Genomic DNA, 144,179 nt, shown 5'->3' with positions numbered 1-144,179 from the left:
ACTGCGTGCGAAAATGTCCGAACTATAAAAATATATAATTAATTAAACTGCATGGTCAATGGTGTACAGGTAAAAAAAAAAATCCAAAATAGCATATTTTTTGTTCATTTTTACACCATAAAAAATTTAAACAAAACAAAAATGGTACAGATAAAAACTTCAGATCACGGCACAAAATATGAGCCCTCCCCATATGCGAAAAAAAAAATTATAGGGGTCAGAAGAGGACAATTTTAAATGTATTAATTTTCGTGCATGTGGTTAGGATCTTTTCCAGAAGTACGACAAAATCAAACCTGTATAAGAAGGGTATCATTTTTATCATATGGACCTACAGAATAAAAATAGAATGTCAAACAAACAGTGTGTGCTGCTCACAACCAAAGATCCAAGGTTTATGTGGTTAAAAGCTGATCCCCACCAGCCAAAAAGGGGAAGTAAAAAATAGCAATATTAACCACAGCTCAAAGATCTCACCATGTAATATGGTGCATCATGATTAAAGACAGAGTTGTTTGAAAAAATGCAGATTTTTATTACAATATAAGTTAAAATAATAAAACATACATGACCCAAATATAAAAACAGTACAAAGCACCAATTGAATCCTCTACCACTGGGCCCTAGTGGTAGATAGTTTGTAGTTATATGGTAGTATAATAATCACTGTTTGGTACTGGCACTGAGATGGTTAATCCCAGAAATGTCCCGAACAAAGGTCCATTTTATAGTGGAGCACTGTGGACAGACAGAAAAGAAATCCAAAAAGAAAAACAAATTCCTCTGTAGTATTCAGCAGCTAATAAGTACTGGAAGGATTAAGATTTTTTTCAAACAGAAGTAATTTACAGATCTTTTTAACTTTCTGGCCCCAGTTGATTTAAAAAAAAAAAAGTTTTCAATCGGAGTACCCCTTTAAGGCTTGGGAAAATCCTGTTGTGCTGGCAGCTAACAGCAGAAAGGCCTGTAATGTGGCCTGGATTATCACCCATACTGTGAATAGTTAATGTTTGAATTATGCATGTATATGATTGTTTGCTTTCAAAAAGGAAACACTATAGAGAATGGGCCTACATTACATGTAGGTTCCAGAGGTTTAACCTGCATCTATCAGTAGTTTCCAACATTTCTAGTGGGTATGCCTTAAATGTCTAAAGTGGGTCTATACCTTTAATATAAATAATCCAAAATAAAACTGCTAAATGAAATTTTCATTTAATGTATTCTCTGTCGAGCTAAGTCTTTACAGTTTGTTTTAGCCTTACAAAAAAGACAAGAATGAATAGATTTAAGTCTTGGTATCACCAGGGACCAAGCAGTGAAAGAGTTGATTCAGTCCAGTGCTTTGTTTCCTTATAATAGTAAGTCCTTTTGTTGGCACTTGTATGTAAGGTATCCAATAATGACTAGTTTAATAAATGGTGTGTTTGTGATGAATGCATCATGTCTACAGACTAGACAAATGGAGTGTTCTTGCAAATCCCATGCCAATAGTCTGATTTACTAGTTAAGCTGACCTCTCAATGTGCTCTGTCACACACCCTTGTTTTGTATTGTGTTCTTAATTAATCATATGGCAAACAAGGTACATGCTTTATGACATTTATTGTATTCATCATAGTAATACATAGTATCTCATTAGTTTGCATTCATGTGACATTACAGCAGAGTACAAATGCCCATAACTTGGTATTAGGATTTATTAGCATATTATGTTGACAAAACTATTAATCAAGCTATATAGGTATATTTATTTTCATAAATTGTCCATAACAACTGCTATACTGCAATTGTTGTCCAGGCCAATTTTGGCCAAAAGGGTTTATCCAGAAAAAGAAAAACAGAGCTAATTTCTCTCCAAAAACAGCACCATACGGGTCCTCAGGTTATGTTTGGTTTTACAATTTGCCTTCGTTCACTTCAATAAAAACAAAACTGCAATATCACACACAACCTGGGGACAAATGTGGTGCTGTTTTTTCAAGGAATCAGCTCTGTTTTTTTAATTGTATAACTCTTGGACACCTTTCATTTTACCATAAAATATACATCGCAACCCCAACATTTTTTTTTTTGGGGGGGGGGGGGGGGGTTACACTGTGTATTTTACAGTAAAACTGACACAGTGGCCCAGATTTATCTAACTGTGTGAGAGAAAAAGGGAGGAGATTTTCCCACAGCAACCAATCACAGCTTATCTAATGAGCTCTGGTAATGAATAAGCTGAGTTGTGATTGGTTTCTGTGGGAAATCACTCCACTTTTTCTCTCTCACAGTTTGAGAAATCTGGGCCAGTATCTTTATTCTGTTGATCAATACAATTAAAACAATACCTATATTTAACCTCTTAAGGACCAAGGGTTTTTCCGTTTTTGCATTTTCGTTTTTTCCTCCTTGCCTTTAAAAAATCATAACTCTTTCAATTTTGCACCTAAAAATCCATATGAAGGCTTATTTTTTGCGCCACCAATTCTACTTTGTAATGATGTCAGTCATTTCGCCCAAAAATCTACGGCGAAATGGAAAAAAAATCATTGTGAGACAAAATAGAAAAAAAAATGATGTTTTGTAATTTTTGAGGGCTTCCGTTTCTACGCAGTAAATTTTTCAGTAAAAACGATACCTTATCTTTATTCTGTAGGTCCATACGATTAAAATGATACCCTACTTATATAGGTTTGATTTTGTTGTACTTCTGGAAAAAATCATAACTACATGCAGGAAAATTAATGCATTTCAAATTGTCATCTTCTGGCCGTGGCCCCGCGTTATAGATCGGGAGCGGACACATGACGTTCCAGTACATCATGTGTCCTTAAGGGGTTAAACAACTTATCTATTGTTGCAAAATTATTATGCTCCCAATTGCCCTATTTTGACCCCTATAACTTTTTTATTTTGCTCTGCTTTGATCACAGCATCTAAAGAGTTAAACAATGGCCATCAGTGTATTCGCTGATGTCCATCATTAGTTGTGCGTTCTGGCTGCTAAGAAAACATCTAGTACCTGTTGTTTTCTTCTAACCATCACTCGTCTTTGCAGAATCTGCCAGACAAACATGTTAACCTCCCTGGCGGTATGATTCTGTCTGGAAATTTGTACCAAAAGCGGTACAATTTTTTGCATTGAATTTCACATCTCCCCCCACCTATTTTAAATCTCCCCATCACATTCCCCCTCCCTTGTCACATTCCCCCCCCTTATCACATTCTCCTCCCCCTTGTCACATCCCCCCCTTGTCACATTCTCCCCCCTCCTTGTCACATTCTTCCCCCCTTGTCACATTCCCCCCCTTGTCACATTCCCCCCCCCCCCCCTTGTTACATTCTCCCCCCTCCATGTTACATTCCCCTCCATGTTACAACAGCCTTTCGCTGTTCGGGCATGCTGAGAGTTGTAGTTTTGCAACAGCTGGAGGCCCCCTGGTAGGGAAACACTGACTTTTAGTATTTTTCTTTACTTGCTCTGGCCGGCCCCCGCCACGGGAGCCGATCCGAGCAGATAATGGCAAGTTTTCCCAGGGGCTGTATCGCTATATCGCATTGCTTTTGGGATATATCATGCAGCCCAGCCGGCAACTCTGCAATTCTACCGGCAGAGAAGCTAGAGAAGGTAGGAAAGTCGATAGATATGCAGACAGGTAGGTGTGCAGGCAAATAGGTTGGTAGATAGTACAGGCAGGTAGGTAATTACCTCCTTCCTTAAATAAAAACCCCACTCACCTTCCCTCCATTCTCTTCTCCTCCATGGTGCTGTGTGGCGCTCTGCTTACCCCGCAAACAGTGCATGATGAATTAATCTAGCACGCATTCAAGTTCATTTACATGGTACGCATCACCACTCATTTTACCTTCTGGGGCTGGGATTCAGATATTTCAGCCAAAATTGCCGAGGCCCTAAGGCAGCCTTGTGGTAGCTCCAGCCCTGTATATAGAAGTATAAAAGTATAGAATAAGCAGGTAATGGGAGAAATGTTTTCATATGGATGAATTATACAAGCAGTGTGCCAGGTACTCTGTACAGAATACCACAAAAACAAATCTTGAGCAATATAAATAGCCTCCATATCTATGTAATAAGATATATAATTTTATTACAGTATATAACAACACCTCAGAGTTGCAACTATTGTTACAACTTTTAGTTTTTGGTATAGGTTGTTGAAGGGAGTGCTAACTATGCACCCATTAGAACACAGGCTCTGCTATATTCTTGAGTGATTTCAGTGGACAAAAGATTCATTAATAGGGAGCAATTTTCAGGTCAGACCTGGAGTTTTATTTTCTTACAAAGAAAAAGTGTGTCAAAAACTTTTTTAAATAAAAGTTATTTGAGACTGAACCTTTTCCCAATTTTCTGACATGCTGTATTCTTACTGTATGTACAAAAATAAATTGCAGGGGGTAAGGTTTTTTAACGCTCAGCAAAAGCCAATTTTTCTCTTTTCCCTGGAACAGCGTGTTATTATCAGGCTCTGCTGCAATCTATCATGAACACAGTCACCTGAAAGGGTTTCTTACTAAATGTTCTGCTTCTCACTGTCATTTCACTGGTTACCCATTACTTCCAGAATTAGGGTCCTTAGTTGAACTGCACCTATCTCTCTGTTTTCTGTAATCTCACTTTATGTGTTTTGCTGTTTACTCTGCTTTTCTAAGGATAATCTCATATTTTAATCTGTGGTAAATATGTCCCATTCCAGACTTCTTCTATGCAACTCTTCTTTATGAAAAAGCAGCTCTTGTCCAGAATGCAAAGAACTTGCACTCTGTGCCAGCTAGAAGAGGTAGCTTGCCTGCAAGTGATTGACAAAAACATAAAAAAAAAAAACCTTAAAACATAACAAGGGATTTGAAATGAGTGAACCCTTCAAGTGTTCAGTTTGGTAGGTTCAATGAAAATGTGTTGGCAAAAGTCACTCAACACCCATTTTTTCAAAAAGTTTTCCTACCTATTCATGTACCACTAGGTAAAAACAGTCCCACTTGTGTGGTATCCCAGCACCAATTTGTGGTAGCCCTTGGAGGGGGGGGGGGGTGTATGGTGGTGGTGATATCGGTATATGAGGGGTTAATATTAACCTTGTCACTCGTGACGCCAGGGTGAGGGCTGGTATTACTGAGGTATAGCTTCGGCCTATCGACCCCTTCCCAGAAACGACAGGCGTATGCAGGTAATGACTGAAGGTCCACACTGAAGCTAAACTTGAACTGAAGTAAACTTTACTCTTGAACTTGCAGTACATTCAGAATACAGTAACAGTCTCTATAATACACTTCTATAGACTTCAATGACTGACAGTTGCTGCGGACCTTGCGTCTTTTGCAGGTTAATAGAATCAGGGTAATTGGTGCGTGGATCCGTCCGGATTTAGGGGTAGATTAGGTCCGGTGGTCCCGCAGAGTGTTTGGGGATTGATACACTCTATATTTGCTAAGGATCGGCCATTGCTGCGAGGCTTGGGCCTAACTCATGGTTTTTAGCAGCGCAGGTTCTATAGAGCGATGTTGCTCGCTTGGCATCCCAGGAACAAAGAGAACAAAAATGGCTGCCGCGTCCCTTATATACATATACTATCCCATTTACTATCCCATTTACATTAACCTATGGATAAATTAGAGATTTATACACTAGAATAGAGGCAACTAGGGGTAGACTGGCTAAGAGGGATCCCTAAGTCCTATGGACTCTGGCTATGGGGACCCATAAATAAACAAGTACCGTATAGAATGCGGTACTGGGACACCACAAATAGCTGTCCTGTGGCTTTGGACTGTCTCGGGCAGCTTGGCAGCACAAGGTGTTGGGCCCATCATAGTTTCCCAGTTAAATCAATTACGTGTATATTATAATGTCAGATGACATATTTTCTTAAAATGTATTTTACTATTGTTATATGTATATACATGTTACTGTACCTTTAATTGAGAGCAGTGAACCCCATGTGACCCTGCCTGGCAGTGGGAACCCCCAAAGCCTCCACTGTATAGTGTAGCAGGAGAAGGAGTTTTTCAGTTTAGTTCCGTCTGAGCTACAGTTTGTCTTAGGTGTGCTGTGTGTTGTGTGCTCTGAGGAGAGGCCTAGCTCAAATCTAGTCTCTCAACTGGTCATCCTGCAAGGATTACTCGCAAGGAGGAAATTCATGCCTCTGCGGACAAGTCTTCAGTACCTTGGCAGGACCCTAGCTACCAGGACTCAATCTTCCATCTCACAATTCAGTATTAATCTGTTTGGTGAAAGCACCACAAGTCTCAGCAAGGCAACAGGGCTCCCAAGGGGTTATGCTGCATTCTCTCACCTAAAGCCAAATGTACATGTATTACCATCTGCACCCAGCTCAGTAAAGACAGTTATCCGTAACCTGACTTCGGTGTGTTCCTGTCTGGCCCAGGAGAAGCTGTCCCAAACCTCGGACCACTTATAGGATGTTGGTGCCCTGGCGTCACAAAGTGATCAAGTATTCTTACACCCCATGGACACCTCACTTGACTATGCCATCAATGTTTATATGAAAGCTGTGCAAAACCTGATTTTTGTAACAGTTTTCTTTACCCATTTGTGTGCCTCTATTAAAAGAAATTGCGCACATGAATTGTGTTTGCAGAAGTCACAAAACACCCCTTTTTTACTGCTTTTACCCACCAATTTGTGTGCCACTAATTAAAAACTGACAAATTTGAATATGCAATTAAACAAAGTGTTTACAAAATCCTTGTTTTCAGTATTTTTTCTCTTGTGTGTACAACAAACAAATTCTGACACACTTAATGACATAGGTTTTGCCCTGACTGATTTTTGTAAGCACTGCACAGACTGTTCCTCACATAGATCTGTTTCTTATAGCTACTCACTAGGAAGGAGCAAACCAAACCTATAGAACCAAAGTTCAGTCAGAACTATGCTAAAAGTCGGAATTTGCTAGAACTCGAAATTCAGTCAGTTTATTTTGGCAGAACTTGATGAAATAACATCAGCCACATGGCAGAAAGGAGAAGCATAACAAGGCCTCAGGGAATCCCATGATGCCTTTCAAACAGCTCTACCAGCCAATCAAGAGTTAGTATAAAAGTTGATGTCAAAGCCACTTTAACCCCTTAAGGACGCAGGACGTAAATGTACGTCCTGGTGCGGTGGTACTTAACGCACCAGGACGTACATTTACGTCCTGTACATAACCGCGGGCATCGGAGCGATGCCCGTGTCATGCGCGGCTGATCCCGGCTGCTCACCGCAGCCAGGGACCCGCCGGCAATGGCCAACGCCCATGATCTCGCGGGCGTCCGCCATTAACCCCTCAGATGCCGGGATCAATACAGATCCCGGCATCTGCTGCAGTACGCGATTTCAATGAATGATCTGATCCGATCATTCAGAACGCCGCACGGAGGTCCCCTCACCTGCCTCTGTCCGGCTCCCGGCGTCTTCTGCTCTGGTCTGAGATCGAGCAGACCAGAGCAGAAGATAATCGATAACACTGATCTGTTCTATGTCCTATACATAGAACAGATCACGATTAGCAATCATGGTATTGCTATGAATAGTCCCCTATGGAGACTAGACTATTGAAGTGTAAAAAAAAAATGTAAAAAAATGTAAAATTAAAAGTAAAAAAAAGTAAAAAATTCCCTCCCCACTAAAAAAGTAAAACGTCCGTTTTTTCCTATTTTACCCCCAAAAAGCGTAAAAAAAAATTTTATAGACATATTTGGTATCGCAGCATGCGTAAATGTCCGAACTATTGAAATAAAATGTTAATGATCCCATACGGTGAACGGCGTGAACGTAAAAAAAAGAAAAGGCAAAAATTGCTACTTTTTTTATACATTTTATAAAAAAAAATAAAAAAAATGTATTCAAAGTTTTATATATGCAAATGTGGTATAGAAATGAAGTACAGATCATGGTGCAAAAAATGAGCCCTCATACCACCGCTTATACGAAAAAATGAAAAAGTTATAGGTCATCAAAATAAAGGGATTATAAACGTACTAATTTGGTTAAAAAGTTTGTGATTTTTTTTAAGCACAACAATAATATAAAAGTATGTAATAATGGGTATCATTTTAATCGTATTGACCCTCAGAATAAAGAACACACGTCATTTTTACCGTAAATTGTACGGCGAGAAAACGAAACCTTCCAAAATTAGCAAAATTGCCCCACAAAAATAGTGTTTTTTGGTTGCGCCATACATTTTATGATATAATGAGTGATTTCATTACAAAGGACAACTGGTCATGCAAAAAAACAAGCCCTCATACTAGTCTGGCGATGAAAATATAAAAGAGTTATGATTTTTAGAAGGCGAGGAGCAAAAAACGAAAACATAAAAAATAAATTGTCTGAGTCCTTAAGGGGTTAAAAGCCAATGTACATAGCTTCAGCAGCTATTTTAGAAATAGTAGGTGTTAGGTGAAGATCTCTGTCAGGGACACTAAGCAGTGAACAACACAGATAGGAGTAGGACCCCACATATATGATAATTGTAGTGAAGCAGAACTGCAGAGAGTGTTCTGTATCTGTTTTCTTAGTGCACATTTTATTTTAATTGGAACTTAAAGGAAATCTGACATCAGTGTCACCTGCACTAAACTGTTGGTACAGACATGTAGTGCTGGTGACACTGATAAACATTCTTACCTGGCCCCTGCTCCTGTTCAACCACTATCTTCCTCTGTATCTTCCATTCCAACTTGAAGCATGTGCAGAGCTCCCTGACTGCTGCCTGCGAGACCCAGCAGAGAATAGCAGCTGTGAAGTCAGGAAGCTAGGATGCCAGTCCTGCAGCTACATCCCAAAATGGGAATAATTTTTCAAAGCTTGAAAAAAGCCACTGCTTTTTCACATTTGAGGCACAAAATCTGCTGCTACTCCAAAAACTGGATCATTTTTGGACCCTTTGGAAAGAGCCATTGCTTTGTTTGATATCTTTTCAAAATTTAGTGACCTAACAGGTTTTTTATACTGGTATTTTAGAGCTCTTAGACAGTGTTAGGCCCCTTTCACACTACCGTTATCCTCCTGTGAAAACCTCTGTCATGAACTCCCATCAGAAAGTCCATAAAACATCCGTCAAAAAATCTCATTCATGTCAGTTATGTCCCGTTGTGACGAACGTCCGTTATTTTTGTCGGGACAAATAGCACTTATTTATGTTCGTCAAAAATAATGGTGAAATAACAAACGTAAGCATTTTAACATTGAAGTCTATGGGTGATGGATATTCACAAATGTCTTCCGTCATTATCCGTTTCTTTATGTTCCGTTATGATCCGTTATTGCTACTGAGCATGGTCAGTACAGCATCACAACCAGGAAGTCACATGGAAATAAAATAACGGACATAAAATAACGGACTATAACAGGTGATAACGGATGGCACATGTTCATTATTTTGACAGAATGTTCGTCATAATTGGTCATCAGTTATTTCATCCATTTTTTCATAACCCGTTATTGCTGAATAACAGGTGTCAGAATGCAGGAACATACCGGTAGTGTGAAGGGGGCCTTATACACACGATTTCGGGATTTTGGTGACGTAATTTCTCTAATTATTATTATTATTTTTTTTAATATTAACCTTTTATAAATTTTATTCAAAGTACAAAGTTCAAGTAAAGTACAAAAACACCATCAATAAACAAGCATCGTAAGAAACGCGGTTGTCGATAGGGTACACAAATATGATGTGTACCATCACTATATAAAGTCAGGTATTCAGTAACAAGACAGGATGTTGAATACATTAAAGTGAATAGTTAAAGACATGACAATTCAAACATCAATTAGTCAACTCAAGGTACATGGTCCGAGCTTCTATGTGATCAGGGTAGGTACAATCAACAACAATGTGGTTGGTGTAAGCAACATATGGGAAGAAGAGGAGATGAGGACAGAAAGAAGGAGGAAGAAGAGACAGGAAAGGGTTCCAAAGGGACAGAAGGCAATGGGAACGAGGAAGACTACTAGGTTCGTAAGAAAGAGGTTGTTAGACTTACCCAGCGGGTCAGGAAGGCTTCAGAACAACATGGCAAAGCAATGAGGCATGGTGGCTATTTGTGAAATATGGGCTGTTTAGGTAGAGGGAGCACCGGAAACCGGGCGTGTTGTAGGGCTTGGGGGACATATGTTTCCGAGTGAAAGATGCATGGACGTATAGTCCCTAGAGGATGTAAAATGAGTCCAAGGGTGCCAGACGGTGTTGTATTTGTCTATCTGATTTTTGGAGTAGGCTAGCAATTCTTCCATCCTGTGTAGATGGGTGGATTCTTGGAGCCAAGAGGTAATGGATGGGGGAAGTTGCGATTTCCAAAGTCTTGGAATTACCGTTCTGGCCGCAAGCAACAGAAACTATATTAGTTTGGCCGTATGCTTGGGTATGTGAGCAGGAAGGATGGTGAATAGGATGACTTCTGGCGTGGGGGGGGAGCTGGGTCAATGTGATACGATGTATTATATCTATAACTTGAGTCCAGTATGTAGATAAGTGGGGGCAGGTCAGCCAAACATGAAGCATAGTGCCACCTACACCTCCACATCTCCAGCACGTATCTGGAAAATCGGGATAGAATTTGGCGAGTAGGGATGGCACTCTGTACCATCTCGTTAGAACTTTATAGTTGATTTCTTGTGCTTTACAAGAGATGGAGGTGTGGCGGCATTGATTCAGAGCCCTGGTCCAGTCTTTCTCCGTGAATTGATGTCCTATTTCTTTTTCCCAGCCTAACCAGAATGGGAGCGGATCGGTTGTAAATTCATGTATGAGGAGAGAGTAAAGGACACTGATTTTATGGTTGATTTCATGCGAGGAAACACAGAGGTTTTCAAAGTTGGTGAGTGGACGATGAAGTGATAGCTTCCTTTTGTTAGACAGGTAAAAGTGACTGAGTTGTGCGTATTGAAAGAGTAAGTGGGTAGTCACCTCGGTCTCCTGTAAGAGATCAGGTAGGCTCTTCAACGATGTCTGAGATATTAATTTGGAAAAACAAGTGCCATCTCCCCTTTAGAAGGTGAGGAAGGGGCTTGTGGATAAGGCCGGGGGAAAAGCCGGGTTGTCAAATAATGGGGTAAGGGGGCCGTCTGGGGAGAAGAGCGAAAGATGACTAAGATATGTATTGCGAGTGCGAACGATTGAGTTAAGGACAGCCGGGAGACTGGCCACATCTTTAGTGGAAGAGATGTATTGCGGGAACCAAAGTAAGAATTTGGGGTTTTGATTCAATATAGTACCCTCAAATTGTACCCATTGTTTGTCTGTATAATGGTGAAAGCAATCTAGTACGCGGGAGAGGACTGCAGCCAGGTAATATGAGAGGGGGTCAGGCATCGCCAAACCCCCCTTTCTTTTCCTTCTAATGTGGTGCGGGCCAGTCTTGACGGTTTGTGCATCCATACAAATCCAGAGCTGAGAGCAGAGATTCCCTTGAAATAGGATCTGGGTATTAGGCAGGGAATACAGGAGAAAAGATATAAGAGACGAGGTAGCATATTCATTTTCAGGATATTTACCCTCCCCAGCCAAGAAAAGTCTCTCCGCTCCCATCTGGACAAGTCGGATTTGAGAGAGTGTAAGAGTGGTAATTTCTCTAATTTTATAGTGTATGTGTATATATTTAATAATGTATATTAGTGTAATTACCTTTATAGCATCGCAGGACATAAAATCTTCATTCTGACAAGTTTCTGAAAATCTCCGGTTGTGGACAAACAATTATTTCCTATCGCCCTTGGGATGAGTGGCGGTAGGACAAGCATACAGAGAATAGCCCTCACCCTGGCATCACGAATAGAAAGGGTTAAGCAAGCACCCGCTGCCAGGGAACTACTACTCCCATCATTGAAAGGAGTCTGTTCCATGATGAGAGTAGTAGTGGTAGTCTGGCTGCAGGAGTCTGCAGGTGGCTGGTACGTGTGCTATTTGATGTTCTATATTTGTGTAAAAATGTTTGGCAATGTGCAAAGTTTGACAGCATAAACAAACCTTGCGCAGGTAAAAAATTAGTGTCCATTGCATTTTTCGCTCCACGGTACATGAACAATAGACAACATCTGAAAATGTTCCAACAAAAAAGACACACAAAAAAGACGCAATGAGTGACACTGCGCAAAATTATGCATCAAAAAATGAACATCAAAACGGGGTAAAATCATTGATTTATGTCCCCCCCCCATCAGTCATTTATTCCTAGACACAACAGTAATTAATAAATATATATAATATATTTGCACTGGAGTGGAAACACATTCAAGACAAATTTTTTCCTTTGTATTTAAACATAAAACCAATAGAATTCTATGCTTTGAAAATCACAACTATTTTTCTATTATAGATGGAAGACAACATTGACAATCCAAAGAGAAAAATAAAAAATTCTACATAGATAAACTTACATTATTTAAACTTGTAAGGAATGTATATTCTGACAAGTAAAACTGTCACTAAATATTGAAATTGTTGCAATTGAAAGCTATTTCCACAGAGATTATAACATTATCACTCACTGCTATTGCTAGAGTTTATGCAAACGATCAGTAATGAGTAATGACATGTTTATGTTCTTTCTTTACTTCTAATGCATATCATTAGCATTAAAATGAGCAATTACTGTCTTTTTCAGGTGGTACATAAGCTACATACAAATGGAAATGCTAGTTATAGCCATTAAATTATCATCAACTGTGGCCTATGTCTAAAAAAGACAGCGTTCACTGCAGGACCCCGATCTTTCTTAACTTGAATGATCTTGATGATGACCATCTCTTGATTTAGAGAACATAGCTTGAGAGATTTTGCAGTAATAAGACTATAATGTGAGCTTAAAGGGGTTATCCAGGAAAAAACTTTTTTTATATACCGTATTTATCAGGGTATACCACGCACCGGCCTATAACATGCACCCTCATTTTACCAAGGATATTTGGGTAAAAAAAGTTTTTTACCCAAATATCCTTGGTAAAATGAGGGTGCGTGTGTGTGCGCGTGTATACCCCGATACACTGTTTCTTACCCCGCAGAAGCCCCCAGGAAAGGCAGGGGGAGAGAGGCTGTCGCTGCCCGCTTCTCTCCCCCTGCCTTTCCTGGGGTCTAGAGCCCTGCTGCCGCCTCTTCTCTCCCCCCGCTATCGGCGCCGCTGCCCCTTCTCTCCCCCTGGCTATCGGCGCCGCTGCCCCTTCTCTCCCCCTGTCTATCGGTGTCGCTGCCCCATTGCCGGCGCCGATAGCCAGGGGAGAGAAGGGGCAGTGGCACCCATTGCCGGCGCCGCTGCCCCGTTGCCTCCCCCATCCCCGGTTGTATAATTACCTGTTGCCGGAGTCCGGTGTGCGTCCCCTGCGTCATTGCGCCGCGCCGTGCAGCGCATAGCAATAACACAGGGGACGCACACCGGAGGCATGAAGCAGCGCAGACCCAACCACGGCAACAAGTAATTATACAACCGGGGATGGGGGAGGCAATGGGTGCCGCTACCCCTTCTCTCCCCCTGTCTGGCGGCACCGCACCGATAGCCAGGGGGAAAGAAGGGGCAGCGGCACTGATAGACAGGGGGAGAGAAGGGGCAGCGGCGCCGATAGCAGGGGGAGAGAAGCGGCGGCAGCAGGGACCCCAGGACAGGCAGGGACAGAGAAGCCGGCAGCGCTGGCGGTCTCTGCACCTGAAAAAGCCGCTGTAGTTCATTGATTTAAAGTGCCCGCTTTAAATAATTGAACTGCAGCGGCTTATCGGCGTATAACACGCAGGTAGACTTTAGGCTAAAAATTTTAGCCTAAAAAAAGTGTGTTATACGCCGATAAATACGGTATATCAACTGGCTCCAGAAAGTTAAACAGATTTGTAAATTACTTCTATTAAAAAATCTTAATCCTTTCAGTACTTATGAGCTGATGAAGTTGAGTTGTTCTTTTCTGTCCAAGTGCTCTCTGATGACACGTGTCTCTGGAATCGCCCAGTTTCGAATCAAATCCCCATAACAAACCTCTACTCTGTGCAGTTCCCGAGACAAGCAGAGATGTCAGCAGAGAGAACTGTTGACAGACAGAAAACAACAACTCAACTTCAGCAGCTGATAATTATTGAAAGGATTGAGATTTTTTTTAATAGAAGTAATTAACAAATCTGTTTAACTTTCTGGAACCAGTTGATATAAAAAAAAAAGTTTTTTCCTAGAATACCCCTTTAACCCCTTCATGACCCAGCCCATTTTCACCTTCAGGACCTGGGCATTTTTCGAACATCTGACCATTGTTACTTTAAACATTAATAACTCTGGAATGCTTTTACTTATCATTCTGATTCCGAGATAGTTTTTTCGTGACATATTCTACTTTATGTTATTGGTAAAAATTCACAGATATTTACATCCTTTCTTTGATACTCTCTGCTTGTAAGGAAAATGGGTATTACAAATAAATTACATATTGATTCACATATATAATATGTCTACTTTATGCTTTCATCATAAAGTTGAAATGTTTTTACTTTTGGAAGAAATCAAAGGGCTTCAAAGTTCCGCAGCAATTTTCCAATTTTTCTCAAGATTTTCAAAATCGTATTTTTTCAGGAACCAGTTCAGGTTAAAAGTGGATTTTAGGGGTCTTCATATTAGAAATACCCCATAAATGACCCCATTATAAAAACTGAACCCCCCAAAGTATTCAAAATGACATTCAGTAAGTGTTTTAACCCTTTAGGTGTTTCACAGGAATAGCAACAAAGTGAAGAAGAAAATTCAAAATCTTCATTTTTTACACTCGCATGTTCTTGTAGACCCAATTTTTTAATTTTTACAAGGGGTAAAAGGAGAGAAATCTCCCTAAAATTTGTAACCCAATTTCTCTTAAGTAAGTAAACACCTCATATGTGTATGTAAAGTGTTCAGCGGGCGCAGAAGAGGGCTCAGAAGGGAAGGAGCGACAATGGGATTTTGGAGAGTGAGTTTTTCTGAAAGGGTTTTTGGGGGGCATGTCCCATTTAGGAAGCCCCTATGGTGCCAGAACAGTGGACCCCCCACATGTGACCCCATTTTGGAAACAACACCCCTCATGGAATGTAATAAGGGGTACAGTGAGCATTTACACCCCACTGGCGTTTGACAGATATTTGAAACAGATATTTGAAAAATGAAAATTGTATTTTTCATTTTCACAGACCACTGTTCCAAAAATCTGTCATACACCAGTGGGGTGTAAATGCTCACTGTACCCCTTATTACATTCCATGAGGGGTGTAGTTTCCAAAATGGGGTCATATATGCATATTTATTGTTTTGCATTTATGTCAGAACTGCTGTAACAATCAGCCACCCCTGTGCAAATCACCTCAAATGTACATGGTGCACTCTCCCTTCTGAGCCTTGTTGTGCGCCCCCAGAGTACTTTTCGCCCAAATAATGGGTATCTCCGTACTCGGGAGAAATTGCATTACAAATTTTGAGGGTCTTTTTTCCCTTTTACCTCTTGTGAAAATAAAAAGTATGCGCAACACCAGCATGTCAGTGTAAAATTTTTTATTTTTATACACTAACATGCTGGTGTAGACCCCAACTTCACCTTTTCATAGGGGTTAAAGAAGAAAAAGCCCCCCAAAATTTGTAAGGCAATTTCTCCTGAGTACGGAGATACCCCATATGTGTCCCAAAACTGTTGCCCTGAAATACGACAGGGCTCCAAAGTGAGAGAGCGCCATGTGCATTTGAGGCCTAAATTAGGGATTTGCATAGGGTTGGACATAGGGGTATTCTATGCCAGTGATTCCCAAACAGGATGCCTCCAGCTGTTGCAAAACTCCCAGCATTCCTGGACAGTCAATGGCTGTCCGGCAATACTGGGAGTTGTTGTTTTGCAACAGCTGGAGGCTCCATTTTGGAAACAGTACCAGACGTTTTTCATTTTTATTGGGGAGGGGAGAGGGGCTGTGTAGGGGTATGTGTATATGTAGTGTTTTTTACTTTTTATTTTATTTTGTGTTTAGTGTAAGTGTAGTGTAGTGTAGTGTTTTTAGGGTACAGTCACATGGGCAGAGGTTCACAGCAAGTTTGCCGTTGGGAGCTTGAGCTGTAGTGCAAAATTTGCGCCATCTCAAACTTGCAGCACTCACTGTAAACCTCCGCCCATGTGAGTGTACCCTGTACATTCACATTGGGGGGAGGGGGGGCAAACATCCAGCTGTTGCAAAACTACAACTCCGAGCATGCTCTTTGGCTGTCCGTGCATGCTGGGAGTTGTAGTTTTGCAACAGCTGGAGGCACACTGGTTGCGAAACACGGAGTTAGATAACAAACTGGTGTTTCGCAACCAGTGTGTCTTCAGCTGTTGCAAACATTACAGATCTCAGCATGCAGTTACAGCAGAAGGGCATGCTGGGACTTGTAGTTATGCAACAGCTAGAGGCATACTGCTACAACTCCCAGCATGCCCTTTGGCTGTCCGTGCATGCTGGGGGTTGTAGTTATCTAACAGCTGAAGGCACACTGGTTGCAAAACACTTGAAAGTTTATTACTTAACTTAGTGTTTCCAAACCAGTGTGCCTCCAGTTGTTGGCATGCTGGAAGTTGTAGTTCGGCAATATCTGAAGGATCAGATGTTGCCGAACTACAACTTCCAGCATGCTTGGGCAGTCTGGTATGCTGGGAGTTGTAGTTTTGCAACATCTGGAGGTCCACAGTTTGGAGACCACTGTATAATGGTCTCCAATCTGTGCTCTTTTAAATTTTACAGAACTACAACTCCCAGCATGCCTGGACAGACTGAGCATGCTGAGAGACCATTATACAGTGGTCTCCAAACTGTGGACCTCCAGATGTTGCAAAATAGCCGGTTCAGCTGAAAATAGGCTGAAAACGTGGTCTGAAAGCACCCTAAGACAGTGCAGACAGTGCCACATTCATCAAAGTGGCTGCATATTACCTTAATAAATACTGTCTAGTGCTGGAGTTTACTTAATTTCTCTCTTCATTACAGATGAGCGAATCGAAGCTGATGAATCCGAATTCCTTACGAATTTCATGAACAATTCGATTTGCAATGAATGCGAATATCGCCGCAATTCTGTCACGCAAATCGCTTCATTAAACTCCATTTAGTGCGGCCCAGGCTCCAGAGCATGTAAAATGGCAGATCCACATGTGAGGACATGAGGCAAGAAACTCTGGGAAGACGGGATGGCAAGGCGGGAAGGCAGGTAAGCAGGATGACTCTGACTCACATGCAGGATGCAGCCTATCAGCAGCCAGTCACCACTGTGATATATTTGGCAGCAATATTGCGGCTCGTCATATCATTCATTACACTGTAGAGAGATAGGACAGACATCCTGTGTTTGTGTGTCACACCAGCTTTTTCTAGCAGCGTTTCACCTCCTAGTCACATCAATGTTCTGGTGGACAGAGAGCAGTGCGTTTTTGCACAGAATTTTTTTTTACTGCAGCCATTAAACTCCCAGTCACTTTCTTTAGCATAGTATTACAAAGAGGGGCAGAGAGCTGTGTGTTGCCTCATACATTTCAACAAGCTGGCTCATCTTAATGAACCTTAAGAGGATGGAGGAATAATTTTTCTGCGCCATTCCTTGACTTTTTTTCCACAACAAATGGTCTGCTGGTTATACTAGTCTGCAGACGGTATAATACCCAGAAGTCCATTCCTAATAGTCTTTGACAGAGTGTAATTTTGGGTTTAGTACACAACAACTGTGTACTGCTGGTGTTGTGCAAAAATATGTTTTTATAAAGCGTACTGTAGCGCATTTTTCTGCCCTCATAAGTGCATACCACATACGTACTTCTAAGTAGTGTACTATTTTGTACCTGTTAGAGCCTACATACTGTGAAAGTCCAGGCAAATGTACTCACTGTTCTAGACAAATACTGTTTTAAGCATAGTGATGCGTATTGTACTCCCCTCATATACGCAAGTATGTCAAACAGAGAAGTTCCAGAATGTGCTCAGAGGAGTGGCAGAGGCCGAATTTCATCAGGCGCAGGCAGAGGTTGTAGCAGAGTGGCAGTAGGAGTTGCAGTGAGAGGCCTGAGCTTCCAGTATCGGCTAGGGGTCGTGTCTCGACCAGCTCCCTCTTTCAGCCAGCCCAGGCTCCACCACCTCAGCCGAAGGGAGCTGTGTGTCATACCCTCCTTCTTTCGCTACAGATGCTCCTGCTCCTCCTACTTTTAGTCAGTCATTCCGCCAACAATCAGCAAAGCCATGTCCAAGAGACACTAGTATGCGCCCACTCATCCAACAGCGCAGAAGCTGAATGTGCTCCTGTCCAAGTTCCTGGTGCTGCAGTCCCTCCCTTTTCAAGTGGTTGACTCTGCACCTTTCAGAGAACTGATGGCTTGTGCCGAGCCGAGGTGGAGAGTCCTTTGCGAAGAAGGCAGTACGAGCCCTGCACAATTTTGTGGAAGAGAAGTGGGGCCAGTTCTTTAGCCTGTCGGTGTGTACCAAAGTGCACAGCAGTGCTGACATGTGGAGCTGTAACTACTGTATGGTCAAGGGCAATACATATCCTTTATGGTTCACTGGGTGAATGTGGTTCCAACACAGCCCCAACAGCAACTTGGACAGGTCCCGCCACTTCCTACTCCACGCTTTCAGGCCGTTGGTCTTGTGACAGTGTGCAATTCCGTCTCCTCATCCTCCAGCGTGTCCTCAGCCTCCACAGCCAAGACAAGTCTCAGTGCCCCCTCAGCATACCATGTGTGCAGGGCATGGCGGTGTCACGCTGTTCTTCACATGGTTTGCCTCGGTGAACGGAGTCACAATGGGGAAGAACTGCTAAAAGTCATTCTTAAAGAACTCGGAGCAAACTGGAAATGGGAACCATGGTGACTGACAATGGGAAGAACATCTTGTCTGCGTGCGACAGGGGAAGCTGAGCCATGCGCCCTGCATAGCACACGTGTTCAATCTGGTTGTCAAGCGGTTCCTTAAGTGTTCCCCACATGTTCAAGACATCCTAACAATGGGAAGGAAACTTTGCATGCACTTCAGCCACTCGTACACCGCAAAGCACAGCCTCCTTGAGCTGCAGCATCAGAACGGTATCCCCCAACATAGTCTGATTTGTGACATTGTCACTCATTGGAATTCCACCCTCCATATGATGGACCGACTATATGAACAGAGAAAAGCCATCACCAATTTCTTAATGACCCAAGTGAATAGAGGTACTCCCCTGTGTAACTTCAATGTGAACCAGTGGCAGCTCATATGTGACACCTTCCGTTTGCTTAGGCCCTTTGAAGAAGCCACATTATTAGTAAATTGCCCAGATTATGGGATGAACAACGTCATTCCACTGCTTCATTTCCTACAACACGTGTTGGAAAAGATTGCTGGTCAGGGCAATGGAGACGTGGTGCCTACATCTCACGGCCACATGAGCCCTGTGGGGGCTGAACTGGAGTAGGGGGGAGGGGCACAGTTTAGGTTTCACCAAATGGGTGGTTTTTCTAGTCATCTGACAGGAGAGGAGGAGCAGGAGCAGCCAGAGGAGCTAGAGGGTTATGAGGAAGACGAGACAGAGGACCCAGACACACATTGGCAGTATGCAGTAGAGATGGAGGCAGGGAGTCCCTCCGAGTCACTTGTTCAAATGGCACGATGCATGCTCACTTGCTTGCGTAGTGACCGCCAAATTGTTCGGCAGCGGGATGACTCCTGGCTCTCCACCTTATTGGACTCTCGCTAACGCCACAAAATGGGGGCCTTTTTTACACCTACTGAGAGGAAGGAAAAACTGACCTACTACAGAGACATCCTACATAGTCAGTTGACTGATGCCTATCAGTGCCATCGTCCATCCTGTCGCAGGTCTGACTCAGGGGGCCCTCTGCGCTCGCCTTCCACTGCCATGGCTGCTGGGGAGGGGTGGGGTGGCAGGAGCAGTACCAGCTCCATCAGCAGAAACCTGAGCCTACAGTCACTGATGAGTACCTTTCTTCACCCGCATAGTGAAGCAACTCATCAGCAGCAGGTACCTGAACCAGCAGGTGGTGGCATACCTTGACATGCCATGCTAACACACCTTAAAGATCCGCTGGACTTCTGGGCAGCCTAACTTGATTTGTGGCCGCAACTAGCAGAGTTTGCCCTGGAAAAGCTGTCCTGCCCAGCCAGTAGTGTATCATCCGAGCGGATGTTTAGTGCAGCTGGGGCCATAGTCACTCCAAGGAGAACTTGTCTGTCTACAAACAATGTGAAGAGACTGAACTTTGTGAAGATGAATCAGGCATGGTAGATTGACCATGGTGCCACACCAACACTGCACAAATATGTATAATGCCTAACAGATTTAAGATGCTGCACCCCAGTTACAAACATTCCTCCACATAAGACCTTTTTTCACCCAACTTCGTCACCTGGTACTGGTATTGCCATCCACCGCACCACTCTGTCACCGGGTCACTTTCAGGACTCCTGATGCTGCTGCTACCACTTCCAGGCTGTGCCATTCAGCCACTATAGGATCTCCTCAGGCTTCAGCCAACTCCAGGTTGTCTCATTCTGCCACCATATGTTTTCCTCATGCTGCCGCCAACTCTAGGCTGTGTCATTAAGCCACTATATGGTCTCCTCATGCTGCCGCCAACTCCAGGCTGTGTCTTTCAGCCACTATATGGTCTTCTCATGCTTCTCCTCATGCTGATGCCACCTTCAGGCTGTCTCATTCTGCCACCATATGTTTTCCTCATGCTGCCGCCAACTCTAGGCTGTGCCATTCCACCACTATATAGTCTCCTCATGCGTCAGCCAATTCCAGGCTGTGGCATTCAGCCACTCTATGGTCTCCTCATGCTTTAGCCAACTCCAGGCTAGGCCATTCAGCCACTATATGGTCTCCTCATGCTTCAGCCACCTCCAGGCTGTGGCATTCAGCCACTATAGGGTCTCCTCATGCTTCAGCCAATTCCAGGCTGTGCCATTTAGCCACTATATGGTCTCCTCATGCTTCAACCAACTCCAGGCAGTGTTATTAAGCCATTATGTGGTCTCCTCATGCTTTAGCTAATTCCAGGCTGTGCCATTCAGCCACTATATGGTATCCTACTGCTTCAGCCAACACCAGGCTGTGCCATGCAGCCTCTATATGGTCTCCTCATGCTTCAGCCAACTCCAGGCCTGGGCCATTACCTAAAAATATTTTATGGTAGCACTAGCTACCATAAATCTTCGATTAAAATTTTGAAATTCCTCTTTTAATCTTAGGGATTGTGAAGCCCCATTGTCTACTCATGCTCACTCCAGCTCCAGGCTGTGCCATTCAGCCACTATATGGTTTACTGATGCAGCAGGGCTTGGTACATTATCTAAAAATATGTTATGGTAGCAGTAGCTACGAAAAATCTTCAATGTAAATTTTTTAATTCATCTTTTAATCTTAGTGATTTTCAAGCCCTATTGTCTACTCATGCTGCTGCCAGCTTCAGGCTGGGCCATTTAGCCACTATATGGTTTGCTGATGCTGCAGAGCCTGGAACATTACCTAAAAATATTTTATGGTTGCACCAGCTACCGTAAATCTTCAATTTAAATTTCACTCTATAGTGAGGCCCTGTGGTCTTTTAAGGCATTTGCCACCTCCAGACTGGGTCATTCTGCCACTATATGGTCTCCTCGTGCTGCCGCCAATTCCAGGCTGTGTCCTTCTGACCGATTATGGTCTCCTCATGCTGCTGCCACCTATAGGCTCTGTCATTGTGCCGCCATGTGACTCCTTGTTAGATTGGGTCTTGTGGTCATACAGTATTAATTCAATATAAACACCGGGACATTAAAGTTGGGAATCTAATAGAAATCTTAAATTTAAAGAAATCAATGTAATCTTTTCGAGACTGAGGCCCTATGGTCGTTGCCATCATATTACCTGTGGAATTATCACAAGAATCCAATGAAACAGCTTGGAGCGAAAACAATGATCTATAACTGATTAAATGAAACATTTGCACTTTCATAGTCAGAGGGCGCTGAGAGGCAAGGGCTGGAACAGGTGGTATAAGCCAAAATGTTCCAAAATTTGCTAAATTGCGATTTTCTTTTCAATTTTCCCACATAAATAATATTTGTTTGGTTGCGCCGTACATTTTATGGTAAAATAAGTGATGTAATTATAAAGTACAATTGGTGACACAAAAAACAAGCCCTCATATGGGTCTGTGGATGGAAATATAAGAGAGTTATGATTTTTAGAAGGCGAGGAGGAAAAATCGAAAATGCAAAAATAAAATTGGTCTGGTCCTTAAGGCCAAAATGGGCCTGGTCCTTAAGGGGTTAAAGTGTTTTTTTTTTTTTTTGCATGCGGTTACCCATGGTAACTATTACAGCTCGCCATTTTTTTAGGCTTTTTGACACCAAAATAAAGTGCCATAAAGTATCCCTGCTTGTCGGTAGATGCCTGGCAGTGTTAAAATACACATTGGGGCATCAGAAGACGCAGTGGCTTTATCCCAGCATTCCAAAAATGATCCCTTTTTTGGGAGTAGCAACAGGTTCTTAGTCTAGCAACTGAAGAAGAAGGCTTGGATTATTCCAGTCACTCCAAAAATGATATCTTTTTTGGAGTAGCAACAGAATTGGCATTACTAAATTAGTAAAGACTGACGAAGAAATAGCCCTTTCCGGAGGATGATGGGTTTGTGTATGTGTAGGCCTGGCTGAAAGTAGGGTGATGGTGGATTGGTGTTACTAGTGGTATCACGCATACAGCAAATGGTGGCTGACTGATGTTAATAGTACAGCATAAGATGGAAGGCAGTTGTGAATAGCATACAGCATGAGATGGCGGACTGGTAGTGGCAGGAAGATGGTAGGTTGGTGCCTAACTGATTTTACTATTGCACAGCATTAGATGGCGAACAGATGTTACTAGCGTACAGCATGAGATGGAAGACTGATGTTACTAGTGTACAGCATGAGATGGTGGACTGATAGTGGCAGGAACATAACTATCTTGGTGCTTGTTCATACATAGCAAAGCAAAACAAACCTCACCTGGAATCCTAGGTGTTGGTTCACACCTGGCTGAATGCTCAGCCACAGAAAGATCACTTGCAGGCTTCCAGGCAGCCTGCTCGCCTGTTTGCATTCTTCAGCCCTCAGTTCAGATGACTCCATAGCTTCACTGTCAGATGGCAGTAAATCCACACACACACCTGACAGTGCTGACTGCTTTTATAAACCTGCCAAGACCCTGTGTTGAACGTGGGGAATAGTCACCCACCCAGCACTTTGACTACTCCCAGTAAAAGCCATCCTGGATCAGCTTTACAGCCATACTAACCAGTTGAAGTGTCAGACTGCAATCTGCAGTACTGACACTTGAAAAAAAAAAAAAACAGCTCTTACCTCACCGAGGCCAGGAAACTCGGTGACACATACCAACCATCAATAATGGCCCCTTGTTCCTTACTACAAGCATTACATGGCGAACAGATGTTACTATTGTACAGCATGAGATAGCAGACAGATGTCACTGGTAGTGGCAGGAAGGTGGGTTGGTGACTAACTCATGTTATTATTGTACAGCATTAGATGGCGGACAGATGTCACTAGCGTCCAGCATGAGATGACGGACAGATGTCACTAGCGTACAGCATGAGATGGCAGACTGATGTCACTAGTGTACAGAATGAGATGGCAGACTGATGTCACTAGCATCCAGCATGAGATAGCAGACAGATGTCACTGGTAGTGGCAGGAAGGTGGTGGGTTGGTGACTAACTCATGTTATTATTGTACTGCATTAGATGGCGAACAGATGTCACTAGTGTCCAGCAGGAGATGGCGGACAGATGTCACTAGAGTACAGCATGAGATGGCAGACTGATGTCACTAGTGTACAGCATGAGATGGCAGACTGATGTCACTAGTGTACAGCATGAAATGGCGTACTAGTAGTGGCAGGAAGGTGGTGGGCTGGTGGCTAACTGATGTTACTATTGTACAGCATAAGATGGCAGACTGGTAGTGGCAGGAATGTGGCTCTTGAGAAAGGGATACCGAAACAATTGTAGGTTTTGGCTGCTATACCGCATGGGTAAGACTGATTAGTTTACACTTTCTTTTTTATCATATTTGCTATCTATGCATTGATCTGGTATACATCTACAGTGACCCCTCGACATACGATGGCCCCGACATATGATAAAATCGACATACGATGGCCTCTCAGAGGCCATCGCATGTCGATGTCAGCATCGACATACAATGCTTTTATATGTCGGGGCCATTGCATTAACTGCTATCCGACAGCGCAAAATGCTTAAGCTGCTGTCGGATACCAGTTTAAGCATCCCGGGCAGGTTCGCTTACCTATTCCCGGGTCCACTTCGCGATCCTCCGGCGTCTTCTGCATCTTCTCCGGAGTCCGGGCCTCGCTTTCCGGCGTCGTTATTATGTCACTACGCACGCCGCGCCGGCGCAGCAGCGTAATAATGTCACCAGAAAGCGAGGCCCGGACCCTGCAGAAGATGCGGAAGAAGCCCGAGGATCGCGAAGAAGACACCGGAGCAGCGGGACAGCATCGGAAGCCCCTGGGACAGCATCGAGAGCGGTGAGGACCTGGTCCGGAGCGGCGGGGACAGGTGAGTACAGCTTCCTATACTTTACATTGCACGGATCCCTCAACATATGATGGATTTGACAAACGATGGGTCGTTTGGAACGAATTACCATCGTATGTTGAGGGACCACTGTACATTTACCTTCACTGTTGTACATGCTGTGAGCATTATTGTTGCTATAGACATTCAATGTGTACCATTCATTTTTATTAAGGAGCAAATTGTATATAAAGTTACCCCTGATGTATTAGTTATTTGTGAGTAGTAGATTTACCAGTGGTTATTGTATATGTTTACAAGGATTTAACCTCAGCACTTTTTGTCATTATATGCGCATACATTAGATAGCATATGGTTATTAGCAGTCTATTTATAAGACCCAATTTTTTGTCTTGGTTGACTCTTTATAGTACTTCTCCACAATGCGCCTTATATGTTTTTTAAATGTGTCTACGATAAAATATTTGTGAATTTTATATCAGTGGTTGTTTGAACTATTTTCCTAATATGTGTAATATTTGACTATTAGAGTTCCCCTGTTATATACAGGATTTTGTGCATCCCTTTAGGAGTGCCAATAGGACACAAGGGAGATATTTTTGCATATTACTAGAACCCCCATAGACTTGCAGCGGGACTTGCAGCGGGATCTCCCATAGACTTGCATTGAGGGGGCGGGGCGTGACGTCACGCTCGTCCGCCATTGTGGTCGGGATCCGAAGCCCCCAGGGTTGCCGGTGTGAGATGGAAGCCGTCCAGGTGGGTGCTGCAGCCGAGATCCCGGGGTCCCCAGCAGCGGGACCCCGGTGATCTGACATCTTATCCCCTATCCTTTGGATAGGGGATAAGATGTCTAGGGGTGCGGAGTACCCCTTTAATAGTAATGAGTAGTGTCGGGCGTGAGTATTTGCATTTCGAATTTTTATCGCAAATATCGCAAATTCGTGAATATTGCGAATATGTTCGCTATATATTCGAAATTATGAATATTCACTTTTTTCTGCATATGAACATGTGAATATTCGCATATTCCTTCTTTTCACTTGTGGGCCAATTAAAATGATGCAAATACACTTATCGGAGGTTATCAACAACATCCCTAGCAACCAATAGTAAAGTTGCCCACCCCATCACTGTTCTCTTCCTCGAATACATGAATATGCGAATATTCGCATATGCAAATATGCGAATATAACAAATACGTGAAATTTGCGAATATAGGATGAATATTCGTCTATATATTCGCAAAATATAGCAGATTCGAATATGGGCACTAGTGATGAGCGACATAGGCCATACTCGAATTTGCGATATTTTGCGAATATGTGGACGAATATTTATCCTATATTGGAGACTTTACCATATTTGTTCACTTTTTTTTCCATGCGGAATTCATAATAAAAATGCGTGATTGTATCTTTCAACTAACTACGTTCCTATTGGTTGCTAGGGATGTTGCTAACCTATGACAACTGTATTTGTATCCTTCTCATTGGACTTCAGATCCTACGAATTTCTATAAACAGGAATTAAAGACTATTGGGACACAAGCTAGATCCAGGAGACTGATTAGTGACCAGGAATTTGGTTTCTTGTTAACAAAAAATCCCACCATTCCGACCTTCTATGAACGGCCAAAGGTCCACAAGGGTGTTACGCCCCTTAAGGGACGACCAATAGTGGCAGGGATAGGAGGTCTAACACAGAATGCTGGGATTTACATTAACCGGATACTAAGAGATTTTGTAGAGGCTCTTCCTTCCTACACTCGAAATACAACCGACCTCCTTAAAAAACTGGGGGGAATATCTGTAGATAGGAATACTATATTAACCAGCATTGATGTGGAAGCGTTGTATTCCTCGATACCCCACGAAATAGGAATGAAGGCCATAGCCTACTTCTTAGCATTCCGAGGTAACCAGTATAAGGCACATAATGACTTCATTCTCGAACTGCTGCAGTTTACACTCATCCACAATTATTTTTTATTCAATGGGAAATTCTTCCACCAGCTCAAAGGGACCGCCATGGGTAGCCCTTGTGCCCCCAGCTATGCGAATCTTACTCTGGGCTGGTGGGAGGCTACCCAAGTTTTTTTTATTTCAGAGAACAGTTTTCTGAGCGTGCCCTACTTTGGGCACCGTATATTGATGATATTTTTATTCTCTGGCAGGGGAATACGCAGCAGTTTGAGGAATTTTTGAAGTCACTAAATGTGAACAATATTGGTTTAACTTTTACTTATGAATATAACGAACTGCCCCTCTCTTTCCTTGATATAGCTATACATAAGAATCCTGACGGTAGTCTCCGTACCACAGTACATTGTAAAGCCACTGCTACAAACTCTCTCCTGAGGTGGGAGAGCTGTCACCCGGTGGGGATACCGCGGGGACAGTATCTCCACCTCAGGAGGAATTGTTCTGACAAACGCGATTTCATCCGAGAGGCGCATGACCTGAGGAAGAGGTTTACCAATAGAGGTTATCCACAATATACTTTACGATCAGCATACCAACATGCCCTGAGGACCCCCAGGAATACACTTTTAGTACCTAAGAAACGCCCAGATACAATTCCATCTATGCGTGTCATTGCTACTTTTGACCAAGGTGCTTCCCGTATGCGAGATGTCCTGAAAAAATATTGGGGCATCCTACAAATGGATGTTTACATCAAAGACGTAATTCCTGAATACCCCCAAGTCACATATAGAAGGGGACGAAACCTGGGGGATATGATCACTAACAGCCATCTCTCCCCAGTGACATCGGATCGGATTACCTGGCTGGATAGAACCCATAAACCAATGGGTAACTATCCTTGCGGCCATTGCAAAGCATGCCCTCACATCCTCAAGAATAAATAATTTCGATGTGAAAATACAGGCAGAGAGTTTAAGATCCAAACTTTTATTAACTGTAGCACACAAGGTATTATTTACATGGCCATCTGTCCCTGCCTTAAAAAGTATATAGGGAAAACCTATAGAGGATTCAAGAAACGGATCCTCAAACACCTAGGGGATGTGAGGCATGACCGTGAATCGTTTTCACAGGAATGACGCCAATAATTTGAAGTTCTTTGGGATTGAAAAAGTGGAACCATCACCCAGAGGGGGTAACTTTGATCAGCGGTTATTACAGAAAGAGTGCCGTTGGATATATGAACTGGGCACTAGTGGCCCGGAGGGGTAAAATGAACAACTGAATTATGCGTGCTTTCTGTGACCTTCTCTCACCTCTATGGTGATCTTGAGGCAGTTAGTGGAGACCCTAGTGGGCCTACCAGTTAGCATCACCATATATATAGGGATTTGATGAGGCCAAGTAGGAGGAACGTGAGCAGGGCCGCACTTTTTAGGGCGTCTACCCTGCCTAGGGTTGGGGCAATCTAGCTAGGTTAGGGACAGGTTGGGTACCTTAGGCCCCTGTATTGTCCCTGCCACCCTCCCCTAGGCCCTGCCCTGGTGGTTTTACAGGTCACGGAGGGCCCGCATTCCACCTCTCTGGGACTAGTCTGTACAGTTTCTATAATTTATTAATTAAATAATTTTTATCTTTATCTTCGGGCTTATGGAGCTCTAGATTATCTACATCTATGGTCTACTGACATGGATTACTCCTCTATGTATTTTTATACCCTGAATCCTAAGCTATTTATCCTCTATTATTGGTCAGGCCTATTCCTTCAGGTCATGCGTTCTCCTATTGGTCACCATCATTTCCCATAATGCACACTACTACTATCCTTCCTGGTTTCACTATACAGGATACAGTTGTATATGATTGACTAATATTCCATTCCAGACATATGGACGGTGAGTCTGTATCCCCTTTAAACCCTCTTACAATAGTGATCTATCTCTAATACATATGTAATATGTATGTGTATATATATATATATATATATATATATATATATATATATACATTCATCTTTATTTTGAGGGATATTCACTGGTTAGTTAGCTCGCGGGACCTTGTATCCTTTTAAGTCTAACGGATGCGCTGCAGTGTTCTCCCCGTTATCCCCCCCCCTCTCCTAGCAAGATTCCCCTCCCCCTCCTTATTTCCTTTAATATTTGTGGTCCATAATGCTCTGTTTTCCATCTGGACATGACCTACAATGTTTGTTCGCTCTGAGTATATACATACATAAGCGGCACTATGTGTTTCTCTGTCTGTACCAGGCATATTGTCCGAGTATCTACTTACCGCTGCCGTTACTAAGGACGCTGTTCTGTCATATCCGGCGCCGCCCTCTGTTCGCGTCTGGAGGGATGGGCGCTAGGACGCTGCTTCCGGTCGGCAGCAGATATGACGTCAGACGCTGGCATGGTCTCAGTGTGCTCTCAGCAGCCGCTAGTATCAGACGGCTCCCCGCCACTGCGGGTAGGAGCGCTGCACTGAGAACCATTTGCCGGAAGCAAGTATATCCTAACAGTGAGTACACTTGCCGGTGCTTTATGCACCTTTTTGCCTTTCAGGTACACATAAGCAGTATACTTATGGGGATTATATTCTATTTCCCTCTAGGTACCTACGGACTTTACAGGGCTATGTGAGTGATTATTCCAGTGGAATTTATTAGTACTATTGAGGAATGTCTATTGAAACCATCCATTTTGTGTACGTTTTCTCTACAGATCCACTGATGATTATCAACCCTGTTGCCTAGGAGTCTGTGTCCTGAAATTATGTATGGGGTACACTATGTATCGGGTGTATTCCTTCTATGAGTAATCATGGTTCTCAGTTTACAAATATATTTTTAATTGTAATATTTCTAGTGCTTGGTGGGCTTAGAACAAATAGCCTTCATACCAGGATCTTTTGCTTCAAATAAAGTCCCCTGATGACGCCACATTATTGTGGCAGAAACGCGTTGGGTCTACACTACTAGCATTAGTTTGGAATTATTCTTGATAAATCCACATTGACATGTGGTAATCTCTTGACATTCACTATTATTTGGTGTAGGATATAGTTTTGAGCACTTTTTTGATTACTCTGGTGGCTTTTAAACTATAATTAATAAAAGTTAAGTCTTATGGAGTTCCCCTCCGATCAGCACAATTTTATGTTGTTGATTCTCTCAGTTTGATTCTCCGGGAATAACCAGGCCACATGCAGGCCGTGTATATATTATATGCAAATTTCTATATCCTTCTCATTGGCCCACAAGCTAAAAGAAGGAAGGGATTAGTGTCCTCTGGAAGTGCCGATATTCGCATAATTTTTCACAAAAAATTTGCATGCGCATATTCGCCTTCTTTGGACCACAAGATGGAAGCAGGGAGGGATGATCATTGGGATGTGTACTGTGAAAAAAAAATGAGAAAAAAAATGAATATTCATCATAACGAATAAAATTTGCGACATTCTAAATATTCGCAAAGTGCCGTTATTCGCGAAAAAAATAGCTATTTGAATATACGCACTCAACACTAGTGGCTAACTGATGTTACTATTGTACAGCATGAAATAGTTGACCACAAGATTTAGCACATGTGCCAAACAGGGAAAGTGTGTCATGCCACCTACACGCAGCGCTTTGACGATGTTTGTGCCGTTATCGACAATGACGTTTCCAAATGTCAGCTCACAGTGTGAAACCTCTTGTTGCAGTCAGGGTAGCAGCTCAGGTTTTCTCGCCCAGACTCAGCAGGTGTAATACAGCATGGCAGCGCTTGATTTTGCAGCGATGAAAGGAGGGTGGGGGAGGAGGAGAATAAGCTATGCTCTTCCCCATGGGATGCAAGATGTCCGTGAAGGAGGAGGAGAATAGGACCTGGCTATAGCTACTGCTCCACGTTTCAACTGTGGCATGCGCTGTTCTCTACACAGACAAGTTCATAGAGTGGCCCACCCTCTCTGCCACATGATTGTGTAAAGCAAGGACGGCTTTCTTTGCCAAATAACGGCTACTAGGTACGTGCCAACTTGGCTGGGCACACCCCATTAGTTAGCTAAAAGCTGTGGAGTTAACAAGATGGTATGGGAGAGCCTGTGCCACAAACAACTTGATCAGGTACAAATTAAGGTGCTCTACAACAGGGTAACTGGGAGAATACTGTTGTCTGGAGGACATGGATTCTCCAATGGATAACTGACGGGATCAGGGAGGAGGAGGGCACTACACAGATGAGGCAAATTCTGAAAACCTGCTGCCTGTGGAAGAGGCCTAGCTGTTAGACAGTCGGGAGGGATCTAGAGGATCATCGACTGTCCCATGTGGCCTTGTCGTGACGCTCCATATGTCTATGTAGATATTTAGTTCCTACACTTGGACCCTGGCCTTGACTTACTTTCTGTTTGCAGAGACAACATATTGCCAAGTTCTGTGCATCAGGTAAGATATAAAAGAAGTTGCACACATCAGAATATTGGACAGGGACTGCACCACTTTACCATGCCCCTCCTCTGGATGTTTTTTTTACAGAATCTGAACAGGCAACAGCATTGCCTTCATCTGAGCTCATCAGACCAGCATCCCTACACCTGTTATGTTTCACAGCTTTTTTCCCGTACCTCAGCTACACTCTTCTTCGCTGACACTGCCACTGATGCTCTGAACACATCAGCTCATGCCCAGGTGGTTCCCACATCCTGTCCAACACCACATCTTCATCAACATCAAACTCCTCATCATCCACGCCACTCCTCTCTGCATGGACTTCTTGGGATCCTTGATCCCCTTCAGCATTGCCATCTTGATGCCGTACAGTATCCCAACCACGCCTACTACCAACAGTCCCGCTTGTGCTGGGCTCAACCACTGATTCTACCTTTACCACCTCCCCAACACATTCCAAAGCTTGACTGTCCCCACACAACTCCTCCTCATGGCTAGTACTATTCTTCAGTGTAGCAGCAGGGGGAGGTAAAGTCAGAGATGAGGAAGCACAGCATCTAGCATGCAGGGTGGGAAGGGTCAGCACTCGGGTCTGTGGTGGTGCCCGCGGAAAAGCTGGGTACTAAGAAGGTGAAAAAATCCCGGTACTCACAATATCCTTTTGCAAATGAAAGCGTGTTTCACAAATGACGCGTTTCGGCACAAGCCTTTCTCAGACTGACATACAACGATATGGAAGCATCTTTTCCAATAGGATGCTGAGTGGAGATAAGACAGAGTCTACTGAGGCTACAATAGGCCTCCCGGGAGGGTTGGATAGATCTTTATGTATTTTTGGTACTACATAGACTACCGGAGTGATTGGTGACTGTTTTGATAAATATAAATAACTATATGTATAGTTGGTCGGAGCAGATGTGGGTTCGCACAAATTCGAACTTAAACAAACAGTCCTTAAAAGTCAACATAAGGGCACTTACCCGTGCCTACACTGTGCACAGTGCAGTAATGTTATCAAAAGTGACACCTTATTACACCCACATACAGGAGAAGCCATCAAATAAAAAAATTTCAACACCTGTGACTCAAAAAATTTGATTTACACCATCAAATGTCCATGCGGTTTCCTATATGTTGGGGAGACAACCCAGCGTGCGGGAGACTGCATTAATAGACATTGTGGTTGGATTCTTATATGTACCGTAAGTAGGGTACCACTTGCATGAATAAATAGGCCTGGGGTGTGCCTGGGTGGCCATGAAGGGTATCCTAGAGAAGGGGGATACCCTGAGTGTGACTGTAGAAAAAAAAAAGGGGAAAGGAGGGTGGGGACATCTTGCATGCTGGCGACAGCACCTGTGTGGATCAGGTGGGTATATAAAGACCAGACTCCTCCCACAAATTAGGTTAACTGTTTCAGCTAACCCCCACTTGTGGTTGGATTCTTATATGTACCGTAAGTAGGGTAACACTTGCATGAATAATTAGGCCTGGGGTGTGCCTGGGTGGCCGTGAAGGGTATCCTAGAGAAGGGGGCAAAAATACCTCAGTTAGGTAATACATGAATTAATGGATCATAGAGACTGTCTATTAGTACGGCCCCACAGAGGGTATAGACAAAAAAATCCCTGCAATTATGTCAACCAAATTAGAGGGTAAGGGAAGTGCATAACTAAAATATAACCTTTAATTAATTTATATAAAATACACCATATTTAGTGAACCCAGATAAAGATCACATGGCAACAAAAAGTAGCTCTTGTACTCTTATGGTAGTATATACCGAGGTATAGCCTGGTTGGTACATTCGTATATACTACCATATGTTACGCCGAGCGCTTCGGGTCCCCACTCCTCCCCGGAGCGCTCACAGCGTTCTCCTGTTCGCAGTGCCCCGGTCAGACCCGCTGACCGAGTGTGCTGCGATAATGTTCCCAGCCGGGATGCGATTCGCGATGCGGGACGCGCCCGCTCGCGGTGCACATCCCGACCTGCTTACCAGACTTGCTCCTCGTCTGTGCTGCCCCGGCGTGCGCGGCCCCGCTCCCTAGGGCGCGCGCGCGCCGGGTCTTTGCGATTTAAAGGGCCGGTGCGCCACTGATTGGCGCATGGGTTTTAATTAGTGTCTTCACCTGTGCACTTCCCTATATTACCTCACTTCCCCTGCACTTCCTTGCCGGATCTTGTTGCCATTGTGCCAGTGAAAGTGTTCCTTGTGTGTTCCTAGCCTGTGTTCCAGACCTCCTTGCCGTTGCCCCTGACTACGATTCTTGCTGCCTGCCCTGACCTTCTGCTACGTCCGACCCTGCTCTTGTCCAATCCCTTGTACCGCGCATATCTCAGCAGTCAGAGAGGTTGAGCCGTTGCCGGTGGATACGACCTGGTTGCTACCGCCGCTGCAAGTCCATCCCGCTTTGCGGCGGGCTCTGGTGAAAACCAGTAGCAACTTAGAACCGGTCCACCGACACAGTCCACGCCAATCCCTCTCTGACACAGAGGATCCACCTCCAGCCTGCCGAATCCTGACAGTAGATCCGGCCATGGATCCCGCTGAGGTCCCGCTGCCAGTTGTCGCTGACCTTACCACGGTGGTCGTCCAGCAGTCGCAACAGATAGCGCAACAAGGCCACCAGCTGTCTCAACTAACTGTGATGCTACAGCAGCTTCTACCACAGCTTCAGCAACCATCTCCTCCGCTAGCTCCTGCACCTCCTCTGCAGCGAGTGGCCGCATCCAGCCTCCGTTTATCATTGCCGGACAAGTTTGATGGGGACTCTAAACTTTGCCGTGGTTTTCCCTCGCAATGTTCCCTGCATTTGGAGATGATGTCGGACCAATTTCCAACTGAAAGGTCAAAGGTGGCTTTCGTGGTCAGCCTTCTGTCTGGGAAAGCCCTGTCATGGGCCACACCGCTCTGGGACCGCAATGATCCTGTCACTGCCTCTGTACACTCTTTCTTCACAGAGATTCGAAGTGTCTTCGAGGAACCAGCCCGAGCCTCTTCTGCCGAGACTGCCCTGCTGAACCTGGTCCAGGGTAATTTTTCTGTTGGCGAGTACGCCATCCAATTCCGTAATCTCGCCTCCGAATTGTCCTGGAATAACGAGGCCCTCTGCACGACCTTCAAAAAAGGCCTATCCAGTAACATCAAAGATGTGCTGGCCGCACGAGAAATCCCTGCTAACTTGCATGAACTTATTCATCTGGCCACCCGCATTGACATGCGTTTTTCCGAAAGGCTTCAGGAGCTCCGCCAGGATATGGACTTTGTTCGCACGAGGCGGTTTCTCTCCCCGGCTCCTCTCTCCTCTGGTCCGCTGCAATCTGTTCCTGTGCCTTCCGTCGTGGAGGCTATGCAAGTAGACCGGTCTCGCCTGACACCTCAAGAGAGGACATGCCGCCGCATTGAGAACCTATGCCTGTACTGTGCCAGTACCGAACACTTCTTGAAGGATTGTCCTATCCGACCTCCACGTCAGGAAAGACGCACTCCGATTCCGCACAAAGGTGAGACAGCTCTAGGTGTGAACTCTGCTTCTCCTTGTCTTACTGTGCCTATGCGGATTTCTTCTTCTACCTTCTCCTTCTCAGCTGTGGCCTTCTTGGATTCCGGATCTGCAGGAAATTTTATTTTGGCCTCTTTCGTTAACAGGTTCAACATCCCAGTGACCAGTCTCGCCAGACCCCTCTATCGCCTCTGTTAATGGTGAAAGATTGGACTGTACTGTGCGTTACCGCACGGAACCCCTCTTAATGTGCATTGGACCCCATCATGAAAAGATTGAATTTCTGGTCCTCTCTAACTGCACTTCTGAAATTCTTCTTGGACTACCTTGGCTTCAACGCCATTCCCCTACCCTCGATTGGACCACCGGGGAGATCAAGAACTGGGGTACTACTTGCCACAAAAGTCCTGTCAGTCAAAACCCTATGGCTCCTCCGATACCAGGTCTCCCCAAGGCCTATCTGGACTATGCTGATGTTTTTTTGCAAAAAACAAGCAGAGACTTTGCCTCCTCACAGGCCTTATGACTGTCCTATTGACCTCCTCCCTGGTACTACTCCACCCCGGGACAGAATCTATCCTCTGTCTGCTCCGGAAACACAAGCCATGACGGAGTACATCCAGGAAAATTTAAAAAGGGGATTTATCCGCAAGTCTTCCTCCCCTGCCGGAGCTGGATTCTTCTTCGTCTCCAAAAAAGACGGCTCCTTACGACCTTGCATTGATTACCTCGGTCTTAATAAAATCACTATAAAAAAACGCTATCCCCTACCTCTTATCTCGGAACTCTTTGACCGCCTACGTGGCGCCAACATCTTTACCAAATTGGATTTAAGAGGTGCATATAATCTCATCCGCATCAGGGAAGGGGACGAGTGGAAGAACGCGTTTAACACTAGAGATGGACACTTTGAATATCTGGTTATGCCTTTTGGGCTTTGCAACGCCCCTGCCGTCTTCCAGGACTTTGTAAATGAAATTATTCGTGATCTATTATATACCTGTGTTGTGGTCTACCTGGACGATATTTTGATTTTTTCTTCTAACCTAGAAGAACACCGCCGGCATGTCCGCATGGTTCTTCAGAGACTTCGGGACAATCAGTTATATGCCAAAATGGAAAAATGTCTCTTTAAATGTCAATCTCTTCCCTTCCTAGGATATTTAGTCTCTGGCCAGGGACTCCAAATGGACCCGGACAAACTATCAGCCGTATTGGATTGGCCACGCCCCTCCGGACTCCGAGCTATCCAACGTTTCTTGGGGTTTGCCAATTACTACAGACAATTTATTCCACATTTTTCCACTATTGTGGCCCCAATTGTGGCCCTAACCAAGAAAAATGCCAACCCAAAGTCCTGGCCTCCTCAAGCGGAAGAGGCGTTCAACCATCTCAAAACTGCCTTTTCTTCTGCTCCCGTACTCTCCAGACCTGATCCATCTAAACCCTTCTCACTGGAGGTAGACGCCTCCTCGGTGGGAGCTGGAGCTGTACTCCTACAGAAAAATTCTTCCGGACATGCTGTTACTTGTGGTTTCTTTTCTAGGACCTTCTCTCCGGTGGAGAAAAACTACTCCATTGGTGATCGAGAACTACTGGCCATAAAACTGGCTCTCGAGGAATGGAGGCACCTGCTGGAGGGATCCAAATATCCAGTTATTATATACACCGATCACAAGAATCTCTCTTATCTTCTGTCTGCCCAACGGCTGAACCCTCGCCAGGCTAGGTGGTCGTTGTTCTTTGCCCGTTTTAACTTTGAGATTCATTTTCGCCCCGCTGACAAGAACATTAGGGCTGACGCTCTCTCTCGTTCCTCGGATGCCTCCGAAATGGAAGCTTCCCCGCAACACATTATGCCTCCTGACTGTCTGATCTCCGCTTCTCCAGCTTCCATCAGACAAACTCGTCCAGGAAAGACCTTCGTCCCTCCACGCCAGGGCCTCAGGATTCTCCGGTGGGGACACTCCTCACACCTCGCCGGCCATGCTGGCATCAAAAAATCCGTCCAGCTCATCTCTCGTTTTTATTGGTGGCCTACCCTGGAAGCTGATGTTGCTGATTTTGTTCGGGCTTGTACAGTCTGTGCCCGGGACAAGACCCCTCGCCAGAAGCCTGCCGGTCTCCTCCATCCTCTGCCTATTCCTGAGCGACCATGGTCTCAGATTGCTATGGACTTTATTACTGACTTACCTTTATTCCATGGCAACACAGTTATTTGGGTTGTCGTTGATCGTTTCTCCAAGATGGCACATTTTATCCCTCATCCAGGTCTTCCTTCTGCGCCTCAGTTGGCGAAACAATTTTTTGTGCACATTTTTCGCCTTCACGGGCTTCCTACGCATATCGTCTCGGATAGAGGCGTTCAATTTGTGTTGAAATTCTGGAGGGCCCTCTGTAATCAGCTTAAAATCAAATTAAACTTCTCGTCTTCTTATCATCCCCAATCCAATGGGCAAGTGGAAAGAGTTAATCAGGTTCTTGGTGACTATTTGCGACATTTTGTTTCCTCCCGCCAGGATGACTGGGCCGATTTCCTACCATGGGCCGAATTCTCGTACAATTTCAAAGTCTCTGAGTCTTCCGATAAATCCCCATTCTTTGCGGTGTACGGCCGTCACCCTTTTCCCCCCCTCCCCACTCCCATGCCTTCTGGTTTGCCCGCTGTTGATGAGGTGACTCGGGACTTCTCCACCATCTGGAAAGAGACTCAAAAATCTCTCCTACAGGCCTCATCCCGGATGAAGAAACATGCCGACAAAAAAAGAAGAACTCCTCCTGTCTTTTCTCCTGGAGACAAAGTGTGGCTCTCCGCCAAGTATGTCCGCTTTCGTGTCCCCAGTTATAAACTGGGACCACGTTATCTTGGTCCTTTTAAAATCAAATGCCAAATCAACCCTGTCTCCTACAAACTCCTTCTTCCTCCTTCTCTCCGTATTCCTAATGCTTTTCATGTCTCTCTCCTTAACCTCCCTAGCGGTATGATTCCGTCTGGAAATTTGTACCAAAAGCGGTACAATTTTTTGCATTGAAATTCCACATCTCCCCCCGTCACATTCCCCCTCCCTTGTCACATTTCCCCCTCCCCCATATCACATTCTCCCCCTCCTTGTCACATTCTCCCCCTCCTTGTCACATTCCCCCCCCCTGTCACATTCCCCCCCCCCTTGTTGCATTCTCCCCCCCCCTGTCACATTCTCCCCCCTTGTTACACTCTCCCCCCCCTCACATTCATCCCCCCCTGTCACATTCCCCCCCCCTTATTACATTCTCCCCCCCCCTTGTTACATTCTCCCCCCTCCATGTTACATTCCACTCCCCCCCCCTGTCACATCCCCCCTTTGTCACATTCCTCCCCCCTGTCACCCCCCCCCCTTGTCACATTCCCCCCTCTGTCACATTCCCCCCTATGTCACATTACCCCCCCCTTGTCACATCCCCCCCCCTTTGTTACATTCTCCCCTGTGTCACATTCCCCCCCTCTGTCACCTTCTTGTTCTGCAGCAGGATACACTAGGTTTGCCGGCAGATTTCAAACCTAGTGTATTTGCTGCAGAACAAGCCCTTTCCCCTTCAGCCAATCACAGGCTTTACACCACTGCGGCCTGTGATTGGCTGGAAAGGAAAAGGTCCTGTAAGATGAAGAGAGCAGTGACCAGAGCACACGGAGGGGAACGACATCTGCAGGGACCGGGATTAGGTAAGCAAAAGTTTTTTTTATTTTACTACTTTTTACTTTTACACTTAGTTCAGGGTTTTTCTACCAGGGGGCCTCCAGCTGTTGTGAAACTACTGCTCCCAGCATGCCCGCACAGCCTTTGGCTGTCCGGGCATGCTGAGAGTTGTAGTTTTGCAACATCTGGAGGCCCCCTGGTTGAGAAACACTGACTTTTAGTATATGTATTTACCTGCTCTGGCCGGCCCCCGCCACGGGAGCCGACCAGAGCAGATAATCACATATTTTCCCGGGGGCTGCATCACTACATCGCAAAAAGCAAAAATCGCGATTTGATTGCTTTTGCGATATACTGTGCAGCCCGCACAGCAACTCTGCAATTCTACCCCGAGCGTGACTCGGGGTTACCGCTTCTAGCAGCGAAAATTAACCCTGAGTCACGCTCGGGAATACCGCTAGGCTGGTTAAACCACTCATCCTTAACCGCTTCTCTCCTAAGATTGTTGCTCCTACTCCTGTTTCCGGGTCCTCTGACATCTTCTCGGTTAAAGAAATTCTGGCATCCAAGACGGTCAGAGGTAAAAAAAAATTCTTGTAGATTGGGAGAATTGCGGCCCGGAGGAGAGGTCATGGGAACCCGAGGACAACATCCTTGACAAGGACCTTATCCACAAATTCTCAGGTTCTAAAAAGAGGGGGAGACCCAAGTACTGTTACGCCGAGCGCTCCGGGTCCCCGCTCCTCCCTGGAGCACTCACAGCGTTCTCCTGTTTGCAGCGCCCCGGTCAGGCCCGCTGACCGAGTGCGCTGCGATAATGTTCCCAGCCGGGATGCGATTCGCGGTGCGCATCCCGACCCGCTTACCAGACTCGCTCCTCGTCTGTGCTGCCCCGGCGTGCGCGGCCCCGCTCCCTAGGGCGCGCGCGCGCCGTGTCTTTGCGATTTAAAGGGCCGGTGCGCCCACTGATTGGCGCATGGGTTTTAATTAGTGTCTTCACCTGTGCACTTCCCTATATTACCTCACTTCCCCTGCACTTCCTTGCGGATCTTGTTGCCATTGTGCCAGTGAAAGCGTTCCTTGTGTGTTCCTAGCCTGTGTTCCAGACCTCCTTGCCGTTTCCCCTGACTACGATGCTGCCTGCCCTGACCTTCTGCTACGTCCGACCCTGCTCTTGTCTAATCCCTTGTACCGCGCATATCTCAGCAGTCAGAGAGGTTGAGCCATTGCCGGTGGATACGACCTAGTTGCTACCGCCGCTGCAAGTCCATCCCGCTTTGCGGCGGGCTCTGGTGAAAACCAGTAGCAACTTAGAACCGGTCCACCGACACGGTCCACGCCAATCCCTCTCTGACACAGAGGATCCACCTCCAGCCTGCCGAATCCTGACACCATAAGAGTACAAGAGGCACTTTTTGTTGCCATGTGATCTTTATCTGGGTTCACTAAATTTGGTGTATTTTATATAAATTAATTAAAGGTTATATTTTAGTTATGCACTTCCCTCACCCTCTAATTTTGTTGACATGAATTAATGGTTAAGCATAACCTACGTCATATGAACCCAAGATAACAGACAAAATGCTCCAGTTAACAGCCGGAGGTTGGAACGTGTCAATGGAACAGAGCGATAACAGTCCCCTAACTTAACATCTAAGTGATAACTGACAAAGAGAAGCCTCTACCCAGAAGCTGGTGCAGCTGTTATGGAGCCGAAGCCAAGATAAATTTCTAGATATACCACTTGGCAGTACTACACCCATAGCGCCTACCAGAATGGTACAACCAGGGTGCGCATGGATAGAGGTAACCCAAGTGTCAAATATAGAAAATGTTGAAGTGCTAGATAGACAGAAGGTACAATGAGTCGGTTAGAAAAGTGGCCAAAAACACAGACGTCGGTAGGTATTTAGATAGGTAGTGCCAGAAGAGGAAGATTTGAATAGTGTCCCAAGCTACACATATAAGTAATCCTATTGAACCATGCCATACATAAAGTGAGGACAACAGACCCGCATAGACAAAACATAAAAGGATATAACATTCTTAACCTGAGGTTTCGTGTAACAGTAAGGTAGTCTCCACATACTTGCAGGTGTAAAGAAGATTATTACTGCTGCGCCCTGAGGCTTATTGCAAAAGAAAATATACATGACCAGCAGCACCGATAAGGGCAAATTTCACAACAGGTACACACATGACAAGACATGAACAAGCTGAACCCACATCAAAGAACTTAACACTAAGACGTGTACAACTAAGATCACAATCAGACGCATAGTAACAAACATAAGAGCAAGATAGAGATGGCAACAACATGAGGCTCATGGACTGACAGTGCAATCTGCCTCGGACAGAATCGTATAAAACGGAGAAACGGAAAAAAACATGAGGTTCGTGGACTGACAGTGCAATCTGCCTTGGACAAAATCGCATGAAACATAGAAACGGAAACAACATGAGGCTCGTTGATTGTCAAGCAATCTGCCTCTAACAGGGGCATAAGTAATGTACAAAAAAAAATGACAAGAGGCTCGTGGATTGATGATGCAATCTGCCCCAAACAAGAACGTTTGTAATGTACAAAGGAATGACAACAATACGAAGGCTCGAGGATTGTCGGGCAGTCTCTCGCTCCCGGTAACATGTGACTTACGAAAGGCATGCAAAGAGACAGCTTAACACTTACCTGGAATGGCAAGGTCAATCTGACTGTAACAAGGCGTATGTAATGACCAAAAAGGAAACTATAAAAATGAAGCTTTACGGATTGACGACAGCAATCAGCCTCCAACCCCACCGAATGTATATCGCTAAGCGGTAAAACAACCTAGAGTACATAACATAAGCTGAAACAAAAGAGCTGAAACAACAGAAGGGGACAACAAACTATGAAGCGTACACTGTAAGAAACTGTGTGCGTATTACCCTGTAGGGAACCAAATGCATGTCCCACTAGGGAACCGTTAATGTTGAAACATGGTATATCACTTGAAGTAACATAAGCACTGTATAACATAAGCCATCTGCCTCTAACAGGGCGTATGTAACGTACAAAACAAAAACAAGAGGCTCGTGGATTGATGATACAATCTGCCCCCAATGAGAACATTTGTTATGTACAAAGGAATGACAACGATAGGAGGCTCGAGGATTTTCGGGCAGCCTATCTCTCACGGGAGCGTGTGACGTACAAAAGGCATGTAAAGTGACGACTTAAAGCTTACCTGGAATGGCGAGGTCAACCTGGCTGTAACAAGGTGTGTATAATGACCAGAAAGGAAAGTATAAAGATGAGTCTTTACGGATTGACAATAGCAATCAGCCTTCAACCACACCGAACGTATAGCGCTAAGAGGTGAAACAATCTAGCGTATATAACGTAAGCATAACGTGACAACTGAAACAAAAGAACGGGAGAATAACTATGAAACGTACACTGTAAGGAACTGTATGCGTATTAACCTGTAGGGAAATGTATGTATGTCAACATGTAGGGAACAGTATGTAAGTCACACTGTAGGTAACCGTATGTATGTGACACTGAAGGTAACCGTATGTATGTGACACTAAAGGTAACCGTATGTTTGTGACACTGAATAGAACCGTTAAAGTTGAAGCATGGTATATCACTTGCAGTAATGTAAGCACCGTATAACATCTCTGAAAACAACAAAGCCCTGTATATAAGCTTACAGTAGTGTAAACCCTGAATAACATTAATGTTCAGCAGCACAGCTAAATTAACCACTAATACACAGTATATATAAGCCACAGTAAACGCAATTACCAGCAATAGAACATAGACCCATATATCAGCTAAGATATATACGTGAGATCATCATTGAGCAGTTAGACAGAAAACTTCAGAAGCTAATAACTATTGGAAGGATTAAAGGGGTATTGCAGGCCAAAACTTTTTTTTATATATATCAACTGGCTCTGGAAAGTTAAACATATTTGTAAATTACTTCGATTAAAAAAGCTTAATCCTTCCAATAGTTATTAGCTTCTGCAGTTGAGTTGTTGTTTTCTGTCTAACTGCTCTCTGATGACTCACGTGCCGGGAGCTGTGCAGTTCATATGGGGATATTTTCCAATCATGCACAGCTCCCAGGACGTGACATCATCAATGAGCAGTTAGACAGAAAACTTCAGAAGCTAATAACTATTGGAAGGATTAAGATTTTTTAATAGAAGTAATTTACAAATCTGGTTAACTTTCCTGAGCCAGTTGATAGATATATATATATATATATATATATATATATATATATATATATATATAAAGTTTTTGCCTGGAATACCCCTTTAAGATTTTATTAATAGATGTCATTTACAAATCTGTTTAACTTTCCGGAGCTAGTTGATATATAAAAATAAGTTTTTGCCTGGAATACCCCTTTAAATGTCCAGTATATCTTCTACAGTAATGTGGTGAACTTGGGGGATAAAGCCTTGTGGGGTGTAGGGAAGTTAGGGCATTGCTGTTCAGAATATTAAAAGGTGCTGTTAATATAGCTGAGCAGCGATTGACAGTTGGTTGGGATCAGATAAGCTCAATTTAGCTTCTTAGGGATTTTGTAGCATAGATCCGCTGGATTTAAGGGTGCGTTTAGGTCCAGTGATCTTGCGGTGAGTAGCAGGGAATTGCTTAGTATATCCGCTATGTTAGGCTTTGGCCTAGTAACTCGTCTTGTAAGCTGCGGAGGTCCTACCTCTTCCAGAGTCAGCAACCCAAGAGAGCGATCAAGATGGCGCAGGTCCCTTATATGGGCTGGCCGTTTTGGATTGGTCCATAACAACTGTCACTCACCGTTACATTGCATTGTGGGTGAACACGTCATGGGAACCTCCAAAGGTCCTAATCATGTGACCTGCAGGTCCTTCTACGCTGAATAGGTAGGCAATTAAATATATACACATTTATACTTATATTTATAAGAACTTTTATACAGTCATAGACTAACTGAGGGGTGACAAGGGGAAAACTAGAGGAGAGGGACCCCGACGTTCCTAGGGACTCTGACTATGAGGACCTCTACAAAGGTAACTTATAAAATACGGTACCGGGACACCACAAACCCCCTTACTTAAAACAAGTCGACCCCGACCCCTGTCCCCTAAGGCAGAGGAACTAGGACTAGGACAGGATTATTAATACTTTCTATACATCCTAACAAAACCTGAGTAAACATTAAACACATTTGTACTTGCTTGTTACTCTGACTAGCATCTTGACTAGACAATACTGAGGCTATCTAGACATTTTGAAGCTATCTAAACATTTTGAAGCTATCTAACCTTTAGTTTCTAGCTCCTCAGACATATTTTTTTATAGCTCTCTATAACACTTATGAGGCTAACTATACATTAGTACAGCTCTCTATACATTAAGTTTCAAGCTATTTAGACATTTCTGAAATCTCACCACATTTATTCTTTTTGCCATGATGAGTCACCTGTTAGTACACAGAAGAGTATATTGGCTTGCCTGAGGCTCTCTACCATTAAGGATGGCTACTATGGTCTATCGGCTACACGCTACCTACCCCTAGAACACAACAGTATAACCTACCTAGGTTACCTTTAGAAATACGTGTTTAATTCTAAGCTCGCAAGAGCATCTACAGGCCAGGCAGAGCATCTCACACACGTAATACAAAGAAGAGAAATATGAGTGTACCTAACAGTGGCAAGAATTGGGTATCAATAGGCTACAATTCCTAAGTGTTTCTTGAATGTGAGATATATTTAGTTTTTGTGTATGTACTGAAGAAGACTGAGATAGTACATTTAAGTGAGTAATTTGAGTACTATGTGTGCAAGTACTACTTACTAGTTAGTCTTGCTATCTTAAGGGTAAGTTACCCTGTTATTTTTGTTGAGACAGGTGCTAGCGATTGGCGACTGGAATGCTACTCTCGGAGGAGCCGGGAGAGTCACCTATTTAGCAACTACTAAAACACCTTTTTAGTATTTTTATGCATTTGTGTGTACATGTATACAAGAATTATTTATGTTTTTTGTTTTTGGTGTACACGTGCATCTAGCGGACAATTTTCTGTGTACAACCTTTACTTACTTTTTATGTACACATACACTAAGCTATTTTTCTGTGTACAGGAACCATATACATTTTTATTATACAAGCTTACACATTTATTAACACTCCAACAAGGTTCAGGCGCATACACCTGATAAGTGCACATTTTAGCAAGAGAGTACTATGAATATAGGGTTATGTACATAGAACTGGCGTGTAAGGATCTGCAGTCCACCTACACTAAGAGTCTATGTTTCACGGCTGCCCCACATCAACCGGGCACAAAAACTTATGAATCTTCTACTGGCTAGGAGTCTCTTGACCTGATGGTCAGGCACAAAGCTTGATGGTTATGTTGCTGAACTTGAAACTGGAACAATCTTAGCACAGTCCTGCTAGGCACATGTCTTGAACTTGGTTACTGAAAAACAAAAGTGGTTAGCATAGAAAAGCAATAAACATTACTTTACAGTCCTTCAAAAGACATTTCTCCGGAATCTTCTTGTGCCTCTTGTAGATTCTCTGTACCTCCCAACATCTAAAGCAGGCGAGGAGTTAATGTAACTCTGCCACACCACATTGGTGAGAGTAGAATTGGCAACAGTAGGATTCAAAGTGACGAGAGGTTTTACTGGTCGGGATCACAGTTGGTGCATAAGTTTTAGCACCATCTCCATGCCAGGAGTGGGCCAAAGCACTTTCGTCGGTACCCTGGAAGCAGGCAAACTCTCCACGTCAGAAGAGGGCCTTGGTACATATGTTGGTACCTGTGCAGGAGGCAAAATCTCATTGCTCCAAGAGGGCCTAGGTACGTACGTTGGTACCTCGGGAACAGACAAACTCTCATGGCTCCAAGAGGGTCTAGGTACGGTCTTTGGTGCCCGAAATTTAGGCTTACTTTCTTGATCTTGAGCAGGACTTGGCACTTTACTGTACACAGAAGATGATTGATGATGTAGAGGCTCCTCCTCCTTGAGTACGTTGGTGGAGGCATCAGGAGCAGACCATTTCGGCCTCAGGTTGAAGGGATCCGATTCCCAATCTGTAGACAGAAAGTATTTGAAGGGAAGCTATGTTGGGGCTGTTGGTCTTGTGACTGCTGCAGCCCATTCTCCACGCAGGCCCTGGACAGGGGTGTACTCCACAATTTCACCCACCTCCAAGGAGTAGAACTTTTTATGAAGATATGGCCTCTGTACTGCTCGCCGGTTTACGAGGATGGTTTGCCCTGTATGGCAATCTAGGAGTGTCCCAGAACCTCTGCCCTTGTCGAACTTGGCCACAGTTGCTCTTCGTCGTTCTAGAGGCTCCTCCCCTTCTCGGCGATGGTCCCATTTGCGAATGAATAATGCTTCCATTTCTTTAGTATTCTCCTGGTAACAAATTCGTTCCTCAGGAGGCAAATGCACATGCTTAGGGACGTACAGTTCTCTGTGTTGGGCCTTTAGTTTATCCATCAGTTCAGTCAGCTCGGCTTCTTGACGGGCCCTTTCCCTTTGTGCGGCTGGAATTGGTGGGAGTGGCTCGTCCCCAAAGATCCACTGGGGCAACTCTGGTGAGCACGGTCGTGCACTTGGCAAAGTAGATAGGGGTATTTTAGCTTCAGGGCTGGAGGAGGAAGAAAAGGCCGCCTCTGGCAGTGTACTCACTGCAGACTCCTCCGATGGGAATTGGGCCCACGAGCCCCAAGTTCTGTGGTGAGGGGACCATCTCACCGGTGATGCACCTCCAGGTGTCCCTGCGCTCTCCGCTGGACGTGTGTCAGGCCAATCATCGTCATCATCATAAGGCAGTGGGGGAAGATTGCAGGCCCCCTCTTCATCTAATGACAACTGCTGCAGACAGTCAGCAAGTTCTTGGAAAAGTCGGGCTGCGACTGCCACAACTTTCCGCTGTTCCGGCGCCATTTTGCATTCTTCACCACGTGGAACGCTGCTCTCCGCCATGTCTGTACTTTCCGGCTCTCTATGCAGACTGAAGAAGTCGCTGTGCGTGATGTCTTTTATAGTGGGCTTCCGCAAAATGGCGGCCGGCTGGAAGGACGTCATCGGTGCAGCCCCGACTTCCTGTCCTCCCAGAAACGACTCCTCTGTTTCCAAGTTCCCTTTCGGCTGCGACACAGTAACTTGATAGCCACGCCCAGGGGCGGGACGTGGCGCAGCGCAGGCCTTTTTTGCGCGCTTCTCTGGTAGCAGGTTAATTCTTCCTGTGACGACCGGACCAGAGGATCATAGCATGAATTCGTTTAGCAGTTTACACATTTTTGCTGCGCATAAATTTTCACCTCCCCCTTACTTTTCGCGTGACCCACTTGCAACTTGCTCCACACGCACAGCTCTTGTACACTCTAATGCGGTCTGCGACACATGAATAAAGTCCGGTACTTTCTGGGGGGGAGGTACAATTTCACTAGTGGCAACAGCAGTAGGCACACACCTGAATCCTGTTCATGCAATGCCAAAAAGGCTTTGTGGTGAACTTGGGGGATAAAGCCTTGTGGGGTGTAGGGTAGTTAGGGTGTTGCTGTTCAGAATAGTAAAGGGTGCTGTTAACCCTTGTCACTCATGATGCCAGGGTGAGGGTTAAATTCTGTAATCTTGATAGGCCTAGTGCCACCCATCCCAAGAGCAATAGGTGATGCAGAAATAAAGGATTGTCCACAACCACTGTTAACTGAAAACTTGCAGGAACTTTTACTGAAGAATTTCCGTACATGCAGCAATAGTAACAGTCCAGATAACAGAGTCTCTATATATATAGCTGAGCAGCGATTGACAGTTGGTTGGGATCATATAAGCTCTATTTAGCTTCTTAGGGATTTTGTAGCATAGATCCGCTGGATTTAAGGGTGCGTTTAGGTCCAGTGATCTTGCGGTGAGTAGCGGGGAATTGCTTAGTATATCCGCTATGTTAGAGGCCGAGGCCACAAGGCTTTGGCCTAGTAACTCATCTTGTAAGCTGCGGAGGTCCTACCTCTTCCAGAGTCAGCAACCCAAGAGAGCGATCAAGATGGCGCAGTTCCCTTATATGGGCAGTGGCTGGCCGTTTTGGATTGGTCCATAACAACTGTCACTCACCGTTACATTACATTGTGGGTGAACACGTCATGGGAACCTAAAAAGGTCCTGTAGCAAAACCATAGAGTTCTAACCTAATCACTTGACCAGCAGGTCATGCTACGCTGAATAGGTAGGCAATTAAATATATACACATTTATACTTATATTTATAAGAACTTTTATACAGTCATAGACTAACTGAGGGGTGACAAGGGGAAAGCTATAGGAGAGGGACCCCGACGTTCCTAGGGACTCTGACTATGGGGACCTCTACAAAGGTAACGTATAAAATACGGTAACGGGACACCACAGTAACATGCCTGCTATAGGAACATTTGCGTAGTGTGAACGTTATGGGGTAGAATGAATCATGTTCAATGAGAAACATAAGAGTAACATGACAGCGCTGAACATGAAAACGTAACCACAAGCCATGAAAACAATACTGTAAGAAACATATGCAGGTCACATTGAAGGAAGATGTACATGTTACATCGCTAGGGAAACATATGCACGTACACTGAATGGGAACCTGAGTAATAAACTGTTGAACGCAAGCGTGGTATACTGTGTGGGATATCAGCAAGGAACACTATGTGGAAGGTAGGCGTGGGATACTGTGTGGGAACACAATCATTGTGCAGTTATGTAGAATGTAGCCATGACACAGGAAGCTAAGTGATGTCAGTACCCTGGTTGAAATGAATATGTGTTATCTTGTGTGAACCGTATGCGTGATAAATGCAGGGAAACATGGCATGTATGGTAACAAAACACAGAACACTGTAAGGAAACATAAGTGTGGAGAACCATGTGGTAATGTCAGCAAGGACATCCTATCACACCTGACCTCCCACATGAGTAAATGTAAAAGCAATGCCATGATAACAGCCTAACATACTCGACCTGAGAACCATGAGAGTCATGCTGTGACAGCTTGAAAAACCTGACCTGCATACATTAATGAAAGCCTAACGTGACAGAACTAAAAACCAAGACAAATGTGACAATAAAGCTATGAAACATCCGCTGACGTAGCAGGTGGGCGCGCAGTATATTCTATGGTGACATAACCCGTACATGACTACGTGTATGTAATAATAAACTATACAAGTTATATGAATGGTAACATAAAACAGTATAATAGAGACATATGATGTATCTACGATAAGTGACATAACCACGGTGACGTATATCAGTATATTGACGGCAACTTAAATGACATATACTAAGGGATGTATACGTGGTGTACATATAACTGACAAACGCAGTAAATGAAGCACTGGTGATGTATAACAGTACAATGTATAATGACAATTTATACATGGCCTATAATGGATGACATGTCTGAGATAGAGCTTGGTCCTGGGCTGCAGCATAAAAGAACATACAGATGCGGAGACGCAGCTGGAGAGACTGCAGTGAGGGGACAGAATGGAGAGCGGTTGTGAGCATAAAACTGGATTACACTAGGTCACATATGAAGGAAAAGTAATCTTGTAAATGTAAGAACACAGTCAAAACAAATAACACTGAAATATGGAGCCCCCCAACACTGAGAGGGTTAAACCTGGAGATTCAGCAGCCTGTGCTGCTCTGTCAGCCCAAACACATCATCCTGCTGCAGTTAATTATTTGTATAAGCCACAGCTGTGACCTCCTATGAGTGATCGTTGCAGACTAAGAGACTGAGGCAGGAAAGAGTTAACCTCAGGCTGAAATATGCAAAATACCTCACGGCCAGCAGGCCAGGCTGGAGCCTGCATAGCTACATGTGCTTACTGAATGTTTACAGTATATTATAGGAGAAAGATGTAGCTACTTCACAGCCTGCAGCATGAAAGGTACCGTGACACATTACCGTATTCCTTGCATCATAGTTAGGCTAACGAACAGTGCCTCTCTGCGACGTATGCAATCAAACCTCCCGCCAAAACCACAGCATCCGGTGCAAAGACATCTTGCATGCTGGCAACAGCACCTGTGTGGATCAGCTGGGTATATAAAGACCAGACTCCTCCCAAAAATTAGGTTAACTGTTTCAGCTAACCCCCACTAAATCATCCCTAAGATGTAAGAATTTGTTGTACCCGATTCCATTTCATTTTGAGAAGGCAGGACATAATATATCGCAATTCAAATTTCAGGTGATAGATCAGGTACAAAATCCCGGGAGGGGAGGTGACATTAAATCCCTCCTTAGGAACAAGGAAGCCTATTGGATCTACCGCCTGTCTACCTTGGAACCAAGAGGATTGAATAGGGACTCTGAGCTCTCTGTATTTTTGCACTAATTATAGATAATTTGGTGATAATTTGGTGATGGGAGGAATCAAAACATCGACATGCAAGAAATATGAGATCAATATCATAATTATATTATATTATTTTGTATGTATTCTTGGTCTGGATATTGGACCTAAGTGAAATAAGTAAAAGCAGCATGTTATTTGTTTACATACAAGTTGGTATCCATGACAATTACTGAAACAGGAAAGGGAGTGGCTTATGTAAATATAATGTGATGCTTCCATATTGTTGTATGTCAGTCTGAGAAAGGCTTGTGCCGAAACACGTCATTTGTGACTATCTACTATCGTGTGAATAAACACGCTTTCATTTGCAAAAGGATATTGTGAGTGCTGGGATTTTTTCACCTTCTCAGCATCTAGGATAGACCTTTCCACTTCCTCATGTTAGCATAGATACAAAGGAATCCACTGACCAGTGGCTCACCATTATATTGTCAGAGTCTTCGTCCTCAGAAGTCGTATAACAGCAATATTTCAGTAAAGCTGGATGCAACGGCAGGATTAGTGGAACCGCTATACCACTGTGGGAGATGGTGAAAATCGCACCAGGGAGCAGAGTCTAAGGAGCCGCTGGTTTTCACCATAGCCCGCCGCAAAACGGGATGGACTGGCTGTAGAAGGCGAACTCCCAGGTCGCTACCCCTGGCGTGACTTGCTCACAATGGCGGCCGAGGTAAAGCGGGTTACAGAGTCTTAAGGCAAAACTCTGAGTCGGGGACTGGCAGGAAGGACAGGGCAGGCATCAAGGGACAGTGGTCAGGGAATGAAGCAAATGATACAGATACACGGTATGGCAGAAGACTACTAGGAAACACTTTCTCTAAGGCAGCGAGGCACAAAGATCCAACAGAGATCAAGGGGAAATGAGGAAATCTTATAGGGTCAGCATCTAACAGAGACCAATTATAGGTGCGCTGGCCCTTTAAATTTAAGAGAGCCGACCCGTGTGTGCCCTAGGAAGTGGGTACGTGCACGCCGGCTGTGAGAGGGAACGGAGGAGCCAGGAACGTGGCAGGGGAAGTGCGACTGCAGCCCAACACGTAATCCGTGGTGCTGCCTGCCCCGGACACCGTACATGGAGACAGGTAAGGAGTGCGCCCACGGCCAGCATGTCTGGTTGCAGAGCATTTCATTACACTGGATCATCCTGTTAAACCACATAACCTCTCTCAGGCAGTGAGAAGTTGGGATGGCTGACACGGCTACCACACCACACCTGGATGCTGTTGCCGCTCCCTGTACTGGTACTGCCATGAACATTCTTACTGGCTGAGATGGCAGGGGTCTTTTGCCCTCTACACTGTCCACCAACACTGTCCACTAACTCCTTTTCCAGACATGTTTTTTTCATAATTTTTTTCCTTTTTGGGTGAATTTTCACCAACCTACTTGTCAAATTTAAGTTACAACTCTTTGAAATCTTTTTGCGTGGCACAGATGACAGCACAATGAGTACAGAAGGTGATAGCATAAATCTTTTATATTCACTATTGTGTTCACAGGCCCTATAGGCATGCATAGGTACTAGTTGAATACCCTTTGTGGGTGGCACAGATCACTGCACATCACTGGCTACTGTAGCTGGTTGAGGAACATTATTCAATTCAGGTATATGCAGGTATAAGCCTTGAAAAAAGCTTTTCATTTATGGTAGCAAAAGATGAGCCATTCATTGGCTGTGATTAAACTCTTTTGGTGTATGGGGGCCCCTATAGGATTCTTTCATGGGGATTGAATCCTGTTCACACACACACACACACAAGGTCTCTATTTTTAATCTTTCTCTCTCTATATCTTTCTAATCACTAACTATCCCTATTTCTTCTCTCTTTCTAATCTTTATCTCTCTCTTTCTAAACACTAGCTGTCCCTATTACTGTCGCTCTTGCTTTCTTCAGTAGCTCTGTCGCCGTGAATGCAGTGGATGACGTCATTGCCCTTTTATCTGTGTCCCTTGCTGCATCCTATTGGCCTTTGTGCTGATTGACACATGAAAGCAGCCAATCACATGATAGACCTGGTTTTTCATGTGATATGCTGATGTCCCAACGTCATCTCATTCAGCTTGCTCATCTCTATTCATGACCAGACATAATTTGGTTTTAGTACATACAGGTCTTTCAAAACAGTATTGCTTTTCTCATTTGGCTATTTATCAATTCTTATCTCTTTTTTTGGGATACTTATTTTCTGCCATTTTTATATCAGTATTTCGCTTTTTGCCTTAATCAGTTGTCTGGCGGTTATTAACATAATGCAATAGTGGTGCTCTCTGGATCAAGTGCCACCACCTGCATATCCCATCTGTTAGTTAATATTACCTGCATAACCAGATTTATTAGGATAGGAGTAAAAATGTACTCAATAAGAAATGTGTGGATACATATACAGTATATATATATATATATATATATATATGTATATATATATTAAAATTTTCCGCTTTTGTGCTAGTAAAATTATATTTGAAAAAGATGTATTAATCACTATCAATATTTGCCCATTTCTACAATACCATCAAACTACTTCTGCAAGAAAAGCAATGAAATATGACTATGTAACCTAAATAGAATAGCTACATATCTTTAAAAATGTATGTTTGGTAGTACTACAGAAAAGTCTCTTTATGCACATGTGCCAAATATTGTGTCACAATGTTTGTGACTAGCCTATATATATTTTTACATCTTCAAAGTTGAAGCTTACTTTGTAGTTTTGCTGTTGAAATAAATAAAAAAATGTTTTTGGAAGATTGGAAGTTTTCCTCAAATCAGATACGTGAATGGAAATCACTGGATGGGGCTCGGTGGAGATACTGAACATTCTATGCTTTAACTCTTTCAGTATTAAGATTTGTTGAAAAAGTAAAGAAATCCCTGCAGTAGAAAGATTTGATGCCAGAAATGCAATAAAATAATAAAATAGTTCATGTAAAGCTCATTACTGTATAAAATGTAACACACCTATGGCTTTTTAAATTATTGTAAGTGTCTGTGTATATCTAGTCAATTAAGTTGTTAGCCCTTATGTGGATGCACTTAACAGGTTAGATTGTCATGTATGAGAAGGGAAGGAGTGCACTACTAAGCTCACCCATTCCCTTTATCCCTGCTACTTGTCTATCCACCCTAAATAGCGGATCAACAACAACAGTGACAATCCCTTCCTAGAATAGTGATCAAAGTCACTGTCAACAAAATAAACCTATAAAACAGACAGAGGTTGGGATACTGTATGGATTCACACAAACTAACAAAAGCAAAACTAAACACACACATACAATAGTCTACTAGCTGAATCTATACCAGGATTTGTCAAAGTTGCCGAATCACAAATACAGAAGAATAGTCAGACTGCCAAGCCAAAATGTCAGAATTACCAGAAAAATCTGAAATACAGATACAAACGGAAGTTCCTAGAGAAACTCTTTCACAAGCGAGGTCTGAAAGCACATTGCAGGTTTAAATAGGCAACACACAGATGAAATCAGCTGACCAGCCCAGAGCAAGGTGTCGCCACAGCAACCAGATAAACAAGCACTCTCAGAGTTGTTTAATGCTTCAGGTTCTTACATAGATACTAAGCCATGGGGAGCAGAAAAGTACTGTCAATAGACCTGCATAATAAGGTTATGGAACTTTATAAAGATGGAAAAGGATTTAAATATATCCAAAGTTAAGAAAATACCAGTCAGTACTATTAAATCACATATATAGAAATAGAAAATTTGGAGATCTCCTTATACCAAGCTAAGGTTCAGTAGACCAAGAAACATAAACATCTATTACAAAAGACTGAACACTACATCATCACTTTTAGATGAAGATTAGGTATAGATATAGAGGTTAGGAATCAGCTATATTTGTTTTATTAATCCTGTACTGTATGAATTTCTTGTATATTACTTTTGTTTTGTATTTTTGCTCTGCTTAGAGTTGAAAAAAAGTTATTTTAAAACAAAACAAATTACTGCATGCTGTCATTAAAGGGGTACTCTGCTCTAAACATCTTATTCCCTATCCAAAGGATAGATGAAAAGATGTTAGACTGCGGGGGTCCTGCCTCTGGGCAGCAGCGACGGCATTCGGAACACAGAAGCTTGCAGCTTCCGCGTTCGTGATGTCACACCACACCCCCTCCATCCATGTCTATGGGAGAGATTGTGACGGATAGTACATAGCCATCACACCTCCTCCCATAGACGTGAATGGAGGGGACGTGGCGGCTGGCATCGCCAGTCATCGGGCATGGAGGGAAGTTCGCTCCGTGCACCGAATGACGGTTGCTGCAAACAGAAATCATGGGGGTCCCCAGTGGCAGGACCCCCACGAACTAACATCTTATGCCCTATGCTTTGGATAGGAGATAAGATTTTTTAGCGGAGTAAGGCTAGAGGGGGGGGGAGTCATTCATTTTTTTTTTTTACTTTTTGCCATGTTTTATTTTACAGTTATAACTAACATTTGAATATGTATCCCATAAGAAATGTGTTTTGCCTGCTCACTCATGTGTGGTGGCGGATGGGATTATACGGTCTTGTAGGGGTGTAGAGCATTTAGGGTGTTGCTGTTCAGAATATTTAAGGGCGCTGTTAACCCTTGTCACTCGTGATTGGGATCAGATAAGCCCAGTTTAGCTTTTGAAGAATTGTATAGCAGAGATCCGCTGGATTTAGGGGAGTTATTAGGTACAGTGATCTTGCGATGAGTAGCGGGGAACTGCTTAGTCTATCCGCTAGGTTATAGGCCTAGGCCGCAAGGCTTTGGCCTAGTAAATCGTCTTGTAAGCTGCGGAGGTCCTACCTCTTCCAGAGTCAGCAACCCAAGAGAGAAGAGAGCGACAAGATGATGCAGGTCCCTTATATGAACAGAGCTTGGTCGTTTTTGATTGGTCCGTAACGACTGTCACTCACCGTTACAGTGCATTGTGGGTGAACACGTAACGCGAACCTGCAAAGGTCCTAAAGCAAAACCATAGAGTTCTAAGCTAGTCACATGACTCACAGGTCCTGCTACACTCCGAACAGTTAGATAACTAAATATATACATATATATGCTTATATTAATATTAAATAGAACTGCTATATAGTCATAGACTAAGTGTGAGGTGACAAGGGGAAATCTACAAAACAGGGACCCCGACGTCCTAAGGACTCTGACTATCGCAACCTCCACACAGGTAATGTATATAATTCGGTACCGGGACACCACACATGTTTTCTTAAAAAATGTACATCCTCATAGACGGTAATGTATTCTACACAGATGCAGCCGAAAGAATGAGCAAGATCTATTTTTTGGTGGCAGGATTTTAGCTGTGGACACAGAGAGTATTAGTTGGTGGGTGGGGGCAGTGGTACACAATAAATATCCCTCTCTCTTCTCTGCTAGCATTGGCTTTGAGCTGCATAAATGAAAATGAAAGCCCTCGTAACCTACTGCATAAGTGACAGACCCCTAAAAAACATGTCTGTCGCTATACTATGCTTCCCTCAGTGACACATTCCCTGTAAGTGGTCATTCAATACTGAAACAACTGATTCATCTGGACTCTACAAGCTTATAATCACAAATGGTTAAGATTGAGTCATCAGATTGTAAGTAAATTATTTCTTCCTTTTCTTATGTAACAATGGCAGATGCATAAAAATAGGTTGAGAATGAGAATTTTGAATGACGTCTGAGCTATAAAACTTCATTCTTAACTCCAGTGCAGATTACTTGGGCATCTGTGATATAATCTTTGGAGATTAACCTATTTTTAAGTATAATCTGATTTCATAAACCACATATTTTTGATCTTCTCTATAACATCTTATTTTCTAGTGCATTGTCCAGCAATGACAAGGTCAGTTTTACAGCAAGCTTAGATTCTTGGCCTTATAGACATGGCATAGACCACAATATTATCAAGTCACGGATGCTCAATTCAAGACGGGCTTCCCGATTATAATGTAAAATAAAACTTCACTGTTATAAACTTCTTGAGTCATTCCTATTATTTGTATTAGATATTGTTACCATTCTGCATGCTGTGAATATACTATAGAAAACATCATAAGAAAAATTTAATGATGGCCCGGGAAGAGGCATGGCAGGCTGTCAAAGGCTCCTTGTTCTACTCTAATTTTTTTTCTTATATCTGGGTCCTAATGCAATGTCCTGTGTTTGTGTGAGTTCCCCTTTCTCCATTATACACACATGAATGCACAGTTGGCTCAGGAAGAATAAAGGGGAGCTAAGTATTGGCCCCTGTAGATTTATGTACCTGTGTGGTCCTCTCCAGCAGCCATCGCTCTTTCCTATATTTAAATGCTAAAACCATTCTACCCTAGAGCAGCAGGAAAAGCCTGGAGCTGGAGGTTCTAGAGTTGTAATGCTAATCTGGCCCAGGACATAATTAAATGGCAATAACTGGCCATAACGATATACATTTTTCATTTTTTACCCTTGTTGGTTAACAGCATACACAGATACAATGTGTGGAGGCCATTGGAGCACAGTGTTGTCATATTGTCATATTCACATACGTCCGGCATCCGGTGTAGGTGAACTCGATGCTAGATCTCGTTGCAACTGATGCCACAACTGATGACAACGTGCATAAGTTGTCATCAGTTGTATGGCATCCGGCGTCCATTGTTTCTGGACAGCAAGCTGCGTTCCCCTGTCTGGTGCAACCCGGCATGTCCGACCATTCAAATGAATGGGATCAGTTCTAGTATCAGTTTCTGTCTGTGCACGGCGGAGGGAAACTATACAGGACGTCGGACATATGTGAACCCAGCCTTAGAGATTATATAAGCTTTGGGGCATGCTACATTATCCTAAAGGATGTAGCCATCAGAAGACATGGTCATGAAGGGATGGGCAGGGTCAACAACAATACTCAGATAAGCTGTCACGTTTAAACAATGTTTAACCCCTTAAGGACCAGGCCATTTTACACCTTAGGACCAGAGCGTTTTTTGAACATCTGACCACTGTCACTTTAAGCATTAATAACTCTAAGACGCTTTTACCCATCATTCTGATTCCAAGATAGTTTTTTCGTGACATATTCTACTTTATGTTATTGGTAAAATTTTGTCGATACTTGCATCGTTTCTTAGTGAAAAATTCCAAAATTTGATGAAAAAATTGAAAATTTTGCATTTTTCTAACTTTGAAGCTCTCTGCTTGTAAGGAAAATGGATATTCCAAATAATTTATTTTTTTTATTCACATATACAATATGTCCACTTTATGTTTGCATCATAAAATTTACGAGTTTTTACTTTTGGAAGACATCAGAGGGCTTCAAAGTTCAGCAGCAATTTTCCAATTTTTCACAAAATTTCCAAAATCATAATTTTTCAGGGACCAGTTCAGGTTTGAAGTGGATTTGAAGGGTCTTCATCTTAGAAATACCCCATAAATGACCCCATTATAAAAACTGCACCCCCCAAAGTATTCAAAATGACATTCAGTCAGTGTTTTAACCCTTTAGGTGTTTCACAGGAATAGCAGCAAAGTGAAGGAGAAAATTCACAATCTTCATTTTTTACACTTGCATGTTCTTGTAGACCCAATTTTTGAATTTTTACAAGGGGTAAAAGGAGAAAATGTATACTTATATTTGTAGCCCAATTTCTCTCGAGTAAGCACATACCTCATATGTCTATGTAAAGTCTTCGGCGGGCGCAGTAGAGGGCTCAGAAGCGAAGGAGCGACGAGGGGATTTTGGAGAGTACGTTTTTCTGAAATGGTTTTTGGGGGGCATGTTGCATTTAGGAAGCCCCTATGGTGCCAGAACAGGAAAAAATACCCACATGGCATACCATTTTGGAAACTAGACCCCTTGAGGAACGTAACAAGGAATAAAGTGAGCCTTAATACCCCACAGGTGTTTCACGACTTTTGCATATGTAAAAAAATTTTAAAAAAATTTCACTAAAATGTGTGTTTCCACCCAAATTTCACAAGTATGCAAGGGTTAATAGCAGAAAATACCCCACAAAATTTGTAACCCCATCTCTTCTGAGTATGGAGGTACCCCATAAGTTGACCTGAAGCGCACTACGGGCGAACTACAATGCTCAGAAGAGAAGGAACGTAGCAAGGAATAAAGTGAGCCTTAATACCCCACAGGGGTTTCACGACTTTTGCATACGTAAAAAAAAAAAAATTTCACTAAAATGTGTGTTTCCCCCCCAAATTTCACATTTTTGCAAGGGTTAATAGCAGAAAATACCCCCCAAAATTTGTAACCCCATCTCTTTTGAGTATGGAGGTACCCCATAAGTTGACCTGAAGCGCACTACGGGCGAACTACAATGCTCAGAAGAGAAGGAGTCATATTTGGCTTTTTGAGAGCAAATTTTGCTCGGGGGGCATGTCGCATTTAGGAAGCCCCTATGGTGCCAGGACAGCAAAATAACCCCCACATAGCATACCATTTTGGAAACTAGACCCCTTGAGGAATGTAACAAGGGGTACAGTGAGCATTTACCCCCACTGGTGTCTGTCAGATCTTTGGAACAGTGGGCTGTACAAAATTTTTTATTTGCACAGCCCACTGTTCCAAAGATCTGTCAGACACCAGTGGGGTGTAAATTCTCACTGCACCCCTCATTACATTCCGTGAGGGGTGTAGTTTCCGAAATGGGGTCACATGTGTTTTTTTTTTTTTTTTTTTGCGTTTGTCAAAACCGCTGTAACAATCAGCCAGCCCTGTGCAAATCACCTCAAATGTACATGGCGCACTCTCCCTTCTGGGCCTTGTTGTGCGCCCCCAGAGCACTTTGCGCCCACATATGGGGTATCTCTGTAGTCGGGAGAAATTGCATTACAAATTTTGGGGGGCATTTTTCCCTTTTACCTCTTGTCAAAATGAAAAGTATGGGCAACACCAGCATGTTAGTGTAAAAATTTTTTTTTACACTAACATGCTGGTGTAGACCCCAACTTCACCTTTTCATAAGGGGTGAAAGGAGAAAAAGCCCCCCAAAATTTGTTAGGCAACTTCTCCCGAGTACGGCGATACCCCATATGTGACCCTAAACTGTTGCCTTGAAATAAGACAGGGCTCCAAAGTGAGAGCGCCATGTGCATTTGAGGCCTGAATTAGGGATTTGCATAGGGGTGGACATAGGGGTATTCTACGCCAGTGATTCCCAAACAGGGTGCCTTCACTGTTGCTAAACTCCCAGCATGCCTGGACAGTCAACGGCTGTGTGGCAATTGTTGTTGTTTTGTAACAGCTGGAGGCTCCATTTTGGAAACAGTGGCGTACCAGACGCTTTCATTTTTATTGGGGAGGGGGGCTGTGTAGGGGTATGTGTATATGTAGTGTTTTTTACTTTTTATTTTATTTTGTGTTAGTGTAGTGTAGTGTTTTTAGGGTACAGTCACACAGGCTGGGGATTACAGCGAGTTTGAGCTGCCGTGCAAAATTTGCTGCATCGCAAACTTGCAGCCTGATACTCACTGTAAGCCCCTGCCCATGTGAGTGTACCCTGTACATTCACAGGGGGGGGACCTCCAGCTGTTGCAAAACTACAACTCCCAGCATGCACAGTCCATCAGTGCATGCTGGTAGTTATAGTTTTGCAACAGCTGGAGGCATACGGGTTGGGAAACACTGAGTTAGGAAACAGACAATGTTTCCCAACCAGTGTGCCTCCTGTTGTTGCAAAACCACAACTCCCAAACATTCTCAGGCATGCTGGGAGTAGTAGTTCGGCAACATCTTTAGAGCCAGATGTTGCCGAACTACAACTCCCAGCATGCTTGGAGTTGTAGTTTTGCAACATCTGGAGGACTACAGTTTGCAGACCACTAATACAGTGGTTCCCAATCTGTGCCCTTCCAGATGTTGCAAAACTACAACTCCCAGTATGCCAAAACTGTCCAGGTATGCTGGGAGTTGTAGTTCTGCAACATCTGAAGGGCCAGATGTTACAGAACTGCAACTCCCAGCATGCCTGGACAGTAAGGGCATGCTGAGGATGTGTAGTTTTGCAACATCTGGAAGGGCACAGTGGTCTCCAAACTGTGGACCTCCAGATGTTGCAAAACTGCAACTCCCAGCATGCCCAGACGCCAAGGGCTGTCTGGGCATGCTGGGAGTTGTAGTTTACAGGGTCCCATTACAGCAATGCATGTCGCTTTACGGCGACGTGCATTGCTGTAAAGGGCCCGACCGTGGCTGAAGAGGAACTCACCTGTCGCCGCCGCCGCCAACTCCGCCGCCGGGATCCGGGTCTTCAGGGACGAGGTAAGTTCCTGGGGCCGGTCCCCAGCACTCCCCCGTCGCGTCCTCTGGTCTTCCTCCCGTCCTCTCCGGACTTCAAGGGGCTGGGCAGGACGGGAGGAAGTAACCGCCCCCCCCCCCCCCCCCCCTGCGATTGGTCGGTTAGTTAACCGACGGATCGCAGGGGATCGGAGGAGGTGGCAGGCTCGCTCCTAGACTCCAGCATGGTCCTGGCTGTCTGTGACAGCCGGGATCATGCGAAATTACCGGGCGGTCGGGTCCCAGAGACCCGATCAGCCCGGTATCGCCGCAGATCGCAAGGGCGATTTCCCTACATGGCCCCCCTCGGCGTTTGCCCTGGATGCCTGCTGAAGGATTTCAGCAGGCACCCGGTTCCGATCTCTGCCCGGCGAGCGGCAGAGACCGGAAAACACCATGACATTGTGGAACTTCATTGGTCCTTAACCCCTTAAGGACAATGGACGTACTCCTACGCCCCCGTTTCCGAGTCCTTAAGGACCGAGGACGTAGGAGTACGTCCTGTCCATTCCCAGCCCCCCACCGCTAGCGGAAGGGGAGCCGGTGCCCGATGCCTGCTGAAATCGTTCAGCAGGCATCGCGGCATAACGCCCAGGGGGGTCATTATGTCAATTCAGACGAGCGATGCGCTGCGATTCCGTTCCCCGTCGCTCGCCGGGCGGGGATCGGAGCCGGATGTCTGCTGATTTCTATCAGCAGACATCCCGGCAGTGTGCAGGAGGAGGTCCGGAGGACATCTTATACCTGCGATCGCTGCAGGACGCCGGTAACTACTTACCGGCGTTCTGCAGCGATTCCGGGTCATCAGGGTCACGTGTGACCCTGTGACCCGGATATAGATGGTGACTGGTGGTGTAGTATACACCACCAATCACCATCCATGCTGTACTGGGGGCTGGCATTGTGGCCACCCCCCTCAGTACAGTTGTGATTGGGTGGCCAAAGTGGCCACACCAATCACATAGTAATGGGAGGGGATGGTGGGGGCTAGGAGCACGTTGCTCCGTTCTGCCCACCATTCCACAGAGATCTGGTGTGCAGGACGGAGCCCCGTGCTGCCCACCATCCCCTGAGTCCAAAAAAAGTGCCCCTTGCCCCCTTTCTGTGGCCCCTTGGCACAGAAATCGCCAGGGATAGCTTTAGATTAGGTAGGGACAGGTTAGGGTTAAAAAAAAAAGGGTTTTTTTGTCTTTTTTTCAGCGTACCTCAGTGGGTGTCCGTGGGTCCGTAGCACCTTTAGCTGCGTGACCCCGGAACTGCTGGGTCGCTGCGGTCTGCCACCAGCCTTTTTTTTTTGGCGCAGATTTATTTTTTATTTTTTTCACTAAGCGTGTGTGCGGACCCTCTTAGTTATAAAAGAGCAGTCCGCCACCGTTTGTTAAAGCCCACCCGCCGCTGATCAGTCCCGTAGTACTGATCAGCGTTTTTTTTTGTGGTGCCGGCGCTTTTTTCGGGTTTTCTAGCGTGTTTTTGCACCCATAGGCGGTCCATGCAGCCAGTAGCAGACGTGTACTGTGTGGCCGGACCTTACCTGTGTGTGTGCGGCGTGCCTCACCGCTTTCGGTGATTTATCACTGATCAGCGTTTTTTTTTGTGGTACAGGCACTTTTTTCGGTTAACGCGGTTTATTTTTTGCACCCATAGGTGGTCCGTGCCACCAGTAGCAGGCGTGTACTGTGTGGACGGACCGTACCTGTGTGTGCAGCCTGCCCCACCGCTGTCGGTGATTTATCACTGATCAGCGTTTTTTTGGGGGTTCAGGTGGGTGCATTGTTTTCGGGGTAAAGCGTTTATTTTTATTTTTTTTCAGTTTTTTTTTGTATGGGGGTCAGTGGCCAGACCCCCCACTGACTTCTGCGCCCCCTGCCGCCACAAGCGCTAATCAGTGCGCACACCACTGATTAGATAAACGCTTTTTTTTGGCGCAGGGCTTTTTTGCGCTAGAAGTCCCCCCTTTTTTTTTTTAAAAGGCTCCTTTTAATTTTAGATTTTTTTCTGTTAGGGCGGGTTAGTTTAGTTAGGTTAGGTTAGGGAGGGTTAGGGCGGGTTAGGGAGGTAATATCGCACCACACCACACGCAGCACACACACCAATAAAGTTTTCCCCCCCACACACACACACACACACACACACCCCCCGTATCCACATTAGAGTAGGGAAATGGCCCGCAGAGTGTTTTCGGCGGAGGAGGCAGATGACCTAATTGCCTCCGACACCGAGAGCGGCTCAGAGGACGATGAAGACCCCACCTTCCTTATTTCATCGTCCTCCTCATCATTTAGTTCTGATGATGAGCCACCAAGGCGGCGGAGACGCCGCCGTGCGGTGCTGCAAACCTCCTCTGCCCTTGACCCTGTGCCCCATGCTAGTATGAGTCCCCCTGGCGCTCATACTAGTGAAGCCCCCCTGCCAAGATCACTGGTACATCATACCGGAGAACTTGACTGGGCTGAGCCAGCGGACCACGAGCCCGTGATTCCTGAGTTTGTTGGCGACTCAGGAATTAAAATTAACATCGCCGGGTTCACTGAAAAGGACTTTTTCGGTAATTTTTTCAGTGACGACTTTGTTAATTTGATGGTTACACAGAAGAATCTGTACGCCCAACAGTTCGTCGCCGCTAACCGGGGCTCACTTTTAGCTAGACCCGGCGGCTGGACTCCAGTCGATGCAGCCGAAATGAGGACCTTTTGGGGCCTCGCGCTGCATATGGGTATAGTTAAAAAACCCAGTGTCAGGCAATATTGGAGTGGGGACGTCTTTTACCAGACACCCCTCTACAGTATGGCCATGGAACGCTCCCGGTTCGAGGCCATTCAGAGATGTTTGCATTATGCTGATAATGCGGCATGTCCCCCCCGAACTGATCCCGCGTATGACCGCCTGTATAAAATCAGGCCGGTCATCAATCACTTTGGGGCCAGATTTTGGGAGGCCTATGTCCTGGGGCGGGAGGTCTCTATTGATGAGTCTCTCATCAGCTTCAAGGGGAGACTCAGCTTCCGGCAATACATCCCGACCAAGCGGGCGCGGTATGGCGTGAAGATGTATAAACTTTGCGAGAGTACCTCCGGGTACACTTGCAAGTTTATAGTGTATGAGGGACGAGATTCCCGTTTTGAACCCCCAGAATGTCCCCCCACTCTGGGTGTTAGCGGGAAAATCGTTTGGGGCCTTTTGCACCCATTGCTAGATAAAGGTTACCACCTTTACGTGGATAACTTTTATACTAGTATCCCTCTCTTCACGTCCCTCGCCGCCAGATCCACGGTCGCTTGTGGGACAGTCCGGAAGAATCAAAGAGGCCTTCCGCCCCATCCCCTACATGCTCCTATCCCCCGGGGTGAGTCCCGTGCCTTTTCCCATGAGAACCTGTTGTTGGTCCGGTATAAGGACAAGAGGGATGTCCTTATGCTCACCACAATTCATGGGAATGGCAGCACCCCTGTCCCTGTGCGAGGTACCGTGGGACCGTTCCTCAAGCCCAATTGTATTCTGGACTACAATCGGTATATGGGGGGAGTTGATCTTTCTGATCAAGTCCTCAAGCCATATAACGCCATGCGGAAAACACGCGTATGGTATAAAAAGGTTGCAGTCTACATGGTACAGGTTGCCATGTACAACTATTTTATACTGTACCAGAACGCTGGCAACACAGGGACATACGTGGAGTTCCAAGAGGTAGTTCTAAAGGCCCTCATCTATGGTGACCGCCAAAGAGCGGGTCAGAGCACCTCTGGAATTTTAGGTCCCCGGATCGTCCCCGGCCAACACTTTCCAGGTGTGATCCCCAACACTGGAAGGACGGGACGAACCCAGAAGAAATGCAGAGTGTGTCACAAGAAGGGGAGACGGAGGGACACCACCACTCAATGTGACACTTGCCCCGATCATCCGGGCCTCTGCATAGGCTGCTTCAGGGAGTATCACACTTCCATGGAGTACAAAATTTTCCATCCTTTGCCCTAATTTTCATTCCCCAGAATTCGGCTCCAATGTACCAGTCCAGGGTACATTGACTTCCAAATTTTAAACCAAAACACACCCCCAAAAAACAAAACCTTTTTCCCAATAGCCCAATATCTTTTTTTTTTCTTCCCCCTAAAAAATGGGTCATGGGACACAGAGTCAACAGCATTGGAGGTTTGCAGTTGCCTCAAATGCGCAACGCTCTCTCTCCCCACCTGAGCGGGTTGCGCATTTGAGGTAACAGAATAGGGACGGCCCCACACATCCCCTTCCCAGAATGATGATTCAGAGTATAGGGTTTGGGGCAGGCATCATTTTTACTTTTGACTGTACTCTGGGTCATCATTCTGGGAAAATAATTGGCATATCAGTACTAAAATTGCAATTTTCTTCCCCCCATAGTACACTTCATCCATTCCTGGAAAATAAATGAAGGGAACACCCGTCTGTTCCAAATCTCCACTTCACCCTATACACCTTCCCTAGGGGGTGCACTGTTTGTAGTATTCTCACATGTGGGTGTTCCTTTCTTGTATTTTCCTCTGAATGTATGTAACTGTTAGGTCCGTAACAAACATCTGCCTCAAATGCGGAGTTCTCGCTGAGCTCTGTCGTATTTTCAGGCGACAATTCGGAGTCACATGTTAGTTGTTCCCAGAAAGATGAAGCAGAGCATAGGTTGAAAATTGCAATTTTCAAAAGCTACCCTTCATCCATTCCTGGAAAATAAATTTAGGAAACACCCGTGCGTTCAAAATGTCCTCTTTACCCCTATACCCATTCCTCAGGGTGGGTACTTTCTGTAATGGTGTCACATGTGGGTGTTTCATTTTTGTATTTTCCTCGGAATGTATGTAACCGTCAGCTACTGATATGCCAAAGGCCACAAATACAAAGTGACCTCTATGACTTCTGAGCCTTGTTGTGCGCCCGCCCAGCATGTTACCCCATATGTGGATGTATTTTTATAGTCAGGGGGAAAAGCCCTCCAAAATTTGTAACCCAATTTCTCATATTATGTTAATAATTGGGTAACCCCAGCATTTTACTGTAAAAAAATCAAATTTTTCAATTTATCGCCCACTTTTAAAAAAAAAACTGTGAGGTGTTATTTCCCGCTGTACCCCTTGTTACGTTCATTGAGGGGTGAAGTTTCTAAAATGGTGTCACATGTGTTTTTTTTTTTCCTGTTGGGGGCTTTATAAATGCACATGACCCCCGACTTAAATTACAACAAAATTTTCACTCCTTCTATTCTGAGCATTGTAGTGTGTCCACAGAGCAATTTACATCCACATATGGGGTATTTTTTTTCTCAGACAAAATTGTTCTACAAATTTTGGGGGCCTTTTTCCCTATTACCCAATGTGAAAATGAAACATTTGGGGTAACACTATCAATATAGTGCAAAAAAATCAAATTTTTCACTTTTACGGCCCACTGTTCAAAAAACCTGTGAGGTGTAAGTATTCACTGTAACACTGTTACGTTCCCCAAGGGGTCTAGTTTCCAAAATGGTATGCCATGTGTTTTTTTTTTACTGTCCTGGCCCCATAGGGGCTTCCTAAATGTGGCATGCCCCCAGAGCAAAATTTGTAACTCCTTCTCTTCTGAGACCTGTAGTGCGCCAGCAGAGCACTTTTCACCCCCATATGGGGTGTTTTCTGAATCGGGAGAAATTGGGCTTCAAATTTTGGGGGGTATTTTCTGCTTTAACCCTTTGTAAAAATGTAACATTTTTGGGAAACCAAGCATTTTAGGTCAAATTTATTATTTTTTTTTACATATGCCAAAGTCGTGAAACCCCTGTGGGGTATTAAGGTTCACTTTACCCCTTGTTACGTTCCCCGAGGGGTCTAGTTTCCAGAATGGTATGCCATGTGTTTTTTTTAGCTGTCCTGGCACCATAGGGGCTTCCTAAATGCAGCATGCCCCCAGAGCAAAATTTGCTTAAAAAAAGCCAAATGTGACTCCTTCTCTTCTGAGACCTGTAGTGCGCCAGCAGAGCACTTTTCACCCCCATATGGGGTGTTTTCTGAATTGGGAGAAATTGGGCTTCAAATTTTGGGGGGTATTTTCTGCTTTAACCCTTTGTAAAAATGTAAAATTTTTGGGAAACCAAGCATTTTAGGTAAAATTTTTTTTTTTTTTTTTACATATGCCAAAGTCGTGAAACCCCTGTGGTGTATTAAGGTTCACTTTACCCCTTGTTACGTTCCCCGAGGGGTCTAGTTTCCAAAATGGTATGCCATGTGGTTTTTTTTAGCTGTCCTGGCACCATAGGGGCTTCCTAAATGCAGCATGCCCCCAGAGCAAAATTTGCTTAAAAAAAGCCAAATGTGACTCCTTCTCTTCTGGGACCTGTAGTGCGCCAGCAGAGCACTTTTCACCCCCATATGGGGTGTTTTCTGAATCGGGAGAACTTGGGCTTCAAATTTTGGGGGGGTATTTTCTGCTTTAACCCTTTGTAAAAATGTAACATTTTTGGGAAACCAAGCATTTTAGGTAAAATTTATTATTTTTTTTTTTACATATGCCAAAGTCGTGAAACCCCTGTGGGGTATTAAGGTTCACTTTACCCCTTATTACGTTCCCCGAGGGGTCTAGTTTCCAAAATGGTATGCCATGTGTTTTTTTTAGCTGTCCTGGCACCAAAGGGGCTTCCTAAATGCGGCATGCCCCCAGAGCAAAATTTGCTTCAAAAAAGCCAAATGTGACTCCTTCTCTTCTGAGACATGTAGTGCGCCAGCAGAGCACTTTTCACCCCCATATGGGGTGTTTTCTGAATCGGGAGAAATTGGGCTTCAAATTTTTTGGGGTATTTTCTGCTTTAACCCTTTGTAAAAATGTAAAATTTGGGGGAAACCAAGCATTTTAGGTAAAATTTATAATTTTTTTTTTACATATGCCAAAGTCGTGAAACCCCTGTGGGGTATTAAGGTTCACTTTACCCCTTGTTACGTTCCCCAATGGGTCTTGTTTCCAAAATGGTATGCCATGTTTTTTTTTTTTTTTTTTTTGCTGTCCTGGCACCATAGGGGCTTCCTAAATGCGGCATGCCCCCAGAGCAAAATTTGCTTCAAAAAAGCCAAATGTGACTCCTTCTCTTCTGGGACCTGTAGTGCACCAGCAGAGCACTTTTCACCCCCATATGGGGTGTTTTCTGAATCGGGAGAAATGGGGCTTCAAATTTTGGGGGGTATTTTCTGCTTTAACCCTTTGTAAAAATGTAAAATTTTTGGGAAACCAAGCACTTTAGATAATTTTTTTTTTTTTTACATTTGCAAAAGTCGTGAAACCCCTGTGAGGTATTGAGGCTCACTTAATTCCTTGTTACGTTCCTCAATGGGTCTAGTTTCCAAAATGGTATGGCATGTGGGGGGTTTTAGCTGTTCTGGCACCATAGGGGCTTCCTAAATGCAACATGCCCCCCAAAAACCATTTCAGAAAAACGTACTCTCTAAAATCCCCTTGTCGCTCCTTCGCTTCTGAGCCCTCTACTGCGCCCGCCGAACACTTTACATAGACATATGAGGTATGTGCTTACTCGAGAGGAATTGGGCTACAAACACAAGTAAAAATTGTCTCCTTTTACCCCTTGCAAACATTCAAAAATAGGGTCTACAAGAACATGCAAGTGAAAAAAATGAAGATTTTGAATTTTCTCCTTCACTTTGCTGCTATTCCTGTGAAACATCTAAAGGGTTAAAACGCTTACTGAATGTAATTTTGAATACTTTGGGGGGTGTAGTTTTTATAATAGGGTCATTTATGGGGTATTTCTAATATGAAGACTCTTCAAATCCACTCCAAACCTGAACTGGTCCCTGAAAAATATTGAGTTTGAAAATTTTGTGAAAATTTGGAAAATTGCTGCTGAACTTTGAAGCCCTCTGGTGTCTTCCAAAAGTAAAAACACGTACATTTTATGATGCAATCATAAAGTAGACTTATTGTATATGTGAATCCAAATTTTTTTTATTTTGAATATCCATTTTCCTTACAAGCAGAGAGCTTCAAAGTTAGAAAAATGCAAAATTTTCAATTTTTTCGTCAAATTTTGGAATTTTTCACCAAGAAAGGATGCAAGTTACCATAAAATTTTACCACTATGTTAAAGTAGAATATGTCACGAAAAAACTATCTCGGAATCAGAATGATAACTAAAAGCATTCCAGAGTTATTAATATTTAAAGTGACAGTGGTCAGAATTGCAAAAAACGCTCCGGTCCTTAAGGTATAAAATGGCCTGGTCCTTAAGGGGTTAAAGTCCAGGGTGCCATGACGTTCCACAACATCATTGGCCCTTAAGAGGTTAAAGTCCTAAGGGGCCCAGAGTGTGCCAAGAAAATGTCCCACAAACCTTTACACAACTACCACTAGCCTAAACCGAAGATACAAGGTAGAGTGGATCCATGCTTTCAGGTTGTTTACACCAAATTCTGATCCTGCCAGCAGAATGGCACATCTGCAATTAAGACTCATAGTGAGGAATCAGTCGGTAATGTTGCGGTATTTTATTGTAATAAAGAAACAAGAACTAGGCATCTGGAACATGCAATGTTCTTCCAGTCTTTCAGAGTTTAAAGCGTACCCATCAGATCCAACAATTTATATATACATATATATATATATATATATATATATATATATATATATATATGACTCAGTACCTAATCCTGACCATGTGCTTCAAAATTTTATGTGCTATCCTCTTTATTTTTTTATTTATTACACTTTAAATTTAGCTCACTAGTCTGAATTCCTCTCAAAGGGAGGGGGTGTGGCCTCACTGTGCAGGTCTCCACCCCTCCCTCAGTATGCTGTCTGCTCACATCTCCTCTAGCATTAGCAAAACTACAACTCCCAGCTTGTCCTCACTGACAGTAGCGGGACACAAACTGACACTGAGAGGATTTTTCCTCCAGCTGTGAGCCCTGTGCTCACAGCTGTCAATCAAAGAGGTGTGTCCATGATGCATGGACACAGCAGGACTAGTATGTGTCCAAGCAGGCAAGGGGGGCAGTTGCTTTACTGGCTTTTTCAGTATGAAATGCTGAAAAATTTCTAATGAAAGCAATTGCAAAACCTATCGGTTTTGCATGCTTTACAACATATCAAAAGTTTTTGTATCTGACAGTGCCCATTTAATTTTGTTGAGTCTGTGTGAATTGTAGCCTGCTTCCTGTTCTTAGCTGACAGGAGTGGCACCTGTATTGCTGTTACCCTTCTACTTTAACGTTCAACGTGTTGTGCATTCAGAGATGGTGATCTGCATACCACTTGGTTGTAATGTATGGTTTGAGTTACTGTTGCCTTTCTATTATCTCAAACCAGTCTGCCCATTTTCCTCTGAACACAAGAAAACATTTTTGTTCAGCTAAACATGTGTACCTATTTAGCTGGACAAATAGGTACATCTGATTGGTCACACGAGCCTGATCACATGATGACTTTAATCACATGATGTATTTCCTCACATGTATTTTGGTCACATATCTTGATGAGTTAATTGATTGCACCATATAAGACTGCACTTTTGTGTGGGTACACTGCTTGAATCAAATTCTAATGTAGCCTGCCACAATTTTTTCTAGGTTTTGAAAATAAATATGCATTTAGGATATTTTTGATGTGCTGCTTGACTTAAAATATTTTTGTGACCATTTTTTGGAAGCAATTTTGAAGCCAGTTCCCCCAAGCTTTCCACCCAGGTTTCATTTTCACATTGCTGTTCCATGTTTGTTTTCACAGTCTATCAGCAGAATGGGGCACCTCCACAATGTTTGCTGTTACCTGCATTTAACTCTACCTTGTCGTTGGATTGGCCTTTGCAGAAACATCTTTTCCCTTACTTTGAACATTTGTACTTTGAACTTGGATAGATAGTGTGTTTACTCTTGTTATCACCCTGTATTACTGGGCAGTCTTAGGTGCATAGTGCCCTTTTAACCCCTTAAGGACCAAGGACGTACTGGTACGTCCTTGGTCCTGCTCCCGTGATATAACGCGGGGTTACACGGTAACCCCGCATCATATCACGGCGGGCCCAGCGTCATAGTGAAGCCGGGACCCGCCGCTAATAGCGCGCAGTGCCGATCGTGAACCGAAAGTGAAAGCTGCCGGTTAACTCAGTGGGCTGTTCGGGATAGCCGCGGCATCCCGAACAGCTTACAGGACAGCGGGAGTGCCCCTACCTGCCTCCTCGCTGTCCGATCGCCGAATGACTGCTCAGTGCCTGAGATCCAGGCATGAGCAGTCATGCGGCAGAATCGTCGATCACTGGTTTCCTATGAGAAACCAGTGATCAATGATGAAGATCAGTGTGTGCAGTGTTATAGGTCCCTATGGCCTATAACATTGCAAAAAAAAAGTGAAAAAAAAAAGTGAATGAATATCATTTAACCCCCCCCCCCCCCCTATTAAAAGTTTGAATCACTCCCCTTTTCCCATAAAAAAAAAACACAGTGTAAATAAAAATAAACATATATGGTATCACCGCATGCGGAAATGTCCGAATTATAAAAATATATAATTAATTAAACCGCTCGGTCAATGGCGTGCGTGCAAAAAAATTCCAAAGTCCAAAATAGTGCATTTTTGGTCACTTTTTATATAATTTAAAAATAAATAAAAAGCGATCAATAAGTCCTATCAAAGCAAAAATACCGTTAAAAACTTCAGATCACGGCGCAAAAAATTAGCCCTCATACCGCCCCATACATGGAAAAATGAAAAAGTTATAGGGGTCAGAAGATGACAATTTTAAACGCATTAATTTTCCTGCATGGAGTTATGATTTTTTCCAGAAGTACGACAAAATCAAACCTATATAAGTTGGGTATCATTTTAATCATATGGACCTACAGAATAAAGATAAGGTGTAATTTTTACCGAAAAATTTACTACATAGAAACGGAAGCCCCTAAAAGTTACAAAACGGCGTTTTTTTTTCAATTTTGTCGCACAATGATTTATTTTTTTTCGTTTCACCATAGATTTTTTGCAAAATGACTGACGTCATTACAAAGTAGAATTGGTGGGGCAAAAAAATAAGCCACATATGGATTTTTAGGTGCAAAATTGAAAGAGTTATGATTTTTTAAAGGCAAGGAGCAAAAAACGAAAATGGAAAAACCCCCGGTCCTTAAGGGGTTAAAGTGCCATTCATTTAAGTGATAAAGAGGTTGCAGACTTCAGTTTCTCTTTCTTTTGAACTCTATTATTGCCAGCTTATCAGTGCTGCATGTGGCCGCCAATAAAGGGGTATTCTGGGCAAAAACATTTTATCCCCTATCCAAAGGATAGGGGATAAGATGTCTGATCACAGGTGGCTTGCCGCTTGGAACTCCCGTGATGTCTCTGCAGCACCCGCTTTTAATCCAGGCTTAATGTAATGCCACGCCCCCTTGTGACATCACACCACACCCCCTCTATTCATGTCTATGGGAGGGGGCGAAACAGCTGCCATGCCCCCTCCCATAGACATGAATGGGCCCCCCGTGATCAGACATCTTATCCCCTAATCTTTGGATAGGGGATAAGATGTTTTTGCCCAGAATACCCCTTTAATACTGGGGCTGCCAACTCAGATTGAGCACTAATAAAACTGACAAAAATACACTAGTTCTGCATAGGGCTATTGTAGAGCAAGATAACTGTAGTGCTTTAAAAAAAAAAAAAAAAAAAAAAAAAGGACACAATAAAGATAATGAAGGCGATCCTCCAGAGCACTTCCCTTTGGTATGACTACTGCAAACAGAATATTACATGCAGGAGGTGGTATGATGGATCCTCACTACTTCCGAAAACATCCAGGGTAGATTATACATTACTATATCTCCTTCTGTAGCAATCCATGCTGTGATGGTCCTATGTAGCTTGCGGTGATCTCATCTATGAAGTTCAGTGCTGGGTACACGAAGCGGGGAGAACTGCTCTGGATGTTTTCGGAAGTAGTGAGGATCCATCACACCGCCTCCCACATGTAATATTCTGTTTGCAATGGTCATACCAAAGGGAAGCTCCTTTTGGAGGATCGCTTTCATTATCTTCGTTTTATTTGAGCTAACCCTTTGGAGTTGTTTTGGTGGTTTTTAATAGGGTTCCAATATATTACACATAAACTGCAGAACTGGTGGTCACTTAATTCTCACATTGAACACAAATAAATTGATAGGTTATTATGTCATCATTGCTGATGCAAGCATTTTCCTGGCATTTCTTATCTTTCCTTAGAAAAAAAAATTCTTACTAAGATTATGGCACTGATGCATGTGCTGAACCGAGTTGATGTTTGATATGCAAGGGTTTGTTTTTCATGCTTTTTTATTCCTCAATTTTAGTTACCATGATATAAAATAGATTTTACTAGTGCGGCTTTTTGCATGCTCTGGAGAACGCCTCAGGCTGCTCTGGGAATGACATGATCAATATAACAATACAGAATGCAGTTTGAATAGAATTTTGCTTTTAACACTTTCACTTCTTGAGAGACTGGCTTTATGGAAGCAGTCGTATATGAAACCTGTAGTAACGGTAGCTGCACTTTTTTTAGATGGTTGTTTCTGGCCAGATCCTGTTGTAAATAAGTTCAATAGAGACTACATTTTTAATCCTTTCAGTACTCATCAGCTGTTGTATGCTCCAGAGGAATTTGTGTAGTTCTTCCCACAGCAGAAGAGGTTTGATCTGGGGATTTGCTCATGTTCAGGACAGTTCCTGACATGGATAGAGGTGTCAGCAGAGGGCGCTGTGGTAAGACTGGAAAGTACTAGACAACTTCCTCTAGAGCATTAAGCAGCTGATAAGTACTGAAAGGCTTAAAATGTTTAAATAGAAGCAATTTACAAATGTGTATAACTTTCTGACAATCATTGAAATGTTTTCCATCCCCAGTACCCCTCATTGACTCCTGCTGATTTACAAGAGCTTGGCTGTCAGTAAATGCGTCAGAAAAATGTAATAGCTGTTAAATCCATAGTTAAAGCGTACCTGTCAGATCCAACTGTGGTAGCCCTTGGGGGGTGTATGGTAGTTGGGGTGTTGTTTAGGTTAACCCTATAGTTCATGACGCCAGGATGAGGGCTAGTATGCTGAGGTAATTCTCCAGGCCTATCACCGCCCTTCCCAGTAACAATAGGTGCATGCATAAAATGACTGAAGGTCCACAAGGTACTTGAACTTGAACTTGGATAAACTTTACTGAAAGGCTTGCGGTACATCCAATGCACAATAACAATCTCATGCAAACAGTCTCTATATAGTTCAGTGACTGACAGTTGTTGCGGACCTTGAATAGTAATACAAGTCTCTAAATTTAGGGTAATTTGCGAAGATCCGTCCGGATTTAGGGGATAGATAAGGTCCGGTGATCTTGCAGAGTGCTTAGGGATTGATACACTCATGATTCTGAATAGATCAGCCGTTGCCGCAAGGCTCAGGCCTAACTCACTGAGGAAGATATCTGCGCAGCTCCTGCTCGTTTGACAACCCAGGAACAAGAGAGATGCTTACTGCTTGGCTGCACAGGAACAAGAGAGAGAATCATGGCCGCCGCTCCCTTATATGGCAGGGGCGGGGTTATTTTGATTGGTCCCAATATCTGTCACTCACCGTCACAAAGCATGGTAGGTGCAATACGTCACAGGGACCTCCAAAGGTCCTTAAGCAAAAACCATAGAGTTTACCTGATCACGTGACCCGCAGGTCCTGCTATGCTCCGGACGGGTAATTAACTAGTTATATACATTAGTACTATTATATTTACATAAATCCTGAATAAACCATTAGTTTAATGACTATCTAGATGAGAGGAGACAAGGGGCAGACCAGACAAAAAGGACCCGATGTCCTAGGGACTCTAGCTATGGGGACCTATATACACAGGTACCGGATAGGATGCGGTACCGGGACACCACACACAAAAAAAATATATTTTAATATATCACTCAGTACCTAATCCTGACCATGTACATCTAATTTTTATGTGTCTAGCACCTTTATTTAGTTTTTTATTAAACTTTGAATTTAGCTCGCTAGTCTGAATTTCTCTCAAAGGGAGGGGGCGTGGCCTCACTGTGCAGGTCTCCGCCCCCTCCCTCAGTATGCTGTCTGCTCACATTTCCCATAGCATTAGCACAACTACAACTCCCAGCTTGTCCTCACTGACAGTGGGGGGACACAAGCTGACAGTGGGAGGATTTTTCCTCCAGCTGTGAGCCCTGTGCTCACATCTGTCAATCAAGGAAGTGTGTCCATGACATAGGTGATGATGCATGGACACAGCAGGACTAGTATATGTACAAGCAGGCGGGGGGGGGCAGTTGTTTGACTGGCTTTTTCAGTATGAAATACTGAACATTTTCTAATGAAAGCAATTGAAAAACCTATTGGTTTTGCATGCTTTACAACATATCAAGAGTTTTTGTATCTGACAGTTCCCATTTAAGCTGCATGCCATTCTCAATAGCACCACTTTAATGCGTCTTTTAAAGGCTGCCTCTAACTGCTGTGTCTGCTACAGGTCAGCAATCAGGACAAACATAGAGGGGCAGGGAGAGGATCTGCTAAATGCACTTTGTAAGCAGAAGCCTTGTAGGGTTTGCACGTCATGGACCTGATTTCGCACAGCTTGTGTAACTACTGTGTATGTTATGTGTGAATATGCACATGTGTTTACATTTTTGCAGAGATGGCTTTTTAATCAGGCGTGCTAAGCAGCCACCTAAGGCCTTGTGCTCACAGGAACTTCACCGACGCCTAACTTACCCAATATAAACACTTATATTCACAAGTCCTGGATTTTTAGCCCTGTGTCTCAGATCTTTGGGCGACTACCTGCTAAACTGCTGTCACGATGCCGGCTGGCAGGTAGTGGATCCTCTGTGCCAGAGAGGGATTGGCGTGGACCGTGCTAGTGGACCGGTTCTAAGCCACTACTGGTTTTCACCAGAGCCCGCCGCAAAGCGGGATGGTCTTGCTGCGGCGGTAGTGACCAGGTCGTATCCACTAGCAACGGCTCACCTCTCTGGCTGCTGAAGATAGGCGCGGTACAAGGGAGTAGGCAAAAGCAAGGTCGGACGTAGCAGAAGGTCGGGGCAGGCAGCAAGGATCGTAGTCAGGGGCAACGGCAGAAGGTCTGGAAACACAGGCAAGGAACACACAAGGAACGCTTTCACTGGCACTAAGGCAACAAGATCCGGCAAGGGAGTGCAGGGGAAGTGAGGTGATATAGGGAAGTGCACAGGTGAACACACTAATTGGAACCACTGCGCCAATCAGCGGCGCAGTGGCCCTTTAAATCGCAGAGACCCGGCGCGCGCGCGCCCTAGGGAGCGGGGCCGCGCGCGCCGGGACAGAACAGACGGAGAGCGAGTCAGGTAGGGGAGCCGGGGTGCGCATCGCGAGCGGGCGCTACCCGCATCGCGAATCGCATCCCGGCTGGCAGCGGAATCGCAGCGCCCCGGGTCAGAGGACGTGACCGGAGCGCTGCCGCGGGGAGAGTGAAGCGAGCGCTCCGGGGAGGAGCGGGGACCCGGAGCGCTCGGCGTAACAGTACCCCCCCCCTTGGGTCTCCCCCTCTTCTTAGAGCCTGAGAACCTGAGGAGCAGACTTTTGTCTAGGATGTTGTCCTCAGGTTCCCAGGATCTCTCTTCAGGACCACAACCCTCCCAGTCCACTAAAAAAAAATTTTTCCCTCTGACCTTTTTGGCAGCTAAAATTTCTTTGACCGAGAAGATGTCCGAGGAGCCGGAAACAGGAGTGGGAGGAACAGATTTGGGAGAAAAACGGTTGAGGATGAGTGGTTTGAGAAGAGAGACGTGAAAGGCATTAGGGATACGAAGAGAGGGAGGAAGAAGAAGTTTATAAGAGACAGGATTAATTTGACACAAAATTTTGAAAGGACCAAGATAGCGTGGTCCCAACTTGTAGCTAGGGACACGGAAGCGGACATATTTAGCGGAGAGCCATACCTTGTCTCCAGGGGAAAAAACGGGGGGAGCTCTTCTTTTCTTATCCGCGAACTTCTTCATGCGTGATGAAGCCTGTAAGAGAGAATTTTGGGTCTCTCTCCATATGATGGAAAGGTCACGAGAAATTTCATCCACAGCGGGCAGACCAGAGGGCAAGGGAGTAGGGAGGGGGGGAAGAGGGTGACGGCCGTACACCACGAAAAATGGGGATTTGGAGGAAGACTCAGAGACCCTGAAGTTATACGAGAATTCGGCCCATGGGAGGAGATCTGCCCAGTCATCCTGGCGGGAGGAAACAAAATGTCGCAAATAATCACCCAAGATCTGGTTAATCCTTTCTACTTGTCCATTGGACTGGGGATGATATGCAGAAGAAAAATTTAATTTAATCTTGAGTTGTTTACAGAGAGCCCTCCAGAATTTAGACACGAATTGGACGCCTCTATCCGAGACAATCTGCGTAGGCAACCCGTGAAGACGAAAAATATGTACAAAAAATTGTTTAGCCAACTGAGGCGCAGAAGGAAGACCAGGAAGAGGGATGAAATGTGCCATTTTGGAGAATCGATCAACGACCACCCAAATAACAGTGTTGCCACGGGAAGGGGGTAAATCAGTAATAAAATCCATACCAATCAGAGACCAAGGCTGTTCGGGGACAGGCAGAGGATGAAGAAAACCAGCGGGCTTCTGGCGAGGAGTCTTATCCCGGGCACAGATAGTGCAGGCTCGCACAAAGTCCACAACATCCGTCTCCAGAGTCGGCCACCAATAGAAGCGGGAGATGAGTTGCACAGATTTCTTGATACCCGTATGACCTGCGAGATGGGAGGAGTGACCCCATTTGAGGATTCCGAGGCGTTGGCGAGGAGAAACAAAGGTCTTTCCTGGAGGAGTCTGCCTGATGGAGGCAGGAGAAGTGGAGATCAGGCAGTCAGGTGGAATGATGTGTTGCGGAGAGAGTTCAACTTCTGAGGCATCCGAGGAACGAGAGAGAGCATCGGCCCTAATGTTCTTATCGGCAGGACGAAAGTGAATCTCAAAATTAAATCGGGCAAAGAACAGTGACCACCGGGCCTGGCGAGGATTCAGCCGTTGGGCAGACTGGAGGTAGGAGAGGTTCTTGTGGTCGGTGTAGATAATAACAGGAGAACTTGATCCCTCCAGCAGATGCCTCCATTCCTCAAGTGCTAATTTAATGGCTAGAAGCTCTCGATCCCCGATGGAGTAGTTCCTCTCCGCAGGAGAGAAGGTCCTAGAGAAAAAACCACAAGTGACAGCATGCCCGGAAGAATTTTTTTGTAGAAGAACAGCTCCAGCTCCCACTGAGGAGGCATCAACCTCCAATAGGAAGGGTTTGGAAGGGTCAGGTCTGGAGAGGACGGGAGCCGAAGAAAAGGCAGACTTGAGTCGTTTAAAGGCGTCTTCTGCTTGAGGAGGCCAGGACTTGGGATCAGCATTTTTTTTGGTTAAAGCCACGATAGGAGCCACAATGGTAGAAAAATGTGGAATAAATTGCCTGTAATAATTGGCGAACCCCAAAAAGCGTTGGATAGCACGGAGTCCGGAGGGGCGTGGCCAATCTAAGACGGCAGAGAGTTTGTCTGGATCCATCTGTAGTCCCTGGCCAGAGACCAAATATCCTAGAAAAGGAAGAGATTGGCATTCAAACAGACATTTCTCAATTTTGGCATAGAGTTGGTTGTCACGAAGTCTCTGAAGAACCATACGGACATGCTGGCGGTGTTCTTCTAGATTGGCAGAAAAAATTAGGATATCGTCCAGATATACAACAACACAGGAGTATAACAGATCACGAAAAATTTCATTGACAAAGTCTTGGAAGACGGCAGGGGCGTTGCACAGTCCAAAGGGCATGACCAGATACTCAAAGTGTCCATCTCTGGTGTTAAATGCCGTTTTCCACTCGTCCCCCTCTCTGATGCGGATGAGGTTATAGGCGCCTCTTAAGTCCAATTTAGTGAAGATGTGGGCACCTTGGAGGCGATCAAAGAGTTCAGAGATGAGGGGTAAGGGGTAGCGGTTCTTAACCGTGATTTTATTAAGACCGCGGTAGTCAATGCAAGGACGTAGGGAGCCATCTTTTTTGGACACAAAGAAAAATCCGGCTCCGGCAGGAGAGGAGGATTTACGGATAAAGCCCTTTTTTAGATTCTCCTGGACGTATTCGGACATGGCAAGAGTCTCTGGGGCAGAGAGAGGATAAATTCTGCCCCGGGGTGGAGTAGTGCCCGGGAGGAGATCGATAGGGCAATCATAAGGCCTGTGAGGAGGTAGAGTCTCAGCTTGTTTTTTGCAGAAAACATCCGCGAAGTCCATATAGGCCTTAGGGAGACCGGTTACTGGAGGAACCACAGAGTTACGGCAAGGGTTACTGGGAACCGGTTTTAGACAGTTCTTGGAACAAGAGGACCCCCAACTCTTGATCTCCCCAGTGGACCAATCCAAGGTAGGGGAATGAAGTTGAAGCCAGGGAAGTCCAAGGAGAATTTCCGAGGTGCAATTGGGGAGGACCAAAAGTTCAATCCTCTCATGATGAGATCCGATGCTCATAAGAAGGGGCTCCGTGCGGAAACGTATGGTACAGTCCAATCTTTCATTATTTACACAATTGATGTAGAGGGGTCTGGCGAGACTGGTCACCGGGATGTTGAACCTGTTGACGAGAGAGGCCAAAATAAAATTTCCTGCAGATCCAGAGTCCAAGAAGGCCACTGTAGAGAAGGAGAAGGCAGAGGCAGACATCCGCACAGGCACAGTAAGACGTGGAGAAGCAGAGTAGACATCAAGGACTGTCTCACCTTTGTGCGGAGTCAGCGTACGTCTTTCCAGGCGGGGAGGACGGATAGGACAATCTCTCAGGAAGTGTTCGGTACTAGCACAGTACAGGCAGAGGTTCTCCATACGGCGTCGTGTCCTCTCTTGAGGTGTCAGGCGAGACCGGTCGACCTGCATAGCCTCCACGGCGGGAGGCACAGGAACAGATTGCAGGGGACCAGAGGAGAGAGGAGCCGAGGAGAAGAAACGCCTCGTGCGAACAGAGTCCATATCTTGGCGGAGTTCCTGACGCCTTTCGGAAAAACGCATGTCAATGCGAGTGGCTAGGTGAATAAGTTCATGTAGATTAGCAGGAATTTCTCGTGCGGCCAGAACATCTTTAATGTTGCTGGATAGGCCTTTTTTGAAGGTCGCGCAGAGGGCCTCATTATTCCAGGACAATTCTGAAGCAAGAGTACGGAATTGTACGGCATACTCGCCAACGGAAGAATTACCCTGGACCAGGTTCAACAGGGCAGTCTCAGCAGAAGAGGCTCGGGCAGGTTCCTCAAAGACACTTCGGATTTCCGAGAAGAAGGAGTGTACAGAGGCAGTGACGGGGTCATTGCGGTCCCAGAGCGGTGTGGCCCATGACAGGGCTTTTCCGGACAGAAGGCTGACTACGAAAGCCACCTTAGACCTTTCAGTGGGAAACAGGTCCGACATCATCTCCAGATGCAGGGAACATTGGGAAAGAAAGCCACGGCAAAACTTAGAGTCCCCATCAAATTTATCCGGCAAGGATAAGCGTATCCCAGGAGCGGCCACTCGCTGCGGAGGAGGTGCAGGAGCTGGCGGAGGAGATGACTGCTGAAGCTGTGGTAGTAACTGTTGTAGCATAACGGTCAGTTGAGACAGCTGTTGGCCTTGTTGCGCTATCTGTTGTGACTGCTGGGCGACCACCGTGGTGAGGTCAGCGACAACTGGCAGAGGAACTTCAGCGGGATCCATGGCCGGATCTACTGTCACGATGCCGGCTGGCAGGTAGTGGATCCTCTGTGCCAGAGAGGGATTGGCGTGGACCGTGCTAGTGGACCGGTTCTAAGCCACTACTGGTTTTCACCAGAGCCCGCCGCAAAGCGGGATGGTCTTGCTGCGGCGGTAGTGACCAGGTCGTATCCACTAGCAACGGCTCACCTCTCTGGCTGCTGAAGATAGGCGCGGTACAAGGGAGTAGGCAAAAGCAAGGTCGGACGTAGCAGAAGGTCGGGGCAGGCAGCAAGGATCGTAGTCAGGGGCAACGGCAGAAGGTCTGGAAACACAGGCAAGGAACACACAAGGAACGCTTTCACTGGCACTAAGGCAACAAGATCCGGCAAGGGAGTGCAGGGGAAGTGAGGTGATATAGGGAAGTGCACAGGTGAACACACTAATTGGAACCACTGCGCCAATCAGCGGCGCAGTGGCCCTTTAAATCGCAGAGACCCGGCGCGCGCGCGCCCTAGGGAGCGGGGCCGCGCGCGCCGGGACAGAACAGACGGAGAGCGAGTCAGGTAGGGGAGCCGGGGTGCGCATCGCGAGCGGGCGCTACCCGCATCGCGAATCGCATCCCGGCTGGCAGCGGAATCGCAGCGCCCCGGGTCAGAGGACGTGACCGGAGCGCTGCCGCGGGGAGAGTGAAGCGAGCGCTCCGGGGAGGAGCGGGGACCCGGAGCGCTCGGCGTAACAACTGCGTCTACGTACAAAGGATACCGATGCAGTGTAATAGAATTGAAGAGCAGGAGCTGTCATCTCAGGTTTTCAGACATTACATCACTAGTCAGGTGTTCGAAGGAGCCTCTCTGCTTCAATTGGGAAGCAACCACTGAGTGGGAAGGTGATCATTCTGCAGTAAATTGTAGTTTTGCAACAATTGGAGGTACCCTGGTTAGAAAACACTGATCTTTTGTTCAGAGCAAAACATGGAAGGCAGCTCACATGTGTTTCAATGGCTGGGGGGGGGGGCTGATATGTGGGAGGGAGAAAAGTGACCTCACACTTACAACAGGAAATAGCCATTTCACAAATAGCAGCAACAAATCAGCAGCATTTTGGTAATTTTACAACATAGTCATTTAGCTCAAAATCAAGCACAGATGTTGCCTAAGCATATCCATTACTGTTTGGCAGGTAAGCACGAAAATTAGCTTATGGTGGATAACCCCTTTAATATATGGGGGTACAGGATGAAACTTATGGTATACTATATGGGAGGCACAGGGCCTAAACTATCACTATATGGGTGAACAAGTGGGCACTGTATCTATTTAGGGTCACTGGGGGCACTGTTACTATATTAGAGCACAGGAGGGCACCATTACTGTTTGGGGGCAAAGGAGGGAACTATTACTATACGTGTAAACAGGAAGGCACTATTACTATATGAGATCACAGGGGGCATTGGTACTATATTGGCACCGGAAGGGCGTGATTACTAAATTGGAGGGACAGGACACTTACTATATGGGATCACAGGAAGCACTATTACTATATGGGAGCACAGGGGCCACTATTACTGTATGGGGTCACAAGGCATTATCACTATATTGGGCATCATTACTATATCAAGCGCATTATTACTGTATGGGGGCTCAGGTGGGCATTACTAATTTATGGGGGCACTATAATTGTATGGAGGTACAAGAGTCACAATTGGAAGAAATTGACATTACATTAGAAAGACAACGAGAGGGAAAGAGAATAAATCCGATCAAAGAAGACCTGTGAGTCACCAGAGATGTAACTGTAATCACCTATATGGCTGTAGCACTCCTATATAATACAAGTAGGTACTGCTACATGGGCACAGTAGTGGGGAATAATGGTTATATTACAGCATATAAAGTTATAGGCAAGAATTTCTCAATGTTTTTTTATGTTTTTGGGGGGTTAAAAAAGTGGGTTATGCTGCGGTAATGGATTCATCATGAGCAATTTTTCACTGAATTTGTTACAATGCCCTTAATTTTTTCAAAATCTACACAAGATCAGACTTGTCTTGTAAAACTGGCTGTGGACAGCATTTGTGAAAAGTCGCAAATTTTAGTATAAACGGTTTAAAAAGCTGTAGAAAAAGTTGCATGGGAGATGTCATACAGACAAGTGTACTGAAGTAAAAAATGTGTACCAGCAGTATATTTATCACATTCCCTGCACCATTTAATGCATTTAGTGTACATACACAATATCCACCAAACAAATTAAAGGCCTCACAAGGTTTAAAGCTACCCCTGTAACTGTGTATATGTGTGTGTCTACATACAATATGTAATGTTCATATTTACCGTATGTGTATAATAAATAATGTGAGACAGAGACAAGATTGCCAGTCAGGGATTGTTGTATGTCTGCATGATTCCTCTGTTATGTCTATAAGACTCAAAGAGTTCACATCTTATCCAGTGTAAAGCTGGTGAGATGTGTGAAATCCAGGATAGCTGGCTATGAATGACATGCAGGTTGGTAGAGGGGCCTGTCATTCCATTTCTGGCTAGTCTAGGTTTTTTTCATAAGCCTCAGAGAGCCTAGGCCAGCTCATTAGTGGTCTAGGTCTGCACAGTGTGCAAAAATTGCCTTCCAACGTTAAAGGAAACAAAGCTAGGCCTGTGGGAGAGACCCTTAAAGAGGTATTTTTTTTCAAATTAACTGGTGCCAGAAAATTAAACAGATTTGTAAATGACTTACTTACTAAATCATAATCCTGCCAGTACTTATCAGTTGCTGTATTCTCCACAGGAAGTTGAGTTCTTCTTTTCAGTCTGACCACAGTGATCTCTGCTGACACTCTTTTTATTATAAATATATAAAACTTAACAAAACCGAAAAACAGGCTTAACTAGCAATAACAAAGCACAACACAACAAAACCTGCCTAACCGGCCAGCCCAGCTTAGCTAATCTAACAAAACACATAACATTATACCTACATATAAATTACCTACATATAAATTATGAAAAATACTATCACACACACACACACATACCCACGCATTCTTTACATAAACATAAAAATAGCTTTACTTAGCTTCAAACTAAACAACCAAACTTGGTAAAAACTCAACTGCACATTACATTCACAACTAACATCCACCCTTTTTTTTTTTTTTTTTACTTTTTTTTTTTATTTATACATATATATATATATATATATATATATATATATATATATACATATACATACATACACATACTTTTTTTTTATCTACACTACCATAATATAACCAATATTTAAAGTAATATAAAAATGCTAACTAAATCTGATCCGACTGCCTATCCCCATCCCCTCATAAAATAATCAATCCATACTATATAATAATATATACAATACAAATATAAAAATACAAATACATACCCTAAATGCAAATATATACATAAACCATATACACCAAAAACCAAACCATACATCTACAAAACACATGACATCCTACACTAGTCTAACCCATCACCCACACAACCACCCACCTTGACATGGGTCAGAGTCCATAGTCCATGGATATCCAGTCCAGTCCATAACTGACCCATGCAAGCCCCTCCAAACATCCACCAACCCACCAATTCCCCCACCCAACCTAATCTATACCCAAACCAACTATACAAATACAACTTCAAAACACAACATAACATCATATACAAATACAAAACAATACAACCCACCTTAGGCCCAAGTTCGGTCGCCTGTAAGCCCTTTAGGCAATACATATTCTGAAAACAAAACAAAAAGACTAGGGTGTACATGCATAGCCCACCACCAGGAAGAAGGATGGCAATCCTGATATTACTTTTTTAAACTCTCTCCACTAACGTTTCCCTTCGACTCACCCTACCGTTATCCCTTCAACAAACTGACCCTGCACTCACCCTCTCTCTGTCCCTATATTGCTATCCCTAACCAGAAACAGGGGTACTCTACCCAAGAGGTCTAGTACCTAGGGCACATCAAATGAAAAACCTCTCCACAGGAGAGAAGCCCTACTGTTACCAAGACTGCCATACTCCAAAGACCTGATCTTCCCGAGGTCACCGGTGATGTTCCTACAGACCTCCACCTCGGAGAGGACTTTCCGCTGTGTAGATACTAGACACCGTGCATTCCACGTGTAGTACCTAACCACTAAACTGACTACAAATAAAGTGCCCCGGTCTCGGCCACCCAGGTTCCTGAATGCCCCATAAGCCCACTCCGGATAGGTAAGGCCAGCAAGGTGACTCCAGCCAATGGAAGCTCCCACCAGGTTGTAGACTCCTATATTAAAAGGACAATGAAGCAGGAAGTGGTCCATGCTTTCCAGCGTGTCCCCACACTCTTCTCGGGGACATCCCCGGTCATCAGAGCTCCTACACTTCAAATTGTCCTTTACATATAGCTTCCCCTGAAAGCAGCGCCAGGCCAAGTCCCAAAACTTCTGGGGGATCCTTTTCATGTTTAAAAGGTACAACCCCACCCTCAGATCCCGACCTGGGCAGTCCCTGAGCGCCAGAGGCTTCTGGAAGTGGGTCAACAGAACCCGTTTGTCAAGGAACTGCCTTGACTGGGTACTGATCTCCCACACTCCCAGACCCCACCGACGTATCGCCTTCAGAGTCGGGGTAGCATAAGCCGGAAGATATCCGTGTGGCGTACGGAGGTCCTTCACTCGCCCTCCTCTCTCCCATTCCTGGAAGAAAGGCCGAAACCATTCCCTGCAGGAGAGTACCCACGGAGGAGCCCTCTCTGACCAGAGGTTTGAGATGTTAGCTTTCAAGAAGGTGTTTGTTAAGAACACCACAGGGTTTACCATAGATAAACCCCCTAGTCTCCTCGTGCGGTACGTAATCTCCCTCTTGACTAGGTTCATCCTGTTTCCCCATAACAGTTGGAAAAACAGGCTGTAGATCTTAGTGTAGTAAGCCTCTGGCAAGATACATACACTGCCCAGATAGATAAACAAGGGGAGCAGGTACGATTTGATCAGGTGTACCCTTTCCCTGAGGGTCATAGACCAACCCTTCCACTGGTTCACCTTCTGAGTGGCATCCTGGAGCTTACCATCCCAGTTTTTGGTGGAATAATCATCCTGACCGAATGTGATGCCCAAAACTTTTGCTGACTCTTGGGGCCCTGGAAGGGTGTCCGGGAGATCAAACGTGGGATCTCCCCCTCCCAGCCAGAGACTCTCACACTTATCCCGGTTGATCTTAGACCCGGATGCCTCCGAGTAGCGGTCCACTTCTGACATCACCACATCGACCTCCTCTCTCAAGGACACGAAAATGGTGACATCATCAGCGTACGCCACTACTCTCTGGGGGACATCCAGCTCCACCAGACTCATCCCGACTCCCGCCAACGGCCCACAATCTACCCTCCTGACGAAGGGATCGATTGCGAACACGTATAAAAGCGGGCTCAAAGGACAACCCTGACGGACTCCGGACCCCACCTCAAAAGAGCGGCCAGACCACCCGTTCACTAGCGGGAAACTCTCTGCCCCTGCATACAAGATCTTAAGCCAATTAACAAAAGTACTCGGTAAGCCATATCTCAGGAGGACAGACCAGAGGTACTCATGGTTCACCCGATCAAATGCTTTGGCCTGATCCAAGGACAGCAAGTACCCCTTCCAGAGACCCGCACTACTCCGCTCCACTGCCTCCCTGACACTAAGGACCGCACTTAAGGTGCTTCGGCCTGGAACAGAGCAGTGCTGGGCCCCCGAAAGGAGCCGGGGTGCAAACTTCACCAGCCGATTAAACAGTATCTTGGCCAGAAGTTTCCTGTCCGTATTGAGAAGAGCTATGGGCCTCCAATTCTCAATACGGCTCGGATCTTTACCCTTTGACAGGAGAATCAGGGCTGACCTCCTCATTGACTTCAGCAGAGTACCCGAGGAGAGACACTCATTGAATACCTCAGTCAAGAGGGGAGCTAAAGACTCCTTAAAGGTCCTGTACCACTCGGATGTTAAGCCATCCGGACCTGGCGACTTCTTAGGGGCGAGCCCCTCGATCGCCAGTCTTACTTCCTCTTCCCTGATTTCTACTGCCAAAACATCAAGAGAAGGGTCTACCCCTGGCTCAGGAATGGTTTCAGCCAGGAAAACCGACATCTTGTCTCGATCCAGATCCTTCCTCCCCAAGAGGTGCGAGTAGAAGGATCTGACAACCTCCAAGATCCCTGATCTGGACCGATTCAGAGATCCTGTACTATCAATCAGTCCTGAAATGACTTTACTACTCACTATCATCTTACAGTTTCTGTAAGGGTCGGGCGAGCGGTACTTTCCGAAATCCCTCTCAAAAACCAAAGATGCGTGCCTATCGTACTGACACCTCATCAGCAAGGATTTCACTCTGGAGATGTCCTCTCGGCTACCTCCAGTCGAGACAAGTCGAGTTTCCTCCTCAGACCCTGATACAGGCGATACCTGTTCAGGGACCTGAGGCTCGGGAGCTGGCGGAAGAACCCCGCAACCCGCTTCTTGAATATCTCCCACCACTCCAGCTTATTACTACAGAGGCCCAGTAAAGGTACCTGACTCTGAAGAAAATCCTCAAAGGACTGTCTCACCTCTGCTTCCTCCAGGAGGGACGAATTCAGCTTCCAATAACCTTTACCCATCCGGGGGGTCTCTGAAACATTCAGGGAAAACAAAATCATACAGTGATCGGAGAACTCCACCTCAACCACGGACACTGCGGAAGAGACGGCTTCCTCCTTTAAATAAAACCTATCTATCCTAGACCTGCGACTACCTTGATGATAGGTGAAACCCGCGTGGCCCGAGGGGATCCGGATGTGGGCGTCCTCTAGGCGAGCTTCTCTAGCTATGCTAATCAGTGCCACACTATCGCAAGTCAGCGGACCATTGGAGCCTCTCCTATCTTGGGACCTCGTGACATTATTGAAGTCCCCTCCAAAGATCACCTGCCAACTCGTAAAAGGAAAGGGCTTAATCCTCATAAAGAGATCTTTGCTGCCCCACTTGGTTTGTGGGGCGTAGATGTTAATGAGCCGGAGCTCTTGTCCCTTCATGAGGACATCTAAGATCAGGCACCTCCCCATTTCTAACTCAATAACCCGTCTGCATTCAACTGGAGCGGTAAAAAGGACCGCCACCCCACTATACGGCTCAGCCGCAAGAGACCAGTGGGAGGGACCGCGCCTCCACTCTCTTCTGGCTTTTACCAGAGAGGCTAGATCTGACAACCTGGTCTCTTGTAAAAAGAAAATGTCGGCTTCAACACGGCCGAGAAAATCAAAGGCTGCGAATCTAGCCGTATCCGACTTTATGCTGGTGCAGTTAATAGATGCCAGCATCAGTGGGGTGAGTGCCGCCATCCTGGGTGATTGAGTTAGATGGCCTCACCCCTTATACCTTCTTCCTCTCCTTCCCTCCATCCCCATCTGAATCAGAGGAAGACCCTTTACCCCTTTTTAGGCTCAGAGACATATCCATCCCAGGATCTTTACCTCCGGCATCTGGTGTTACCTCCACCCCTGAGGAAACTGTCCCAGAGGAAGGAGGCTCGGCACCTCCTGGAGGCCGCACTGCTTCCTGAACCTCAAGAGGAGGAGGGAAGGTAGTATCCCCGAGGGCCTCATACCGATTTGAAAGGACGATCAGAGGGTCGGAGACTGAATTGTTCCTTCTATGGTCTGAGGCTACAACTGAAGAGGAGGATGGCGCCACCTTACTCTTACCCTTTTTCCTCCTCTTCTTTTTCTGGCCACCATTTACTGTCTGCCCCTCCTCCTCATCCACAGTTTCGGATTCAGAGGCATGACTGGAGGAAGGAGCATCTTGACCTTCTTCCCTACGCAGTCTCCCCATCTCCTCGTCCAGTTTGGCCTCACCCAAAGCCTCAGAGTTATTCTGACCTCCTTCTGAGCCAGTGTCTGGAGTGGGAGCCCGAGCTACCCCTGGCACCTGGGCATTCTCAAGGGCCCTCTCCAACCTGCGCTTCTCCTCTCGCCTCCGCATAGAGGGGGTCTTATGTTTTTCCTTCACTGGCTTTGGTGCCCCCTCTCCTCCACTGGTCCCTTCCCCTGCCGGGGCAACCGTTAGGCTTTCCCCAGCCGGGGCGGTCACAGCGTTAGAGAACGAGCGCGGACACCGGCTGAACGGGTTACCTAAGTCACCACACAAGTTACACCGAATCTGTCCACAGGTGGCCGCCAGGTGACCCACCCCACAGCAGAGGGCGCATATCTGCTGAGTGCAGTTGGCACTAAAGTGGTTTGGGTCACCACACCTGTGGCACCGCTTCGGCTGCCCCTGGTAGAAGATCTGAATCCTGGCGCGTCCCAGGAAGGCGGCCGAAGGGATGTGGGTGACCGTGTTCCCTGAACGCCTGAGACGGACGGAAAACGTCCAGGCCCCTGACCATATATTGTGCTCATCAAAGTTCTTCCGGGGGACGTCCGTCACCTCCCCGTACCTGCCCAACCAGGTCATAATGTCATAACAAGAAAGTGACTTGTTACGTGTCAAAACGGTCACTTTCTTTACCATACTCTGGCGAGATACCGCTTTTACAGCGAAATCTCGCCATCCGGGCTCGTTTTTCATCAGTTCATAATTAGACCAAAATAGATCTAGTCCCTCCGGCCTAACAAAGCTGACGTCAAACTCGGAGGAGCCGAAGGGGTGAATCAGGGCAAAGAACTTTTTTTTTTTTTTTTTGTCCCTAGCCCTGAAACCCATCTGGAAAAGAAGCTCCACCACCTTGCCCCTTTGGGGGCACGCATCTTCGCCTTTCCAGACCAGACGGGCCACATTCCTGCGACCTATCTCCTGCCCGGGTGTCTGGAGGGACCATACGGTCTCCCCATTCCTCTCTCGGAACGCTCCCAGACCATGTCTCTCCACCCAAAAAGACAGGTCCATCTCCTTTCCCTCTACCTGGAGCGTCCTTTCTCCTCTCTTCAGTGCCTCCAGGAGGCGCCGTTGCAACTGACCGTCACCAGATGCAGGAGGTAAAGATCCCACTGAACCCCCAGCAGCCACACTCGCATAACTCCTGGCGACCGGGGGGGCAGCCGGACCAGACACTGTCCCTATGTCCCTGCCTAGGCCACCTGTACTGCCACAAAAGCCACTACCACTCCTCCCATCTGCACCACTACCACTCCTCTCATTCACACCACTACCACTCCTTCCATTCACTCCACTACCACTCCTCCCATTCACTCCACTACCACTCCACCCATTCACACCGCTACCACTCCTCCCATCTGCACCACTACCACTCCTCCCATCTGCACCACTACCACTCCTCCCATCTGCACCACTACCACTCCTCCCATCTGCACCGCTACCACTCTTCCCATCTACACCACTACCACTCCCACATACACCCCTCTCATCCACAGCACTACCACTCTCATCATTCACACTCTTTGTATTTACATTGCTTTCATTTACAGTATATATGGGATCAGCAGCTGCTTCACCCACTACCTCTGGGCTGGCCTGGATGTGTTTTAGCTTGGGCTTCTTGCTCCTTCTTAGGTCACCGGCGGTTGCCGACACTGACTCCTCCTCTATACGAGACGCCACCGTAGACGTCAAATCCCGAGGCTGCCCCTCCGGGCGCACCTCCACCCCTCCTTCTGCCACTGATGTGCAGGGACTCCCCTCCCTATCAGGGGAGATCCCTGCAGCATCCGCGCTACACACTGCGCCCGACCGCACAGGCTCAGCAGTAGGTCCCGGTGCCTGGACACTCCCCCCCCTCTCAGGGGAGTGCCCTGCAGAGCTGGTGACATTGCCCACAATACTCGGGGAACCGCTCCCCTTGCACACTGCCGCATAACTACTGCCCACCATTAGCCCGTCCTGCTCTTCCCTACCAGCAGGACGCATGACTGTAGCACCCGCGGCCATGTTGGATGCAGCACTGTACCCCCCGTGCTGGTCCCGTTCCACAGCAGAAGCGGGATCTGGCAGGGTGGGGGGCCCAGCAGCCTGAACCAACTTTTCAGGTGACCCAGACTGCTGGATAGGAGAGAAAACAAACTTCACTTGCTTCCCAGCCTTTTTCTTCTTCTTTTTCTTCCTTTTATTCTCCTCAGGGCCCAGGTCCTGGCCAAAACTGAAATTTTCCAGACGGGTGGGTGACTCCTGCATCACTATGGCCCGCAGGAGCCCCCCACCGACCGGGCTGCTGTCACCGCCATCACTGCTGTCACTTTCCTCTGAGGTGTTTGGTAAGGCGACTTGGGCAGGGTTAATATATTCTGCACTTGGGGTGACAGAGGTCTTAGGGGTACATGGGGTATCACACACATCCCCCTCACTCTCATCACCCTCACTGCCGCCATCTCCCTAACCACCTTCCTCCATCTTCTCCTCTGTATCAAACAGGCATTCTTCCTCCCCCTGACTATCCTCTTCCTCCTTCACAGGGGTCTTCCTGATTTTATAGCGGTCGTTATTTTTTAACTTTTCCTTAAATATACCCTCTCCCTCTACGATCTGCATTCGGGCTCTCACCACCTCCTGCTCCTCTGCCTTCAGTTCACACACCCTGGCAGCAAACTTAGCCCTCATGGCCTTGGCAGAGTTATCTGTCTGGTAGCGGGCAAACTTCAGATCTTCCCTTAACACCTTCAGCTTCTTTCCCAGCTGCTCATATTCCACCAGCTTTGCCTGCAAGCGGGATCCAAAGGTGGCAAGCGACTCCCTGGGTCCCTTCACCCCCCATTGCTGGGGTTCCATAACAACAGTCCCTGAAGACATAACTGTAATTTTCTTACCGGACGCCTTGCGGTTTCCAGCGACGGACGGGGGAGTGGGCTCCACATTACTGCGGAGCCTGCTGGATCTTCTCACCCCGTCCTGAGAATCGGCCGTAGCTCTCTCACTCCCACCCCCCTCCGGCCTAGTTCGAGGGGTGGAAGTCTGGGGCTCCATAGCAGGAGGTTCTCCCAAGGAGGCTGCCACCCTCCTGGGAAAAAGGCTGTAGGAAAATCTGCTTCAATCCTCTCTCTCTGGAAAGCCCTGGAAATCAGACACACCCAACAGCTGCTGTGTTCCACAGGAAGTGCTCTCTGCTGACACCTCTGCCCGTGTCAGGAACTGTCCAGAGCAGGAGAGGTTTGCTATGTGGATTTGCTCCTACTCTGAACAGTTCCTGATACGACTAGAGGTTTCAGCAGAGAGCACTGTGTCAGACAGAAAAGAACAAGTGAACTTCCTCTGGAACATACAGCCGCTGATAAGTACTAGAAATTAAGAATTAAGGTTTTTTTAATAGAAGTAATTTACAAATCTGCTTAACTTTCTGGAACAAGTTTATTTGAAAAACAAAAATTGTTTCTCACCAAAGTACCCCTTTATTATTAAACACTAGGCTCAGACACAGACAGCTAGGGATGCCATACGTATAGTTTAGGCGTGTTCAGCAGAGAAGGCTTTTGACTTGTACAATGTGCACTTTGTTGCTGAAGAAGAATGCCGTTGATGAAGAATATAGCTGGCTGAGGCCAGTTTGAACTGAACAAGCTGTGTTGGACTATAATTTCTGTAACATCTCAGACCTGAAGATGATAGTCCTTGTGAGCAAGTAACCCCAAGCTGTCGGCAAAAATAAACAAAAAATTATAATTATAGCAATTTCTGTATAGTAATATGGTAAAAATACACTCCTTAAAATTCAAATAGTATAAAAGTATTTTGATGAGTGTATTTTCACCATATTACTATATAGAATTTATATAATTTATGCAACGTTATCACTTGTATTCATGACCGTTTAAACTTGCACATGGAATTGCTTGACAATGGTATTTTCCGGTTTGGTCCATATGAGACAGACAAAACCTAGTCTGGAACACAAGATGATTAAAGCCACACATCGATTCATCTAAAAAATGGAGTGCAGCTGGATCTTTGCTTTGCTGACTAAAAGGGAGCCCTTACAAGGGTATTCCAGGATTTTTTTTTATTTCATTATGCTACAGGGGCTGTAAAGTTAGTGTAGTTCATAATAAAGTGTCTGTACCTTTGTGTGACGGTTTTCTCACATTTCTTATGTGATTTTCACCCCAATATTTGTTTTTTAGCAGCATACAAAATTACTGTTGTCTCAGATTTTTCCCAGCTTGCAATGCGGCCGAGACCTTACTCACTAGTCAGCTGATGACAGGGAGCCTGTCTGCTTCAATGGGTGGAGGGATCGCTTGGTGGGAGAGAGATCAATCTGCAACTACTGCAACAGCTGTAGGCACCTTGATTGAAAACCACAGGTCTTCTGAATGGATGCAGCTCATTTATGTTTCAATGGGTGGGGTGGCTGATGTGTGGGAGGGAGGAAAATGGAACTATGGGATTTGTAGGCAAAGAATAAAACTCAAAAAGGAAATACAAGTTCACAAAAAGCTAGCCACAGTGTTATGGTAATCTCACAACATAGCCATTGAGCCCCAAGACAAGTGCAGATCCTTCCTAAGCATGGCTATTACTGTCTGCCAGGTACGTACTAAAATCACCTTATGGTGAATAACCCTTTAATGTGTTGCTGTTGTTAGAAACACCCTTTTTTAATATTTCATTATTCTTATTTCCTATTTCCTTCCTCATAAAAAAAATTTGATTGCTAAAGATGTGAAAAAAGGGATTAAAAAAAAAGTCCATCGGGGGACTCTGTCTCTTTAATTTTGCAAACTAATCCTTTTAACCAAGTCTTTTTGATCCATTACTAAATATTTTGGATAATTTTTCTGAGGGGAGAGGGGAGAAGAGTGTGGTTATCTACCCGCTTTGCCTCAGTGCAGTGTATAATCCAGCTTTTACCAGTGTGAGCTGTAAGCTGAACAACTGTGAGATCCATATTGGACCGATACAGATTGCTGTCTTTACAGAAGAGGAGCGTTTCCATGCACACTGACAATCAATACAAAGTGCTAAGTTATTATCTAAATGCAAAATGGTTTCTCTTTGGTTATTTTATGATCTTATTTCTTGTGTATTTGCACCATATAGGTTCCACATGGCTTCATTAGAGTTATAAAAAGCATGCACTTTGTGCACAAAGCTTTGCAAATGCAAAAATGTTTGTGCAGATCTCACGACAAGGGAGAGGGAGGCGTTTGTCATGGTCCTGAAGATCCCAGCCTTTAGGAGGTTTGCAAGCAGACTGAGCATAGTAATACATACTGTAGACTAAAAGGTATTTTACATAGAAAAACAGGCATACTGTTATGCAAATAGGCCTTAGGGCTCATTACTACACTGACTTGAGCATTTTTTTTACATTTTCTTACTACGGACAGTAACGCTTTAACCCAGGCTTTAGCAGCCTTCACCCAGAATCATTTAGCGATTGTACTGCTCTCTTTCAAGACTATGATATATATATATATATATATATATATATATAGATGTATATAGAAAAGCAGGTGGAGCAGCACTCTCGAATAGAACTAGGTGCAGTGGGTGCAGGCTGTGGATGGGCCCTGGTCCTCGAGCCCCAATTAGATACAGCAACCAAATAGACGCAGCAGCACTCCAGCGTAGTGAAGAATAGTGACTTTTATTTATCACCAAAATGCAATAGCGACGTTTCAACCACCTCACGTGGCTTGAGGACAGCCACGTGAGGTGGTTGAAACGTCGCTATTACATTTTGGTGATAAATAAAAGTCACTATTCTTCACTACGCTGGAGTGCTGCTGCGTCTATTTGGTTGCTATATATATATATATATATATATATATATATATATATATATTTATATATATATATATATATATACACACATATATATATATATATATATATATATATATATATATATATATATACATATATATATATATATATATATATATATATATATATATATATAGTTATTTGTACAGTATGTGTGTGTAATTTATATGTGTATGCACATACCCATGTAAAGTGCACATATGTGTGTGTAAATATTCAACTCCTTTTCAAACCATCATATACATAATGGGTTGGGAGGGAAAGTATGGAGCAGGCTCAGGAGCTGTGCCCACTCTATGCATGGTTGGTGCTGGCTGTGGAAAGTTAGCCTAAAATAACAAACCTACACAATTTACTCACTTGACAGATCTTGTCTGCAACAGGACCAGCTAACAGATGCAACTTACAAGAGTGCAAAGAGCTTTTAGTCCTGTTACATGTACCCCTGCGGGATATACTTCGTATAGTACCACAAGCTGAGAAACTACTGTGTTAAATGGGTACTCCGGTGAAAACCTTTTTCTATGAACTTGTGCCAGAAAGTTAAACAGATTTGTAAATTACTTCTATTAAAAAATCTTAATCCTTTCAGTACTTTTTAGCAGCTGTTTGCTACAGAGGAAAATCTTAATTTTTTGAATTTCTATTTGTGTTGTCCACAGTGCTCTCTGCTGACACCTTATGCCTGTATCAGGAACTGTCCAGAGCAGGAGAAAATCCTCATAGCAAACCTATGCTGCTCTGGACAGAGAGCACTGTGGACAACACAAAAAAGAAACTCAAAAAGTAAAGAATTTCCTCTGTAGCATACAGCTGCTAAAAAGTACTTAAAGGATTAAGATTTTTTAACAGTAGTAATTTACAAATCTGTTTCACTTTCTGGCACCAGTTCATTAAAAAAAAAGTTTTCCACCAGAGTACCTCTTTAAGGTCTTTCTTAAATGTTAACTAAAATTTGGTGAAAATGCAATTTGCTTACTAAAGGCTGCTTACAAGCTGCTAAAAAAAACATTACTGTGCTCATACCAAAAATCTATGGCAACGAAACAAGGGTTACCGACTAATCTGTTCAATTTACATTTTTGTTGTAAATGATTACAACATGCTGCCTCTATATAATAACTGATCACCGCTTAAGGGGCTCTTAGCTAAAAAGGATTCATTATTATGTTAAAATGCAGTGCTCATATTATGTCCTATACAAAGTTTTAAAGGGTACCTTCAATGTTGTGAACACTATTATGAAAAGTCACTGTAGTGCAGAACGGTGCACAACAGTACTGTGCAATCACTTTTATTTCAAATTTGACTCTGGAGTACCTCTTCAGAGCATCAGTTTTCTTGTTCCCCACTAATTCCTGCTCCATATCCATACCACCTGTCTCCAGAACAAGACTGAGTATAATGTGATTCTGTGGTGTCCCTGTACTGGAGTGCATCCTGTCAGGTAAACATTGTTTCAGGTACCTACGATAGGCCCTGCTGCTCAGGTGCTGCTTTAACATTTGTTATGATCTTTGATTGTTAATTTACATTGTTTTGCACTGTCCCTTTTAGAAATGTAAAAGATATTTGTTAGAAAGCATGATGCCGAGTACCCTTGTGACCCTGGTTGCCCAATGTGAGGCCCCCCCTAGCAAGGCCATATATAGTGTAGGGGGGGGAGGAGCTATTCAGTTCAGTCAGAGTTTAGTTTCAGTTCAGTTGTCGGAGAGTGTGTGTCCAGTGCTGAGCTCATTGTGAGCTGTGTAATACACATGTTTCAGAAGACAGGAACATCGGTGAATGTGGATCCGCTGGACCTGTGTGGCAGATGACTCGGACCGTACCAGGGAGTGGAGTCTAAGGTGTTGCTGGTTTTCACCAGAGCCCGCCGCAAAGCGGGATGGACTTTCTGCGGCAGGCGGCACCCAGGTCACTACCCCTGGCACGGCTCGACCACACAGGCGGCTGAGGAGCTGCGAGGCACAGGAGGAATAAGGCAGCTTGTAGTTTGGATAGCTGAAGGTCAGGGTAGGCGGCACAGTAGCGTAGTCAAGACATAGCAGGAGTTCAGTAGGCAGGCGGCAGAGGAGCAAGGTCAAAGTCACAAAGCAAGGGATCAGATACATGGCAAGGCAATACTGAGGAATGCTTTCTCTAAGGCACAAGACAACAAAGATCTGACAGGGGAGTGAGGAGGGTGGAGGAATTTATAAATGAGCCACAGGTGAATTACACTAATTAGCGCACAGGCTCTTTAAATCTTAAAGCTTCGGCGTGCGTGCGCCCTAGGGGATGGGGACTCGCACGCCGGAGCAGAGAGGTAGAGGAAGGAGAAACACCCGGAGAGTGACGGACTGGGGCCCGCATGCGGGCGCATACCACGATGCGAGTCCCAGCCCCGTCGGCAGCAGCAAGTAAGGGGACCATGCGCTCACAGCCAGCGTGTGCTGCCGGAGCGCATAACGTAACAAGCTGCAGTGTGGAACAGAGGCAGCAGGAGTGTGAGGTGATTCTAGGCAAGCCTAAAATAAATCTTCAAGCAAGCGACCACACCATTCTGCAAGTGTTCCCCTCCCAGGAGGATTCAGAGATTCCTAATTGTGAGCCTAATACCTGGTGAGTCAACGGGCCACATAGAGATAATTCATACCCTGGCGGTGTGATGTTAATTGGACACTATCGTAACCTTAGTCAGTGTGGGAGGCCTCTGCTTTAAGTCTAAAGTCCCAAGCACAATACTAAAAGCAAGTCTACAGGGCTCCCAAGGGTTACACTGCATCTCCTCTACTCTAATCTGCTCTGTAAGGATTGTAACATCTACTCCTGCTTCAGTAAAGACAGTTATCCATAACCTGCCATCGGTGTATTTCTTATCCCACGCCTGGCCCAGGAGAAGCTTCCCTATCTTCGTACAGTGTAGGTTAACAGTGCCCTGGCATCACGATCATACCCATACACCCTACACACAGTACCCCCAAATTGGGTGCCACAATTCTACTGTGCTGGGTCTCATACTGGAGAAAGGGGATATGTATAGGACATAGTATGAGCACTGCATTACATTTTAACATAATAATGAATAGTTTTTAGCTGTTGTCAAGCCATGCTTCTAGTACAGACCTCTTTACACTCTTGCAGGTTGCCTTTTAGCTGGTCCTGTTGCAGGCAAGATCTGGTAGGTGAGCAATTTTTGTAGGTTTGATCTTTTATAGTGGTATTGTCACTGGTATTATAGGAGGGCTGCTATGATTGTTGCTCCACTGCACACTGCAATGTTGTAGCTATTATGCTAAAATTCATCATTAGGCTTTGTTCGCAATTATTACACTGTAGGTCATGACACCAGTAATTATATGTATATGAATCACCAATCAAATATGGATATATATATTGCTGTATATCTAGCCTAGTAGCGTGCACCTGTATTCCAGGTCCATATAATAGTTTGGTATCAACTAAAGTGCTGGCTGACTTATTCTTTGTCTGTATTGCACATACGGGGGAGTGGCTACCTCCATGTTGGCCTTGCACCCCACCCACCTCTATCAGGTGTGTATATAAGGTGTCTTGGATGTTCCAGACCCTGCCATGCTTACTGAACTGTTCACACAGAGGCATATTCACAGTGTAGGGTCCGTCCCAATGAGGCCACCTTATCGCGGTGGGACGGTCCAAGCTATTTGACCGCCGGCGGAGACAAATTTGCGAGCTAAGTGCCTCACTATTTCATAGTTTCACATTTGCATCTATTACACCATAGCTGTATAGCTCTCCATGTTTTAACTGCATATTCATGTTTCACCTATATCTTTGTGCTGGCAGTGTGCTGCTGCATTCTTCTGTTGCTGTATATATATATATATATATATATATATATATATATATATATATATATATAAAACATTTTAGTAAGCATTATAAGCTAATGTTAGTAACTTACATCTACGGTCACGGCTGTAAATGTTGGCACCCCTGAAATATTTCTAGAAAATGAAGTATTTCTCACAGAAAAGGATTGCAGTAACATATGTTTTTCTATACACATGTTTATTCCCTTGTGGATTGGAACTGAGACAAAAAAGGGAGGCAAATTGGACATAATGTCACAACAAACTCCGAAAATGGGCTGGACAAAATTATTGGCACCCTTTCAAAATTGTGGAAAAGTAAGATTGTTTCAAGCATGTGATGCTCCTTTAAACTCACCTGGGGAAAATAACAGGTGTGGGCAATATAAAAATCACTCCTGAAAGCAGATAAAAAGGATAGAAGTTCACTTAGTCTTTGCATTGTGTGTCTGTGTGTGCCACACTAAGCATGGACAGCAGAAAGAGGAGAAGAGAACTGTCTGAGGACTTGAAAACCAAAATTGTGGAAAGTCCATCTCCAGAGATTTAGATTTGTCTTTGTCCACAGTGTTATACACCCACACTGTTTATCTGGTGTAGGATGACATTGTGGCACTTGTAGTCTGCTGCAGGCATCCCCCATTGTATGCATTTTTATGTTGGGGATTGCCCTTAGCAACGGACCAAAAGTGCAGGATCTGCTCCCTCAGCATAAATGTGCAACTGCATTTGAGCACCTCCTGCCATTTGAGACCACATTTTTGTTGTTTTTTTTGTCCACAGTGTGCAACATTTTCAAGATGTTTGCAACCCATGGCACTGTAGCTAATTTCCCTGGACATGGACTGAAGAGAAAAATTTATGAAAGGTGTCAACGCAGGATTGTCTGGATGGTGGATAAGCAGACCCAAACAAGAATATTCAAGCCAACCTGCAGGCTCAGGGATCATCAGTGTCAGCACAAACTATCCGTCAACATTTAAATGAAATGAAACGCTATGGCAGGAGACCCAGGAGGACCCCACTGCTGACACAGAGACACAAAAAAGCAAGACTACATTGTGCCAAAATGAACTTGAGTAAGCCAAAATCCTTCTGGGAAAACATCTGGACAGATGAGACAGAGATAGAGTTTTTTGGTAAAGCACATCATTCTACTGTTTACTGAAAACCGAATGAGACCTAAAAAGAAAAGAACACAGTACCTACAGTGAAATATGGTGGAGGTTCAATGATGTTTTGGGGTTGTATTGCTGCTTCTGGCACTGGGTGCCTTGAATGTGTGCAAGGCATCATGAAATCTGAGGATTACCAACGGATTTTGGGTTGCACCCTGTGATGTCAGAGCCCTGTCAAAGCATTTTTACAGAAGCAATTCACCTCCCAGTCACATCATCATTCTATTGCAAAGAGGGACAGAGAGCAGTTTGTTGCACAGAAAACCTTTTTTTACAGCAGCGATTCACCACAAGCCCAAATCCAGCCTAGAAGCACTGATAGGGAAGGGAGTTAGAGTGCAATTTTGGGTGTAGTACACAGCAACTGTGTGCTGCAGCACTGGTGTGTACAACAACTGAAAAGCTAATAGTAGCCAGCCAGTTAGTGTGAGCAGAGCACTAAAGGCATATTGTCCTCTATTACGTGTAACCTGTGCGTACATCTAAGTGGTGTACCATTTTGTTCCTGTTAAAGCTTAAATCCACATATAAGGTATTTCCTTACTCGAGAGAAATGGGGTTAAAAATTTTAGGAGACATTTTCTCCTATTACCCCTTGTGAAAATAGAAAAATTGGGGTAACACCAGCATTTTAGTGCATAAAATCACATTTTTCATTTTCACTTCCCACTTTGACAAGAGTTTTTCAATCATCTGTAGGGTGTTAAGGCTCATTACACCCCTTGTTACATTCCTTGAGGGGTGTAGTTTCCCAAATTGTGTGTCATGTGTTTTTTTATTTATTTACTTATTAATTTTTTTTGCTGTTCTGACACCATAGGGGCTTCCTAAATGCGACATGCCCCCCAAAAATAATTTCAGCAAAATTCGCTCTCCAAAATCCCATTGTTGCTCCTTCCATTCTGAGCCCTGTAGTGCACCTCCAGAACACTTTACATCCACATATGAGGTATTTCCTTACTCAAGAGAAATTAGGTTACAAATTCTGGTAGGCTTTTTCTCCTTTAACCCCTTGTAAAAAAATAAAAATAAATGGGTCTACAAGAACATGTTAGTGCAAAAAAAATGAGGATTTTGAATTTTCTCCTCCACTTTGCTATTATTCCTGTGAAACACCTACATGGTTAACAAACTTTCTGAATGTCATTTTGAATACTTTGAGGGGTTCAGTTTTCATTATGGGTGTCCATTATGGGGGATTTCTAACATAAGAATCCTCAAATTCACTTCAAATCTGAACTGGCCCCTGAAAAATACTTTGAAGCCCTCAATTGTCTTCAAAAGTAAAAACATGTCAACTTTATGATGGCAAAATAAAGTAGACATATTGTATGTGTGAATTAATATATAATTTATTTCGTATGTCCACGTTCCTTAAAAGCAGAGTTTCAAAGTTAGAAAAATGCTTAATGTTAAAATTTATCGCTAAAAATTTATGAAGAATAAGTCACGAAAAAACAATCTCTGAATCAGAAAGAATAGTAAAAGCATCCCAGAGTTATTAATGTATAAAGTGACAGTGGTCAGATGTGCTAAAAATTTCCTTAAGGGGTTAGTTAATGAATGAATGAATTAATTAATAAAAATAAAAAAAATAGCATGATTCCCTGTATTTTAATTTTTCATATCTGGCTGAGAATGAAAATAGGGGGAACTACACACGTTTTTTTTTTTGTTTTTTTTTCCCCAAAAAAAACCTAATAAAATTTTTTCGGATAATTCCCTGCATTTTCATTTTGAGCCAGATACCAACCTTGCAGCAACAGTCTGACGTTACCAGGGTGGGCGAGGACCATTGTTACTGTCCCTCCCCAGCCTAAATAATGCCAGCCTGTTACCGCCTAGGCCCAGGAGCGCCATTTTTGATGCTTTGGGCCTGTTGGTTCCAGCTCTTCCCATTACCGCTGTGGCGGGGGGTACCAGGGTAATAATTGGGGGTTAGCACTAGCTGTTTTGGGGGCTAAGATAAGATGGCTTCCACTACTAAGCCTGAAAATAAAAATAAAAAAAACACAACACATTGTAAAAATTATTTTATTTAAATTAAAAACTCCCCTACAAGCCTTCATTAGCCATTTTATTAAAAGAAAAAAAATGCAAGTTATGAACGTAGTCCACGGAATCCGCCATAATCCTCTGCATACACGAATCTGAAACGAGAAGAAAAAAAAACGGCTTAGTACAGGAATAGTGCATTTTCTTCCAAAACAGGGAGCCTCCAATTGTTGCAAAACTGCAACTCCCAGCATGCCCTGACAGCCTTTGGCTGCCCGAGCATGCTGGGAGTTGTAGTTAAGCAATAGCTGGAGTGTTCCTGTTTGGGAAGACATTGCCAGACGGGTTTGATCCCATTACACAAACGTACTATGTGAACAGAACGTCAGACTTACCACCCTGGCTCCCGGCTGTAGCTTCGCCCCTAATTACATCATCACTAGGGGAAGAGCTACACAGATTCGGCCTGAAAGGAGCCAAGGAGGTAAGTGGATGTCGGCTTCTGTATAAAGTATATATAGTGGTATTGATAGCTGTATATACTGTAAAGCCCACCAAAGGGGCTATAGGTGCAGGGAGTCCCATCAGTATAGTGACGGGATTCCTGGCTCTTGTAAATAATATATGTGTCCAGTATGCACCCCTGTATACTATAGGGTTGGCAGAGGTAAGTAGTGATGCTATGCATCACTCTTTACCTCCTTACACTCTGTGGGCCAGGTGCTTTGCATCTGACCCACAGAGTGGTACCCTAAAGGCAGTAAAAAACTGCCCCAGGGTACAAAATTGGCTTGGTTTTCACACACCAGAAAAAACGCCAGAAAAACTGCCAAAACGCAAGAAAAATCAATGGCAGTTTTTCTGACGTTTTTGCTGGTGGGAAAAAAACCTTAGTGGAATTCTAGCCAAACAGGAAGAAAAGAGCTTTGGTTGGCACTGTTGTAGAGGCAATGTGCTTGCTCTTTATGGGGGCACAGTTGCAATATTCAATTATTCAAACATTAAGTAGGACAGTGTCAGACTGGGATGAGAATCACATTATGCTGGGTCTCGCTCTGGAGGTGGGAAACACCATCTCCTAATTCACAGTTATAAGTGGCAGGGAGTGGGGCGAATGGGCGATTGGTGAAGGTATTCTGGAGCCAGTGACAGCTTATGAAAACCTGTTGTCATAGCCTGTCTGGCTACTTACACCGACAGTGGAGACACATACTTTCCTCATTGTCACCCCTCAATAGTGTTTAAATAATTAGAGATACTTCAAATACCAGTGCAAGCCACGCTGCTTTAAAACCTTGCCAGCAGCAGTGCTTTCATAGCTGTAATGAAATACAGCTATATAAAAAGAGCACCCCTAGAGTTACTGATCTCCCAAAGAAAAATGATTAAAAGCATAATTGTCTTTCTAAAGAGCATCTGTTGATGTGGATGCAAATGTGAAGGCAAATTTCTGGTTTCAGAGATACCTGTTTTATTAGCCTATATTGCTAATATTTGGCTTCATGCAATGGAGGCAGGAACTGACAGTGAGTGTGAACCAGTTGTTAGTTTTCTTTTAAGGGTCTATTCACACCTACAGTATCCTGTGCATATTTGATGCGCATGATTTTATGCTGCAGATCTCGATGTAAACTAAATGACTGAACACAGCATCAAATCATGTGCATCAAATCCTGCACATCAACTCTGCACAGGATACTGTATGTGTGAATAGACCCTAAGGGTACATTCACATGGGCAGATTTATTTGCGGGTTTCCTGCTGCGTATTTGAAAGGGGGAGGGTTCTTCCCAGCTGTCCGCAGCAGATTTTCCGCAGTGGAATTTCCGCAGCGGAAAATCCGCCGCAAGCCCCATTGAAGTCAGTAGGGTTTGTGGCGTATTTTCCGCAGTGGAAATTCCAGTGGAAAATCTACTGCGGACAGCCAAGAAGAACCTGCCCCTTTCAAATACGCAGCGGGAAACCATCAAATAAATCTGCCCGTGTGAATGTACCCTAAGCGTGTATTCACACATAGAGTCTCCTGTATATATTTAATGTGCAGTATTTTAAGCAGTGTTCAGTCATTTAGATTACATTAAACTCTGCAGCAGAAAAAATCTAGAATTAAATATGCACATGGTACTATACATGTGAATGCAACCTAATAGGTTTGTTTCTAACAGATTTGTAAATTACTTCTGCTGCTGTATTCTACAGAGGAAGTTGTATAGTTCTTTTCATTCTAACCACAGTGCTCTCTGCTGACACCTCTGTCCATGTCAGGAACTGTCCAGAGCAAACCTCTCCTCCTCTGGACAGTTTCTGACACAGACAGAGGTGTGTTGTGCTAATTAAGCCCCAAAAATGAATCACTATGTTTAATAACATGATGTCGGCCATTTTGTGTATAACCTAAGTAGGCCACAATTCTGAAATTTCATCTCTACAAGAAGTGCTAGTCTGAGAGAATGTTTCTTGTCTACTTAGTAATTTATGGCTATTTAGATAAGACTGATAAGGGCTAGTTACATTCTCTAGACATTCACACATCTGTGTTAGAGAAGGGGGTTGAGATAAATAACTATGTCTCATCCGAATGAACATTAGTTCTTTATATATATAAGGTAATCAATAGGACATATGATATTGTCATATGCTGTTAGTATTGTAAAGGACATCAGCATATATCTATTATCTTATATTTGATTCTCAGGTATAGACTTTGAGAATGAGTCTTTGTATAGGGCTAGTTTGTCTTGTGAATGTTATTGTAACTAACAGTCAATTACCAAGACTGGACAAACACAGAGAGATTCACGCGCCTGTGTGAAAGAGACCAATTATTGACAGTTAACCCTTAATGGTAATTATGCTAATTGCTAATGCAATAGCAACACCTAGTGGATGGGTAGGTGACATTACACATTATAGTGATGTCATAATCCTTACTATATGTACACGCCCAACCTACATTCATTGGGAAATTCCAATTTAGGAGGGTGTGTCTAACTAATTAAAAAGTCTGGTAAACCAGATGTTAGAAAACTGTAGACTCTCTGAACTGTAGACTGTAGGCTGAAAAGAGCAGACAAAGACAAAGAGGTCTTCTACTGAAAGATGTCCAAAAGATGGAAGCCATGAAAGCCATGTGAATTCCCTGCAAGCCGGACTGATCACACGGTACCGATCGTTCAGTGTTTCTGATAGCCGAAGTGAGGTTCTTACATAAACTTGGTAAGAGACACAAAAATGGTATTCCATTTGATTTAGACTAATTGGGATAATGTGGATGGGATTATACCATTTAGATTGGCGAATCTATATATATAAAACTCAATGTGTGTGTGTGTGTGTGTGTGTATGTATGTTCCACAAAAACTTCCAAACGGCTAAACATATTAACATGAAACTTGGCACACATGTTACTTATATGTCAACAACAAACATAGGATAGGTGATTTAACCCTTACTCACCCCCATTTGCCAGGGGTGGGGTTTTTGTTTAAAGTCCCATACAAGTCTATGGAAAATATATGTTACTGCATAACTTCCAAACGGCTGGAAATATTTTGATAATACTTGGTCACATGTTACTTATATGTCCACTTAAAATATAGGATAGTTAATTTAACCCTTAACTACCCCCATTTGTGAGGGTCGGGGTTTTTGTTTAACGTCCCTTGCAAATCAATGGGAAATGTATATTCTCACATAACTTCCGTACGGCTGGAGATATTTCGATACCTGGTACAGATACTACAGGTCGGGATATGAGGACGAGATAGGAGGTCGGGATAGGAGGTCGAGATAGGAGGACAGGATAGGAGGATGGAATAGGAGGACGGGATAGGAGGTCGGGATAGGAGGACAGGAAAGGAGGACGGGATAGGAGGACGGGATAGGAGGTCCGGATAGGAGGACAGGATAGGAGGACGGGATAGGAGGTCAAGAAAGGAGGACGGGATAAGAGGACGGGATAGGAGGACGGGATAGGAGGTCGGGATAGGAGGTCGGGATAGGAGGTCAGGATAGGAGGACGGGTTATGGGGTTGGGATATGACAACAATATATGAGGACGGGATATGAAGCTTCCTCCTTTGTTGATTTTCCTCCCCAACAAGGATTAGGAAGGAAAAACCGGGCAACGCCGGGTATTCAGCTAGTAAATTAATAAAACTAAATAATTAATTATCTCCATATTGAGATTAAAGTTTTAGGATATTGTTAGACTTCATTCTAACTGCAGAAGAATCAAGACTCATAATCTATCAAAGCATTAAATAATTGCTTAGACAATGATAGAATTCCTACTCGCCAAGCTAAGTGTTATAAATTATTTCCCACACAGGAAACTTGCTTCAAGTTCTTCCTCCTAAAATTTAGAGCAAGATCATATATCTCTGCTATTTGTCTTAATTTCTTACCAAGATCATGTATAGAAAATAGTACAGATTGGGGCAGAAGTATATCATAGTTATTCCATGTTTATATCTTAGATTGATTTCCCTATTCTTGGAGTCATGTGATTTATAGTTGATTAGAAGGGGGGCGGGGAGTGTATTTAGCATTCCATATTGATATGTCTATGATTAGATATTGCCCATCTTAATATCATGAGGTTCCTCTGAATAGAGTGATATGTAACCTTTTTCTCATATGATATTCCTAACCTAGTAACTTTAGTTTTATTGTTGCAAGTTACTTACTACTCACATGTATTGTTCTACTATTTTTAGTCAATTAACAAGCTTGTCATGCTTACTAATATATCTAATTGATATTCATTTGCATATATCATTGTATTTATTACTCATTTATGTTTATAATCTTATAACCAATAAATCTGCATACTTATATAATACCTGTGTATTATGGTATATTGCAAAACTACATCCTTAAGCGTTAATGTCATCCCGTCATAAAAATAACTTGTTGATATCTGAAGAAATAGTTGGACTCAGATGTGAATTGTATTGATTGGCTTTGTCTACAATTCACCAGGTCATATATATATATTTTTTTAAATAATTTTCATAATTTTTAATAATTAATAATGTTTATGACCATAATTCATAATTGAGATATTACCGCACGACAGGTGTCAGAAGATGGTCAGACAGAAAAGAAATTAAAAAAGAAAAGAACTCCCTCTGTAGTATACAGCAGCTGATAAGTACTGGAAGGATTAAGATTTTTAAATAGAAGTTATTAGTCATTTACAAATCTGTTTAACTTACTGGCACCAGTTGATTTGAAAAACATTTTTTCACAGGAGTACCCCTTTAATGGTAGGTGGGAGATCAACGGCTGTGAACTCCAACAACCACTACAACTAAGTGGCAGCACTGTTAAGAATTTATTAATTTTCATCTCAATTCAACTGATGTGCTGCATCCAACTAGAGCTAGAAAAGAGTCATAGCAATTCAACTTTCTGAGAATCCCTCCAACTCAATTCTACTGATCAGCATGGGTCACAGTAGATAGACTTTCTTCCCTATAACTTTTTTCTCCTCAATAACTGTATTTTTTTCATATGCCGTGATGTATGAGGCCTCATTTTTTACCCCATGATCTGCATTGTTGGACCCTTTGATCACTTATTACTTCATTTTTATGGGATTTGATGTGATTTAAAAAAAAAAAATTTCTAGAGTTTGGCACATTTTTTTTATGTTTTTTTTTTATACTTTATTGGTCCTCTAAGGGGATCTGTATGAGGAATCATTAGATTCCTCATAGAGATGAATACAGTTTTATTGGCCTGCATTGATCTATGTGATCTGCACTCTGTTGGTGGAGCCTGCTACAGACCGGCTCTATCAATACGAGGAGACTGTCATAGCCATGGAGGGAGAGGTAAGCTCTCTGTCTGCATGAAAAGTGGATCACAACCATTAGAATTTCCCTTTACAGCTTAACAGTGGTGATCTAAAGGGTTAATAGCCCCTCTATAGGTATAGCCTGGGATGTTGAGGTGTTAGTAATGTCAGCTTGTATGGCATATGACCACTCAGGCCATGAGCAGTTTAAGTTTATTTTTTTTCTGTGTGTGTGTGGGGGGGGGGGGATGGGATATTTTCTGCAAATGCTGTAATTTCATCACCTCTCAGATAACCCCTTTATATTCTGTGGATATTGGTATGGCTTGGGCTATATGAAGAAGTAGTAGTCTTTCATTATGCATGTATAATGTGAAGATGGTGCTGCACTTATCCTCACGCTTCCTCCTTGAGATGTACAATGTAAATGACTGTTTTGGAAAATTGGGATAATGAACTTTGGTGGTGAGACTGCCATAACAACCCATAACCGAATGTTATAAAGCAGTGCTTCGACTTGTCTAGCACGTACATGTCAACTCTAATGAGGATCTAATGCTAACATATAATCTGACATGACAAATAAAGAATCTCACCAGGATATGCCTACTATTTATTATGAGAACATTTGAACAATGTAATATTGGTCCTATGCTGCCACCCAGTGGATGTATGCTACATTGCATTTAAACAGCGTTCTTCCTGAACATTATTACTCAACATTTTTACTAAGGGAAACAGTCTGTCCCCTATATGTATGTTATGAGCGTTGCAAGTTCAAACTGAGCCAGCAGAGTACCACAGGATCCTGACAGAATAATGGGCAACAGGCCATCAAAGGTCCAACAGAAATTAAACACATTTTGAACTGACTTTGGAGCCAATCACCTGACACTATTTCTTATGGACAGATTCACATGTAACTAATAAACTATAGTATATATATATATATGTATATATCTATATATATATATATATATATATATATATATATATTGATTTCGTACTTTTGCCCTCTGACAAACAAATGATCAGTCTATCATTTCAATAATTGATTTACTTTAGTACAGTTAGAGAATAACGACAAGAAAATGCAAAAAAATTTATTTATAATAAGTAAAAAATTGATTTGCATTTTACTAAGGGAAATAAGTATTTGACCCTTTTGCAAACCATTGCTTAGTACTTGGTGGTAAATGCCTTGTTGGCAATGACAGAGGTATTTTTTTTATTTTTAGGGTGCGTTCACACGGGCGTATTTGTCAGCGGATCAGCAGCTGCGGATCCGCTGACAAAGGCCCCTAAAGTGCTGCCCTCTTTGTGCCTGCTAATAGCGGCAATCCACCGCTACCAGCAGACACACACTGTGATGTACGAGTTACCCTGCAGTGTACTCGCACACATCGCGGCCGCTCTCTGTGTAGCTCAGGGAGCCGGGGGAGCGGCCTCGATGTGCGGGATGTGCGGATACACTGTGACTCGCACTTCACAGTGTGTCTGCTGGTAGCGGCGGATTGCCGCTATTAGCAGGCACAAAGAGGGCAGCACTTTAGGGGCCTTGTCAGTGGATCCGCTGACAAATAAGCCCGTGTGAACGCACCGTAAGAGGGAAACACTAGCTGATCTATTTGAGAGCCAAATGTGATAATTCATACATAGTTATTTTATTGTATCAATCATCATCATCGATTTTTGCATCTAATTCCGCATAGAAGTCCTGCATAAATTTAGAGCCAATACACTTCAATGGGATTCTGCTGTCCCATTCCCACAGTAGAATTTCCGCATCCGCTGCGGAAATTCTGCTTTCTGCATTCCGCATAAAGAAAGGTCCTACCCCAAATTTGTGTGGAATTCTGATGCTGAATCCCATAGAAGTCAATTGGGCTTTTTTTCTCCAACCAAATGTGGAATTCATGCAGATTTTGGCATTTGTGCGAAATTTGTGCAGATTCCTCACAAAATGTAACCAAAGCAATGAAAGAAAAGATGAATGTTTTAAAGATGAATATTTTATACAGAATATTGTTGTCATTGGAAGGTGTGAACTGCTTTTTATTATATCCACTTTTTTCTCCTTTTGTTTTGTATTATCCCTTTACTGTGACATCTCCTTTGTGTATTATCTCTATACTGTAACATTACTGTGTGTATCATCCCTGTACAGTGACATCCCTGTGTATATTATCCCTCTACTGTGACATAACTTTGCATATTATCCCATTACTGTGACATCACTGTATGTATTATCCCTGCACTGTGACGTCACTGTGTGTATTTTTTCCATTTAGGTGACATCACGGTGTGTATTATCCCTTTACTGTGACATCACTGCGTATTATCCCTGTACTGTGACATCACTGTCTGTATAATCCCTGTACTATGACATCACTGTGTGTATTACCCCTGTACTGTGACATCACTGTGTGTATTATCCTTGTACTGTGACATCACTGTGTGTATTATCCCTGTACTGTGACATCACTATGTGTATTTTTTCCTTTTAGGGGACATCACAGTGTATATTATCCCTTTACTGTGACATCACTGTGTATTATCCCTGTACTGTGACATCACTGTGTGTATAATCCCTGTACAATGAGATCAGCGTGTGTATTATCCATGTACTGTGACATCACCGCGTGTATTATCCCTGTACTGTGACATCACTGTGTGTATAATCCCTGTACTGTGACATCACTGTGTGTATTATCCCTGTACTGTGACATCACTGTGTGTATTATCCCTGTACTGTGACATCACTGTGTGTATTATCCCTTTACTGTGACATCACTGTGTATTATCCCTGTACTGTGACATCACTGTGTGTATTATCCCTGTACTGTGACACCACTGTGTGTATTATCCCTGTACTGTGACATCACTGTGTATTATCCCTGTACTGTGACATCATTGTGTGTATTATCCCTGTACTGTGACATCACTGTGTGTATTGTCCCTGTACTGTGACATCACTGTGTATTATCCCTCTACTGTGACATCACTGTGTGTATTGTCCCTGTACTGTGACATCACTGTGTATTATCCCTATACTGTGACATCACTGTGTATTATCCCTGTACTGTGACATCACTGTGTGTATTATCCCTCTACTGTGACATCATTGTGTGTATTATCCCTGTAATGTGACATCACTGTGTTTATTATCCCTGTACTGTGACATCACTGTGAATTATCCCTGTACTGTGACATCACTGTGAATTATCCCTGTACTGTGACATCACTGTGAATTATCCCTGTACTGTGACATCACTGTGTGTATTATCCCTCTACTGTGACATCATTGTGTGTATTATCCCTGTAATGTGACATCACTGTGTTTATTATCCCTGTAATGTGACATCACTGTGTGTCTTATCCCTGTACTGTGACATCACTGTGAATTATCCCTGCACTGTGACATCACTGTGAATTATCCCTGTACTGTGACATCACTGTGTATTATCCCTGTACTGTGACATCACTGTGTGTATTATCCCTCTACTGTGACATCATTGTGTGTATTATCCCTGTAATGTGACATCACTGTGTTTATTATCCCTGTAATGTGACATCACTGTGTGTCTTATCCCTGTACTGTGACATCACTGTGAATTATCCCTGTACTGTGACATCACTGTGAATTATCCCTGTACTGTGACATCACTGTGAATTATCCGTGTACTGTGACATGTAATATCACCAGAGTGTATTAGTACTGCAATGTCACTGTTCATGGCAGGGGGAATAGTAGGAAATGGCAGGGACAGTATTTATACTTTTTTATCTTTGTACATCTTACAGCCTGTGGTAATCTTCTGTCCTTCTGTTGCAGCATGGCCTCCCATGGATCCTCTTCTCTGTGTCAGTAAAATGACCATCAGGTGGAGGGGCTAAGCAGGCCTAAAAGTGTTGCAAAAATAAACATATTTTCAAAGCAGCACAAGGGACCTTTGACAATGCGAGGAGAAAAAAATATGTGATTGATCAAAGATTAACACAAATGACAGTAGTTTTTAAATATGTCCACATGATTTTTGTTTTGATTTTTTTGCTTTTTGTTTTTTTTCACTGAACTTTACAATAAAAAGTTTAACAATATACAGAAAGATATAAAGGAAGAGCAAACAATACAGGCATATATAATGTTACAGTGAATTGAAATAATGTAAAATAAGACACAGGACCAGATTCAATTGTCATAATTGCACAAAACAACTTTATTACATGACTTGCTTTATTACAAAGCTTGCTCTTTCTGAGTGTTGCTGTGTAAGAGGGGGCGTGAAAGAGGAGTTTCAAAAACTGTGATTATCTGTTGTGCGGAGTGAATCTGTGGAGTGGGTGCGACTGCCTATAGCCCACATTCATATTTTGGGTAAGTTTTTCTCTTTTGCACATAGTGGGATAACTGTTAGAGTTTAAACACCCTTTTTTTTTTTTTTTCTCTGTTCCACCTCTAGGGGGAGGAGGAGTAGATTGGGCACAGGTGTATAAATCTTAGATTGGGACTCTTATTGAGAGCTTGCTCTTTCTGAGTGTTGCTGTGTAAGAGGGGGCGTGAAAGAGGAGTTTCAAAAACTGTGATTATCTGTTGTGCGGAGTGAATCTGTGGAGTGGGTGCGACTGCCTATAGCCCACATTCATATTTTGGGAAAGTTTTTCTCTTTTGCACATAGTGGGATAACTGTTAGAGTTTAAACACCCTTTTTTTTTCTCTGTTCCACCTCTAGGGGGAGGAGGAGTAGATTGGGCACAGGTGTATAAATCTTAGATTGGGACTCTTATTGAGAGCTTGCTCTTTCTGAGTGTTGCTGTGTAAGAGGGGGCGTGAAAGAGGAGTTTCAAAAACTGGAGTTTGAAAGCAGGAGGTTGAGATCGCTGTGAGTGTTAATTTCTGAACGCACAAGGTCTACAAAAAATTTTTAAGTGTAATTTTGACTGTCTGTTTTTTCCTATACATTTGTGAAATCCCCATTACTAGATGGCCTCCATGTTGGAAAATGCAGTCCAATGTACATCCTGTTCAATGTATGCAATCCTTGAACAACAGTTTGAGGGTGCATATTGTTGTGCAAGATGTGTGCTAGTTGTCCGTTTGGAAGCCCAGATCCTGCATCTAGAGGGGCGACTGGCAACAATGAGAAGCATTAACAACATGGAGAGGAGTCTCCTGCTCACTGAGCAGGCACTCTCGGGAGTAGAGGTGGGGGAGGACAGTGGGACGGAGTTGCAGGACAGTCAGGCAGTTAGCTGGGTTACAGTTAGAAAGAGGGGTAGGGGAAAAAGTGTCAGGGAGGCTAGTCCTGAACTGGCACACCCCAACAAGTTTGCCCGCTTGGCAGATGAGGGGGATGCCATTACAGAGCTAGGAGAACTGCAGCAGGATACCACCTCTGACCGCCAGGGGGGTGTCTGCTCCAGTAAGGAGGGAGGGAGGAGTACAGGGCAGGCCAGACAGGTACTAGTGGTGGGGGACTCAATTATTAGGGGGACAGACAGGGCAATCTGTCACAAAGACCGGGATCGCCGAACAGTGTGTTGTCTGCCTGGCGCACGAGTTCGGCACATCGCGGATCGGATTGACAGGTTGTTGGGCGGGGCTGGAGAGGACCCAGCAGTCATGGTACATATTGGCACCAATGACAAAGTAAGAGGTAGGTGGAGTGTCCTTAAAAATGATTTCAGGGACTTAGGCCGCAAGCTTAAGGCAAGGACCTCCAAGGTAGTCTTTTCTGAAATACTACCAGTACCACGAGCCGCACCAGAGAGGCAGCGGGAGATCAGGGAGGTAAACAAGTGGCTCAGAAGCTGGTGTAGGAAGGAAGGGTTTGGGTTCATGGAGAACTGGGCTGACTTCGCTGTCGGTTACCGGCTCTACCGTAGGGACGGGCTGCACCTCAATGGGGAGGGTGCAGCTTTGCTTGGGGAGAAGATGGCTAGAAGGGTGGAGGAGTGTTTAAACTAGGGACTTGGGGGGAGGGAACCTACAGCAAAGAGGGGGAAGATAGTGTAGATAGAGAGGTGGGAATTGTAAATGTACCTGGGGGTGGAGCGGAGGGAGGGGTTAGAATAGTTAATAGGAATAAGCTTCATAGGAAAATAAAACTTACACCCTTGAATCCCATTAACCCCAATAACATAAAGGATGGAAATGTAAAGTGTATGTTCACAAATGCCAGAAGCCTGGCAAATAAAATGGGGGAGCTTGAGGCCTTGATACTGGAGGAACATATTGATATAGTTGGGGTCACTGAGACATGGCTGGACTCCTCGCATGACTGGGCTGTCAATCTGCAGGGGTTTACATTGTTTCGCAAGGATAGAATGAACAGAAAAGGTGGTGGAGTCTGTCTGTATGTAAGAAGTGGTATGAAAGTCAGTGTGAACGATGCCATAGTGTGTGATGATTCTGAGGATGTGGAATCATTGTGGGTAGAATTACAAAAGGAGGGAAATACTGAAAAAATAGTATTTGGTGTAATCTACAGACCCCCTAATATCACTGAAGAGATAGAAGTTCAGCTTCATAAACAAATAGAGAGGGCCGCCCGGGCAGGTACAGTGGTAATAATGGGAGATTTTAACTATCCAGATATAGATTGGGGTCCGGGGTTGGCTAAAACTACAAAGGGGCGACAATTCCTAAATTTATTGCAGGATAATTTTATGGGCCAGTTTGTGGAGGACCCAACAAGAAGTGATGCCTTGTTGGATCTGATCATTTCCAACAATGCAGAGCTGGTTGGGAATGTAACTGTCCGGGAAAACCTTGGGAATAGCGACCACAATATAGTTACTTTTGACTTAAAATGTAGAAAACAAAGACAGGCGGGGAAGGCAAAAACATATAACTTTAAAAAGGCAAATTTCCCTGGGCTGAGATCTGCACTACAGGACATAGACTGGGGGGAGGTGTTCTCAAATACTGATACAGAAGGTAAATGGGACATCTTTAAATCAACTCTAAATAACTATACATCTAAATATATACCAAAGGGGAACAAATATAAACAATTAAAACTAAATCCTACATGGCTGACACATGATGTTAAAAGAGCAATAAACAACAAAAAAATAGCCTTCAAAAAATACAAATCTGATGGGTCAGCTATAACATTTAAACAGTACAAGGAGCTTAATAAAATCTGTAAAAATGTAATAAAAACAGCAAAAATTCAAAATGAGAGACAGGTGGCCAAAGAAAGCAAAACTAATCCTAAATATTTTTTTAGACATATAAATGCAAAAAAACCAAGGACAGAGCATGTAGGACCCCTTAATAATGATAATGGGGAGGTTGTCACAGGCGATCAAGAGAAGGCGGAGCTACTGAATGGGTTCTTTAGTTCTGTATACACTATGGAAGAAGGAGCTGACATTGGCCAGGTCGGTGCTGGTAACACATCATGTAATGTACTGAACTGGCTTAATGTAGAGATGGTACAAGGTGAGTTAAGTGATATAAATGTAAGCAAATCCCCAGGACCGGATGGACTACACCCAAGAGTTCTTAGAGAGGTAAGTTCAGTAATATTTGTACCCCTGTTCATGATATTTAGAGATTCTCTGGTGTCTGGTATTGTGCCAAGGGACTGGCGCAAGGCAAATGTGGTGCCAATCTTCAAAAAGGGCTCTAGGTCTTCCCCAGGAAACTATAGACCGGTAAGTTTAACGTGCATTGTGGGTAAATTGTTTGAAGGACTTATAAGGGATTACATACAGGAATACATAGGGGATAATTGTATTATAAGTGATAACCAGCATGGGTTTACTAAGGATAGAAGTTGTCAAACCAATCTAATTTGCTTTTATGAAGAGGTGAGTAGAAGCCTTGACAGAGGAATGGCTGTGGATATAGTGTTTCTGGATTTTGCTAAAGCATTTGATACTGTCCCTCATAGACGTCTGACAGGTAAGTTAAGGTCTTTGGGTTTGGAAATTTTAGTTTGTAACTGGATTGAACACTGGCTCATGGATCGTACCCAGAGAGTGGTGGTCAATGATTCGTACTCTGATTGGTCCCCGGTTATTAGTGGTGTACCCCAAGGTTCTGTACTGGGCCCGCTGTTGTTTAATTTATTTATTAATGATATAGAGGATGGTATTAACAGCTCTGTTTCTATCTTTGCAGATGACACCAAGCTTTGTAGCACAGTACAGTCTATAGAGGATGTGCATAAGTTACAAGATGACTTGGATAGACTAAGTGTCTGGGCATCCACTTGGCAAATGAGGTTCAATGTGGATAAATGTAAAGTTATGCATCTGGGTACTAATAACCTGCATGCATCGTATGTCTTAGGGGGGATTAAACTGGCAGAGTCACTGGTAGAGAAGGATCTGGGTGTACTTGTAGATTACAGACTACAGAATAGCATGCAATGTCAGGCTGCTGCTTCCAAAGCCGGCAGGATATTGTCATGTATCAAAAGAGGCATGGACTCAAGGGACAGGGACATAATACTCCCCCTTTATAAATCATTGGTACGGCCTTACCTGGAATATGCTGTTCAGTTTTGGGCACCTGTCCATAAAAGGGACACTGCGGAGTTGGAAAGGGTGCAGAGACGCGCGACTAAACTAATATGGGGAATGGAACATCTTAGCTATGAGGAGCGATTAAAGGAGTTACAATTGTTTAGTCTTGAGAAGAGACGTTTAAGGGGGGATATGATAAACGTATATAAGTATATTAATGGCCCATACAAAAAATATGGAGAAAAACTGTTCCAGGTTAAACCCCCCCAAAGGACGAGGGGGCACTCCCTCCGTCTGGAGAAGAAAAAGTTTAGTCTCAAGGGGCGACACGCCTTCTTTACCATGTGAACTGGAACAGTCTACCTCAGGAACTGGTCACAGCAGGAACAATTAACAGCTTTAAAACAGGATTAGATACATTCCTGGAACAAAATAAGATTAATGCTTATGAAGAAATATAAAATCTCATCCCTTCCCCAATATCGCGCCACACCCCTACCCCTTAATTCCCTGGTTGAACTTGATGGACATATGTCTTTTTTCGACCGTACTAACTATGTAACATTTGCTATGAGTTTTAGACACTTTTACAACAGCTTATACATGGAGAAAACACAGCATTCCAACCCCAGAGTATCCCGATTTACCTCCTGCACAGACCTTGGGCTCAAGCTATAACCTTTGTAACTGCAAGAGCAAAATGATAGTCCAGTGAGCTGAGATTTTGCTGGGCTACATTGTTTTGTTCTTGTACTTTTTTAAAGGTTTGGTTTGACAAAAGAGTCATGATTTAAAGGGGAAAAAGGGGACACAGCCTTGGTAAAAGGGATGTGGCCTTAATGCGCCAAAAATTTGCTAAAATTTTGGCACACAAATCTAGTTAGAAGTAAGATAATGAATAATTGTTCTAAGACTATATCCAACATCCAGAATTTTTAACAGGCCATAAAGAGGCATCTCTTCAAGTAGGCATATAACCTAATTGGTCTCCCCCTACTATCTTTTGGCAGTGTCTTCCTATGCTTCATGCACTTTAAACAATCATAGATTGGCTGCTGACTGGTTCACCCACCTTTATGTAACTATTTATAAAACATGGCTGCATGGCTGAACCATTGAAAACCATTGAATATATGCAAAGCACTTTTTGTCTCAACCCCACCCCTCATAGACTATTAGCTCTTGTAAGTAGGACCCTTACTCTTCTTGTTTGAAAAGTTAGTGTTAGGCTAAACTTTTTATTGTTAAATTGTGTGAAAAAAAAGCAAAAAAATCTAAACAAAAATGATGGGGACATATTTAAAGGGGTTCTCCGGTGCTTAGGCATCTTATCCCCCTATCCAATCCATTTGTGTTAACCTTAGATCAATCACATATTTTTTTTCTCCTCACATTGTCAAAGGTACCTTGTGCTGCCTTGAAAATATGTTTATTTTTGCAACACTTTTAGGCCTGCTTAGCCCCTCCACCTGATGGTCATTTGACTGACACAGAGAAGAGGATCCATGGGAGGCCATGCTGCAGCAGAAGGACAGAAGATTACCACAGGCTGTAAGATGTACAAAGATAAAGAAAGTATAAATACTGTCCCTGCCATTTCCTACTATTCCCCCTGCCATGAACAGTGACATTGCAGTACTAGTACACTCTGGGGATATTACATGTCACAGTACAGGGATAATTCACAGTGATGTCACAGTACAGGGATGATTCACAGTGATGTCACAGTACAGGGATAATTCACAGTGATGTCACAGTACAGGGATAATACACTGTGATGTCACAGTACAGGGATAATACACAGTGATGTCACAGTACAGGGATAATACACACAGTGATGTCACAGTACAGGGATAATATACACAGTGATGTCACAGTACAGGGATAATACACACAGTGATGTCACAGTACAGGGATAATGCACATGGTGATGTCACAGTACAGGGATTATACACAGTGATGTCACAGTAAAGGGATAATATACACTGTGATGTCACCTAAAAGGAAAAAATACACACAGTGATGTCACAGTGCAGGGATAATACACACAGTGATGTCATAGTACAGGGATTATACACACAGTGATGTCACAGTACAGGGATAATACACAGTGATGTCACAGTAAAGGGATAATATACACTGTGATGTCACCTAAAAGGAAAAAATACACACAGTGATGGCACAGTACAGGAATAATACGCAGTGATGTCACAGTAAAGGGATAATATATGCTGTGATGTCACCAAAAAGGAAAAAATACACACAGTGATGTCACAGTGCAGGGATAATACACACAGTGATGTTACAGTGCAGGGATAATACATACAGTGATGTCAAAGTAAAGGGATAATATGCAAAGTCATGTCACAGTTAAGGGATAATATAAAAAGTGATGTTACAGTAAAGGGATAATATACAAAGGGATGTCCAGTACTTATTAGCTGCTGAATACTACAGAGTAAATTATTTTCTTTTTAGAACACAGAGCTATCTGCGGACATCATGACCACAGTGCTCTCTGCTGACACCTCTGTCCATTTTAAGAACTGTCCAGAGTAGGAGAAAATCCCCATAGAAAACATATGCTGCTCTAGACAGTTCCTAAAATGGACAGAGATGTCAGCAGAGAGCGCTGTGGTCATGATGTCAGCAGAGAGCACTGTGTTCCAAAAAGAAAAGATTTTCCTCTGTAGTATTCAGCAGCTACTAGAAGGATTAAGATTTTTTAATAGAAGTAATTTACAAATCTGTTTAACTTTCTGGCACCAGTTGATTTAAAAAAAAAATAAGTTTTCCAACGGAGTACCTCTTAAATATGGTTTCTTAGCTTAGGATTCAATGCTGAGTTATGTTTGGCTCAGGATACCAAAATGGTTATAGGTCAAATGAACCACACAACTTTGGTGGTTAACATGGCAACTCCTACATGATCGCTCCCAGAGCTGCCCAGGATATCCTTAATTTATGTACCATTTTGTGGCATAGTATCAAATTCTTTTGAAAAGAACAGAAAGGGCCTGCTGCCATAGAAACAACTGGGGATTGATCCAGGACACTTGTCCCGATCCCCAGGCATGCGCACACAGCTGAAAAGCCTTCTCTCTGTCTGAGCCTACACATAGAGAAGATGTGACCTCCTTACATCCCTGGCTACCTAGCTACATGGATATTTACAACCTGGATACCTAAATACCTAATTACATACCTACCTCCATGGATGGCTACCTAATTACCTAGCTAGCTACCTACCTACCTACAAGCATAGCCACCTACCTAGCTTGCTAGTTATCTACCCACATATCTTGCTACCTAACTACTTAGTTATCTACCTACCTTCCTGCCCTCTTCTGTGCAGGACACCAAGGAGGGCATTTTAACAGTTCAGGGCCAACAGATGGGGAGATTTCGTAGAGGAGGGGACAGCACTGGAAAAATGCTGAGTCTAATATGTTTGTTCTGTAGATGCCAAAGAGATTAGTTTTGGCTGGAAGAGGTCGTCATGGCGGTCTGATCCGGACAGAGAAGAAAAGTAAAGAGAACAACGCTGATCAGAAATGACGCCTGAGAGTTCCCTACATTAAAGGAGAACAACGGGATTGAAAATTTTATCCCCTATCCTAAGCATAGGGGATAAGTTTCAGATCGCGGGGGGTCCGACCGCTGGGGCCCCCCACGATCTCCCATACGGGGCCCCGGCTCTCTGCATAGAGAGCGCGTGTCAACTACCGCACGAGGCGGCGGCTGACAAGTGCCCTCCATTTACTGCTATGGGAGAGCCGAATCGCTGCCTTCGGCAATTTCCGGCTCTCCCATAGCAGTGTATGGAGGGGGCGTGTTGGCCGCTGCTTCGTGCGGTGGCCAACACGCCCTCTCTAACCAGAGAGCCGGGGCCCCGTACAGGAGATCGTGGGGGGCCCCAGCGGTCAGATCCCCCGCGATCTGAAACTTATCCCCTATCCTTAGGATAGGGGATATATTTTTCAATCCCGTAGTTCTCCTTTAAGCTGTAATCACTTATATGATGTATATATCCTACGTACCTCTATATGGACCTTTATATAATTAGTTATACGGTATACAGATCCTGTGTACAGCTGGTATCTACCTCTATAGGGTCCTGTATATAATCACTTACAGTGGGGAAAACAAGTATTTGATACACTGCCGATTTTGCAGTTTTTCCTACCTATAAAGCATGTAGAAGTCTGTAATTTTTATTATAGGCACTCCTCAACTGTGAAAGATGGAATCTGAAACAAAAATCCAGAAAATCACATTTGATTTATAAAAAATTATTTGCATTTTATTGCATGACATAATTATTTGATACATTAGAAAAGCATAACTTAATATTTGGTACAGAAACCTTTGTTTGCAATTTCTGAAATTAAATGTTTCCTGTAGTTCTTGATCAGGTTTGTGCACACTGCAGCAGAGATTTTGGCCCACTTCTCCATACAGACCTTCTCCAGAATTTTCAGGTTTAGGAGCTGTCGCTGGGCAATACGGACTTTTTGCTCCCTCCAAAGATTTTTTTATGGGGGTTCAGGTCTGGAGACTGACTAGGCCACTCCAGTACTTTGAGATGCTCTTTACAGACCCACTCCTTAGTGGCCCTGGCTGTGTGTTTCGGGTCATTGTCATGCTGGAAGACCAAGCCACGACCCATCTTTAATGTGCATACTGAAGGAAGGAGGTTGTTGGCCAAGATCTTGCGATACATGGCCCCATCCATCCTCCCTTCAATACTGTGCAGTCATCCTGTCACCTTTGCAAAAAAGCAGCCCCAAAGAATTATGTCTCCACCTCCATGCTTCACGGTTGTCATGGTGTTCTTGGGGTTGTACTCATCCTTTTTCTTCCTCCAAACACGGCGAGTGGAGTTTAGCCCAAAAAGCTCTATTTTTGTCTCATCAGACCACATGACCTTCTCCCATTCCTGCTCTGGATCATCCAGATGGTCATTGGCAATCTATAGAGGGGCCTGGACATGCGCTGGCTTGAGCAGGGGGACCATGTGTGCGCTGAAGGATTTTAATCCATGATGGTGCAGTGTGTTACTAATGGTTTTCTTGGAGACTGTGGTCCCAGCTCTCTTCAGGTCATTGACCAGGTGCTGCCGTGTACTGCACAGAGCGAGTTCACTCTGTGCGTAATGATGGGCGATACAGGGGCCGGAGCAGCGTGAAGTCATGGCTCCGCCCCTCATGACATCACGGCCCGTCCCCTTAATGCAAGTCTATGGCAGGGGGCGTGACGACCGCTACGCCCCCTCCCATAGACTTGTATTAACGGGGGCGGGCCGTGACGTCATGAGGGGCGGAGCCGTGACATAACGATGCTCCGGCCCCTGTATTGCCCATCATTACGTGCAGAGTGATCTCGCTCTGCACAGTAATGATAGCGGGGTGCTGCAGCAGCGATCCCCGGGGTCCTCAGCAGCGGGACCCCGGCGATCTGACATCTTATCCCCTATCCTTTGGACAGGGGATAAGATGTTTAGGGGCGGAGTACCCCTTAAAGGCCGGATTCACACGGCAGAATTGCTGCAGGGAATTCTGCATGAAAATTCGGCATAAATTTATAGTCCATTCACTTCAATATCATTTCTGCAGCGGAATTCTGCTGTGTTAATGGGACAGTGGAATCCCATTGAAGTGTATTGGCTACAAATTCTTGTAGAATTTTCATGCAGAATTCAGTGCAGAATTTATGCCGTGTGAATCCGGCTTAATAGTTTGCTTAGCTCTACTACTAAGAAAGTGAAACACTGCACGTTTGGAGTTGCTGCATGCGGAAGCACACAGGAGCAGAAAACCAGCATATAAAATATAGCAATGGGCTAAGGATGGCTCCCCTCCTTGAGAGTGACTGATAGTGGGACATACATGAATCCACAACAGAATCTAACAAATGTACAACATGTAGATTATGGTCCGGTTTCCAAGGCTTGTTCAGCATATTTTTGTGATACTTTGTGGTGATCCAGTTCCATTACAATCATATGCAATCCTTTATAAAATTTACACCCACACATATTCTATACATTCACATATTGCATCCCTTATAACACTTCTACACCCTTCATAATCTCTGACAAAGTAAAAGATCCTGTCCTACTGGTTTTAAGACAGCTTTATTTTGCTGCGCTAAGCAATATTCCTAAGCAGTAATTACTATACTGAGCCCTTGTTAGGATAAAGGTTGTTTCTATTCCAAGTGTTCCTGGACTGTTGACCAACTGGAAGTTCATGGTTTTGTTGTTCCACATGGGAGCAAACAATGGGGTATTGAACTTGGTCTGTTTTTAATACCTGCCCTGTTGTGGTGAGGTTTATTACCCCACAGACCATGTTTACATTCCATTAGGAACCACATTCTTTCCTGTGTTAATTGGTTCATATAATCCTTAACCCCTTATAAACCTTGTGGGAAACATTGCAAGAATAAGTAGGCTTCATGGAAAAACAACCAAACTATTTATCTTCATTAATTTTTCTGCCTTCAAACACAAGTGAATAATAAAATGATTATAATTTTTTTTATTATAGATTATGTTACATTTAGGGCTCATGTTAGTGCATATTACTACTTTGAAAAATCACAAGCTGCACTATAGTTTTTCTTATTCTTTTCTATTTCGGTATGCCTAGCTTCTTGTAGTGGACCTGATTCCTGGCCGCAGGGAAACATGGGTGTGTTTCTATTCAACAGAAAATAGCTACATTTTAAACTTATCAAACATACAATGCAAGGGCTTACAATCACTTGATATCACTTTACATTTAAAATACAGTGTAGCCATTACACATGGATAAGCTGGAAAGCCAAAATGCCTAATCATCCTTTAATGGATCCAAGGGTTTCCACCATAAGGCTGCGTTCACACGGCGGAAAATCCATGCAGAATTCCATGTCAATTTATTGTCCATTAACTTTAATGGGATTTCGCACAGTCATTCACACAGCAGAATTTCTGCATGCGGAATTCTGCTGCTGAAATTCGGTTTCCGCGGTCCAGAAAAATATTAGTCTGGTCTTATATTTTTCCGGACTTCAGCTGTGTAATCCCATCGAAGACTTTCGGCTGAATTTTATGCGGAATTCAAGCAGAATGCATGCGGAATGCATGCAGATCCTATGCGGAATCTGCACAAACTATCACCGCTTAGTTACCTCTGCAGCTGGGATTCTACTACTCTTCTCCATGATGAGAGTAGTAGTTCCCCCCGACTGCAGAAGTCTGCAGCTGGGGAGACTTCTGTAGCGCTGGTACTACTACTCCCATCATGGAACAAAGTCTGTTCCATGTTGGGAGGTAGTACTACAGGAGCTGAGAAATTGATCACATTGGGTCTCAATTCTGAGACCCGCTGTGATCATAAGTTGGTTATTACCCAGCGATGTATATTTCCGTTTCATAACTTTTGATTCAAATACTCCACCGGGAGCCCTGAATGGCTGGCATCAAGTGGTCATTCAGGGCTCCCGGTGGGGTTTTTAAAATTATTCAGTGCAGTTTCTAGTTTTTCACAGGGGAGATCGTGACCCAATAGCTCTGTACATGATGGGAGCTGTTGTATGGGAGCATTGCGCCACATGATGGAAGCATTGCGCCGCAATCCCTGGCCAGCTCTATGAATACAAATAGGATCCTGTATACTTGGTGCTGGCCATTTAGGACTCCAGGCGGGGTATTTGAATTTATGAAACTGAAATATACATCGTTGGGGAGCGGATAACTTAATAACTTATGAACACAGTGGGTCTTAGAATTAAGACCCGATGTGATCAATCCCTCAGTCCCTGTTCTGCTACCCACAACATGGAACAGACTCTGGGGTCTGTGGGCGACTGTGGAAAAAAAAGATAGATGTTGTTAAACTAAAAAGTGATAGTTCATGCAGATTTTGGGTGGAATCTAGATGCCTTCCTCATGCAATCTGCACAAATTCTACACAAATTTGGCAAAAAGTAAGCCCCATTGACTTAAATGGGATTCCGCAGCCAATGTCTGGAAAAATATAAGACCATACTTATACCAAGGAACGTGGAAAACAGAATTTCAGCAGCGGAATTTCACATGCGGAAAATCTGCTGTGTAAATGACAGTGCAGAATCCTATTAAAGGGGTACTCCGCCCCTAGACATCTTATCCCCTATCCAAAGGATAGGGGATAAGATGTCAGATTGCCACGGTGCCGCTGCTGGGGAGCCCCGGGATCCCCGCTGCGGCACTGCGCTATCATTACAGCACAGAGCGACTTCGCTCTGCAGGTAATGACGGGCAATACAGGGGCCGGAGCATCGTTACGTCATGGCTCCGCCCCTCGGGACGTCACAGCCCGCCCCTTTCAATGCAAGTCTATGGGAGGGGGCGAGGCGGTCGTCACGCCCCCTGCCATAGACTTGCATTAAGGGGACGGGCCGTGATGTCACGAGGGGCTCCGTCCCCTGTATCGCCCGTCATTACACATAGGGCGAACTCACTCTGTGCTGTAATGATAGCGCACTGCCGCAGCGGGGATCCCGGGGCTCCCCAGTAGCGGCACCGCGGTGATCTGACATCTTATCCCCTATCCTTTGGATAGGGGATAAGATGTCTAGGGGCGGAGTACCCCTTTAAAGAAGGCCAAGCTACAGTAGTATAGACTCACTGGGTTCCTTACTGAATGCTGTCATTTGTTACTTTTTTGAGGGAATCATTTAATTTTTTTTTTTCATAATAGAAATTTTATTACATGTTTGATGGAATAATTTAATTTATCAGTAAATCTGACTGATCATATGGTGTTTGTATGCAATGAAAATAATTTTTTAAGAATATAAAATGTGCTTGAAGATGAACATACATTTAAGCTGGTCATAGAAACCTAGATATGTGTCTGACATGTAGAAAGATTTTTTTTTTCTTAAATGGCAATAGTAATTAAATACATATACTTTACAATCCAATCATACATGATCACTTTGAGATCATGACTTCAATATCTGTTTATTTATGAAATGCGATGAAGCAGAATAAGAACTTTATATACACATGTCCTGCGTACGTTACTTATCTTCAAAGCATTGGTCCACTTTGTGATGACTTCCGTCCAGACTTTTCATCTGCACAGATGGTAAGTCATAAAAGTTCAGTGTCCGTACTCTTAGATGCAGAGAGGAACATGACCACAGTATGTGTCACCTCAATGTTTGCACTTCTTACAACCTTTGATGAGTGGCCCTGTTAATGTTCTGTTAAAGGTTTGGAGGATAAGAGATCTGACATCTTTATAAATCAGTTTATAATACTACATCAAAGCACACATCCAGCAAAGAAACAACATCTGTGCACACGAACCTCAGCTCATAATCTCAATTTCCTACCAACAGAAGCAATGTATTTATAAATGTAAACATGTCTCATAGGTTCTTCTTTACGCAGCTCAAACACTGAAGATCTAAACAGTGTAATTTTATAAAATTAGTTTAGAATAGTAGGATTTTTAATATGGTTACATATGGACCAGCCTGGTTCAAAATTCACACGAAAACTACTGACAGGTAAACAAAGATTATCTTGTTACAATGGAATCTGTCAGCTTGATATGTTAGAGGCAAGAAATATTTGAAAGCATTGTCACTTTGACATCTCCTTTAAGGATGGTGGTACAAGATACTTGGAATTATTTAGAATTTAAACACTCGCGTCCTTTTTTAAGCAGTCTTCTACTGGGGCCAGGGGACCATGTGATAGGCAAGTTGCACCTGAAGTGGCAGCAAGCTTTTGCCTGTCAGCATTGCAAACGGGCACTTTGGGTTTTTGGAGGCAGCCATGCTCCAAAGTCTGACTGGTTTCATTGCTCACAATCTCTCTTACTCAGGGCTTAAGTCTCACACTTGACCCAGCCAGGATAAAGTCTCATACAGCCCACATGATTTAAGACTGACCCTCCCATCAAACTGAAGTCTCCCGCAGCTCATTGCACTTCAGCTATGGTTCTATAGAGCTTGTGACAGTTATACCTGTCAAGAAGAGAGATATATTAGGAAGAAGGAAAAATTACCAATTGCTAATTAGATCATCATCAAAATGGCAGGTCTTGAGGGCGGTTTTGCCGTAGTTAGTACATATCAAAAAAGGTCCCAGAATGGACATTTGGTGAATTAGCAACATTGTCATTCACACCATATGCATAAGGTGCATATGGAGAACAAAGGCTAGCCCATCTGGTTTGATACCACACTAGTGCTACTGTAGCACAAATCACAAAGAAACCTTATGCTGGTTATGATAGAAAGTTGTCATTATATATTGGGGCTAGGTTACCTCAAAATAGACAGAGACTCCTTCTGGCGGCGGCTGCCGAAGTACTTCGCCGGTTGGACCGTGCTGCACTGCGCCACCACCATTGATATCTATGAAGTGCTCGCTGATGTCCACGCAAAGAATGAACATGTTCTTTCTTTGCTCTGATTAATTTCAGAGGTGGAATTGTCTGCTGCAGAAATTCTGCAGTGTGAACAGGTCTGCAGAAGACCAGTTCACACTAATTCACACCGCGGAATTCTGATGCACAATTCAGCACACGGAATTCCGCGCTAATTACGTTGTGTGAGCATACCCTTAGAGGGACCTACAAAACATTAGGTAGGTTAATTTAATGTTGTGGTTGATCAATGTATACCCTGCCACCTGGTTTGGGGACCTCCCTGGATTCCTAAAGCCAGACCGTATTGTTCCTGGAGAGAAAAGCCAGTACCAAAGTTGTCTGGCTGAGGCTTTCTCTGTCCCTCCCCATAGACAACACATGAACATTCAGCCATGCCTAATGTTTATGTGTATAGGGAAATCGGGTAAGATAGCTGATATCCAATAATTTTGCTGACAGTTATATAAAATGTATCATCACCTTTAACCCCTTAGGGACTCAGCCTATTTTCACCTTAAGGACTCTTTCAATTTTGCACCTACAGACCCATATAAGGGCTTGTTTTTTGCATCAACAATTGTACTTTGCAATTACATCCCTTATTATAGAATATAACCTGCGGTGAAACCGAAAAAAAATATTTGTGTGGTGAAATTTTAAAAAACGCCATTTTGTAAGTTTTGGGGGCTCCCGTTTCTACACAGTGCAATATTTGGTAAAAATTACACATTATCTTTATTGTGTAGGTTCATACGGTTAAAAGGATACCCAATTTATTTAGGTTTAATTTTATTTTAATACTTAAAAACATTATAAACTGCATGCACCAAAATTAGTATGTTTAAAATTGGCATCTTATGACCCTTATAACATTTTTATTTTTCCGTGTACGGGGTGGTATGAGGGCTAATTTTTTGCGCCGTCATCTTTAGTTTTATAGGTAATATTTTTGTTTTGATGGGCCTTTTTTCCCCCCTTTTTACTAATATTTTTATGGTATATGAAGTGACCAAAAATGCACAATTTTGGTATTTGGTATTTTTTGGTATTTGTTATTTTATGTTATTTAGCGACCGTGTGGTTTAGCTAACCTAATATTTTAATAGTTCAGACATATACGCAAGCGGCTATACCACATATGATTATTTTAATTCTTTATTACATTATTTTATTTAAAAAAATTGGACAAGGGGGATGATTTAAACTTTTAATAGGGAAGGGGTTAATGAACTTTTATTTAAAAAAAAATCTGCACTTTTTTTTTTTAGCCCCCATAGGGGGCTAAAACATGCAATCTTCTGATTGCATATACTGATCAGTGCTCTGCCATTGCAAAGCACAGATCAGTGTAACCGGCGCTCTGCTGCTCCTGCCTGCTGCGCAGGCATGGAGCAATAGATTGCCGATCGGACGATGGAGAGGCAGGTGAGGACCCTCTCGTCTGCCAGTAAGCTGAACGGGACATCGCAATTTAGTCGCGATAGTCCCGATCAGCTCCACTGAGCTGCTGGGATTCTTTTATTTTCATTTTAGACGCTGCAATAAACTTTGATTGCGGCGTCTAAAGGGTTAACACTGGGTTTAACCCGTTCTCTGCTGGTGAGAACGGTTTAAATCCAGTAAGGGGAACCAGGGCATACACGTACGCCCTGAGTCCTTAAGGATCGGGGATGCAGGGCATATGCATACGCCCTGCGTCCCCAAGAGGTTAAGGGCAGGGTCACACATAATGGATCTGCAGCGTAAAGTACCGTTGACCCGAAACTATAGTGTGCTTCCAGCTGTCTGTCTGTGTCAGGTACTGTCCAGAGCAGTGGAAGTTCACTATGGGGATTTGCACCTGCTCTGCACAGTTTCTGACACAGACAGAGGTGCCAGCAGAGAGCACTGTGGCCAGACTGGAAAGAACTACACAACTTCCTCTGTACTATACAGCAGCTAATAAGTACTGGAAGGTTTAAGATTTTTACATAGAAGTATTTCACTAATTAGTTTAACTTTCTGGCACCAGTTGATTTGTGAACATTTGCTTGCCACCGTAGTACCCCTTTTAACCCCTTAAGGACCCAGCCAATTTTCACTGTAGGACACGGCCATTTTTTGCACATCTGACCACTGTCACTTTAAGCATTAATAACTCTGGGATGCTTTTACCTTTCATTCTGATTCCGAGAACGTTTTTTCGTGACATATTCTTATTTATGTTAGTGGTAAAATTTTTGATGAAAAAATTAAAAATTTCACTTTTTTTTTTTTACTTTGAAGCTCTCTGCTTATAAAGAAAATTAATATTCCAAATAAATTATATATTGATTCACATATACAACATGTCTACTTTATGTTTCCATCATAAAGTTGACATGTTTTTACTTTTGCAAGACATCAGAGGGCTTCAAAATATAGCAGCAATTTTCCGATTTTTCACAAAATTTTCAAAATCGACATTTTTCAGGGACCAGTTCTGTTTTGAAGTGGATTTGAAGGGCCTTCTTATTAGAAATACCCCACATATGACCCCATTATAAAAACTGCACCCCTCAAAGTATTCAAAATGACATTCAAAAGGTTTGTTAACCCTTTAGGTGTTTCACAGGAATATATGCAAATTGAAGGAGAAAATTCAAAATCTTCTTTTTTTACACTCGCATGTTCTTGTAGACCCAGTTTTTTAATTTTTACAAGGGGTAAAAGGAGAGAAATCTTCCTAAAATTTGTAACCCTAAAATTTTTACAAGGGGTAAAAGGAGAGAAATCTTCCTAAAATTTGTAACCGGTAAAATTTCTCTCGAGTAAGAAAATACCTCATATGTGTATGTCAAGTGTTCGGTGGGCGCAGTAGAGGGCTCAAAAGGGAAGGAGCGACAGTGGGATTTTAGAGGGTGAGTTTTCTGAAATGGTTTTTGGGGGGGCATGTCACATTTAGGAATAGTGTTGAGCGGCATAGGCCATATTCGAATTCGCGAATATTCGCGAATATATGGACGAATATTCGTCATATATTCGCGAATATTCGCATATTCGATATATTCTCGTTTTATTTTCGCATATGCGAAAAGTCGTGCGTGCGAAAATTAACATATGTGAAAATTAGCATATACAAAATTAACATATGCGAAAATTCGCATATGCGAAACTTAGCATATGCTAATTTTCGCATATGCGAATTGTTGCACGCCAGTCTCACACAGTAGTATTACAGCCTTCTTTACACCACACAAGCTGGAAGCAGAGAGGGGTGATCACTGTGATGTGTACTGTGAAGAAAAAAAAAAAAAAAAAAAAAAACGAATATTCGTAATTACGAATATATAGTGCTATATTCGCGAATTCGCGAATAATATTCGAATTGCGAATTTTCGCGAGCAACACTATTTAGGAAGCCCCTATGGTGCCAGAACAGCAAAAAAAAAACACACACATAGCATACTATTTTGGAAACTACACCCCTCAAGGCACGTAACAAGGGGTCCAGTGAGCCTTAACACCTCACAGGTGTTTGACGACTTTTCTTGAAAGTTGGATGTGTCAATGATTTTTTTTCCCACTAAAATGCTAGTTTTCCCTCAAATTTAAAATTTTTACAAGAGGTAATAGGACAAAATGCCCCCCAAAATTTGAAACCCCATCTCTTTTAAGTATGAAAATACCCCATGTGTGGACGTCAAGTGCTCTGCTGGCGCACTACAATGCTCAGAAGAGAAGGAGCGCCATTGAGCTTTTGGGAAAAAAATTGTTTGGAATGGAAGTCAGGGGCCATGTGCGTTTACAAAGCCCCCCGTGGTGCCAGAACAGTCGACCCCCCACATGTGACCCTATTTTGGAAACTACACCCCTCACAGAATTTAATAAGGGGTGCAGTGAGTATTTACTCCCCATTTTCACGTACCACTGTTCCAAAAATCTGTCAGACACCTGTGGGGCGTAAATGCTCACTGTACCCCTTATTACATTCCGTGAGGGGTGTAGTTTCCAAAATGGGGTCACATGTGGGTATTTTTTTTTTTTGCGTTTATGTCAGAACCGCTGTAAAATCGGCCACCCCTGTGCAAATCACCAATTTAGGCCTCAAATGTACATGGTGCGCTCTCACTTCTGAGCCTTGTTGTGCGTCCGCAGATCATTTAACGCCCACATATGGGGTATTTCCGTAATCAGGAGAAATTGCGTTACAAATTTTGGGGGTCTTTTTTTTCCTTTTACTGCTTGTGAAAATAAGTATGGGGCAACACCAGCATGTTAGTGTAAAATTTTTTATTTTTTTTACACTAACACGCTAGTGTGGCCCCCAACTTTTCCTTTTCATAAGGGGTAAAAGGAGAAAAAGCCCCCCAATATTTGTAGTGCAATTTCTCCCGAGTACGGAGGTACCCCATATATGGCCCTAAACTGTTTCCTTGAAATACGACAGGGCTCTGAAGTGAGAGCGCCATGCGCATTTGAGGACTAAATTAGGGATTGCATAGGGGTGGACATAGGGGTATTTTACACCAGTGATTCCCAAACAGGGTGCCTCCAGCTGTTGCTAAACTCCCAGCATGCCTGGACAGTCAGTGGCTGTCCAGAAATGCTGGGAGTTGTTGTTTTGCAACAGCTGGAGGCTCCGTTTTGGAAACACTGCCGTACAATACGTTTTTAATTTTTATTGGGGGGGGGGGGGGGACAGTGTAGTGTAGTGTTAGTGTAGTGTATTGTTTTTAGGGTACATTCGCACTGTTTACAGTGATTTTCCCGCTAGGAGTTTGCACTGTGGCAAAAAATTTGCCGCCGCCCAAACTTGAAGCAAGAAACTTACTGTAAACCTGCCCGTGTGAATGTACGCTGTACGTTCACCTGGGGAGGAAAACCTCCAGCTGTTTCAAAACTACAACTCCCAGCATGTACTGACAGACCGTGCATGCTGGGAGTTGTAGTTTTGCAACAGCTGGAGGCACACTGGTTGGAAAACCTTCAGTTAGGTTCTGTTATCTAACTCAGTATTTTCCAACCAGTGTGCCTTCAGCTGTTGCAAAACTACAACTCCCAGCATGTACTGATCACCAAAGGGCATGCTGGGAGATGTAGTTATGCAACAGCTGGAGGTACGCAATTACAACTCCCAGCATGCCGAGACAGCTGTTTGGGCATTCTGGGATTTGCAGTTTTGCAACATCTGGAGGGCTACAGTTTTAGAGACCACTGCAAAGTGATCTCCAAACTGTGGTCCTCCAGCTGTTGCAAAACTACAAATCCCAGGATGCCCGGACAGCAAACAGCTGTTTGGGCATGCTAGGAGTTGTAGTTTTGCAAGATCTGGAGGGATACAGTTTAGAGACCATTAGATAGTGGTATCAAACTGTAGCCCTCCAGCTGTTGCAAAACTACATATTCCAGCATGCCCAAACAGCTGTCTGGGCATGCTGGGAGTTGTAGTTTTGCAACATCTGGAGGGCTAGAGTTAGAGACCACTATCTAGTGGTCTCAGACTGTACCCTCCAGATGTCACTAGGCAACTCACCGGCTTCCGTAGGATCCAGCCGCACGACGTCGCCGCTCGCCAATCTCCGTCGCCGCCCGCCAATCTCCGTCGCCCGCAGCCTCCGGATCGGTAAGTGATGACCCCCCTGGGCCTTTGCACGGGCTGCCTGCTGAATGATTTTAGCAGGCATCCCGGTCCGATCCCCACCCGGTGCGCGGCGGGGGCCGGAATTGTCCATGACGTACACGTACGTCATGGGTCCTTAAGTACCAGGGTGTCATGACGTACGCGTACGTCAAGGGTCCTTAAGGGGTTAACATTGGTGATTTTCACCTAAGATAAGCTATTAATGTTTATACATGAATCATTGAGGGTCTGACTTCTGAAACACCCAACCATAAGCAATAAAAGACAATGAGATGAGTTATATACAAGGCACAGCTGCAACCCAGCATTTAAACACTGGTTGCCTATGCTAAGGGTAGGACCCTAATGTAACAAATCACAAGAATCCCTGTAGGTATTGCATCCTAACAATGGAGTGGTGTTTCCCTGGATCACTCCTGGGTGGAGTACAATGAAACATCATTTTCACAACATTTAATAAGCAAACTATTACTATAAAGGGGAAATGAGTCATCAACTAACCTGACTTGTGGATACATATCTATAAAATTACAATTAGATGTCATGTACAAGACAATGTTATGGTTCTAAACAGCCTTTACATGGCAGCAATACAGAAAAGTATGGGGGGCCCTACTGTATTTCCCTATGCTACAGATAGAATACACACAAATACAGACTCTTTTTTCAGTTATACTTACATTCATGAAAACATTATAAAGCATCCATGGGATCTAATATTGCAGAATTTTCACATATTATGAATCATGGAAAAGTTTAGAAAACTTGTAAGGGGGAGAACCATCAGGATGAAATTCAACCTGATTTGCATGCCAGTTTTCTAGCGTCAAATAGTTGCAAATTGTTGCACAAGTGTTCTTTAGCTCAAACATTTGTGACTTTTCCTGTGTTTTATTTTATTTTTTTTAAAGTTAAGAGCGATGGACAAATATTTACAACTATTTTATGTCACTATTCTGCTGTAAGCACTGATAAATTCGCCCAAAAATGTTTTATCACAATCAATGTTCTGAAAATAGGTGATGATCAGACTTTCTGAAATACCAGATAATTTAAGGTATTTTATTATAAAACCTGTGAAGCTAACCTGTCAGGAAAACAAGGGTGTAAATAAGCACATGACTAGATAAGGCTAGGCATCGGAATTCCAGACAAACCTTTTTATCTCCAAAGCCCTTTCCAGCGCCGAGATAAGACTTTTTGGTGTTATGCAAATGAGAACCAAAGGCCCAAGGGTTGTTCCGCAGCATGGTCCAGGTAATTCCAGCCCATGTCTTTTTTATTTTAAGGTTATCAGTTAAACAGCAGTCAGGCATTGTCTGGACTTACCTAAGCTCTTCCTGTGCTGGGAAATGCCCCATGGGCTTTTGAGTATCATTTGCTTAGTAACAAGAAGGTTTGATCGCTTCTCGGCCTTTTGGCTAAGATCAAGTGTAGTACCCTTCCTGTTAGTTGGTGGTGTGGACGACCACCAAGGCAGGATGGGGAACCACACAGTAGGACGGGTGTACCAGGGATGGCTGTATAGCACAGAAGTCATCCAGGATGAGACCTGTTCCCTGCTGGATCTTGCCCTAAGGTCTGGGTAGAGTGAAGGCTGAGGTGCACAAGTGCCCTGGGAGTGGTGACACCAGGGTGCCAGAATTCACTTGGGATTGGCAACCCTACTTGAATGAAAGCACATAGAACACAATTTTTCTCTGACTCTTCTGGGCACTCACCATTAGCATCCCGGCCTTCCGGCTAGGATCGGGGAATTTTTATAGATCCGGTCGGATGTCCGGGCAGTATTACACACTGCACACATCCACTTATTTATTATTTTTGTCACTGTGGCCACCTTTTTGTGTTCTGTTTGTTCACTAGGATTTGGTAGGGTGCAGTAGCCCTTCTGGGTGTCCCTCCTACCAGTCTAGGGGAGGTGTGTGTGGCCCTCAGGTTCCTCACCTCCCTGCTATACCCTGTGGCATCCTTGCTTCGGCAGGATGCCAAACCGGTTTTACTGGTTCCTTGGTGACAAACTGGTTAACGCCTAGTTGTCCGCCGGGAACACCTTCGGACCCTGAGTAGCTTCGGTGAAAGGGGACATTGTACCTGGAACCTTGCAGGTGCCTTTTGGCCCAGAGGCGAAGGGTTTGGTTTGTTGGGGGTCCTCTCTCCTTTTGGAGAAGGGCTTGCGATAGACCGCATCCTCATGCACGTTTTTTTTTTGTGTGAACCCTTGCTTTTTACTTGCACTTGGGTGATTTGAGAGCACGTACCTTGGCTTTCAATAAAAAAAAAAAAACAAGAAGGTTTGTATCTTGGCACTGGAAAGGACTATAAAGATTAAAAAGAAAATGTATGCCAGGAATGAAGATGACTAGCCCTATATAGCCACGTGCTTACTTACCCCCATGTTTCTCTGCTGACAGGTCCACTTCAATGTACTGAGATGGTTATCATTTTCATCAGGCCGTGTTAGGCTGTTCATATTGCATAGATATTTAAATATCACATATTAAACACACAAGTTTTATGCTCCTGAAACAAATTCTGCTATATGACAAATCAATTTTCCATACACTTTAATTAAAAAAGGCATTGCAAGATATATGTTATTTTGCTGTATACAATAGTAAACATGACTACGTTTTGTATATGGCAAAATTACACATAATTAAATGGAAACAAAACACGCTGTGAACCCAGACTTACCATTTAGGCTCACACTCCAAATTCTGAATAAACTTATCAGTATATTTCTTTCGTTTTTTTTTTTTTTTTTTTCATGTGCAAACTCCATGCAAGTGTTGCGCCTGATCAGCTTCAAACCGAGGACTACCAGCATTGCCAAGTCACTGTGCTAACAATGAGCCGCCAATCTACCCACATTGACTCTGCGAGCATGTGCAAGGATGTCCAGAAAACTACAAGCTCCAGACTAGAGATGAGCGAACTTACAGTAAATGCGATTCGTCACAAACTTCTCGGCTCGGCAGTTGATGACTTTTCCTGCATAAATTAGTTCTGCTTTCAGGTGCTCCGGTTCCGGTGGGCTGGAAAAGGTGGATGCAGTCCTAAGAGACTCTTTCCTAGGACTGTATCCACCTTTTCCAGCCCACCGGAGCACCTGAAGGCTGAACTAATTTACGCAGGATAAGGCATCAACTGCCGAGCCGAGAAGTTCGTGACGAATCGAATTTACTGTAAGTTCGCTCTTCTCTTCTCCAGACAGTTCAAGAAAATTCTCCAACTAATCTGCTGTGTGTGAGCACAACACAAGATTATTTTTGTCTTAATTACAGGTGTACCTATTATAAAGGCTGACCATACAATTGCTATGGGGCCAAGGATGTCTCAAAAACAGGTCCAAGGTGAGCATTTTTTATAAGCACTATTTATGTTCAATCTTAGATTAAGTGATCAAAAGAAAAAACACGCAAATACTGTAACCATATTTTATCATTTGTAATCATTTTACCAAATTTTTTAGTTATATTTTTAACTATATATTTCTTTTATTGTTGGAGGGGAAAAGGGTTCTGGTATTTGTGTTTTTTAATAAAATTATAAAACTTCAAAATGTTAAAGAAAATATATTAATTTAAACAAACAAAAAAAAAATTATGTACCAGCTCTAGTCAATCTGAATGCAGTACTGAGCTGCAACATAACATCATACCACTAGGTGGCAGTGGTAACTTATTATGAAGAGAAGTAAACTGACAGGAATTATGACTTTCTTCAGCATTTTAGGACAAATAACACAATAGAGTAAAGTTAGTTATTTTTAACAAACTATATTTTATTTCAATTTTATTAATCAGCATGTACTACTCCAAAAATGTAGGCCTAATCCTACCCTTAAAATTTGCTTAGAAATGTAGCAAATAAAAATATATTGCTAGTAGTTTGATTGACTGCAGTAATTCAGAAAATATTTTTAAGCTAATCCAAGAAGGAACAGAAATTTCACTGGCATTTTTGCAATTAAGAGATAAAAAGTTTAGATATAACTCTAGCCTTACTGTTTCAGAGCTTTGTTTAATCTATTTTTTACCACAATTAATTGGATGCTGTTTCTGGATTGATGCTGTTTCAAGAAACGTCCCTCAATTTTAAAGCCTATGTGATTTCTAACATATTTGTAAGTTCCTTAATTTACCAAAAATAATTCCTTACATGAGAAAAAAAAGCTCAATGTTTTGATCACTAAATGTCGCACTTCCCTGCAAATTGCAGTCCATTGTCTGTTGTTAATAATAATAATTTTATTTATATAGCGCCTACAGATTCCGCAGCGCTTACAATTATGGGGTACAAACAAAGACAAGTTAGGGAAATTCTCTCTGTAGCATCAGAGAGATTAGGTCGGTATTCACACTAAACAGATTAACTAATATTCTTTTCTTGGGTGTTCGGAGATTAAGGGCGTCCCAGCTGCGATCAGCTACTTATCCCCTATGCTATGGATAAGGTGATAAGTTAATTTTGGCTGGAGTTCTCCTTTAATTTATTTCTCTAAATAGCATGCATTCTCAAATGAATAAGGTATGCCCTGACACAAAACAATGCAATTTATGACTATGCCACACATAGGCCAGCTTCAGGTGTATATAAGCCCATGATGATCAGTCACAGTGTGTCCTTACTCCTTATATCCTAGAGTATGATTACCCAGATCGCAAATGACCCCCTAAACCCAAGAAACAGTGTCCGGACTGGCCATAGGGCACACTGCGCTCTCCGTCTTAACAAGCAGGGCTGGCCAGTCCCGGACACATTTAATTATAAGGGCTTCTTAATGATTCACTTATAGTGAAATGTGGCACCAAGGTGGCATTATTAGTGTTTGGGGCACTAAAGGTGCATGAAAAGTGTAGAGCCTTAAATGTTTGTCCCTCAAGTTCTGAAGAGACGGGTCTTGGCGGGAAGAAATTGTCCTTTTGGTCTGTGCTAGATGGAGAAGAAAAAGGAAAGTTAATGACTCCAATTAGAGAAGACATCATCTGTGAGTCCCCACATGTTTCTCTATGTACTTACTGCACAGCCTGTGTAGGGTTGATATCTACCACTATATGGTCACTTGGAGTGGAGGGGGTAAATACTAGTGTTTATTGGTTCTATTGGTCCCAGTATACAGGTTTTGGACAGTAACAGTATGACAGTGATATGAAAGGTGATAATATTCCTCCTTGTATACTGGTATTATTTGTGAAATGGGTCTTAATGTACAGGATTTGGTCAGTAAAAGTATGATGGTAATATGTATGGTGAAAACATTTCCATAGTTACGTATTAACACTGGCATATATGAATTATTTAGAGATACACATATATAATTAATTATTTTTGTTATATACCCTATTATACCAAACTATGATTAACACTTGACCAGTACTCTTTGTGGCTCTGCCCTCATGTAGCCACACCTATGACCAAAGTGGGCTGCTTTGTCTATAATTTCTTGGTCTTTTTTTGGTCCCAGTCTACATACCTTTAGCATTAACATTTCTTGATTTGCAGAGGTGTAAGGGTTAAAAAAAAGAAATCCAATTTTAGCCATGTTTTTTAGTATTATAAAGTCTACATAAGATTGGAAAAAGATTATATGCTTTATTGTCACTATGGATTAGACATATCTGTTCTCCTAGGTTTGTGTAGGTGTAAGATCAAAAGATTGAGAGTAGGAACATTTTGAGGAGTTCCCAGCATGTTCCTTGCTTTCCACCCTGAGAAAATATTTACACTTTTTTAACCAACTCAAAATGGTGGGGAGTCATAGTGCATACTTTTCTTATGATCTGCAGCTCTCAGTGGGAATAGAACAAAAAAATCCAATTTAAACACTCCTTATGTCATTGAGATGATAAATACAATTTTTGATGTAAACTGGAAGAATAAAATAAATAAAAGTGGGCATTCAAATCACTATTTATAAAATAGTCTGCAAAGGTATATGGATCAGCACAGACTTAATTCAATCCTATGATCCAGGCGTGGTCAGCTAGTGACTAAGTGAGGGTCATTTTCCAAGCATATCCTACTTTTGGATCGGACTGAAAATCGTGGACTGCTGCGCTGGGGCCCCCCCTGGATCTCCTGGATGGGGCCACAGCAATATGCTGGAAAGAGGGCGTGTCTGCCGCGGCTTTCTGCTGGGGACGAAACTTCACTTCCTGCAGACTGCCGTGGCCCTGTCCAGGAGATTCTGGGGGCCCCAGCACTCGGACCCCCCCCCCCCCCCCCCGCCCCGCGCGATCTATAACTTATCCCCTGTCCTTTGGAAAGGGGATATGATATTTTGCGCTGGAATACTCCTTTGAAAATCCCATATTAGACTGTAATATTCAATTCTTTGTTTCATGTCAATGTTACAAGGTGCAGGGGGGGAGGTTGCGGGAGAGGTCAAACAGGGCTACGGACCCGACTCGCGCTACAAGCGCTTCATAAGGCCCTTCAGTGAAGGTGCAGGGGGGGAGGTTGCGGGAGAGGTCAAACAGGGCTACGGACCCGACTCGCGCTACAAGCGCTTCATAAGGCCCTTCAGTGAAGGGCCTTATGAAGCGCTTGTAGCGCGAGAAGGGTCCGTAGCCCTGTTTGACCTCTCCCGCAACCTCCCCCCCTGCATCTTGTCACATTGACATGAAATAAAGAACATGGAAGAAGCATCATGAATGGTGAGTGCGCTTGATTCATTTTCTTCTGATTGAATATTGCATTCATACTCTTCTAGCAAGCTTTGCACCTCCATTTGCTTCCACGCACAAATCGGACGTTGCTGTTATGTGCCGGACTATTGGATAGTCCGTAGGTGTGTGAAGCTGCAGTGCCAGCTTGCCCTCTTTTTCTTCCACATTAGACTGTGTTCACACACATGATGTTCGCAGTATCATCATAGTTTTTTCCATCATTTTCCAAAATCCTGCCAAAAATACAGTCCTATTATAGCAGGCTTGGGCGAGATGTAGCTAATGTGTGTGGCCACTTTAAAGGGGTACTCCGCTGCTCAGCGTTTGAAACAAACTTTTGAATGCTGGAACCAGTGCCGGGAGCTCATTACATCATAGCCCCGCCCCCTCGTGATGTCACGCCCCGCCCCCTCAATGCAAGTTTATGGGAGGGGCATGATGGCTGTCATGCCCCCTCCCATAGACTTGCATGGAGGGGGCGGGACGTGACATCATGAGGTGCGGGGCTATGATGTCATGAGCTCCTGGCGCCGGCACCAGCATTCAGAACAGTTTGTTCAAAACGCTGAACAGTGAAGTACCCCTTTAATATCTAGGATTTCCGGTTGCACAATCCCAACTCTCTGCTGTGAAGATATATTGTGTGCATACTGTTAATGTCAGCAAACTTGAAAATGTTTACTGACTCACATGGCAATAAAGAGTATATTCCGGCATACCCTATAAATTGCTTCCTGTGTCATGGACAGCCCAAGTAAACAGAAGTCAGCATTACAGTCTTTGAAGAAGTCTATAGGGCTATAGTTTTTATCTTTGTTTACCTTCTAACTCTGCAAGAAAAAAGTTGTGGCAGGCTCTATCTCATACTGTATTAGAGGCTATATCTCCTGGAATTGTCTGGAATGATCCATATGATGTGCCTGCATGTCACTGTACAGACTCTGTGAGGCTTGTGTGCCTTCAGGAAATGGTCCAATTCTGGAAGTTTCAACAGAATCTGTAATAGAGGGATAATATTGTCACGTCACTAAGAGCAGGATAATATTGTCATATTATCAAAGAGCATACACTTAGAAAACTATTTTCGAATGTTAGATAATGTTAGAAATGATTTAGCAACTGTAACATTTACAATAAACAAGAAAATATATATGGAGAATAATATTTTTAAGAATTTATATCTACTTAATTTATATCTACTTAATTTTTCATCTACTTAATTTTTTAGGTTATTTTACATAAATAGAATAACCAACCAGGACTGAGCATTGTAAATGTGAGCATTAAACACTAAGTGGCACTATTTTGGAGAAACTTTCATATTTCCAATCTATATATTTTCCATTTATATTTCCAGTACATTGTTAAGGAGTTGTTTAGAATTCCATAAATGGCGTAATCCACATTGATGCTGAAAACTTGCTAGTAAATTCATCACTTCAAAACAAAGCTCTTATCCCTGTGCTAAAACATTATGGTCATAAACCGCAAGTGAGTCATGAACCACTCTGCTCTACTGAGTACGTCCTCAGCTTATCTAGTATGTTAGTAGTACACATCTGTTAGAAAAAGGCTGGCTCTCAATTGACCTTCATTCATCAGAGGTGCCCTGTTTCCTTTGATGGTGTGGAGATAGTGGGTCTGATGTGTATTTCTAAGTACAGTGTTTGAAAACCTCTACATCCTACGAGATCCATCCAGACAAACATTTTTCATGCCTGAAGTTGTTGGACTACATGATGACTTTAGTCCCACTTGCTTTGTTCTTATCCTATTAGTCCTGCAGTCTGGCTGGTATCCTTTATCAAAGGCGTTCTAACCTGAGACAACCAGTTTCAAGGCTTCAATAAGGAACCAGTATCCACCTAATCCTTTTAATTCCCAAGGGAGCCTAACAGATTTCTTTTACAAGTTTGTCTCTGAATTTAATCCAGGTAAACAGTTTAAAACAGCAGGGAACCAGTGCAGATCCCTATTGTACTGCAATAAACCCCGGGCAGTGCCTCCTATAACCACAGACTTCAAGTGCCACAGTCTACATCCTTTTCTTTTATAATGCAAAACACATTCAGCAACCTTACAAAATACATTTCCACAAAGGTTATGAATTTTATATTATGCTACAGATATTTTGACACAATAATGGACCTTTTCAACACATATGAATTTCATTCCCCTTTGGGACAGACAGGTGTCCTCGAAAAAGACTAAAGTTATTGTTTACGCTGTGATATGAAAAGTCTACATTAACCAATGTGCCAGTTACTGCAGGTTGTGTTCAGTTTTTAAAATATTATTTACACACTAAATTGCTGTATAAATATAATGTGCTTGATAGGATATTTGTGTTTGCAACATGGTGATAGGTAAGTTCACCCCTAGACACCATTGGGCATCATGTAACCTTTTCTGTGGGTGGGTCATCAAGTTTTCAATAAAACGAGTCGTTTACTGTCAAAAGTGTGTTCTATTCTACTTTTCAAGTCTTAATAATAAAAAAAAACTATAAAGTAACAGAAGTTTTCCTGGCCTGTGAGAGAAATGCAATAGGTGCAGTGGTCTACACCAAGGGAAAGGAAAATAACTTGCTCTACAATGCCACCTACTGGAGAAAGCTTTTCTTACAATTAGCATCCATAAAGGGGATGTTCCGTTAAGAAAAATAGGTCTAAACTGATGCATTATATAAAGTTAAATATATTTTAAATGTTTCAGAAACTGTACTGTTTTAGAGATACAAGACTACAAATCCCCCACGTGCCTGCTTTGTTTTGATAATCTGTTGCCCTTGGTTATGACCCACTAAGGTGGTCACACATGCTCAGTTCAGCTGTTGTAAAGTATTGACAGTGTCTCCACTGTGCATGTAGGTACGGGGATCGTAAAAAAATGTGGGCTCTGTTGCCTCGCAACAGCATGGTCAAAGAGAGAAAACCTGGAAGGGATAAGATTTTTTGGGAAAAAGACAGTACAGACATATCAGCTACTTTTACTTAAAAGCAGCACATTTGGACTCCTTTACCTATACAGTAGATAAAATAAATATTTAACATATCACTATTTTTCTCACTTAATATATTACCAAAGGTACTATTGACATGACATTTTCACAGATGTTTGTAACAACCCAATTAATCCCCGCAAACACAGAAGCTAAAACAAATAAGCTAATAAATTAAGTTATATGTATTAATGTGAAATGGCAAAGGGAAAAATAATTAAATAAGCTTAGGCCCCTTTCACACTACAAAATGACTCCTTCTTAAAAGATCCGTTGGAAGTTCTGTCTGAAAAACGTCTGTAAAACGGCAGTTACAAAATCCTATACGACCGTTAGAAAATCCCATTATAGTCTATGGGATTTTTCTAATAGCCGTTTTAACTCATTATAGCCCGTTATTAATAACGGACGTTATTTTGTGACGGAAGATAGTAACGGGAGAAATAGTGCATGCATTCTCCCGCTACTATCTTCCATCACAAAATAATGGCAGTTATTAATAACAGGCTATAACGGGTTAAAACGGCTATTAGAAAAATCCCATAGACTATAATGGAATTTTCTAATGGCCGTATAGGATTTTGCAACTGCTGTTTTACAGCTAATTTTCAGACAGAACTTTGTACGGATCTTTAACCCCTTAAGGACTCAGGGTTTTTCCGTTTTTGCACTTTCGTTTTTTCCTCCTTACCTTTTAAAAATCATAACCCTTTCAATTTTCCACCTAAAAATCCATATTATGGCTTATTTTTTGCATCACCAATTCGACTTTCCAGTGACATTAGTCATTTTACCCAAAAATGCACGGCAAAACGGAAAAAAAAATCATTGTGCGACAAAATCGAAGAAAAAATGCCATTTTGTAACTTTTGGGGGCTTCCGTTTCTACGCAGTGCATATTTCGGTAAAAATGACACCTTATTATTATTCTGTAGGTCCATACGGTTAAAATGATACCCTACTTATATAGGTTTGATTTTGTCGCACTTCTGGAAAAAATCATAACTACATGCAGGAAAATTTATACGTTTAAAAATGTCATCTTCTGACCCCTATAACTTTTTTTATTTTTCCACGTACAGGGCAATATGAGGACTCATTTTTTGCACCGTGATCTGAAGTTTTTATCGGTATGATTTTTGTTTTGATCGGACTTTTTGATCACTTTTTATTCATTTTTTAATGGTATAAAAAGTGACCAAAATACGCTTTTTTGGACTTTGGAATTTTTTTGCGCGTACGCGATTGACCGTGCGGTTTAATTAATTATATATTTTTATAGTTCGGACATTTACGCACGCGGCGATACCACATATGTTTATTTTTATTTTTTTTTACACTGTTTTATTCAAACTTTTATTAGGGAAGGGGTTAAATGACCTTTATTAACACTTTTTTTTAACTTTTTTTTGCAGTGTTATAGGTCCCATAGGGACCTATAACACTGCACACACTGATCTTCTACACAGATCACAGGCGTGTATTAACACGCCTGTGATCAGTGTTATCGGCGCTTGACTGCTCCTGCCTGGATCAGTCATTCGCCGATCGGACACCGAGGAGGCAGGTAAGGGCCCTCCCGGTGTCCGGTCAGCTGTTCGGGACGCCGCGATTTCACAGCTTTCACTTTCGCTTTAGAAACGGCGGTCAGCTTTGACCGCCGCTTCTAAAGGGTTAATACCGCACATCGCCGCGATCGGCGATGTGTGGTATTAGCCGCGGGTCCCGGCCATTGATGAGCGCGGGGAAGACGCGATATGATGCGGGATCGCGGCGCGATCCCGCTTCATATCATGGAAGCCGAAGCAGGACGTAAATATACGTCCTGCGTCGTTAAGGGGTTAAAACTGAGTAATTTTGTAGTGTGAAAGAAGCCTTACTGTTATTTATTTGATACTTTGTACAAGAACCTTTGTTGGTAATGAGAGATTCAATACACTTCCTGTATGGAGAAAATAGTTGCATCTTCAAGGTTCTGTAGGCCTCTTCTACGAATCCTGATCTTCAGTTCTTTCCATAGATTTTCAGTGGTATTTTAGTCATCTAATTAGCTGGGCAATTCTAGCAGCTTTATTTTCTTTCTTTGAAACCATTTGAGAGTTTCCTTGGCTGTGTGTTTAAGATCATTGCCATTCTGAAATGTGCCCCCTTGTTTCATCTTCATCATCCTTGTAGATGGCAGTAGAGTTATGTCAAGAATGTCTTGGTAGATTGGTTCTCCCTTCAATTATGTGGAGTTTGCCAGTCTCAATACCGAAAAGCAGCCCCACACCATGATGTTCCCACCTCCAAACTTCACTGTTGGTATAGTGTTTTTTAGGGTGATGTGCAGTGTCATTTCTCCTCCAAACATAGTGGGGGTCATATTCTAAACTCTTTATGTCAAACATTTCGCATTTTATGCCAAAATTTAAGCATACTGTACCGCATTTTTCTGCCCTCATAAGTGCATACCACATACATACATCTAAGGCTGCTTTCACACTATGAGCATTCATCCGTTATTAAACATCCGTTTTCTGTGTGAAAACAGATGTATAATAACAGATGAAATAACGGGTGCTAAGGGATGAATAAATATTAATCCGTTAAGACCCGTTATAACATCCCTCATGTATTGCCGTAACACCTCTGCCGACATACTCCCACAGCCAGGACTACTACTACTCCTATCATGGGGACTTGTTTCCATGATGGGAGTAGTAATTCTCTGGCTGCGGGAGTCTGCAGACAGCTGAGGAGGCTACATTAGTGTTTGTATTACTCCCCCCAAATATTGGAACAGAGTCTGTTCCATGATGGGGGTTGTAGAACAGGGGCTGAGGGATTGATTGCACCAGGTCTCACTTCTGAGACCCGATGTGATACGAAGTTATTAAGCAGGGGAGTGGGCGGCAACCTCCGCATCCCTGCGATGTATCAGTGTGTTTTAACTTTCATTTTTGAATCCCCCGCGGGGAGCCCTGAATAGTCAGTACCGAGGAGCCATTCAGGGATCTCAGCGGGAGATTTAAAAATGAACATTGGGAGTAGCAGGAGCCATATCTATATTAAAAGCGCTTTGGGGGGCAAGATATATAGCACTGCAGGAGGGGGGACACAAACATATAGCCTATATATCTAGCCCCCCCAGCACATTTATAATATGCCCCCTGCAGCGCATATATAAATATATACCCCGCCAGCGCATTAATAAATATATATCCGCCCGCCGGCGCATTAATAAATATATACCCCCCGCCGGCACATTAACAAATATATACCCCCCGCCGGCGCAAGTATAATGTATCCCCCGCCGGCGCAAGTATATGTACCCTCGCAGCATCTATATATATATATATATATATATATATATATATATATATATGTCACTGCTGCGCTATGAATGAAAAGCATTCTAGCAACAGCCAGCAGCCTGATGCTGCTGATAGAAATACTTTTTATTCATAGTGCAGCGCCGGCATATGTATATAGATGTGCTGTGGGGGGCAGATAACGCTATATGTCTGCACCCCCCAGCGCTTCTATATACATATACCTATGCAGCGCTATGAATGAAAAGTATTTCTATTAGCAGCGCATAGTGCCAGCAGACATCTGCTGGCACTATGCGCTGCAAATAGAAGTATTTTTCATGTTTGCAGGCTTACTAAAAAGTAATCACTGGCTGGTGTTTTACTAAAATATGTTTTTTTAAGCATACTGTACTGCATTTTTCTGCCCTCATAAGTGCATGAGTGCATACCACATACGTACATCTAAGTAATGTACTATTTTTTACTTGTTAATCTGTCAAGGGCCTAGATACTGTGAAAGTCCAGGCAAATGTAATCACTGGCTGGTGTTTTTCTAAAATAAGTTTTTTAAGCGTACTGTAACGCATTTTTCTTCCCTCCTAAGTGCATACCACAAACGTACATCTAAGTAGTGTACTACTTTGTACCTGTTAATCTG

The sequence above is a fragment of the Hyla sarda genome, chromosome 1 (assembly GCF_029499605.1).
Source record: "Hyla sarda isolate aHylSar1 chromosome 1, aHylSar1.hap1, whole genome shotgun sequence".
Classification (NCBI taxonomy): domain Eukaryota; kingdom Metazoa; phylum Chordata; class Amphibia; order Anura; family Hylidae; genus Hyla; species Hyla sarda.
The sequence above is the reverse complement of the archived record's forward strand: the minus strand, read 5'-3'. Positions refer to the sequence as shown.